Source organism: Mytilus galloprovincialis, chromosome 7 (assembly GCF_965363235.1).
Source record: "Mytilus galloprovincialis chromosome 7, xbMytGall1.hap1.1, whole genome shotgun sequence".
Lineage (NCBI taxonomy): Eukaryota > Metazoa > Mollusca > Bivalvia > Mytilida > Mytilidae > Mytilus > Mytilus galloprovincialis.
The window spans coordinates 1,501,057-1,645,235 of record NC_134844.1 but is presented as its reverse complement, the minus strand read 5'-3'; the positions used below and the strand labels follow the sequence as shown (position 1 = coordinate 1,645,235).

General features: G+C 31.7%; 2 protein-coding genes and 1 long non-coding RNA gene across 12 annotated transcripts; 1 reads left to right on the top strand and 2 right to left on the bottom strand.

The window, feature by feature from the left end:
• Window positions 1-26,806: 26,806 nt before the first annotated feature.
• LOC143082104 (uncharacterized) lies at window positions 26,807-30,143 on the bottom strand. The gene is made up of 2 exons (XR_012980277.1): window positions 30,098-30,143; window positions 26,807-29,925 (listed from the first exon to the last, which is right to left on the bottom strand). It is a non-coding gene; the product is annotated as an uncharacterized LOC143082104 (long non-coding RNA).
• A 122-nt stretch (window positions 30,144-30,265) lies between these two features.
• On the bottom strand, window positions 30,266-122,626 carry LOC143082101 (uncharacterized). Of its 10 annotated transcripts, none has more exons than XM_076257653.1 (28): window positions 122,176-122,626; window positions 116,157-116,240; window positions 110,263-110,419; window positions 107,893-107,967; window positions 104,529-104,750; window positions 101,744-101,819; window positions 101,071-101,178; window positions 99,851-100,130; window positions 95,915-96,222; window positions 95,394-95,420; window positions 93,450-93,514; window positions 91,626-92,838; window positions 90,954-91,123; window positions 87,595-87,904; window positions 63,510-63,775; window positions 63,018-63,108; window positions 59,650-59,756; window positions 59,220-59,331; window positions 53,608-53,744; window positions 52,289-52,378; window positions 50,884-51,069; window positions 49,412-49,540; window positions 48,586-48,657; window positions 47,929-47,952; window positions 40,710-40,796; window positions 40,301-40,438; window positions 35,742-35,941; window positions 30,266-31,210 (listed from the first exon to the last, which is right to left on the bottom strand). In XM_076257653.1, the coding sequence occupies exons 1-27, from the start codon at window positions 122,313-122,315 to the stop codon at window positions 35,768-35,770; spliced, it is 4,848 nt and encodes a 1,615-aa protein (XP_076113768.1). In that variant the 5' UTR covers window positions 122,316-122,626; the 3' UTR covers window positions 30,266-31,210; window positions 35,742-35,767. The 10 variants fall into 10 exon arrangements, with proteins under 10 accessions (XP_076113768.1, XP_076113764.1, XP_076113766.1 ...); XM_076257649.1 differs by lacking the exon at window positions 63,018-63,108 and adding an exon at window positions 60,739-60,838; XM_076257651.1 differs by lacking the exons at window positions 47,929-47,952; window positions 63,018-63,108 and adding exons at window positions 46,725-46,742; window positions 60,739-60,838.
• Window positions 122,526-130,857, top strand: LOC143082103 (lysoplasmalogenase TMEM86A-like). Its single transcript, XM_076257660.1, has 2 exons — window positions 122,526-122,650; window positions 125,490-130,857. The coding sequence occupies exons 1-2, from the start codon at window positions 122,630-122,632 to the stop codon at window positions 126,633-126,635; spliced, it is 1,167 nt and encodes a 388-aa protein (XP_076113775.1). The 5' UTR covers window positions 122,526-122,629; the 3' UTR covers window positions 126,636-130,857.
• The last annotated feature ends 13,322 nt before the right edge of the window (window positions 130,858-144,179 follow it).

Here is a 144,179-nt window from a genome sequence, read left to right as displayed (position 1 = left end):
CCTAAAATATCTGATAAAATAATTTTTAATTTTTCATTGATTTGTATGGTAGCCTTATGATATAGCTTTTAAACGTGAATGTGTATATCTTTCTGTTGTCAACTTAAGTTGTAATTTTATCATTATAGGACAGTTTCATAAGTAATGAGTTGAAAATCAGGTCAATCTGCCTTTATTTTTTAAATCAAAATTCATTTTGTAACTTCCAACATACTTGTTCTTTACTTCCGGTTTTCATGTGAGCTTGTCGTTATATTTCAATGATTTAAGAAGTTTCTATCTTAGACATATTCTTTAGCCTAATTGTTTTATAAATGAGGGGTAACTGTCTCCTTTGTTTACTTTTTGTATTGTTTTGTGTCTTTGTCGAGAATATGTTACAGCCATGTTACTGAAAATTGCTAATTGCTTATAAATTCAAATCAGCACACATTGAAGTGTGAAATTTTACATATGCAAAATAAACCACTAAAGCAATTCTTGATTAAAATTTATCCGCCATTTGCAATACGGTTTGAAATTTTAAACAAACAAATTTTCTGCACAGTTAACAAATTTTAAAAACTGTGCATTCCATGCACCAAAATGACAATCAATGACTTTAAACATGCAAAAGTGGGCGGCTTTTGTCTGCTGCATAAAACCTGTCAAAATATGCATTTGTACAGTTGCACCATATTTAAATGAAAAAAAATATTCGATTTGTTTTTCTGCACCGAATACTCGGGGGAAATGTACTAAATGTTAGGAAGTACAAAAAATGGAAATAAATTCGGTCATTTTTCTTATACATGCTTTGATTTATTTTACGTAGGAATTTTCACACACTTTGTAAGTTTTCCTTTTTTACATCTACTTTGGTTTGAAAATTTGAAATATTCGATTTGTTTTTCTGCACCGAATACTCGGGGGAAATGTACTAAATGTTAGGAAGTACAAAAAATGGAAATAAATTCGGTCATTTTTCTTATATATGCTTTGATTTATTTTACGTAGGAATTTTCACACACTTTGTATGTTTTTCTTTTTTACATCTACTTTGGTTTGAAAATTTGAAAATTTGAAAATGCCTGTACCAAGACAGGAATATGACAGTCCATTCGTTTGATGTATTTTGTCATTTTATTTTGCCACCAGATATAAGACTTTCCGATTGCATTTTCCTCGGAGATCAGTATTTTTGTGATCTTACTTTTTCTTCGTAATTTTATTTTATCAATTAGCAGAATTCTTCTCTATCATCAAAAAAAGAACCACGTGTTTATATTTTCTAAATAAAATACCCAGCCTGTCATTAATGAAATGTATGGTTTTCAAACAACGTTGAATATTATAAAATTCAGCAACTGAATTAAATATTACATAATTACTTGAGGTTTCCACGGTCGGATCTACATAACACGACTGTTGTGTAGAGGATATGTAACTTAATGTATCATCTTAAACTTCTCTTACATCTTTTTTAATTCAAAAAGATTAGGTTATTATAAATTTTCTTTGGTCGGTTTTTCTTAATCCCCCTTTTGAAATTACAAATTGTTTTGTTCACAATTTTAAAATATTTTCCATTTCAAAAAAATTAGGTGGAAAGTTTCTTTCATAGATGAATTAATTTCTTTTTTGAAATAATCCTTAATAAAAAGATTTTTGAAACAGTCTGATGTGTTTTTAAAAACGTAAAATTATTCTGCTTTGAAGTTGGTGTAATTAATTCTTATTCCTTTATCAATAGTTCATAATAAAATATTCAATAAATTAGATTTTGAGGGTTTATAGAGATTCGATTTAGTATTTTGTAAGTAAACATATTTTTCTGTGGTTTTTTGTTGGACGATATATTAAAGTGAGTGAAAATGTTGTCTAAAGAAAAGTCTAAATAACAAGTTTTGGTATAATTCTCAAAAAAAATAATTTGCAAAGATAACAAAAATATATATTTTCTAGCATGCTTGTAATTTGCTAAAGATGAAACCTTAATATTTGCACAGGGTAATTTTCATACATTGTAAATCGCAATATTGAAGCTTCATAGTCAACATTTTCTATTTATCATAATATTTTTATTAATTTATTAAATAATGCATCTACTTATTCATTGTTAATGTATTTAAAAAAAATCCGAATCGTGTATTATATATAGATTAAAGGAGAAGTTTTATATTTACTTTGAAGAAACTGTAATGCATACATGTATTAGCCATCGATTTTGCAATAGGATATGAAAAAAATGATGGAAGTATTAATAAAATGACATATAAAAAATAAATTGTTTTAATGATGAATCATACCTTAAAAATACAAAGAACAACACAAATACAATTAGAACAAGTATGAAATATGTGTAAAATCGTCATATACCACCAAAACATGTATGGCATATAAATTAATACAGGAATATTTTTACTTGTACCCAAGAGGACAAAAAATGTACAAAAATGATAATGAAAAAACAACTTTGAATTGCTCTGGTATATATGAACTTTTGATAGTGTTTTTTCGAGCTCATGAAGATGTTACAAAGTAAACAGTGATAATGTTTTAAAATATTTACTGAAGTATGGACACACAATTTAATTTGGTTATAGTCTAAGAAGGGTTTTATTCTGATTTCACTGCTCTTTTATGTTCAGTTCAAAAGCAGCTAATCCCCAATAATTATATGCGGATAAAACAAAAACAAAAATTTCAGAATAGATCAAAGAATAAGAGATATAAACTTGACACAGATCAACAAAATTAATAGCATTATTGCCCAGTGACGTAATTGAATTTAAAAAATATGAGTGCATTTTAAAGTATGTTTCCACGATGTTAAGTTTTGAAAAGATGGCAAGAAAACAGCACTTTCGTACATAGAACATAAGCTTCCTGTTTTAGGATATTCCTGTCATATCTACAAACAGAGCTATAAATCCTGCCGTAACAAGGTCTGATCGATCGCTAGGTTACATGAATAGAATTTTGTCTTAAATTACCCTTTCCTTTGAATATAATGCACATTTACAGACTATTTAAACAAAGGTCATAACAATGAACCATTGTTAAGTACACAACGTTTAAAGTTGCCAAAGTCAACACGACGTACGAGGATGAGAAGGTTTTCTATTGTCATAATCAAGCATATATATGTGTAACGTTGTAAAATTCACATACACATAGATATACTTGGAAAGAAAATCCGGAAATGTATAGAAACATCAAATGATTAAAACAAGAAAACGCAGATATTTTGGTCAACTTTGTAGTTGTTATGGCTTTCAAACTTTTTTCATCTGAGCATAGTTTTGTGTGGACGTAGCGCACGTCTGGCGTATAAAAATATTTTTTAACCTGTTACCTTTTGATGGCTATTATTCTTTTGTTTCTCTGTTCTATATTTTCTCCCATTTATTTATTGTAGCCCTGCCGTGTAATGTTGTCATTTTAATGTTATAATTAACACTGACATTAAAGCGGGAGGTTTGACATGCCACAACACCAGGATCAACCCACCATTTATTCATAAAATGCCCTGTACCAAGTCAGAAAAATGGCCATGATTACATTATAGTTCGTTTCTGTGTGTTTTACATTTCGGTGTTGTGTCTCTGTTGTGTCGTAGTTCTCTTATATTTGACACGTTTCCCTCAGTTTTAGTTTGTAACCCGGATTTGTTTTTTCTCTATCAATTTATGAATTTGAACAACGTTATACTACTGTTGCCTTTATTTGGACATGAAATACAAAACCCTTGAAAATTACAAACCAAACAAAAACCTGTACTAAATGTTAGATCAGTCTCATAGTGATTGAAATTAAGAAACATGTCACCGAAGACGAGTTAGTGGACCGTGTGGAATTATGTGTTCCCAATGTTCTCAAACCTCATACGTCATTCGTCCTTTTTTATTTGAGCGTCACTGGAGAGTCTTTGGCAGTCTTAACGTGGGTGTCACATACAGAACTATAAATCTGGTGTCTTTATTGGGTTTGTTTATTACCACTGCGATTGTTGTCAGATTTTGATATCTATTTTGTACGAATATGCCTTATCATAAATGCCTGTACCAAGTCAGGAATATGACAGTTGTTATCCATTCATTTGCTTTCGATTTTGGCATTTGATTAGGGACTTTCCGTTTTGAATTTTACTCGGAGTCAGTATTTTAGTGAGATTTTTAATAGGTATTGTGGAATTACTTCATATCGTACCTTTCTATTCTTAAATAAAATGTTGTATCATCTGTACCTTACTGATAAAACTATAACCTTGGAATGTTTATTTCTATTTGTTTGGTGTTGTTGCAATTAGATATTCATATTCCTTTGCCGTTAAATCAATAAATTTACATGACATTGGCATGTGATGTTTAATCGTTAGCGTTTAACATTGTTATATATCATCTTGTTTGTTCCTGGTTTTTTTTCAGTTATCTAAAAAGTCTATTTTAATATTTTGTTTAAATCGTATGTTTACGTAGTTTACAAAATATGTTTCATGGGAACACAATGAAATCGGTAATTTTCCTGTTAATTCTATCACTTAGAATATTAAACTAGCGATTTGCTCTTAATAATATGATTTTGTTTTGAGAGTAAGAAGTAATTGATATCATAAGTGAGTAAAACTACTTTTATGCGTACAACACGTTGTGATTGTTGTTCGGTTGTAGAAATGACGTCTCGTGTATTTCATTGATGTTTTGACACAGATATCAATGAAGACACGAAGTTGCTTCACTGTCATACATCATTTCCTTATATTTTCGAGGTATTGTATCAGATTATGTCCATGATATACAAAACTGCTAGGCTAAAATCAAAAGGAAAATTTACAAATTGCCGATTATGTTTGGTATTTGGTGTGTTAATCTCACGTTATGTGGCAAACTAGTTTGCAGTCTAAAAGTTTAATTAATACCTTAACTTTGGTAGTTTTAATTGAACCCTTATTGGATATGATATATGTTTCTTCGGAGCTTGATATGCAAACAAGTATCTTTCAAAACACATTTCATTCAATGAAGAATGCCTAACAAATTCCTATAAGAAATAAATTCAAAATGGTATAGTATCTTATGACGATTTTATAAACATATCAAACCTTGACATTTTACCTGGTTGAATATGTTGGTGATTACGTTGACTACTACAAGAAATTATGGCATGGTATATAGTTTATTTAATAACCCTATAATCAACGTAATGTTACAATCCATCTATTCTTATTACATTTTGATTTCTGATATAACCCCTTAAGGTGCATGTATATTGTAAGCTGAAATGTACTCAAAACAATCATCTATAACTCATTTAAATGTTATTGTAAGCTGAAATGTACTCAAAACAATCATCTATAACTCATTAAAATGTTATTGTAAGCTAAAATGTACTCAAAACAATCATCTATAACTCATTCAAATGTTATTGTAAGCTGAAATGTACTCAAAACAATCATCTATAACTCATTAAAATGTTATTGTAAGCTGAAATGTACTCAAAACAATCATCTATAACTCATTCAAATGTTATTGTAAGCTGAAATGTACACAAAACAATCATCTATAACTCATTCAAATGTTATTGTAAGCTGAAATGTACTCAAAACTATCATCTATAACTCATTCAAATGTTATTGTAAGCTGAAATGTACTCAAAACTATCATCTATAACTCATTCAAATGTTATTGTAAGCTGAAATGTACTCAAAACTATCATCTATAACTCATTCAAATGTTATTGTAAGCTGATAGGTACTCAAAACTATCATCTATAACTCATTCAAATGTTATTGTGGACTAATGTGCTGATGGTTGTACTAAAAGCTAAAAAAATATAACTGCTCCGAAGACGATAAATGGATGGAAATGTTATTTGTAAATGTTTCCTGATTACTTATGGTATAAAATAACAAATTTGAAGACAGCAATTTCGATTGAAATATTTCAAATTAAATCTTAAAGGTCATGTTATCTTCCTATCAAATTAATAGTAACAATCGGTAAATGCAATTTTGCCACAAACAAAAACTAATCGGAGAAAGATTTTAAAAATATGATATATATAACGGCATCATGAAATCTTTATACAGACGAATCCTGCGAAACAAACAATACACGTACGCGAGTTTCACATCCTTCTCTTTGAAACGTACTGTAAAGCAAACAATAAAATCACAAAAATACTGAGCTCTGAGGAAAATTCAAAACGGAACGCCATAATCAAATGACAAAATCAAATAGTAATAAAACACATCGAACACATCAAAAACAGTGTATGTTCGTTCGTCGTTCCGTTCGTCCTTATGATACTGTCGTGCATACCCACTTTAGTTTTTCATTCAAATTAATTTTGCAGTTTCAGTTAGCAGTCAAGGACTTTCAATAGGGTTGATGTTGCATTTTGTGATCTGTGCTAACAGTAAATCTAGCTTCAGTTATCTAAAAAGTCTATTTTAGAACCATATACATTTAAAAAACAATAGAAAAAAACCGACCTGTAACAAAAGTAGGCAAAATGAGCAAATGATATACTATTTCGCGATTAAAAAAGTCCGGCGACCACAAATAGGAGTAATAATTTGTCTCCAAAATACGCTAACTTTATTCTTTTTATAGTTATATATGTATAAAATTGTTCATAAACGAAAAATAGTTTACTTACATACGACAAAGTATGCTGTCGTTTTTTGTACATTTTATGTGTATAACAACACATTTATCAACAATGCTTACAAACAAGCTGTACATCGGGACCCCACAAAACGACAGATATTATAAAATGTAGTCATAATTTACCGTGAGGGTACAGACTGTGACACCAGTCCATCATGGTGTTCTTGAGGGCCAATATTATCGTTAACACTAACAAACTATCACATGATTCGTGTAAAATGATGGACCACATGGTGACCTTTACACCTCAAGTTAAACAAATAGCAAAACGTCTTTTTAAGTTTTCTGCTTCAATTTATAAGAGAGGCCATAATGTGTGGTAACTAATATGTCAGTAATACTAGTAGTAATACCTCATGTCAAGAAAACAGATGGACCACAAATATCATCATTTGTCTCTCTAAAGGTGTATGTTTTACACCTGTTCTGATAGAATACACAAATACAAATATCTGACAATTATAACTCCTTATAGTTTATTATATCTCTACACAAAACATATAAACAAGAGGTAGGATATAAATTTGTTGCATAAAATTGATCACATTGTAAAATTGTTAACAGGTGCATATTAGAAGAGTAATTACATGTACAGTTAAATAATTTATACTGTTTTATTTTATTAAAAGAAAAGATTTATTTTTATAAGCTACTGATAAGAAGAAAAAATCTGCATTTGAAGTACAAATGTATTGAAAGGATTTCATAATAGTCGTTGTTTGTACTGCAAAATACCTACACGATATATTTTAAAGCCTGAGTTTATGGTGGGGTACGTGTTGCTCTATCTTTAGTTTTCTAAGTTGTGTTTTATGTACTATTGTTTGTTTGTTTGTCTTTTTCTTTTTTAGCCATGGAGTTTTCAGTTTATTTTCGACTTATGAGTTTGAATTTACTACGGGTATCTTTCGTCTTTCTTTACGACGAAATGAAAATATGCAAGAGTATATATATATATATATCTCGAATTTAATAAAAACTAAGGGATATCTGAAAACAAGCTTAAATTTGGCAGTATTTCACGATATAAACATGATAAAGCATGTTCCATCTGTTAGATACCAATTCAGTCTTTATGTTGTTGTTATATAGTGTATATATTCAGTGGTCAAACAACGTAATAACATTAACTGGGTTTGAAAACAGGAAAATATACAAAACGTGGCAATTTAAAACTCGAATACCAACATCACACAAAAAAGAAATTAATGCTTAACAAAAAACAGTTCACAAAACACGTCCCTACCTAACCCAGATGGAGGGACTTTATAAGCTCTAAAAGGTCAAAAATGCCAGCTCAACTAGTGACGCATATCATGCTACGTCTGTACAATTCGATTCTTCAACAGAAATTATTTTAGTTTCAACTAAATAATCAATTTGAACTTCTGCTTTTAGTTTGGAAGTATCGTTGTAATGTGTTTTATAAATGCACTATACCAAGGGTATATATATCACTGTTCAATATATGTATATTTCTTTTATCATATAAATACACAGATGGAATAATTTCTGAAATTTCAAATGTTTCGCATGGGCTGTACTGTTGGATTAGAAACCACAAGGCTTATCTAGAGTCTATAAAATTTTAATTCCTCACGGCCTGTCGTTTATAACTTACCTCAAAGAAAGCAATGCAATATACAGGTAGAAATAAGGTTTAACAAAGGGGACATTTTAGTTTCCTTATTTGTGAACTACACAAACAAATGAAGACAAAAACAAACGTCCCAGATAGAAACAAATGTAATAATCTAATAATGTAGATTTAAGAAGATTTGGTATTAGTGCCAATGAAACAAATCTCTACCCAAGTCACAATTTGTAAAAATAAACCATTATAGGTCAACGTCCGGTCTTAAACACTGAGCTTTGACTTACACCGAACAGTAAAATATAAAGGGCCCAAAATATGTCCAGTGTATGACCATACAAAGGGGAAAACCATCGGTATATCTATATGAAAAAGAGAAACAAAAACACTTATAGACCACATCAACAAACGACAACCACTGAACAGTATGATTTCCCTTGTGTTTATCAGTGGTATAAAACTCGTAATGTTGCATGTATTTGTCATTGTTTATCTATTTAAGAATATACATGCTAAAAAGCAGAACATATCCTTAATTGGTATGTTTTTCGCAATAATCATTATATATTCTTGTTGATAGATAGTAATTAATCGGTTGATAATCAATACCCTTGATGAATATTTATTAATTTGAATATTTCTAGTATATCTGCTCAGTCATTTTATTAAACAGTACGCCTCACTGGCTTGAATTTAATCTTTTATTTTTGGTGTTGTTTAATTAACGCAGATGGCAGGTACAATGATTTTTGGGAAAGTCCCTCCACATTCTAGTTTCAAGATCAAGTTAATTTTAGAATCTATAAATACATCAAAAACGTATTTTATTCAAGCAAGATCAAGCAAGCTACTAGCGTATCAAATTAAAAGCGTTATTCACAATATCATACAAGTACACAATGCATAATCTTTGAATAGCTAAATGTTTTTTTTTCAGTCAGAAAGGACTTTTTAGGCAAAACCTTTATAAAAAATAAAGGAAAGCGCATTCCACGTAAACGTTTAAGTGTTCAAATACCAGTAAAAAGTAAAATCACAAAAAAATTGCACTCCGAGGAAATTTCAAAACGGAAAGTCCTTAATCAAATGGCTAATTCAAAAGCCCAAACACATCAAACGAATGAATAACAACTGTCATATTCCTGAAATGGTACAGGAATTTTCTTATGTCGAAAATGGTGGATTAAACCTGTTTTTATAGCTCGCAAAACCTCTCACTTTTATGACAGTCGCACTTAATTTCAATATATTAACAGCGATGCGTGAACAAAACAAACAGAGCTAATCGGTAATGTCAAAACTACAGCTTTTAACATTGTGTTATAATCTTAATCACTAACAAAACATACAATTATGTAACAACGAAGCACAAAATGTCATAAAGACCAAGCAATTAGCAACACAAGACAAGAACACACACTGTGTATCAAACATATTATAAGTATCAACAGTGGAAATATTACTGAATTTTGACCTTGCGAAAAAGAAATGACAGACAATATCATGGGGGTAATCAAAAACAATTAAATTTAACAAAACCATATTTGAAACAAAAGAAAAAACGACGAAAAACAAATGAAAAATAACACGACAAAAAAAAATACTAACTTACGCAATACGAACCCAACTATATATATATATATATACCGGTGATTAACTCAGAAGTTTAGAAGTAAAGTTATATCTGATCCACACAATTGTGTTTTGATATTAAGGTACATATTCGAGTACCATAAAATATCAACGAATAAACATTACATACCAGGCTTTCCATCTACAAAACTATACATGTGACGTGTTTTAACAGGATTCAACAGCTGCACCCGAGCAGAACCAGTCGGAAAACAAAATCATCCCAAAAGTAATGATAACTGTAAACCAAACATCTATCAGTTTTGCTATCCTCAATTTATATTTCACCAGAAAAAACAAGAAACCAGAATATGAACAAGTGTTGCATTTATATAATAGAAAAGTTGTTAGATTAAGACAAGTACAACTGAGAATCGGCAATGATTCACGCATTTAATTAAGTTACGATGTAAAAATGGATTGTTTAATGCTGTATGCCTTACAGATCATGCCATACTCTTTGGCAATGAGTTTGTTTTCTGTTCAGGCCTTGCATTTAAACTTGACTCAGTTCATAAACGTTAGTGTGTAGAAATAGACTCCAGGAGGTAATTCAGTGGTTGTCGTTTGTTTATGTGTGACATATTTGTTTTTCGTTCATTTCTTTTTTATAAACAAGGCCGTTAGTTTTCTCGTTTGACTTGTTTTACATTGTCATTTCGGGTCCTTTTATAGGTGACTGCGGTATGGGCTTTGCTCATTGTTGAACGCCGAACGGTGACCTATAGCTGTTAATTTCTGTGTCATTTTTGGTCTCTTGTGGAGAATTGTCTCATAGGCAATCATACCACATCTTCTTTTTTATATTCATTAAAGTTCAAAACAGGTCTGAAAAAAGCCGAAGTACAGTTTATAAACGTAAGGGTGCAGAAATAGGCTTCACAACAGATCGAAAACAAGTCTGAAAGGGACCACGTACAGGTTTTATATCAAAGTCCAGAAAACTAACAATAGATTTTAAGTTTCTAAGAATTTGACAACCGTTCATTTACAAGTTCCAAATGTAAAGAGAAACATTCATTTTTCAGCTAGTAACTGTGAATACTAGTATGTGGTTTCTATAAAAGCGAAAGTATTTCTTCAAGACGTACTACTAAAATTACTTGAAACAGTTAGAGATCAGAATAATTCTTATTCTTGATATTCACATAAAAAGTATCCTATACCATAAACTAATAATCTTGACGGTACAATCGTTAGCGGAATTAACTAATTAAAATAAACATTCCTAATTTGAATTAGGGACATTCAAACTCATAAATCGAAAATAAAACGCCATTATTAAAAAAGAAAATGACACACAGACAAACATTAGTACAAAAAACACAACATAAAAAACTAAAGACAAAGGAACACGAACCCCACCAAAAACAAATCCCCAATCAAATGGCAAAATTAAAAGCTCAAATACATCGAACGAATGGACAACTGTCATATTCCTGACATGGTATAGGCATTTTCTTATGTAGAAAATGGTGGATTTAACCTGGTATTTAAGCTAGTTAAACCTTTCACTTGCTTGACAGTCATATAAAATTCAATTGTACTGACATGTGACCAAATCAAACAGACATATTGGTAAAATAAATAAGAATATAGGTGTACAGCAGTCGACACTGTGTCATTATTTTAATCATTATAAAAAACAACCAGAAACATAAACAAACATTCACTAATATCCCCACTACATAACATGTTATTGAATGATATGAATCAGAATGCACACAGAATCTTCTCAAGGATAAAAAAAGAAGCATCCTGTAACGTTTTTTGTTTTTAATTTTACTTAAGATACATTGATGTGGTTTGTTCACCCCATAATCCACATTTAATTGAGTGCTTTTTTTTCCTTTACTAGTATCTCAGTAAATTTTTCCTTAGACTATTCGCTGTCTATGTCGTATAATTATCTCGGTAAATACGTTAATTTCATGTATGTTCATTCTGTACGGACTTCATTAACAGGGTTGTTCCCGCAGAAATATTTCTTAATATAGCAGAACAGTTGAATGTTCTATGGGTAAACCGATTGTGTCTTGTTGTTGAAGTATAGTTTCACATGAGGAGAAAAATGCATACCTGGAGACGGTCACGATGTCGACCCACATGAAATCTCTGCTTTAAGATTTTTTGGTGATTTCCTCATATTTTGTACCTTGATTTGTATATTCTTAGTTGATAAGTGTGAATTTAACATCAATAAACATCAATAAACTATAAGAAAATGCCTGTACCAAGTCAGGAATATGACAGTTGTTTTCCATTCGTTTGATGTGTTTTATCGTTTGATTTTGCCATTTTGCCATTTGATTACAGACTTTCCGTTTTTGAATTTTCCTCGGAGTTCAGTATTTTTGTGATTTCACTTTCTAATGATATCTCTATAATACAGTCAACAGTAGCGATATTCCGGTAACGACAGTCAGTGACGACTATTTTGGTATCGACACAAAGACAGTCGACGTCTTTTTGCAGTCAACAATCGACAAACTGGCAAACATTACCGACCAACATTCCACGATAGAGGATTCTACAAATTAGCAGTTACAGTTTCTTACAGTCAACAGAAGTGGTATCCAACTGTTGACAGTCAATGTGCTATTTACAAAAAAAGCTAAAGTTAAGGTAAATTCAATAAATGGGAAGGTCCAACTGACAAATTTTACCAAACTGTTGACGTCCATCATTTTTCTTACAAAAGCCATTTTTACGGTTTTTACTAAGTGTTATAGCCACTATCCTCTCTTTTTTTTTAGCCATGGAGTTGTCAGTTTATTTTAGATCTATGAGTTTGGATGTCCCTCAGGTATCTTTCGCCCCTTTTGTAAATGAATTTGAACATTCCGTGATCAACACATATACATATGGAACAGGATGTGCGTATTCTGTCGATGCATCTGAGCTCGCCCCGGTTTTAGATTGGTCAATTAAGCTATGTCAAATGTATTTTCAAAGTTTCAAATAAAAATACCAAGCAGTGTAAAAGAAAGAAATCATTAAATAAGTATAGATTATCATTTGTGGTACCTTTTAATTTTACATATTGTCGTTAATGTATAAATTATTTCAACGCATTTATAATTTATTCTGATTTCTAATTTTCCGCTGGTTAAATATTAATTAGAATAAGATCAACGTGTGTTAAATTAACTAGTCTCAGCTATCAGATAAAGTGCGCCATCTTGACTAATGTCAACACGGGAAGTTGTTCCATACTCAGCTTATGCATATGCATTATATCCTTAATGTCACCAGGTCTGTCATTTTCATAACTAGAATAAGTCTTACAGGATTATTTTTTATGGAATTTTTATCATAAATTAAAATAAAATATTGTTTACTAAGTGAACTAGGTCCAATCTGTTGCGTCTGTGTAATGTTTGTAAATCTTCTTGTTATAAGATAAATTTATATATTATTCATATATGATTATAATATACAACATACATGGCAGCGTGTGTGGTTAATCTACAATTGAACAGGGCTTCCAATACGTATTACAGCAAGTTTGATATCAAAATAATGTATTTGCCCTCAATATTTGTGCAATATATGAAAGGAAATTGGGTTTTCAACACCATTGTAATGAGATCAAACGAAATCATACAGAAATAATCTGTGGTTTGAAACCGCACATCCAAATAATATTATGCCAAATCATTTTGTCCCTAACCCCCTAGGTCTCACATGTACATATGCAAAACGTTTTTTAATAATAAATTAGTCAAAGATATATATGTCTCCATATTTACGCACAAACAAACAATTAATTTTTTTGAATTATTTTCTGTTTTACCATTCCACATCGATAGAAGTTTTTAGCGTTACCACTTTTAAAATTAATTAACCGTGAAAAGTTTCATATTAATATATATTTTTTTTTATAAATACAATAAAATTCAGTAATTCATTCTTTTATCTCCTTTATTTTTTTTAAGACATTTGTTTTTAATGTCTCTGATTTTATTCAAATTCAATATTTTACATAAGCTTTTTATATGTACAGATGAAATATAAAATAAAAAAAAAAATACCTATGCTAAAATTCATAAAAGACACATATAACCAGGCTGATAAGTAAATAAACATATCTTTTTGATTTTCTTTTTGGACAGAAAGTTTATGATATATATTTACAACAATTTTATCTAAATAATATACTTCTAACTTAATTATGGTATACGGAAAACACGTCTTGGTGGGTAAAATATGCATTTTTATTTATTCTTTTCAGAGACATCATTTCAATATAATCTGTTAATAATCTGTTAATATCATTTTAGATCACGACCAAAAAATATATACAATAAAAACAATTTTCTAAATCCCATTTAAATATGCTTCCAAACGATGGAGCGACAATAAAGAAAAAGAACAACATTGTATAAATATATTTTGCTTTTAATAAAGGCTTCACGTATGCGCTTTTGGTGCATATTTCTTTTATCAAGTCTACCAGAAAATCAAAGGCGGCATATTTTAGTTAGAATTTTAATATAGTACAAAATATTTAATTGAAACACACTTTGAACTTCGGATGTTATTTTCTTAAGCACAAGGTATGTTTTTTCCTGGTGTCACTAAAACAGTTACTTTAATTATATCTGAATTAACAAAGTAACAAATCTTTGTTTAAATTATATATTAGTGTTTGTACATACATAAGTGTTTGTTTTATAATTTTTTTTTTCTTGAGTAAAAACACAGCACAGTTTTCTGCATTAGGCAGACAGTTTCAATTTCGAAAAAAATATGATTGTTTCTAACATTTTCATAAAAACTTATTCTCTTATATAAAATGAATTATCATTATTTTGTATAATTAGTTCGATCAAAATTCATCTTTATATATATTTAATTATATTTTCATTTGACATTTTCCGTTTAACGTACACATTTTATTTTCGTGTCGTTGATATCGAAACAACTGCGAAAGAAAAAGTTACATTGGTATGTGACAAAAATATTTGTTCCTCTTAAGAAGTCTTCCTTCTTTATTACTTCACTTGAATATTTGATTTCAAATAATTTTAAATAAGAGCAAATCATATTTGAAAAAAGATTGATCATATCATAAATTAATTTGAACTGTATGAGCAGTTGATTCAGTATTGTTATACATTGGTAGGTATGATTAAGATATAAATAAATTATAATTGTATAAATAAACCAATTTTTCAAGACGTTTTGGCCATTGGCCTTCTTCAGTTCTTTATTTTTCCTCTCAACTACATGGCTTACATTACATTTGTAAAAAAATAACATCCGAAATGTAATGTCAGCCATGTAGTTGAGAGGGAAAATAAAGAATTGAAGAAGGCCAATGGCCGAAACGTCTTAAAAAATTGGTTTATTTATACAATTATATATATAGTATGTTCCCTATTGGAATTTTGAAAACAAGGATATGAATCAATTGTTTTGAAAATACACAGAAAACGAATTATTCACTATCTGCTAAAATAATATAGAGACAAACAATGACAAAAGGAAGCAATATGAGACAATTTGTAATGGTGAAAGTTGGTAATTAAGACATTTAACTACTAAATTTGGAAAATGCCGAATAAATATAATAAGGAAGAATGAACATTTGAAGTTTAGACATGTATCTCTAATAATATTTTAAATTAAAGACGAATCTCCTGGAACTTTTTCTTCTACAAAGAGGTTGGGCCAATTTCCTCTTTCTGTGTTTCATAAAGCGGTAAGGACCAGTTCCCTTTTTATTTGTTTCGCAAAAATCTACGTGCAATTGTTCCTGAATCTGGTAATAAACTACATGTACAATTAACAAAATTAATTATCACTTATATTACAAATTTCCATTGCAAAAGAATGCAGTTCGGCGCCAAACAATGCTGTTGAAAACAAGGTCGAAAATTTATATTTTTGCAAACATTTAAAATGAAAGGATATCTTTAATTAAATGAAATAATGTATACCTTACAGACAATTTATGTAGAATTAAAATGTATCTAAAATGAAATTTTGTTTTTGGTTAACAATTTCCTTCTCTTACCATTTTCGTTCTATGAAAATACAGTTTTGAGCTACCCTTAGACCTTCCGTACCTACTTAAATATAATGTACTGTTTATTTTATGACAGTATAACTGGTTTTCTGAAATAAGTTGTTCAGAAATAGTTTTGTTTAAATACAGAACTGAAAGTTAAATTCAAACCGGAAACACTACACCAGCAATTATACCACAGCTTCTAATTTGTATACTGTTATGACATTTATTCTTGGAGAAATTTACCCTACCTCTTTATATTTTTATTCTTTGCAAAACATGCAGTTAAGTAAAAATATGTTTTTTATGATTTGTATGCAAACGTTTTCAGTAAATATAGTTCACGTCTTGTGTAGTTAATTCAGATTTATTGTCATAATTAAAAATAACCTATTGTTATGCAAATTATTACGTCATCTAAATTATGCAAATTATTATGTCATCTGAAATATGCAAATCCCATGTAGCGAATTGACAGGTATTAAAAGAAAATTATACAATTAATAATCATCCTATAAACATTTACAACAATCACTCTGCAGACAATTAAATATAGAAATAAAACAGATAATGACAGGATCATAATTTACATTTCGTGTGCAGAAATGTCACAAAAGGGTTCTAGCGGATTAATATATTTCAACAACAGATGAATTGTCGACATTGTGAAATTCTGACACTCTTAAAAAATCACCTGATGAAATGAAGCGAAAACAGCATACAACATTGCTTAGCACCTCTGATACAGTTTACGTGCACTTTACATTGTAGTAATAAAGAAAACGTGAACAGCTCAGGGAATAACATGATGACGCTTTATGCACAATTTTTCAAAGACAATGAAAATTATAGTAATCTTTGGTGATTACATATGTATATTTATAATTTACATGATGTAAAGAATTGTAAACCAAAAGGATTTTTGGAAATTAAACAAGTTTTTTTTATCGTGTCGTGTTCTTTCCTTGAACTTTTTGGTGTTCTTTACAGTTAGGAGTGTTAGCAATTTAGAAAAAAAATAATCTTATTCAAATTTAAAACATGTGCCAATGTAATATTTTGATTATTCTGTTCAACAACTGTACTACACAAATGGTTAGTGTAGAAATGTACTGACTTATAACTGCTAAATAGATTTAGCATCAAGAACTCCTCCATTTCTTAAAATGTTCTATATGTCAATCATTGTCTGTCCGTAAAATACAGCAGTGTAACGTAGAGATTGTGTAACTGTAAAAGGATTCTAAATGTTGCGTCTATCATACAGCTTTTGGGTGGGTTTATTTGTTCATTATTTTGTGTTGATATATGTGCCTACATGCTTCTGTTTAATAGGAGTTGTCACATTAGCATTCACAAGACGTTATCTGGACCAAAAATCTGAATGCTCTGCTCATCGGCTTAGATTTACTTAAAAGTTGAATTGTCGTTATCTTAGGGTCCAAAATATTCTAGTTATACAATCTTTGTCTTCTTAAATTTGGGTTAAAACTTTCTTGATGAAGGCTAATCAGGAAGTGCTTTGGACGCAGACAAATATTACAACTTCAATTGAATAAAGGCAACAATATTACACCCTGTTCCATATACTGGTACAAATATTCTGTAATCTACACTATTCTGTTTATATTAATTTTAAAATAAAATCAAAATTTAAGCATGTTTGGCAGTAAATAATCTGCTTCAAAAGATATCTTTAATCAAAAATATTTCTATCTGCATTTGAAAGACAAAAGAGCACCGAGAAATAGAGAATAATCATTTTGATTTTTGTTATATCAGCATCCACGTTTTGTTTAGGTTTTGAATTTTTAAGTATTTTGAAATCGATCCTCGCTGAAAGGACATTTGTTTACGAAATATGCATTTGGTGCAGCAAAAACTAATTTGAGATACCAGTATTCTAGTACGAATATTTCTATAAAATAACACCAAAATATATCAATCTGCACTTTTAAGCCATCTATAGACATTTTCGATTTGGTCTAATTCTTGAAAGCCAGGCTAAATGGTTAATAACATTATAGTTCACACATAAGTCTCGAACATATTGAAATGCTTGGTCCTTTCGTATCATAACTTTCATTTGCTCTCTCTAATGTCCTTTTTGGTATATAGCTCTCCGATGTTTTCTGTGCTTTTAAATCTTTGGCTTTAAGCGTTTCTGATGAAGATAAACCAAGATAAGCGATTCGAACGCATGCAATTTATAACTTTTTTTTCTTTCATTTCTTAGAGCACCGAGTCGATATCATCAGCTATCTTTTAAATGTCCTTTTTGGTTTATAGCTCTTCAACGTTTTCGGTCCTTATACATCCTTGGCTTTCAAATATTTGGCTTATAGCGTTAATGATTATAGTAAATCAAGAAATGCGCTTCGTACGCAAGCAATTTTTATCGTTTTGTTTTTATTTTGTTTTTATAGAAATTCGTTAGACATTTATGCGTGTGCTATATATAAAGCTGCCAGAATATTTTGTATTTGTGATAAGGAATCAAGAACTGGAATGTTAACGTAGGGTTGTTATTTTTTTGAACGCAAAATATTCCAAAATCGAACCAAATATTACCGCAAATTCAATTGTGTACTTGAATGAATTTATTAATATATTTGATTTAATTTGAATTGTTATGAACGTCCCCCTCCCCAAAATGGTAAAATCTGATATTTGCATGAAGTTTTATGGCATAGCTATGAATACGATAATACCGTTCTACATTTTTACTGTAAATGTTGAAAAGTTTAGGAATATATATTCATAGGAGTTTTAAAACCTTTTAATTGAAAGAGGTTCTATACTAGGAATAGATTTTAGGAATAGATTACCTTAGCCGTATTTGGCAAAACGTTTTGGAATTTTGGGTCCTCAATGCTCTTCACCTTTGTACTTGTTTTGCTTTACAACTATTTTGATCTGAGCGTCACTGATGAGTCCTATTTAGACGAAACGCGCGTCTGGCGTATATAATTATATTCCTGGTACCTTTGGAACTACTTTTAGACAGGTACTAAAGGAAATTGCCATATATTTTTCTCTTTTATCTGTGATATTTATGTTCTATACTTTACGACAAAATCGTTCTATTTTCTAAGTAAACCCCCAAAAAATCGGAAAAAATAAAACGCAAAATAAGTCGCTTATATATCAGAGAAACAAATTAACAGTTGGGACAAAATCAACCGCATGCTCTTTGGCGAAGAGCAAAGAATAATCCTTATAGATATAACAAAAACGTCAGAAATGTTCATGCACTGCAAGACACTTCATTTTAAATATGTTCACAAAACAAAATAAAACAAATATTTCTTTAATATTCTTTAATTCATAATTGCACTCCTCGATGTTATTTTAAAACACCGTTCAGTATGACTGTTACATCTATACTGAATATCCAGGGAGAATATTCATTAAAACCTTTTTATTTAATACTCTAGTTAGTAATATATATATATATAGCTATATGATCGAAATTAAGATATGGTGTACAAAAATGTTTCCACCTTTTGTTGGCGATATAGCTACTTTCCCGCAAGTTTATTGTTTTCTGTTTGGTATTAAATTAATACTTTAGATCCATTTTGTTACATCTGGTGATCCGTTTATTTGGCAATCGCCAATTGTAGTCAGCAGGGTTAAGGAACATTTGTTCTTCGACCTATTAGTCAGATGCGTTTTGTTAAAATATACTTTTACACTTGTTCGGTCTTTTGAAAAATGCGCTAGTGTGTTTTTGCTGTTTATTATTATTAGTATTAGTATTGTAAGTTTCATTGTCATTCATAAATGTTATATCAGTATTACAAACCTAATCTTGAATTTTATCCTAATTCCATCCTATTTTGGGGAATGTTTTTAAATTCCAATGGGACTTCACTTTGTGCGTTTATCGCTTTGGCTAACTCGACTGTCAATTTTTATGTGCTGGTTTAGGTTGTATTATGTACCCGTTTTCATTCTGTAGGTTTTTTCATGCATATCTATTATATAGTCATTTTATAAAAATTTACTGTTTGCAAAAGTATGAATTATTCTAAATAATAAGGATGTTCTTATCACAGGCAGAAAACCCTAGCCGTATTGGGCACAACTTTTTGGAGCTTGTTTTGGTTTTCAAACTTTTTTCATCAGAGCGTTACTGGCTAGTCTTGTGTGGACGAAACGTCTGGTGTATTAAATATTAAACCTGGTACCGTTTGTTAGCTATTATTCGTGTGTTTCTCTGTCCTATATGTTCTCCCATTTATTTGTATTGTAGTCCTGTCAGGTAATGTTGTCATTTTAATGTTATATTCAACATTGCTATAAAAGCGGGAGGTTTGGCATGCCACAAAACCAGGTTCAACCCACCATTTTTTTCTTAAAATGTCCTGTACCAAGTCAGGAAAATGGCCATTGTATTATAGTTCGTTTCTTTGTAATTACATGTTAATGTTGTGTTTCTGTTGTGTCGTAGTTCTCCTCTTATATTTGATGTGTTTCCCTCAGTTTTATTTCGTAACCCGGATTTGGTTTTTTTTCTATTGATTTATGCATTTCGAACAGCGGTATACTACTGTTTCCTTTATTTCGACCCTTCAAGAAATATGTTTTTCATGCACATGTATAAAAATTGAGGTTTTCGTCCAATAAAAATCATAGGTTTGAGCGTAGTTTTTAATTTAGATCATGTATGATAATACTTGTTTTGACGTTTGTTTTTGGTAATAACAATTATAGATCTTTGTGCTGTTTAAATTGTTTTCTGTAAATTATTTTCTCCTAACCTTTGATAACTATTTACACCACTGGGTCGATGCCACTGCTGGTAGACGTTTCGTCCCCGATGTAATCACCAGCCCAGTAGTCAGCACTTCGGTGTTGACATGAATATCAACTATGTGGTCAATTTTATAAATATAATTTTTACAAGTGTGGATTAATCGAAATACTAAGGATTTTCTAATGCCAGGCATAGATAACCTTAGGAGTATTTGTCACAGATTTTTGGAATTTTGGGTCATCAATGCTCTTCAACTTTGTACTTTTTTATTCCGAGTGTCACTGATGAGTGTTATGTATGTAGACGAAACGAGCGTCTGGCGTATCAAATTATAAGCCTGGTGCCTTTGATAACTATTTACAAAATTATATATTATTAATTTAAAAATGGGTTCGTTTTTTTAATATCTTCTTAATATGTCCCGTTTCTCTTTGTTGTCGTACACATGTTAGAAATATATACATGTGCTATCCTTTTGCTTGAGACATTGCTTCAAATGGTTAAATATTTACACGCTAAATGTTCCTGATGAAGGCTCATTTTTGAAAGATGTTACGAACTACAAATTGATTATGTTTTATCTTAATTAATTCAATACTATCTGTCTTGATGAATTTGAACTGTACCAGCACAATTCTTAAAATGGACATATAAACATTGGTTGATATGAATCCTTCTACTACAAAGTCGGAAGATACTAATGAAAGAAGCACAGATCATCGGTCAAAAGGAGACCTACAAAATTCTGATTCACTCAACCCCATTTTTTATTTTGGTTTGTATGTTTTTTAATCTTCAGATTGTGATATGTGAACAGTGTTTTTTTTTATATCAGTAATTTTTGCAGTCTTACATCTATTAAGAGAAAACAAATCCGGCTTACAAAAAAAAGGCCGAGGGGACTATTTCACTCATAAGACGGTAACAACACACCAAAGGAACTTTGCACTGCAACAAAAACAAACACCAACATGCATAGAAACGGACTTTTTGATAACTGCCATTTTCCTGACTTGGTACAGGATTTTGTAAAGAAAAAAATAGTGGGTTGAACCTGGTTTAATGATCTCAACTGTGAGCTCATTGAAGATATATAAGTCTGAAAATTACTCCAAACAGTGTTAGAGTTAGATTTTCTACTGACAATATTTTGTTCGTCCCTCAGCGGGATACGAACTCACACCTTTGATACACTACAGCACCAATCGCTTAGCCTCATGTCCAGCGCTCTAGACCACTCGACCACATCCGCTATATAAAAATATAACTTCAATAGTCGTAGTGTTACCTTGTCACGGAATATATCTATTGTTGTCAAAACGTTTTATGATCATTTGTTTATTTAAATATTTTTAGTTTTTATAACCTCATCATAGACACCAGTCAGAATCGCCTTCAGTCTAAAATAACATCATTAGTGACGCTCGAATCAAAAAATTAAAAGTCAAAATAAATTATATGTTTTATACTGTTAGTTTGGGAATGTTTCGATAGAGTAATATAAGCCTCTTTTTTTGGGCATACATTAATTAAAAATATTGTTGCGTTACGATCTTTTTTTTTTGGGGGGGGGGGGGTGTTTTAATCGTCTTTTCCATTCAAAAAATGTCCAGGAACACATGATTCTGATTTGATATCACTTTGGTGCATTATTTACATTTACCACGTTTAAAAGCGTCTTATTCTGCATTGGGTGTCTCATATTAGCTATTATATTCAAATGAGGCATCAACCTTTTGACACAAGAAATTAAAAAATTGTAAACTTAATCCGGTAAATGTGACTTACATTGTATCAAACGAAATGACGCGACCTTAAGTGGCCACCCAAAATCTATTTAAAATTTAAAAAGTATTACAAATGGAGGTGTTTATTAATCCTCAGAAATCTGACGTAAAGTGATGTAAAACAAGCACCACGTTCCCTGCTTTAGAACGGATGTCAACTTCGTTTCTTTTCAGCCGGTGGTATCTGTTTATGCTTTGTGGTATCAAACTGAATCATAATTATCCAATTAGAACTTGTAAATTGCTTTATAGAAATTGTAGGTTGTTTTTGAAGCTTTTATTCCTCGACGATAGTTTGATTTCAGTAACATCATCTAATTGAATTTTAAAGCAATTCAAATTTCATAGTATCAAAATATATAATAGGGGACAAACATTAAAACATCTTTAGTGGAAATATTAATGGGTTTGACAGTAGTGTTATCAAAATGGCCTTTTCTTCTGAAGAAATGGCTTGTATGTTATCATGTTTTGTATTTTATTTAGTTCTATATGAGTTGACAGGTTTTATGTAAAGATAGACCACCCGGCCGTCATACTCCTTTGATTTCCATATTGGCAATCCGGGCAACACAATTAAGTCCTCAGCATTCAAAATCTCAAAGTTTACCTCGATGATTTATAATATTGAATTATGAAATCTGACAATTTTCATGATGTATATGAATGTAAAAATGTAGATAATTTTTATGCACTTCCATAATCTTGTATTCTTTACACTAGATAATGCAAAACTGTTGAACGACGCAAACAAGCATTAACACGTAACGTTATCATCAACCGTACCATCATTCATAAAACTAATAAGACATATAAAGAAATATGGACACATAAATAAAAGAGAAAAGAAAACTAATATTAAAAGTCGTCATTATCTTCTTCAAACTTGCTTAAGAAACTAAACTGAAAATTTCTGAAACATTTGCGTTTGATTTCTGAACCAATTTTTTTCATCGTTTAGAGATGGCTTTTATTAGATGATTATTCGTTCAATTAAAACAATCTTTTTTTATCCTTTTCGCAGTATCTTATTCAAGCATAATTTTACATAAACTTTGAGATCTTCTTTGTTATCCCTACGTTATACTTCTGCTGTATATGGTAAGATTGTTGCGCACTTGATTGGTCACTATTGGGTGATTTAAATAATAATTTCCTGTATATATGTTTCAATGAAAATGAAAATTACAAAACATGTAGAGTTTTGATGATAACAAAGATATGTAAAATTTTGATAGGTCTTTTTAAATGAGTTGTCGTCCCATCTTAATTTCTAGCAATTGAATAACTATAATTTAAATAATTTGAATAAATGTTTATTATTAGGCATATTTGATTACGGTGGCGATGTTTTCTGACGGTTATACCACAGCACGCGCGTGTGTGATCATGCATCGCGTGCATTTGTGAATTTTTTTAATCAAAATTGGACTTGTTTTAAACAAATGTAATCTCGTGCACGTGTGCCGCACCCGACTTTATTTATACGTTGATTAAAACTGATGAGAAGTAATGAATGGGAATAAAGAAGTTCCGAAAGTTACAAGTTTAATGATATTAAATAGAAAAATTGTGCTAATACAGCACAAGGCACGGCTCATCTTTGTAAATATTTGAAACAAATAAAAGAGACACGTTAAGACAGATTAAGACATGTTTTAGTCACATCTGTCCTCCGTTTATCCTGTAATTGAGGAAAAACATCTGTTTTTGTTCCATAAAAAAGGCACAAGACGATTGTTCTTTTATTTACCTTTTTATATTTATTGACTTCAACTATCTGAAGCAGTGGAAATTAACTGCCACCACCATGTAAATCATGGTCGAATAGAAGTAATGAGATGTTCCTTATATTGTTAGCAATTGTTTGCAATAGTTATTCCCAAGTGGGTTTTGATGTCAAAAAGATGTAAATTAACTCATCATAGATAAAAGATAGTTATTTACCTGTGTGAAATAGAGGAATGGTAGGTAAACTCGAACACCAACATGATATACAGGGATTCAAATCTCGAGGATCACAGAATAAAACAAATTATACGAAATATATTGTACAAACAGACATATAAAGAAAATAAGTAAAACAAAAATACCGAATTCCAATGTTAATCAAAAATGGAAAATTAAACATTATCAACCAACGAAAAATAAACTCATCATAAATACCAAGAATTAAATTTTGTATTAACGCCAGACGCGCGTTTCGTCTTCAAAAGACTCATCAGTGACGCTCGAATCCAAATATGTTAAAAAGGCCTAGTAAAGTACGAATTTAAAGAGAATTGAGGACCAAAAGTCCTTTAAATTTTGCCAAATACAGCTAAGGTTATCTATTTCTGAGGAAGAAAAGCCTTAGTATATAAAAAATTCAAGATTTGAAAACAATTAATTCATAAATATGACCATATCAATGATAATTCATGTCAGCACAGAAGTGCTGCCTATTTGGGCTGGTTATACCCTCGGGGGATTAAACCTCCACCAGCAGTGGCATCAACCCAGTGGTTGTAAATAAACTCATCATAGATACCAGGATTAAATTTTATGTTTACGCCAGACGAGCGTTTCGTCTACAAAAGACTCATCAGTGACGCTCGAATCCAAAAATGTTAAAAAGGCAAGACAAAGTACGAAGGTGAAGAGCATTGGGGACCAACATTCCTTTAAATTTTGCCAAATACAGCTAAGGTTATCTATTCCTGAGGTAGAAAAGCCTTTAAGTTAGTATTTCAAAAATTCAAAAGTTTTGTAAACAGTTAATTAATAAATATGACCATATTGGTGCCAATTGATGTGTTGAATTATTCAGTATTTTTGGAGATTCCTGTCATCTTTTGTATGTATTAATAATTATGGATTATCAACAGTCACTGTTCAGTAAAGTGTTCTATTTGTGCACCACTAATGGCCGATTTGTTGTACTCATTTGAAGCATAGCTCATTCACAACCATCTCAAGACCGAACGGAATATTTGCGCTTTCTGCAAAGTTCTATTATTTCAATTGCAGATGAGTTATGAATGTTTTGTTACTCTATTTTCATTTCAATGAGTGTTTACATCTCATATATCCCAGTGAATTGAGATTAATGTTGACACCGAAAGTAAAACGTCTGTTTTATATCTTGATATTTTGATCGGTATTGACACAGATGAACGACTTCAAATTAGAATTTATAACAAAAATGATTTCATTTCAAATTTCCGATTCTCTTCTTTCCATTTCTTTGCAGTAGCCTTTTCAATCATATGGCGTTTATATATCTTATAAAATACGTGACGCTCTTGTTGTCCACATTATGGGGACTTCATGTGTAAATGTATGCTTCTTTCACAAAAATTGCATCTTCAGTTACAATTGACAAGAAAACCACATCTGCAATACATAAGTTTTACAGTCACTACCAAGAATTGGTAGTCGATATGTGTCGGTGTTGTCTCTGACTAGCGACATATTTCCTCCTCATGGTAATCATATTACTTCTTAAACGATAATTGTAAAAAAAAATGGCAATAAAAGGGAACTGCAATGAAAATTCAAAACAAAAAGTTCTTTTAGAAAGGGGCGAAAGATACCAGAGGGACCTTCACACACATCGATCATAAATTAACTGACAAAGTCATTGCTACAAAAAAAAAGACAAACAACAGTACACAAAACACAAAATAAAAAACGATCATAAATAAACTGACAAAGCCATGGCTACAAAAGAAAGACGCACAGTAGTACACAAAACACAACATAGAAAAATAAAGACTAAGCAACATGAACCCCAACAAAAACTTGGGTGATCTCAGGTGCTCCGGAAGGGTAAGCAGATCCTGCTCAGCATGTAGATCCCATGTTAACAAATGGCAAAATCAAAAACTCAAGCAAATAGGAAACTGCCATATTCCTGACTTGTTAACAGCATTTATATTCATGTAGAAAAATGGTGGATTACGCTGGTTTTAAAGGTAAAGTGTTGGGCCAGCTATGCGTGTTAAAAGAGTCATTCTTCTAGTTGGCTTGTCGAAGCTGCATTTGCTGTTGGCTTATACATTATATATATTTGCTTTGTTGACTTTCGATGTTTGTTATGTCCTGTTCAAAGAAAATCCTTTTAAGATTGTGGACAGGAAAATGTGTCGTGATTCTGTACTGAGTATTTCTAATAATGAAGCCAGTCCTATACTATAACAGTTATGTGTGTGCTAGACATGACTGTCACCAAATATTCTGAATAGAAAGCGCAAGAACTATTCATAGCAGTGTGTGCAGTTAGGTAAACGACACCAGTGGATGCAAACTAATGACAGTTCAACCCAAATTCTCAGAATCACAGGGAGAACACACGGAAGAAGTAAATGACAAAGTACAACAATTTTCATCTAAATTTTATTGGTTTTGCATTATTTGCTGTGAGATGCACACTTTAATGCATTTATAAACTCTAACAAATATAAATGAAATGAAACAAATGCTGGTCGTGTTATATCACTGGCTGCTTAAAAGTGACATATATAGGTAAATAAGTAAGTATCCAATCTATTACATGGTAAAAAGGTCATCCATTAGATCTTTTACAAAGTAAACAAGTAAACTTTATCCAATGTATTACAATGTAAATAAGTCTGATTCTTCAAATCTATTACAATAGAAAGATTCACCCACTTTATTACAAGGTAAACCAACAATTCATGTCTTTAAGTTAACAAAGACAAGTCTATTGAATAACTAATTAGTAATCAGAAACAAGAATTTGAAATCTTCGAAAAAATTTCATTTTATTAAATAAATAATCTGTCAATTGCAAAAATGTTTAAGTAACGCATAAGTTGAAATTAATTAAATAAAGCATAAAAACGTTTTAGGATGGATATTTGTAAAAAAAAATAAAAACTATCTTATCTACCTTTTTAAAGTGAATTTACAGAATATTCAGAGAACATCCAATAGGATTTTATATAATCTTTTGAATGGTTTATTGACAACATTAGTAATGTCAATTCTTCTTTTCTTACATTGTTTACTTTTTATTGTTTATGATGAATTCACTCAAATGACCAATTTCAACATGTTCGTAAAATCTCAACCAATACATAATACTCATATTAGTGTATATCTGAGATGACCATTGGTCAACACTTATACATAAAAAGAGATTTTCCCACAATTTATCAGAAAGACAAGTATATACATAATGAAAATTATACAAATTTGGTTCTTTAGAGTGTAAGCTTAGTATAAGCATTGTATATACCTGTATATGAATATAAAACCCTCAATATCATAAGGTGATCAAATAAAAGTTAAATGTCTACATACTGGCACTTTCAAAGAAAATGCTTAAACTGGTTAAAGCTAATTTCAAATTCAAATTGTTTTTAAAAGAAGATAAATATGTTTAAAATCATGGTCATGGTCCTCTTGAGCTAATAATGTTAATATTACTTCAGTATATATAATAGATGATATTGTGTATTCCGATAAAAAATACAATCTTTATACCAGTGTGACTAGACTTTTAAAACTTCTTTAAAACCCATTAAGACAATATACAGATGGTCGCTCAGTGTCTATTGTTGGGTAGACAATACACAATGAATAGAGGTCACGACACCAGTCTATAAAGTCAGGATTATATCATCTTTAACTGCTAAAGAATCTTTCCTGTTTTAGTGATTCCCGCATGCTATTAATAAATGTGAAGTATCTTCTTCATTTTAATAGTATGGTTATGACCAACAGACAGGACTGGATCGGTTATCTGGAATTGTATACAAGTACTATACTGGTACTTTTTAGCTGAGGCTTATGTAATTCTATTGTTCAATACAATGATTTATTTACGTAGAAATCTGGCCCATGATTTTAATGTGGAGAATATCAAATCAGTAAATTGTTAAAGTATTTATATAATTGATATCTGTATATTTATTCATTTAAATATTTTGTATGTCAATTTGGATATCAGAACTACTTTTTGTGATGGTTCCAATTATAAAAGATTTTTTTTATTTTGTATATATATATATCTATATATAAGAGATCATAAACTGAGAGATCTGGATAAATATACTTGAGGATGTCTCTCTGAAATAAAATTAAATAATTTTGTAAAAAGTAGATTACTGAGAACAAAATGATAATAGCTGTTGTGATGAAACTTTCAATAATGAAAAATGGTCTGAAGCTGGGAATAAAGTATTAAAATAAGGAATTAAATAAATGTTTGGGGAATGTTAATATTAAATGAAGATAAATCTCTATATAAATATATCTAAACTAAGCACCATCTGATTAAACATAACAAAATAACTCCAACATAAATAACTAGGTACATGTGACAGTCATGTGGTCACTGTGTGACGATCACATGACATCTAATGACAGAATCTCATCTCAAATTGACTATACCCATTATACTGTTGTTTGTGTCACAGGTAAGGTATACATAGTCTTGCATACCAACATTAAATCTCAATCTGTACTGACAATACATTTCAAACTCAGTCTAAACTAACAATTATTCTCTGTGAAATATATATAAGGAATAATTAAAACATAAATATTAATATTAGAATAACTTCAAAATTAAGTGTTTTCTCATCATTTCTTACATAATTTTGGTTCAAAATATAAATGTTAGCTACAAATTGTAGAAACTGGTTGGTATATTCAAGGGTACAAGTGTTTGCATATAAATTTCAGGATTTTTTTAATGTTTTTATGACTTTACTATTACATGTATTAGGTGGTCAAATGGTGGTCTAATATTTATGCTAACATGAAGTCGCTGATTTGATATTTGAAAAAAACATAATTTCATACAAATTATAAAATAAAATCATGTGTGTTTACGGAACTAAATATTGTTCAAACAATATAATTATAACGAATTTATCCAATGGAACAATTATCAGAATATGGACACTAATATAAATAACATTTTCAGTATTCCACGGCTAACAGTCCCATTAATTCACACTGTTTTGTTAGCTTTTTCTATTTATTATATAAACAAATTCTTAATTGAAACAATGTGTGTAACAATTTGTACATTAACAATACAAACAGAACAAACAAGATATACACTTAATGGTCACATTCTACACAAACAAATGGGGTTTCTTATGGGGAGGTTTTTCTTTAGGGTGTTTGAGTAATAAATTTTAATAACAACTTGACCAATCTTTCTTAAATGGACTTACATTTGTAAGATATGAGCTGCATCGGATAGAAATGCAAGTGCACATTTACATGTACATGTATACAACTTTGATCGATTTTAGGAACATTCAACATGTTCAAATCTGATATAAAAGACAAATTTTGGCTGTTTTATATGGTTCTTAAACAACTCACTTTTCAAACCGTTTACAGACTCACTGTTGATAGATATTTTATTTCAAGCTGAAATAGGATAATGGATATATTTATGTTCACTTTCATAAGGTCCATTTCTATCTGTTGGAGCTCATATGTTACCCCTAACATACCTACCATATTGTTTGTAACACTCATATGTTACCCCTAACATACCTACTGTATTGTTTGTAACACTCATATGTTACCCCTAACATACCTACCATATTGTTTGTAACACTCATATGTTACCCCTAACATACCTACTGTATTGTTTGTAACACTCATATGTTACCCCTAACATACCTACCATATTGTTTGTAACACAAGTGACATTATATAAAAGAACATATGGGCTTTTCTCATTGTTGAAGGCCGTACATAGACCTATAGTTGTTAATGTTTGTGTCATTTTGGTCTTTTGTGGATAGTTGTCTCATTGGCAATCATACCACATCTTCTTTTTTATATGTACACTTTTCTATTCAATTAAGAAGCAACAAGCATAAAGATAAGGAAATGTGGTATGATTGCAAATGAGACAACTATCCATAAGAGATCAAATGAAATAGATGTTCCCATACTTTTTTAAAATCCTTGTTTTCACAATCAATGTAACCATTAACTGTACATCTGTTTGTTTCTAATTAACAAAAACAACATGGCAAACTATTGCACAAATTTCATAAACAATTATATACACAAAATTTACACATACTATTTATAGACATGAATTAATCAATAAATAAATCACCCATTGCACTTTGTTTAGAAAAAGCTATATGTACATTTGTATTCTGAAGATGACTATCATTATTTGTGTCACTGCACTATTAGAATCCATTTAAAAGTGTACTATCATCGCAAAACAATTTTCAATATCAATTTTTGAAAAAAAAACTATACTGAATCCACTATCTTCAATCTGCTTTGCATATATATGAATGCCAAATGCCTTGCTAGTCTACCATTTTTCACCTCTTATAAATGCTGTCTTCAAATTTGTATTCAAGTAGCACTTTTATTTAAGTACAAGTATTTCCCCAAACATTTGACAATTTCTAAATGAATTAATCATACATCATATTGTTAATCAATAATTATGGCACTGTACAAGAATTGTAGGTTTGTGATGACATTGTATTTTGTGACAAGTTTAAGCATGAAAAAAAGAGTCTATGATGATTTGAGATCCATATATAGAATTAATTGTCCTGTTATTTCTGACTGCAGTTCATCTTCATTTTTCTATCAATTTTCCCACAGATATAACTATTTAAATGAACAAATATTGAATGTAAGGTCAAATTTTCCTTAAAAGGCCTCTTTTGGTGTCAATACTGACCACTGGATAACTGACCATGGATGTTGTATCACAGACAATCATTACAGTTACAGTAACAGCTGACCGGTTCTTTCCTGGAAAAGAACATTTATATTTGTGTTACTATAGGGTAACATAGTTTTAAATACTTTGTTTTCTAGATTTACAATTTGCATTCTGTCAATGCAATTGTTTTGATCTTTAATCTTACTTCAATTCAATTTGATTGATTGGAAATAATTTTAACCATATTTAGTTAAAAAAACTCAAAGCTAACAGACCCAAACAATGGTGTTGTGTTCAATATTTTTGGAGATGCCTCGTTTTCAAACTTGAAGACAATTCAGTACAGAATTTATAGTAATATAAATTATGAATTCAAAGTTAGTAGTGGCCATGGGTAACAGATCCCTGTACTGAACAACAGACCAGTATATTGTTATATATTTGATTATCTTTGGGCAATCATCAATGATCACTAGAATTAAGATTAAACAAACAGCCACTGTATTATTGTGGCACACTTCTATTATTATCCATACTGTATTAAGATGTATACAATTAAACTACCAGCACAAAATATCATAATTATCTGATTGATTTTAAACCTTTCCATGACAGACTTTAATATGATGAACAATTTGTAAAAAAGTCAACATCTATTGAAAGCATGGTAAAACGGTAATCCATGGCAAGATACCGTAACAACAACAGGAATGTTAAATGACCCTCATCATGTGTAACTCAACGTTACTTCATTTAACAAAACTGATTAAGATGTTTGTTTAATTCAGTCAGACATAACATGTCTATAGAAAAACACCAGTGACCCATCCCTGAAACAATCTACCATCATTTTCTTCCTTATTTTTAGATAATTAGATACAACAGTCTCAACAGATTTTAACAAAGCAATTTAAGCTCAAGCTTCTTTTTAACAAAGATTACTACTTGAAACTTTCTTGTGATCATGATCTGATCATATGAACATGTTATTAAATTGATGGTTTTGAAAATTTGCAACCTTTCGATACTTTTATTATCAATCAAAAGAATATTAGCAAATATACAGAAATATGGACCTACATCTGGGCTATTGAAATAAATCAGGTCACAATAAAATACATAACACCTTGAGAACTTCCATTTTCTTGAGAGGCTGTTATATGTTTTAAATATCAAGTCGGTTAAGAGCTCTACAAAGCTCATGTTTACCTGGTTGAATTGTACGTACCATGACAGACATAACATTTACTTACTTACTCACTTACTGACTTAGAGGCTACCATTAAGGAAAGGAAGATAAGATGCAAATTTCACTGATTTTTTCACCTAAAAAACTTTAAAATTTTCACACCAAAAAATACAGTAAAAATCCTGATTATATTTGAACTGCAAGCTGAAAATGAGGACATCTGAAACTCCCTTCCACGAGAAATTACATTCCATTTCCTATATTACAATAGAACACTTTGTGCCACTCATGTCTTTGAAGGCAGCTGATTTTTGTCAGTAAAATGTTGTTTTTCAAGGCAGCTGATTCTCACAACAGGGTTATGAATTATGATTATCATGACGGTAAGGATATATGATCTCTTGAAATGGGGACCATCATTTTCTATAAAATTTGTGTTTTTTAATTTTGTAAACTTCGTTATTTTTTAACAATATTAACAAACATTTAAAATCAATTTAAACCTATGCAATACCAACTTTTAAAATTATTAATATGTGGTTACAATCATAACAAGTAGTGCCTACTCCCTGTGGATCGTTTGTTCGATCGTTTGTTCTCTCAGGTTTCACTTTGAAAACAGTTCACCTTGTTTATTTCCATTGATAACTGACAAACACAACAAGGCCATGATTAATATTTTAACATTAAAAATACTATGTGCATTATAACAGGCATAAAATGCGTTTTGTTACATACAAGATCTCGAACACGATATGACGATCGCGTGACTGCACCTCGTGTTTGTATAAACTACTTCTTAGGTCAAAAACAATCATTATAAAACCAGTGATAATATGCGTCCTGCACAAATTGCATGAAGATCGTTAATCGACCGATTTCGGGTCAAAATAATTACCAACTAAGTTTGAACGAGGATAAATACAGCATGTCATATGCCAAACACAGCGTTGACGTAAACAAAAAGAATATTCTCAATGTAATTTCATACTCTGCAGATTGTATAATATCATCGGAAAATATTGCAGAGGAAAATAATATGCAAAAAAATCATTTACATAATAACACCCTATCTGCATAACTCCACCTACTAGAAAAAATGTAATACCTAAATGCCAAACGCAGTGAAGCGATTTTTAAACTAAGTTATAATAAATATTTTGTACACAGAACAGGGTCAAAACAATTTAATTTATTAAAGCTGAACGAGATACAAAATGGCGAGTATTAGGTTCCAACTTATAAATCCAGAACATGGTAAAATATGCCTTTTGGAATTAATTTGATATAATTCAACCCCGTCAAAGTTGGGAGGTTCTGAATGGAGGCTTTGTTTAGATATCGACAAGATCCTGCATGGCGTCACTACAGTGGTTGACCTATATATAGCAATTCAATTATAGTCATTGTCCGATCAAATTTTCTGTGAGTTTGTACAATAGAATATGTTTACGAGATTTGAAAAATAATAGCGTGCATTGACATTACGTCAAAATTAAATAACATTAATATCTCTTAATTACTGTTGACGTTTTCGTTTCCCTCTTTTATTCATTCCCATGTTAAATATAGAATTAATAAACATTACACTACTAATTTTTTGTCATAAAATGGAAAACTGCTTATCAATTACATCAAACGCACCTTTTGTATCTTTCAAGGTTAGACATTATATTGGGGTTGTAAATGTTGATATCGTTTATGTAACCCCTACACATATCATTGTAATATAGTGAATCATCATGCCTGATTAGTTTTTATGTAACCTAAAGAGTTATATGATACAGGGGATCTTTGATATGCCTGGGTTGATTTAATGAGAACAGATTACAACCAAAGGAAGATAACTCTAGCAGATCTTTGTGGACCATTTTTTTTATTTTAGGAATGAAACGATTGATTGCTTAACACCCAAAAAATGCAATAGAAAAAAATTCATCAAAGAACTTATATTTTCACCTTATTGGACTTAAGAGAACTGACCAGTTAACCTCATTTGGGTAGTTGGCTGATAATTAAATCTAAAGTCATATTGTTCACAACATTAGCCTGTAGGGATTCGAATTGAAAACACCTTTTTAAATGCTCATAACTAACAATTATAGTCAAAAATTATTAAAAACAGAATTCCTTCATGAAATGTTATTTTTTTAGTGCAAATGCACTTGAAATTAAGACTCTCCCATATCTCAATATCTTCAAAACACTGTGACAACAAAGACAAAAAAATATATCAATTTAAACCATATAGCTGTACAATCTGGAATTTAACCACTCCTTAGATTTACAAAAGGTTTGGGTTTTTGTATTATATTTACAATGTGAAATGTTTTACATTCACATCAATCCCTGTAATCTTCTATAGAGTGTATTAGAAATTCAGGGCAAAGTAAGTATTGCAATATTTATGTGAGTGCACTATATCTGATACCAAAATGATCAATCTTTGCTAAAATTTCCAAATATTGTATCCTATTTTTAGAAAGGAATCTGAATCTAAGCTAAATATTTGATACTTAATGTTATATATAAATTCTGGCATCCCATTCAATTAATTATGTTATTTATCCAATTAAGACAGTTAAAAAATTTCAGAGTATATTAGGTCCGAGGACACAGTTATGTCGTAGTGCATTTCTTTGAGTCAAGAAATGAAAATAAAAAAATCCCACCTGCGCTTTCTCAATAATATTTTTACAGTGTGTAATACTACTTTTGGGACAAATTATAGAAAAATTATAGAAAAATTCATTGGCTCTAACTCAAAATATGGTAAATTTTATGTTAAGGGGGACTTTAATCAAATCTTTTGACAGCTTCAGAGTGCTAATTTTAATCCTTTTTCAGCTGGACCAAATCACTATTTGCACTTTAAAATTCATGATCCAAATTTTTTTACAGTGTAATTTCATCCCCCTACTTGCTATTTGAGTCATAAAACATGAAGAAATACATTTGGAAGAGGTATAAAAAATTGGCAAGTAACACACTGTCCACACTAGGGACTATATTCGTGGACAAATAACTGTGAACTTGGACTATATATTTAAATTTGAAAATTTAGAATATAATTCTACATGCATAGTTCTGAACAGATATGGGGGCGGATTAGTCAAAACAAATTTAATCAATGGAATGTGTATAAAAGTTCATCAAACTGGTCAGAACCTGTGCACCAAAAATTAGTAAATATATATATATATATGACACCTGTGCATCATGAAAAAGTTGTAATTTTCTACCGAGAGTTTTAATGTAAATGGCTATTAACAAAATGAGGGAGTGGGAGTCGAGGTAAATTGAAAAATCAAATAAAATTGTCATTTATTTTTGTATTAAATGAAAATTGTAATGTGTAATGCATGTACACAGCTGTATCAAATCTGAACACATGTATGTAATGGTTTATTAAAGAATTATATAATTTATACCTTTAAGTTCCTCATATTTTTCAAGGTCATACAGTATTTAACGAAGCTTTGGATGATGATATACTCTGTGAAGAATCGTCACTCTGACTCAGTGTTCGTTCAAACTCTTTAGCTTCCTCTGCAGCTTTTTCTTTCTGAGCCATCTGATAGGCTACCTCAAAAGCTTCTCCAAGGGTCATAATCACCTCTCTAGCTAAATCCTGGAACAATATAGAATATAATCACATAAATTATGTGTAACATGTACAGTAATAATATTCAAAATTTTCTGGCCACTGGTCAGTTCAGAGTTATAAGTAACTTAATTGAAACAGTTACATATTAGAATTTTATTTGCCTAAGTTAAACAGCTCAGCAGAGGTGAATTTACCTATAATTCACAGGTAATATTAGTTTCAACAATTACCTACTCATTTTACAAATGTGCCATGACAGAATTTGAATTAAAATGACCAGTAGATAGGCAAGGATGGGTGTTTTGCCATGGAATCATGTAACATGTATAATATAGATATTAGATGCATGTATCCCAAAACATGTATAATATAGATATTAGATGCATATATCCCAAAGGAGGACTGTGGTTTAGGGTCATCTTAAACCAAATAAAACAAATGATATAGTTGTCAATAAGTTGCCACTTCTGGTTTGAAAATAAAATCTGATGCCTCATCTTGATGAGTTTCATACTTTATGATATATTTCAGGAGTAACAAAGTGTATTTATGCTATCTACCTAACAGACTCTCTTTACAAGTTTCCTTTTAAATTTCTACAACGCAGAAAATTCTACCTGCATTCACAAAAATCAACATTTGCACATTTAAGTAGGGTAAATAAAATATACAGAAAAAAACTGTTTATATTTTTGAGAGATCATTCATATGACAAACATCAGGGTCATCCTGGAATTTCAAAATAGCATACAATTTTTTTTAGAAATTAAAGCCTCACATCCATAACTTTGAAATTCCTTTCCAATCATGTGTGACAAAGTAAGCTAAAAACATTTTGAAATATTTTTATTCACCCTCACAGTTGGTATTAAATATATTTTCAACAGAATCTTGTTTTTGTATATATTTCTTGTTACATGAGGAAAATAAAGTGCACCAAATGCAAGTCAATAAATGTGTTGGGTAACACCACCAACAATAAGCAGCCATGTGTACTTAGCATAAGCTTGCCCTGCAGGGAGCAGATCAAAGAGGGAAGATGTTCTCGACCAATAATACACCAATACAATACAATGTTCATCTACCATAAAACAGAATCCAACGACGACTCTTAAAATACAATTATTTAGCTTTCCGTAATGGTTTGTTAGTCGACAACAATAAATGCATGAAATCTCAGTTCTCAACCAGACTTCAAAGAAGAGATCAAAAGTCATGCCCACATGGGGTAGAAAGCCTGTTCGGTAGGAGTTGTAGGTCACTTCTATTAAATCCATATAGGGATAAACTTAATCTCTTGTGACGCTTAATCTTAATGGATTCATTTTAATTTTGCTAATTTGTCATTGAAGTGATTTTAGTGCATAATAACGTAATGGAAATTATAAATAAAATTTCTTGTATAAAAGCTATTCCAATTGTTCCCCAACAATGCTTATGACTTTTCATTATAGCCAGGTTCTGTTAGTCATATATCATTTCTAGGAAAAAAGGAGTGTTAAAACATGTCAGTCATATGTAAGCTGTGGTTTTATTATTATATTAGTTAGATAATATAGGAGGGGAAATCCCTTGGACAAATAAAATTAAACAATTGTCAGAAAACGCATTTCAAAAATTGCTCTTCTGTTTAACACTGGACACTTTTGTTCATGATGAAAAGATAGCAATACAAGCTCTGCATATTAGATACCTCAGATTTACTTTGTACACTTTATGTTTCCTTACATGCAAACTCACTAAGTTATATATAAATCCCCCAAATTTTCAATATGGAGTATTTAAACAATGTCATATACAACGGAAATTGCCTGAGATACAAATCATTGAATACACAATCTATTCCAAAAAGGGGGGGGGGGGTTGTAAATAGTAAATAAATTAATGGCATTTTTACTTTTTGTGTTCAAACTGCGTTGATAATTTGTTTAATGAATGATTGTTTATAAACTTGGACAAAAAATTATTTTCATTGCTACAAGCTAATTAAAAGCGTACATGTAAATCTGAACTTGATTGAACTTTTTACAGTTTAAATGTTTCTTCTTCAACTCATTTGAGTAATCAACAAAAACAACCATTACTTTGAATTCCATATATTTTAAGTATGCAATTCCTTAAACTTTTTGAAGTGCAATATTGATATTTTTTGTTCGTTGTTCATATTTTTTCAAAATACTTGACGATCTGATGTAAAATAGCCAACCTTACACAAAAGACATGCATGATACACTTGTAAGGCCAACATACAGTAAATCTATTTAATATAAATAACATATGAAGCCATCAAGTGCCTATTTGGATAACCGTTAATTAAAGCAATTGACTAAGGCAAAGTCTAGGACACATCGATAAAGCCAAAGGGTATCTTAATATTACCGGACATTTAACCCTACAATTATGTCGTAGTTTATTACAATTTAAACCATTATTCTTCAGACATTTTGACAATAAGAATAGGTGCAGACAAGTCAATGACAAGGACAAGAATGTCTTTAATAAAGTCTACTATGAGGTTAACATTAAGTATATTTCTTACCATTTAGTATTTATCTTATGTGAAACCTCTATATAGAGAGCATACAAACAGAAAGTTGCTAAAAGACCAGAGATTATTCTGAATGATTTTTTATAATAAAAAACAAACATGTTTTCAAACATAAATCTTCAGGAAATTTTATTTTGGAATGTACAAACAAAAGTTGAAAATTAGCATTTTTCGACTTTTTCTGTTGCTGCATGTAAAAGACAAATTATTCGTTAATAAAGATAAAGCTGTCAGTCATTTGACTTGTTAAATCCTTGTTAACTGCCATCATTTTCATGTTTATAACAAAGGGATACCTAACTATACCACCCACATACGATATAAACATCTTATCTCATCACAAATCAATATACGATGACCTTTCACTTACTTAAAATCATTTAGGCTTCATATCATTTTTTAAATAAAGACGAAATATAATTGGATTATTTACTTCTTAATTACATGTGACTATCTTCTGACAAAAGTATTTCAGGTACAAAATGTTGAAAACAAAGTTTAATTTGTGATGGTACGAGAAGATTTAGTGACATAAGCGTGGACGAGGATTTAAATGTTGACAGGTACTATAAGTATGTCGGACAGATGGCGATTAAAACCTGCTGATAGTCAGGACAGATGTAGAATTGCCAAGGCTTCCCTCCCTTACCTAATGATGGGTAAAATTAATTGGACAAACTGAAAACTGTTGGTAAATTGGGCGAACAGTGTGTAACCATGCATAGGTTTAAGTAGTACAAGGGAGATAACCATGTTACAGATTTACCAATGGACGAAACATCATTTAATGAAATTCTTGTAGCAATGACAATAGAAATAATTAATTCCTTGTTTGCAGTATTGCCTTCAATGCATAAAGACCTGCCTTTTACACTAATGATGGATAATAAAACTGTGTGATTTCTGTCACGGGGTCATTTGGGGTGGTACTCGCTTGGATAACTTTAACATTGAATGGACTATCAATTAGTAACATGAAAAGTCCTTGTTACTGATCTAATTATATCTCAAATTGTATAAATGTACATAATAAAGGAAGTCCCCTTGGAGCATGTTCTACTTGGTGGAATACCTACCCGGGAAAAACATGTTCCAATATTTCTATGATTATAATAACCAATATTATGTTTGAAATTGTTTTTTTTTTTTAAATACATGTAATTTCAACAAAAAAGATTTCTCTATAAAGTTATAAATGCAAGCATCATATTTAAGGAAAATATGAAATTATAAAAAAATATCATGTCTGCTAGAATCCTAACAATTTTTTATTATGAATGCATTTTGTGCATAATATTTGAATTGATAATTTTAAAGAGGAGGCATGCTGTCAAAAATAGTATTATAATTAATATTAATAATCTTTTTTTTTTCTTTCTTTCAATGCTACATGTTTGTAGTGTTTAATGTCTATCGTTTTGTAATTAATATGCCTGTCTGTCTGTCTGTCTGTTTGTTTTTGTTTTGTATTTTAGGAACAATTCTATTGTTTGGATTTTAGACTTATAAAATTCTTATTCTTATTCTTTATTCCCTGCATTGGAGACCTATTGGTAACCTTCTGCTGTTGTCTGTTCTATGGTCAGGTTGTTGTCTCTTTGACACAATTCTCCATTTCCATTCTCAATTTTATTTACATGTATCATGCTCTCTTGCGATGTGTGTGTATGTATGTATGTATGTATGTATATGTGTGGATTTATTAGTGTGTGTATACTTACAGCAGTTCTTACACTGAACACATGGCAATAATGTTTACAAGTTTCATTGTCTCTTGTGATGTATATGTGTGTGTGGGTATGTGTATTAGTGTGTATTAGTGTGTGAATACTTACAGCAGTCCTTACACTGAACACATGGCAATAATGTTTACAAGTTTCATTGTCTCTTGTAATGTATGCAAAGAAGTTCATACTCTCTGCATCCTGGCATGCACAAAATATGTTACCAATTTCATGATCACAGATAACTTTCTGAAATAATAAAACAGAATTCAAGTTTAAAGAACACATTGATGCAAGTATAAAGATATCCAACAAACAAAATAATTCTCAAAACAGCAAAACCTATGAGAAATGAGTTACTTTACATGTTTCAGCTAATTTGATAATATATCAATGCTAGGATCTAATTACATGTTCATTGTCAAAATTTATAAAAACAAATTATTTTGAAAAATTCATCTGCAAAAAGTAGATTTTTTTTAACAGCATAACAGATAAATTCTTCAGCTAATAATCTGACCTTTGATTTGGCATCTATAAATTTGACCCCTCGATAAGATATAGACAACATAATGGTGGGTATCTTTGCTATGGCATCCGCTGATTTCTGAAGAGAAATAAAAGAATGGTGGATAATTATAGGATTGAAATAAATTATAATCAAAGATAAAATGATATAAGGTCACAATATTGCTGGTATATTGGCTTATAAGGTAGATAACATTGGAAAATAATTCATTGTGCACTTTTCCGTGTATAAATATATTTCTCAAGGTACATATATATATTTGTGAGTGTTATAAACAATAATAATTTACATAGGTTTTTGTTATATTTGATTATTGATGTAGGATAATTTTGAGGTTATAAACCAAAACTTCTTGTTTAGATACTTGAGAAAAATTAATAAAAAAAGAAAAATGTTTCTCTTTTTGGAAAGACTTTAATGTAACTAAAAAAATAGAAATGTAGTTAAAGCTTTCTAATTGAAAGAAATACAATATTAACCTTTCAATAATGGAAGTTCTGGTGTAATTAAAATGTTATTGCTTACAAATAAACTCAAATCTTAAAAACTATTCATACCGCATCAACCTCAAAAACAATTCAAATAAAATGCTTGATAGAACATTTATTTTTTTGTTGGTTAAAATGGCAGAAAATTCTCTGATCTTTACAATGTCATTATATTTGTTTAGCATGGATTATTTCTGATTTCACTATCAAATTCAAACAGGAAAATGTAAGGAATGACTTTAACAATCTATCTTTTCATCAAAATGATTAATGAGTAAAAGGAAGAATACAACATCATTAGCCTCATCTTTAAACCAATGCTCTTTGATTTATATCCTTATATATCTTTATCATAAACGCTTGACTGAATCTGAAAATGAATGCAGAAGTCATTACTGTTTTTAAATTAATTTTTGCTCTGGAAATTGTCGGAAATGAATTATTTGGAACAGAAAGAAATGAAAGTTAAAGAAAAGAAGCACATGCACCATCCTTATCTGTTCTGAGTTGTATAAGATGCAAGTTTCATTAAGCAACATCATATATTAATTTCCCATATCGATGACGAGATTTGGGAATAATGTCAAAGGCATAAGACATCTACGACCCTTCTTCCAGTGTCATCATTGTAAAGACATTCATCAACACTTAGATTTCCGCTAAATAGCAATGATATCAATACATCTGATGATCTCCGATGGAAACGATCGAGTCAGCTGATCCAATCTTACGAGAGATGTACACTTCATAACCATCAAAAGTCAAAATGGTGAAATATAAAATATGAAGATGAATGTCTCGATGTGAATTAATATATCTACGCTTCATTTAACATTTTATCAGGAGAAAACTATTATCTATGGAGGGTTCTAGACCAGCATGCCAAAGTGTCAATCACTGATTTAATCCTTTTGTCCGCGGACAAGATTCACATTCATCATGATAACATGAAAATAGCCCATTTTTATAATTAATTTTTTTCTTGGAATGTATTTAGTTCATAAAATAAAATGAAATATGTTCTATGTTTCAATAAGTTAGTTACCCTATAACACAAATATATAGTAATCAAATATAGATATATTGAGGTCCAAATACAGTTCTCCTACAATCATGACAATGGTCATGGATCAAAATTTTAAATTGTATTTAGTTCATTTCATCTTCTGAATAATTTCAACCCAGATGACAAGAGATCAAACTTCAAGATGAAAGTAGAAAGTGACCACAACTGGTTATATTCCTAATTTGGGATTTGTACATTATATGATGATAATGAGAAGGCTCAAGACATATTGTAGATACATTGAGGTCCTTATAAAGTTCTAAACAATGAACATAGATCAGAAATCTAACAATCAGTTTCTGAATACTTTCAAAGCAAGAAATCTGACTTCAATGTAAATAGACAGTGACCACAATTGGGAAGATTCACAATTTGGGAAAGGACTACATTAAAAGTTGACGAAACTTAACTTTTGAATAAATTAATGAGTATTTAACCTTGCCTTTTTTTTTTTTTTTATCTTAAAAGGTGTGATAATAAATTATCCAGTTCTGCATGGGTTTTTAAAATTCAAAATGCTCACAACTTTTCTACCTAAATCTGTTGATTTAGATTTGTAGATAATAGGTTTGAGGAGGTAAAACAAAAGTTTAAGTATTTCAAAAGAACTTTATATTGATTAAAGTTTTTAACTTCGAAAAATTCATGAAAACTTGTGTTGTTCCCACTTTTTGAGATTATTACACCCCAACTGACCTAGTTTGATTTCAACGTTGCATGGTGTTGTACCCGTAACATCCTACTATTCACAATGGTATAAATTGATCTTAATAAAAGCTGTGCTGTTTGACTATAAATTAGATTAAATGGCACCAACTGAGTCTGGGAAGATGAAGTTTTCTAAAGACTCTTATTTAAGTCTGTCCTATATCCCATCAGATTTTATTTTTTTCATAAAAATCTAGTTGCATACTTTTTCTACTAGAATATTTTGTGAAATTGGCCACGGTGACCTATAGTTGTTCATTTTTTGTGTTATTTGGTCTCTTGTGGAGAGTTGTCACATTTGCAATCATAACACATCTTCTATTTTATACAAAATGATGGTTTTCCATGAAATTCTTAGTCTTCACAAGAACAGAACTTGGTATAAAACTTAAAATTGTGATTCTTTTGTCATACCACCCAAAGTAACATTCATTCAAGGTTTATAAGGTTGGATATACTAGATAGTACCCATATTTTTTATAGTCTTTCTCAACCTTGATAGAGGTTTTTACAGAATCTTTCTATTCAAATTTATTTCTGTATGAGAATCTGATATTTAATCTATTTTGATAAAATGTCAATTTCATTCAGTATTCAAAAGCCTAGAATCAGATTACAACGGAATAAAAAGAGAAAGAAATTAAACCTTTTATAAGATGAATTACTCAAATAATACTGAAGAAGAAAATTTAATTTTCATTGTGCGGGTCATCTATTATAATAGACGCAAAGTAATGACACCGATTTGTGTAAAATCGTAGGTACGCTCAATTGAGTTAAGTAAGGTTGGATGAGTCTTGCCGAGGAAAAACAGGATTCATTACTTCTATACAATATGATGCGCTGCATACAATCCAATAATGTCAGAAATTTCCAAATCAACATCAATCAGAAAGTACGAAATCGACATCCTTTGATTTTCTATTTCTAAACCAATACTACAAACATTTTGTATAGGTCAGTTAATGGCGACTTCTTCATGGAGAGACAGACTTATTCAAAAAACAGGAAAAATTAATGATGAACCATTCTGTACATATTAAATCAAGCTTTTCACATAAACTTCAAAGTAGGGAACGTTTATTCTCGATCGTGGACATCAAATATGATGTAAATTGTAGAAACGTACACCAGAATGAGAAGTAATTAAGGCGATTAATTAAATCATCTTGCCACAATTTGATGTCATCATAATATAGATGGTACTTGTTCACGGTCCAATACACATTAGATTTGCCTAGTGAAATGATGTATGCAACCGTTTGTCAGTTCGGGAATGAATGCGGAATAATCGCCCAAAGCAGCATGAACGAAGAGCAATCACAAATAAGGGAAAAAGATATAAGTTTGTTTAATGTATATAACAAATACAACTTAGTTCATAGTTGTGTAAGTTATCAAATGCCCAATATACGAGATTCCAGCACGGATCACAGAACCTTATAGTGAAAATGAAATTGATAAGGCACGGATCATAGATTAACAAGAGTAGCTATACGTGTTGATAGAATGATCAAAGTCAGTGATGCTAATTGAAAGAGTAAACAAAATTTACTTTCAATTAATTTGAAAATCAAATAAAGCAATTAATTAGGAATTATAAGTATCAATTGGTTCACTTAAAATGGGTGTGAATAAATTTGTCGCTAAACATATTTTAGGTTTGAATTTAAAAAAAAAAATTTCATGCAGTACAATATATATCGACTAACTGCCAATACAATATGTCTGGTTTGTATGACTAATTCATGAAATTTAAAAAAAGTTAACTCCCCCCTGAGCCTACTACTGCAACAGCATGTATGTCTCACTTTAATGCTAGTTGAGACTAAATGATTATTCAACTTTTCAGTGTATTGATACATATGAACAAAAGAGTAACTAATCATCAATTTTAAACCCAAAACTATCTTTACCTGCTTTTTCAAACTATCTAATTTAATAGCACAACTATAGAATCTAACCTATGTAAAGTTTGTCAAACTGTTATTCCAATATGGTTTATTGGTAAGTTACACCAGATTTTATTGAATATCCAAATGATTGTGCAATACACTAAAATTTAGCTTTTACTTATAACGAAGGGGCATTACTCTAGATGTCAAACTCCAACTTAACTTGCATTCGATTATTATGTTTAGTTTTCAAACAATTTCATTAAACCATATTCAATAATAGAGTGGTAGATTCTGGGTATCTGTTTTTCTCCCCTTGTATTTTCTCGCAATTTTTTATACATCCAAGAGTGCTAACTTCCTAAATCTGAACAAATTATAATGTTTTTTCTTTTACAAATTGTGACTTGGATGAAGAGTTGTCTCATTGGCACTCATACCACTTCTTCTTATATCTAATTAAATCTTAATCTAATTGATGCAGGTATAACAAACAGAAGAGAGGAAACCACTTGTCAAACTTTACAACAAAACATTATTACTATGTTAATACCACATCATTTCGTCTCTGGTGGAGATTTTGTCTTATTGGTAATAATACCACATCATTTGGTCTCTGGTGGAGATTTTGTCTTATTGGCAATAATACCACATCATTTATTTATATATTTATCAACCTGTTGTTTGATTCTAACAAATCCAAACAAAAACACATGTCTGATCAGAGTTACTCTTCAAAAAAACATTAATTAGTACATAGTAAAAATCATACTTCTTAGAAAATGTACTTCTTTTTAACTTTTAGTTCATGTAAATTATACTAACAAGGTGTTTCAAGAGGAATAACTCTTGCTGTTTTAGCTTCAATTTACTGTTATAAAATCAAACAACAAAGAAGTGATTAGAACTGTTCTTTTTCCATAAATTATAGCTAATAAATTATCATGTACATTAAATTTTGCTTATCAAATAAAGCTGGTTCATAATATATGGATTATTAATAAAAGTATAGTTTATTATTAAATACATTGGAGTGAATCTTTAAATAATTTAAAGCAGTTGGAGGTTTTAAAGCGTTTATAAGGGAAAAGATATTAAAGCTCTACTATTAGTAGTGTCTGTATAATTTAACTGTAGATCAATTGATGTGATTCTTCAGTACAAATAACAAATTCATATATAACAGACATCTAATGCCTGACACGACTGTCTGTTTGTTTGGTGGGATTATTTTAAATTCCAAAACAGACTTCTATCTAAGAAAAGCCAACTTTCTTATTTTCCAATGAAGTCTTCATAAAGAAAACTTTTTTGAGAATATAGCTTTATCTTTTTTTTTAACTATAAAGGCTGCTATATATACAATAGTACATATATTGTAAACAATTCAAAATAGTTTGTTAGTATAATTTACTATTCATAATGCAAAAGTTGTCATTAGAATGACTAGTATTATATACATCTTAATTTATGATATATATGGCATATTATTCATCATTAAAAGAAAAAAAAAGAAAGGAAGAGAAAAGTACTAAATCATCAAAATGCTGATCAGCAGATATTTTTTTTTGATTGTGTATAAATGTAAGGCATTCAATAAGTCAAATCATCTATCTTGAGGCAAACAAAAATAATAGTCAGTATAAATATAAAAGAAGAATACAAGTGACTGTTTGGTCCAAAATATAAATATATAAGTCCACTCTAAATTATAGAAACATGCCAATTGTTTGACAAGCCAGCAAATTAAATTCAAATTAGTCTTACTTGTTGTCGTTTGTAATTCTAATAAATTAGATATAGGTACATAAGCAATATTGACATATATATAATTTGTGGAAATATTTACCAATCGGGGACTGTGTGCCTAAATACACAATACATACACAATAAATCTCCTATAATAGTCGTACACCTTAATATAAAGGTTCTATTAGGGTATAAACCTTGTTTGTATTTCTGTAGTAGGTAGGTTTCATTATACACTTTTATCATATGTTTAGTAGTAAATACAGTAGTTTTGCATATGTGATAAATAGCCACCTGCTGAATGCATATTGCGCAACTTTGATGCACACCCTTTATTGCATACCTTTTATCACACCCCTACTTCTTTTTTTTTTTTATTTTTTAATTAATTTTTTTTTACCATCTTTTTTTTTTTTTTGCTTAAGAAAAATTTTCCTCAAAATAGGTCCAATAGAACGGTCATTTGGGCATGACGCAATTTATTGAATGACGTCATTGTTTGGTATGTGACGCCACAAACGTCAATTTTTCATATTTTTTGGCACACTAAATTGATCTATAAAAAATACAAAACACACAAAAAAATACAGTAATAAACCAAATATTTAAAAAAAAACAGCACGTAAATTGTAAGGTAACCCAGGAGCTACAGATAAATAATTAGGCAGTTCTTTTAAGGCCTTTGAAACAAAACAAAAGTAGAACTCAAGGTAACCCAGTGCTATGGATCAGAAAACAGTTCATATAATATAATACTCTTTTGTTGAAATATATGATAAAGCATATAAAACATGGCAAAATCCGTGTATTATTCTCTATGCACTGAATAGACAGAACATATCAATATTTCAATTACTAAACCCCTGCTTTTCAAAACGGCAATCTTTTGTGAAACAGATTATTCTTTTCATTCCCATTTCTATCATCAGAAGTTGAACTTTATATTTTTTAAAATTAATGGAAGAAAATACAAGAAACTGAACAGAACTGAATGTAAACATGGTTAAACTGTTTTTAAACAAGATGGTAGATTTCACAACATGATACAGAGAACATGAAATATGGCACAAGGGAGGTTACTCGATCGGATTTAGAAAAAAACAAAAAATGTGAAAAAGGGAAAAGTTGAAAAAAATATAACAAACTGAAACAACATAAAACTAACTAAAAGTGAAAATATATTGGGTGAGGGGATTAAAGGATAGATTTATAATATTTAAATATTGTAACAAAACAATTTAAGATTTAAACAAGGTTAAAAACATGCAGACATCTTCTGACACCAACTGATATTTACAACCAACCTGGATTTTCCTCTTAAACTTAGTCTGTTAGTAATTAAACAAAATTGTTACATTAAAATAAAGGAAAATTAATAACATGTGATGCAATTAATAGCTACTTAAGGCTGTTCTCTAAATGAAGCTCCATTTAAACTTGAATGAAGTCTTAAATATAATTTAATTCCAACTAATTTTTTTATTTAGCAGCTCTAATTTCTAGCTATACATTCTAACAAATTGCAAACACAATTTTTCTTGAAAACCAGAAAAGAAATCTTGAATTATACTACCTTTATAACATTAACGAACAAATATATCCACTATTCTATATCCTTTATCAATAAATGAGTATAATGCCCATTAATTGTGAAAACAAAATTCTCACATTATAAACTTTCTGGACTCTCCGCCACAAACCTTACTCAGTCCAAATTTGAGCTTGAAAAACTGAATCTTGAATTTGATTGGTAGAATTCTTATTTGGAGTATAATAATTGTTCTTGAAATTTATGTGACCACTAGGCCTAACCTGCTCTGTAAAGTTGCTGCTTTGCTATGCAAAACAAATGCACACATAATGTGATAAAGGCAAGCATTATTCAAGATTTGTTCTAGCAAATTAACTACCAGTACCACTTTATTATTAGGAGCATTACCTTATAAAGAATATAAACCTACCTTTAACTTTGTGATGCCTTCTATTGTAGAACTCGTACCAGTTAATTCTTTGACCAAGGTTGATCCAAGATACTGAAAATATACAGAAACAATCAAATGTAAATTTAAAACAAATAACTTGTTTATATATTCTAAACTGTATGATCTAGAGAAGAGTTCTAAACTGTATGATCTAGAGAAGAGTGTCCAAAAACAGAAACATGGAAGTTCACAATTCTGAGTAAATATCATCAAACCAGAAACAGCAAAAAATCAAACAATGAAGTGTACAGATAGCATGCATTTAAGAATAGGTCCAACTACAATGATGGACAAAGGGAGATAACTTCACTTAAAATATTACAGACACAATACCAATACAGATATAAATTTATAAAACACATTATACATTCATGCACCATGCACAATTTTCTAATTAAGAATTTCAAACTTGAATATCTGAGAATAAAATTCATTAATAAATTTCTCATGGATAGCATGTATTGAATGTAGTATGCAATCATACAATGTTTTGTTTATCTCAAAAGTAGGGATAAAATTTGTAAATGTAATAGAAAGGATGCTACCTGTCCTAAATTTAAAAGACATACCACAATATTATCAATTTACACCCTTATATTGTGTAAAATCAAAACGTGACATTTTATTAAAAAAAAATTCATATCTTATCTTAATAGATGTCATTGCAATTTACTCAGCCAATAGACAAAGATGCAGTTTTCTTCAGTATTTTTGTCCATTTAATGGTATGGTATCAGCCAATAGATGTAACATATCTGTGTTATAGAATCAAATATTTCAGGTAGATGTCGCCACTTCAACTTACCTGTGCTGTATAGTTACAACATCCTTTGATTAACATCTCAGGTCGATGTCTCCATTGTTTTATAGGAGCTGTTGTATTGGCTTGGTGTGGAGGTCGGATGTGTATCGATGAGTCCTTGATGCTCTTACCCTGAAAAAAACATAGAAATTGGTTTTATATAACATGGACAACATTTACAGTAAAATCAAATCAACAACCAACCAGATGCTCCACAGGGTGCTGCTTTATACCAATTTGAAAACAGAACCCAAAATTCAAAATCTAAATACACGGTTAGATTCTGCATATCATAGAACCTCATTAATTCAATTTTTTGATGAAATCAAACAAAGTTTAATTTTGAACCCTTTGGACCTCAATAGGCCCATTTAAAAACAGGGACCAAATTCCAAAAACTTAATACACGATTAGATTCAGCATATTTAAGAACCCCAAGAATTCAAGAATAAAACCCCATTGAAATTGGTAAATAAGCAATTTATACAAAGTATTAGAAAAGTATTGTTTTTGGCCCCTAATTCCTAAACAATTTGGGCCATAACCCCCAAAATCAATACCAGCCTTCCTTTTATTGAATGGAAACGTGTGGTCAAATTTCAGACGGATCCATTCATTTACACATAAGTTATTGTCTGGAAACTAAAAATACTTATTTTGACCCCTTTTGGGCCCCTTGTTCCTAATCTGTTGGAACCATAACCTTTCAAACCTTGGGTCTTAATTTCATAGAAATCCATTCACTTAACTAAAGTTATTGTTCGTAAACCAAGTGTCTTCGGACGAAGACGACAATGCTGATGATATGATACCAATATACAAAGCAAAAATTTTGTTTGCGCTCATGTTTAGTTTTATCTGTGTTAAAAAGGATCTGGGAACAGTATATCTAACGGGGAATGAATCTAATAGGCTTTTCAGTATAAAATTGATAAATTTTCGGACGCCACAAAACTTCACAAGAATTATTGATTTTAGTGGCATCTGACTGAAAAATTATTGAAACTGCTCAATAAATCAACCACATAATTATAATTGTAAATAAATACAAGTTTTATCATAAAGTAGATATATTTTGTCATATAAAATTACCAAAATAAGTGCGATTTATTTGATAGGAAGTGTTTTGTTTTAGAATTTAGGAATGCAATTGGTGCCACTTATTGTATTACCCTGTTTGCATTCTGTAACATTCTATGATAAATTGAATGTAATTTTAACAACTTTGAAGTGACAGATTACACGTTTGATACACTGGCATCACTTTAAAACTAGTTTGAATAACATTTTATTGATATTATCTGAAAGTATTAGGATTATACCAGTACATTTAATTTTTAACACATGTCCATTACCATATCATATCTTTATAACCTATGACCTGACGATAAAAAAGGTAACAATTAGGTAGTGTTGAGCCCAGTCAATATATATGTTCCTGTGAGGACCAAAACATTAGAATTTCAAGTGTATACCTGGACATTGTTATGGAAGACTTCGTCATTATCACTATTTTCCACCGAGGGAGTCTGAGGTTTGGAAGACTTTTCCTCTTCAGAGGTTGAGGTTAATGGTTTTACTTTAGTATAATCTTTGAACAGGTTAATGTCTGTAAATGGAGATTTCTTGTCTTGGTTGTCTTCTACTCTACTCTTCTTTTTCTGTAAATAAATAAATAAATAAATAAATAATAAATAAATAAATAAATAAATAAATAAATAAATAAATAAATAAATAAATAAATAAATAAATAAATAATTCATAAATGTAAGACATAACTTAATAAAACATTTTTCTGCTCCTTGTTAGATTTGCTGTTTTAACTTTGGTATAATATCTGTACAAGCAAAAAGATTTGTAAAGAATTACCTCCCCTTAAGAAATATCTCCATAAAACTTGTAAAACACTTGACAAACTATCGCTTGTATACTTTTGCTTCTGCTTGCTCAAGTTTTCAAATGATGACCTTTAAAATAATCTTAAAAAATGCATGCATTTTTTAATATGAATTGGACTCTTCGATTGTTGATAACAGACTTAAAACAGATATGGATTTCAAATAAACTGTTTACACAAAAGAGTCTTGCTGGTGCAACCTAAACACAATATTTGACAACTGTAGACCCCACTGTTTTAAACTCTGTTTGAATTGTAATACAATTGTTGAAAGAGACAGAATAAGGGATAGTGTCAGTAGTTTTGTTCACTTTACATAGTTCAGTTAACCGTAACTTTTTACTTTACAAATTAGATATAACTTGCCATGCTTAAAAAAATTATGTATATCTATACATTGCTTTAGAAGTCTGATATTTATTTGTATTGCTGCTTTATTGACACAGACTACACATCTGTTTTTATTCATATGGTATCTAAAGAATTGAGAATCTATACCAATTTAAATGCAAACTTAGACAAAATCACAAAATACAAAATCAAGGAAAATACAATTTTTCTCAGTCAACAAAATTTGGTTGCAACTAATATAAATGAATTCATAGTATGTTCTATTTATTAAGAGCAAACCTTTTTTTCTAAGATTTTAATATTTGTTATTACAAAATCCTTGTTTTAAAAGCATTCAAAAGTTAAAAAGTAAATTATGAATAAGTCCAATAACTCTTGTAAACTTTTATAAATAACCAGTATATCAAAGCAATAGCACCATTATTTCAACTCTACATCATGTTAGATGCTCTGAAATCTTATTGAATCAACTTAAGATGTATCACAGCAAAACCAACCCAGCACCAGACTTTTACATTGACACAAGTTTAACAATTTTGATCATTAAACAAAATTAAAGTTGTAGAGTTTGGGTATACCCTGTTTCACATTTTGATTAATTTGACACATGGCTTATTAATAAATGTGTTTACCAATGAAGCAAATTGTCTTTCTGGAGGAGATCTGTCTCCTAATGAGGCCAATATTCTCTTCCTGTGACCTATTGATGAGATATCTAAAACCTGTAAACAATAAAGAAAGTTAGTATACACAACAACTGATTTAGAGGTTAACTCATTGTAAGGACACTCGTCTATTGTTGAAGACTGTATGTTGCTATTTAGATATATTTTTTAATGTATTTTTGTCAATTGGTTGCGGTCTCATTGGCCAATACCTGACATCTTCTATATTTCTGCTGTCTCATTGGCCAATACCTGACATCTATATTTCTATATTTCTTCTGTCTCATTGGCCAATACCTGACATCTATATTTCTATATTTCTGCCGTCTCATTGGCCAATACTTGACATCTTCTATATTTCTTCTGTCTCATTGGCCAATACCTGACATCTATATTTCTATATTTCTTCTGTCTCATTGGCCAATACCTGACATCTATATTTCTATATTTCTGCCGTCTCATTGGTCAATACTTGACATCTTCTATATTTCTTCTGTCTCATTGGCCAATACCTGACATCTTCTATATTTCTGCTGTCTCATTGACCAATACCTGACATCTTCTATATTTCTGCTGTCTCATTGACCAATACCTGACATCTTCTATATTTCTTATATTTCATTTGTCTTATTGTTGGATGCGTTTTGTGTATAAAGTGGAAAAAGGCAAGTTTGCAAATAAATGATTTAATGAATGAATGACAATGATGTATACACAAAGATACCATGACATTACATATAGACAGCACTAAGGCATACAAGTACAATCATGTATAATTCCTGTGGTACTATGAGTCTATACTCAACATACTCAGGGCAGCGAGTTAATGCCACTAATGCCTCAATGAGCAATGTAATAGAATTAAGAATTTGTCTGTAAAATGAAACAAAATAAAATATCTGAAACTTAAAAGTCCAAGAATCACAAAATGATCACTGAATCAACTTGCTTTTGTTCTCAGTTACTGTGGAATCATTATTATTCGTTGGATAACAATTTTATATGGATTTCTTAGGTACAGGTGAACCACAAAATTAAATGTCCATGAAATACAAATTTTCCATAGGCTTGTATGCAGACTTGGCAGATCCACGAAATTCAATGTCCACGGAAGTGTAAGTTTTGTTCAATCCACTGATTGGTACCCACAAAAAATAACTGAATCAACAGTATATAATGTGATTATGGTTTTGTAAATGAACACTCCTTCTAAGTAGTTGAGATTCACCACTGTCAGAACAACTACTTTTAAACTAAGCTTTTTTCACTCTCTACATTTTACTTACTGTACTGAGGTCAAGCTCCCAGACTTGTAGAACTCTCTCCATTGTATTATATTTGTGAGAAATAAATTTATCTAGGTATTGCGGTAAACGTAAACTGTTGAGCCAAACCTCCAGGGATACTGGTGGACTATCAGCATCTGTAATTATTATAAAGAGAGTAATAAATTTATCTAGGTATTGAGGTAAACGTAAACTGTTGAGCCAAACCTCCAGGGATACTGGTGGACAATCAGCATCTGTAATTATTATAAAGAGCTTTAAAAACATTATCCTTATGCTTGAGAAACTAGAAACTTAAAAGCCTATATCCCTCATCTGCCTGATGCAATTTAGCCTTATTTTCTTGAAAAATTCCAAACACACAACTTGTCTTATCAAAATATGTGTAATTATCTGCCCTTGATTTATAAAAAACGCTCAGAAAAAGACATTTATCTACCTTTAAATGTGAATTGTGATTCCCCCCCTTCCCCCAACGTATACATGTATATGGATAAATATAGATTCTACCACTGCATCGAGTGTGATACGATATTTATCCACTCGAGACAGTTAAATTTTCAAATTTAAAACGAGAGGCTTGCCGAGCATTTTAAATATTTAAAATTTAACTTAAATATTATACTTCACAATAATTTATATAACATCTTATACTACATACTTATAGCTTTAATCTGTGGAAGTCTTTTTGCTTGGTTTTATATCTTATTACCCCCGTGCCAATAGTTTTTATTAGACCATATGCTACATACTTATAGGTTTAATCTGTGGAAGTCTCTTTGCCTGGTCCAGTATCTTATTACCCCAGCCCCAACATTTATATTAGACCCTATGCTACATACTTATAGGTTTGATCTGTGGAAGTCTCTTTGCCTGGTCCAGTATCTTATTACCCCAGCTCCAACATTTATATTAGACCCTATGCTACATACTTATAGGTTTAATCTGTGGAAGTCTCTTTGTCTGGTCCAGTATCTTATTACCCTAGCCCCAACATTTATATTAGACCCTATGCTACATACTTATAGGTTTAATCTGTGGAAGTCTCTTTGCTTGGTCCAGTATCTTCTTACCCCAGCCCCACCATTTATATTAGACCCTATGCTACATACTTATAGGTTTGATCTGTGGAAGTCTCTTTGCCTGGTCCAGTATCTTATTACCCCAGCCCCAACATTTATATTAGACCCTATGCTACATACTTATAGGTTTAATCTGTGGAAGTCTCTTTGCTTGGTCCAGTATCTCATTACCCCAGCCCCAACATTTATATTAGACCCTATGCTACATACTTATAGGTTTAATCTGTGGAAGTCTCTTTGCTTGGTCCAGTATCTTATTACCACAGCCCCAACATTTATATTAGACCCTATACTACATACTTATAGGTTTAATCTGTGGAAGTCTCTTAGCTTGGTCCAGTATCTCATTACCCCAGCCCCAACATTTATATTAGACCCTATGCTACATACTTATAGGTTTAATCTGTGGAAGTCTCTTTGCCTGGTCCAGTATCTCATTACCCCAGCCCCACCATTTATATTAGACCCTATGCTACATACTTATAGGTTTAATCTGTGGAAGTCTCTTTGCTTGGTCCAGTATCTTATTACCCCAGCCCCAACATTTATATTAGACCCTATACTACATACTTATAGGTTTAATCTGTGGAAGTCTCTTTGCTTGGTCCAGTATCTTATTACCCCAGACCCAACATTTATATTAGACCCTATGCTACATACTTATAGGTTTAATCTGTGGAAGTCTCTTTGTCTGGTCCAGTATCTTATTACCCTAGCCCCAACATTTATATTAGACCCTATGCTACATACTTATAGGTTTAATCTGTGGAAGTCTCTTTGCTTGGTCCAGTATCTTCTTACCCCAGCCCCACCATTTATATTAGACCCTATGCTACATACTTATAGGTTTGATCTGTGGAAGTCTCTTTGCCTGGTCCAGTATCTTATTACCCCAGCCCCAACATTTATATTAGACCCTATGCTACATACTTATAGGTTTAATCTGTGGAAGTCTCTTTGCTTGGTCCAGTATCTCATTACCCCAGACCCAACATTTATATTAGACCCTATGCTACATACTTATAGGTTTAATCTGTGGAAGTCTCTTTGCTTGGTCCAGTATCTTATTACCCCAGCCCCAACATTTATATTAGACCCTATGCTACATACTTATAGGTTTAATCTGTGGAAGTCTCTTTGCTTGGTCCAGTATCTTATTACCACAGCCCCAACATTTATATTAGACCCTATACTACATACTTATAGGTTTAATCTGTGGAAGTCTCTTAGCTTGGTCCAGTATCTCATTACCCCAGCCCCAACATTTATATTAGACCCTATGCTACATACTTATAGGTTTAATCTGTGGAAGTCTCTTTGCTTGGTCCAGTATCTTATTACCCCAGCCCCAACATTTATATTAGACCCTATGCTACATACTTATAGGTTTAATCTGTGGAAGTCTCTTTGCTTGGTCCAGTATCTTATTACCACAGCCCCAACATTTATATTAGACCCTATACTACATACTTATAGGTTTAATCTGTGGAAGTCTCTTAGCTTGGTCCAGTATCTCATTACCCCAGCCCCAACATTTATATTAGACCCTATGCTACATACTTATAGGTTTAATCTGTGGAAGTCTCTTTGCTTGGTCCAGTATCTTATTACCCCAGCCCCAACATTTATATTAGACCCTATACTACATACTTATAGGTTTAATCTGTGGAAGTCTCTTTGCTTGGTCCAGTATCTCATTACCCCAGCCCCAACATTTATATTAGACCCTATGCTACATACTTATAGGTTTAATCTGTGAAAGTCTCTTAGCTTGGTCCAGTATCTTATTACCCCAGACCCAACATTTATATTAGACCCTATGCTACATACTTATAGGTTTAATCTGTGGAAGTCTCTTTGCTTGGTCCAGTATCTTATTACCCCAGCCCCAACATTTATATTAGACCCTATGCTACATACTTATAGGTTTAATCTGTGGAAGTCTCTTTGCTTGGTCCAGTATCTTATTACCACAGCCCCAACATTTATATTAGACCCTATACTACATACTTATAGGTTTAATCTGTGGAAGTCTCTTAGCTTGGTCCAGTATCTCATTACCCCAGCCCCAACATTTATATTAGACCCTATGCTACATACTTATAGGTTTAATCTGTGGAAGTCTCTTTGCTTGGTCCAGTATCTTATTACCCCAGCCCCAACATTTATATTAGACCCTATGCTACATACTTATAGGTTTAATCTGTGGAAGTCTCTTTGCTTGGTCCAGTATCTTATTACCACAGCCCCAACATTTATATTAGACCCTATACTACATACTTATAGGTTTAATCTGTGGAAGTCTCTTAGCTTGGTCCAGTATCTCATTACCCCAGCCCCAACATTTATATTAGACCCTATGCTACATACTTATAGGTTTAATCTGTGGAAGTCTCTTTGCTTGGTCCAGTATCTCATTACCCCAGCCCCAACATTTATATTAGACCCTATGCTACATACTTATAGGTTTAATCTGTGAAAGTCTCTTAGCTTGGTCCAGTATCTTATTACCCCAGACCCAACATTTATATTAGACCCTATGCTACATACTTATAGGTTTAATCTGTGGAAGTCTCTTTGCTTGGTCCAGTATCTTATTACCCCAGCCCCAACATTTATATTAGACCCTATACTACATACTTATAGGTTTAATCTGTGGAAGTCTCTTTGCTTGGTCCAGTATCTTATTACCCCAGCCCCAACATTTATATTAGACCCTATACTACATACTTATAGGTTTAATCTGTGGAAGTCTCTTTGCTTGGTCCAGTATCTCATTACCCCAGCCCCACCATTTATATTAGACCCTATGCTACATACTTATAGGTTTAATCTGTGGAAGTCTCTTAGCTTGGTCCAGTATCTTATTACCCCAGCCCCAACATTTATATTAGACCCTATACTACATACTTATAGGTTTAATCTGTGGAAGTCTCTTTGCTTGGTCCAGTATCTTATTACCACAGCCCCAACATTTATATTAGACCCTATGCTACATACTTATAGGTTTAATCTGTGGAAGTCTTTTTGCTTGGTCCAGTATCTTATTACCCCAGCCCCAACATTTATATTAGACCCTATGCTACATACTTATAGGTTTAATCTGTGGAAGTCTCTTTGCTTGGTCCAGTATCTTATTACCCCAGCCCCAACATTTATATTAGACCCTATGCTACATACTTATAGGTTTAATCTGTGGAAGTCTCTTTGTCTGGTCCAGTATCTCATTACCCCAGCCCCAACATTTATATTAGACCCTATGTTACATACTTATAGGTTTAATCTGTGGAAGTCTTTTTGCTTGGTCCAGTATCTTATTACCCCAGCCCCAACATTTATATTAGACCCTATACTACATACTTATAGGTTTAATCTGTGGAAGTCTCTTAGCTTGGTCCAGTATCTTATTACCCTAGCCCCAACATTTATATTAGACCCTATACTACATACTTATAGGTTTAATCTGTGGAAGTCTCTTTGCCTGGTCCAGTATCTCATTACCCCAGACCCAACATTTATATTAGACCCTATGCTACATACTTATAGGTTTAATCTGTGGAAGTCTCTTTGCCTGGTCCAGTATCTCATTACCCCAGCCCCACCATTTATATTAGACCCTATGCTACATACTTATAGGTTTAATCTGTGGAAGTCTCTTTGCTTGGTCCAGTATCTTATTACCCCAGCCCCAACATTTATATTAGACCCTATACTACATACTTATAGGTTTAATCTGTGGAAGTCTCTTTGCTTGGTCCAGTATCTCATTACCCCAGCCCCAACATTTATATTAGACCCTATGCTACATACTTATAGGTTTAATCTGTGGAAGTCTCTTTGCTTGGTCCAGTATCTTATTACCACAGCCCCAACATTTATATTAGACCCTATACTACATACTTATAGGTTTAATCTGTGGAAGTCTCTTTGCTTGGTCCAGTATCTTATTACCCCAGACCCAACATTTATATTAGACCCTATGCTACATACTCATAGGTTTAATCTGTGGAAGTCTCTTTGCTTGGTCCAGTATCTTATTACCCCAGCCCCAACATTTATATTAGACCCTATACTACATACTTATAGGTTTAATCTGTGGAAGTCTCTTTGCTTGGTCCAGTATCTTATTACCCCAGACCCAACATTTATATTAGACCCTATGCTACATACTTATAGGTTTAATCTGTGGAAGTCTCTTTGCTTGGTCCAGTATCTTATTACCACAGCCCCAACATTTATATTAGACCCTATGCTACATACTTATAGGTTTAATCTGTGGAAGTCTCTTTGCTTGGTCCAGTATCTTATTACCCCAGACCCAACATTTATATTAGACCCTATGCTACATACTTATAGGTTTAATCTGTGGAAGTCTCTTAGCCTGGTCCAGTATCTTATTACCCCAGCCCCAACATTTATATTAGACCCTATGCTACATACTTATAGGTTTAATCTGTGGAAGTCTCTTAGCTTGGTCCAGTATCTTATTACCCCAGCCCCAACATTTATATTAGACCCTATGCTACATACTTATAGGTTTAATCTGTGGAAGTCTCTTAGCTTGGTCCAGTATCTTCTTTCTGTGATCAGCTGTTGAGATACCTATAGAATCCAGATCTTGTTCTTCCATTATTTTCTCTCCCTTAAAATACAACATCAGTTTTGTATGTGTACAATGGTAAAAAAATTGAATAAATCAGTAATCATTGTTTGTTCCTACATTAAACATGAGACTCACACTCCCTTTGAACTGAGTTTTACTGTGTTGCTGTGTGTTTGCTTGTGTAATAACTAGATATGATCTGGTCGTATTTCTGCTAGGGGCAAACCTCCTGCCATCAGTCGTCAGTGTTTTTAGTATGTCCTTTATATTTTCAGTGTGTTGACATTTTTTGTGTTTAAGGTGAATTTTGTTTCTATGGCTCAATAAAACCTTAAACAAGTTAAACAGCTGCCTTACCAGAAAATCTGTATCATCAAAACCATTAGCATACAGAGTATTTTCATACTGTCCCAAACTAAGGGACTCCAGCCATTCTCCAACACTATGGATTGAGGGATTGGAACCTGTGAACAGAACATATATAAGAGTTAGTATCTAGCAGCTCTATATTCATCTTATTCTGTAGATAGACACCAGATGGAATACGTTTAACAATGGCTGTATTTTCATATCATATGATTCTGAATGTTGTGTATAAATTTAAACATTTATGGGGGGATTTATTTGATAGTTGAGCATCCCAGTGTGTACTTTATAGAAATACTAGACAACAAAATACATTCGTCCTTACCAAAAGCAGACAACAAAATGCAATCGTCCTTACTAAAAGCAGTTTTAGAAATGGTACTGAATAAAGTATTTGCCATTTACCGTTTCTAATTTTGCGAATTTGACCATAAAAACTCAATATTGACCTCCCGTTGTTTGATTTGGTTTTATTGTCTTGATTGATTGCTGTCTCATATGATGCCTGCCTGATATCTTAAATGATTGTTCATTATATCAAGTTTAAAAGTATTGAAAAAGTAGTAAAATGTTCTAACAATAAAATCAAATACTTCAAATGAAACCTTATTATTAGTAATTTGGCTCTAAAAATTACTTTGGCTCTAAAAATTCACAATGTTTGTACAATCAAATTCAGCCTAATAATTCACTATGTGCATCTCTAAATTTAATTGTGATTACTTACACTTAACAAACACAAAACTTGATATCATGTGTGCACTAATTGATGTACTAAGAACTTGGAATAATGCTGTAAGCTGCATAAAGCCAATGCTATGCCAAACGTTAGGCAGAAACTCAAGCTTTAGATCTAAATTAAGCTGTAATGGTTGATGTGTTTTATTTGGTTGCTGTGGTTCTAGATTAAGATGATAACAGGAAGTCAAACAATGTGAAATAGCCTGAAATTATTCACTGTAAGTAAATTACCTGGAGCAGCCAGATGCTTAGCTGTAAGTAAATTACCTGTAACAGCCAGATGTTTAGCTGTAAGTAAATTACCTGGAGCAGCCAGATGCTTAGCTGTAAGTAAATTACCTGGAGCAGCCAGATGTTTAGTAAACAAAGCTTCAAACTTTTCAACAAACACTGATTCTCTTTCTATCCCTGAACCAAAGGAGGCCATAATGTCAGCAATCTAGAGAATAGTGATAGTTACATGCCAGAGGGGGGTCAACTAAGTCAATACTTACAGAGAGCAAAAATATAATCTTTATTAGGATTCAAAAATATTTATATTTTCTATCCTTTCTTTAATCTCAAAGTGTTACAATTATTTATTTTTGATCCCAGTAAATCTACCACATTCAAAATTTAATCTTGTAAACAAATTCTAAGTGAACATAAAAATTTTAATCTAAAGATAGGAAAAGAAGTTTAGCCCATAAAATATTAGCATGTTATTTTTTTTTTCAAATTTCAAATTAATCTTTTCATAATACTTTTAAAGACTTACTTTTTGGTCAGAAATGTTTACAGAAATCCGATCCATCTCTTAGATTTTGTTACAAGATTTGTATAAATTTAAAACATTCCAGAGACATGCATACAAGCAGAAGACAACAGGACATCAGGGCTGATACTTGAATAAAGGACAGATTTCCTGATTAAACACAATTTTAGTTGTAGATATTATCACTCGACTTATTAGATCATTACACTTAAACTTATAAAGATAAACAAAATCTTTAATAATTTAAATTATCTTTTTATTTATAAGATTTTTTTAAAATCCTGTTGTTTTCTTCAAAGTAATGGAAGATGAAGAAGTCACTACAAATTCATATCTACCACACTTGCAACATTTAAGAAATTTTGAATTCTTGTTGAAAATTGCTTTAAATATAAATTTCACATGAAAAGACATCCCTCTTTTGAAAATATGCTAAATTGATTATTTTTTTTTAAATGTGATGCATATTTCAGAACATAATAATGTATCAATTATGTCACTTAAAGATTTCAGAGGATGGTTAGAGAATTTTTCTTTCAATCTAAAATGATAGTTTGTTGGTTGGGACAGAAATTTGCTTGTCAAAGAAATTTAAATGCTGAATTTGTGAGTAAAAATCCAATGACTCTTTTAAGCCTAGTAAAAATCTGATAGAAAGTATTTTAGAATCTCTTAAAGTCTCAGCTACAAATACAGGGATCCTTTAATTAAACTGTGATTCACTGAACAGATACTTATATCATTTAAAGTGTAATGCAAGTGTGATAAACTATAATTTGTGAAAATCAACTGGAATGCACCTAGGATCATGAGGATATTTTACAGACCAATCTGAGAGGCAACATGTGAAAAAAGGTTAGGAGCCAACAGTATTGATACTTTAACAAATCCCTCCCAGGTGCATCCCTAAACAGGCATTCATGCTGATTCTGTACCTGTAAGAAGTGGAAAGTGATTTAACATGCTAGGTCTAAAACATTCAAGAAAGGCTGATCTTTAGAAAGAACATTATACCCAACATGCTTAAACTTCGTAAACATTCCACCTAAAATGTATAGAAAGTCATTCTGTTTTATAAAGCCAGTTCTTAGCTATATAAACACAGATGTATATTATGTAATGGGATTTTTTACAAATTATTTTACCAGACAGAATTGCCAAGAGAAATGTCAAATATGTTGATGTATTTCGTTCCCCTAATATTTCCTGCTCATTAATTTGTCTGTCTAAATTCTTTCTGCCATTTTACTTGTGTTTGCACATTCTTTAAATCTATTACTTAAAGTCAAATTAATTGGCTGATATATTAGACGCAATTCAGTGAAGCCAAAGCCCTTGCAGTAAGCAATTCTATTTGAGTCTAAAGCATTGCCAGTGTTCTAGCTTAAGCCCTGAATAAAGGGGGCTGCACCCCTCTGTATATTTGTATTGGATGGAACATACTTTTCAATGAGAAAAAAATGTATTCAAGCTTTAGAATAAGCTTTTTTAATTAAATTATAAACAAATCCATAAAAAAAACATTCATTTATAATCAATTAAATTTGTGGTTAATTTGTTTATGTATAAACATGATAAAGTTGCCAATTTTCAAACAAGAAACATGCTAACCTGCCCTTTATCATAAAACTGTGCCCCTTTGACCTTTAATCCTATCTAGAACACTGATTGCCAAATAACTTCCATTAAATTAATATTTTAAGCTGTTACTCTTTTGGTTAAAGCACTGATGGTTCTGTGTTAAAGAGCAGAAGAATTGGCTTGATAAAATCATTTCTCAAGCAAATATTCAAGCAAGGCAACAAAACATTAAATCAGTCAACCAGGAACCAGTCACTGTTCAGGATCATCTGACCGTTTGTACCTTCTAAAAGATGGTTCATGTCAGTGTCAGTAACAGACACAGATTCATCATGAGACAGTTTCCCTCCAAAACTTGAGACAATGTCTGCTATCTGTAAATGGTAAATCAGGTCAATAATTACTCAATATGAATTATCTATATAGACTGGCAGATAAATTTCTTCTTATTACAAATACTGTAAATATTTCCCTTTAAAAAATTTAAATTAGAAAAAGGAGAAAAGAATAAACGTCTGCAATATGCTAGAAAACATTTCGATTAGAGCTATTAGTTTTTGAAATATGTTTAATTTTGTACATTGGTATTTCAGAAAGAGTCCTTCCCCTGCACATAGATTTCATTTTTTCATTTTAGTTGTGTAGCTTATAAAACAGACAAGTTGTATACATGTTTTGTTGTTTTTTTTTGCATGTCAAAACGTTTGCCATCTATTTAACATTCTGTGTTTACAAGTCATGGTCTTAATAAGTGATATTCCAAACTATAGCCTACCTGGTCCCATTCATCTTTATCATCAAATGAGCTATCCTCCTTCATTCCTGAGAGATTTACGGGTCTCAAGTCATGTGACTTATCAATTTCTAGTCTCTTGTCATGGCCTCCATCTTCTTCTCTCTCCATTACAGGTTCAAAGGTCATGTTGCTTAGCGGCAGTGAGGTCCTCTTACCACCTGTCCTTTTGAGTGGCACAGCCACATGTTCATAGATTTGAGAAACAACTTTTCTTGGTCCACCAATAGCTGATCCTCTCAAAAGACCTGAAAATGATAAAATCAAAATAAACAAATGTGGATTATAAAAGCATTGCATACAAAGTGTCCTGAAGAAAAGACACTATCAAATAAGGGCTGTGTCACTGTGCATACATCAATAGACAACTTATGTAGTATTATATCCTTTGTGTTTCATAAGCATGACTTTATACATGCCCCTCATCAAAACTCATAATGTTTTCATTTTGTGTAAGAATTTCTGTTTATAATTTATTATAATGGTGTTGTTGCTCCATACAATGTATCTTAAAAAGTGGATTATTATATATATATATATATATATAATTTTTTAACATAAAACATGTAGCTGATGTTCAGAAAACTCTTTCCTTATTTATGGATTTAAACAGGTCACATATGTTAAGTATGTAGTCATTATTTCCTTTTATGAACAATGGTGACTATCAAGGAGAACGACAATAAAACTGAGTGGACAGGAAACTCTGTATAATGAGGCTGTCAAACAAAGGGTGAACCAAAGCATCTAAATACAAGTCATCCACCATTGGTAAACATTCATAGTACATCCATGGGTGAGATCACATGACTTATATAAGCCAGTACAATCAGGCGCGGATCCAGAGGGGGGGGTTCCGGGGGTTGGAACCCCCCTTTTTTTTGGACGATCAATGCATTTGAATGTGGACATGTAATTGGAACCCCCCCTTTGTCCTGGGTTAGGAACCCCCCTTTTTAAAATGGCTGGATCCGCCCCTGACAATGATGTAAAACACTGATGCCAGAACGGAAATAATTTTAAAACTTTGGAAAATAACATTGTAACTTTGATTTAAGTTATTTCCAGTGTCCATCAACATAAATAACCCTGAACAAGTGGCCTTCAGTTATGTAAGTAAAACACCAAACTACTTTCATTGAGATGGCACCTGAATGTAATAATTGTTTTGAAGACAATTAAGCATGGCAGTTCCATGTAGATATGATATAACACTGAATATTAATATAATATATCAACAATCATTCTATCAACATCTTAACATTACATCTAATGATCAAACAGAATTTTCTAGTATCAATAAAATTTTGTAAACTGATTTTGTATGAAAATCTCCCAGACACAATCACTGAAAATAGTCTAGTAGTCAGCCTGTACAGGAAACCATAGAACATTATAAACCACCCCCTCATACTGAATCAAAAACATCATAAACTCATTAATATAAACAGGAATTCTTTTTCCTCTGTCAAGTTTGTAGTTTGTTTAGGTTTCTACTAATGTACAGCACATTTTTTGGTGTACTTAAGGAATTGATGCAGAAATAATGAAGTTCTCAGCAATATTTTTTTGTCTCTGTAATTCCCATCAAGCCATAGCCTCATCACTGAATGAACTGATTGCAGTTGAGGAAGAGTCCTCTGCCTCAGTTGGTATTCTGAAGAAAAGTTTATTATACAGCTTATCACATTAGCTGATCTTATTCTAAAAACTCTTCTTTACTTATAAATATCAAGATTTTTTCATAATCTTAATCTTTCTCAAACAACCCATAACTACCCTTATGGTGGTAACCTTAAAATTAGAAGTGTACAAAATAATCTTTTAATTGGTTTCAAAATATATGTATTTCATAAATCTCTGTTTAATACTTTAAGATCAATGCACACCTGGCAACTAAACTCTAAAACTGGATAAAATTCAAGATTTAAAAAATAAAATTTTATTGACATACGCTTATAAGATATATCTTTTTGAAAATCAAGCTTGTACTCTATATTAACTACTAAACCAATAAGCCAGTGATCAAAGTCACATTAAGGTTTATCACAAAATCATTTTGAAAGGAGCATGCAGCATTTGTTTTTTCTTATTTAAATCTCAAAAACCATTCAAGAAATGTCAGTATAGATTTAACTCTTACTTATAAAACATCATTATACCAAGTTAATTTGAGATACTTCAACTTGTAGGCAGAATAAAGATACACTTCATACAATTACGTCTAATGGTAAAAACTTCAGTCAACATAAAATACAGAAATGATGCAGTAATTGTTTTCAAAGCACCCCTAATCTATAAAGATGGGTTATAAAAACTCTGTTAAACAAATTTAAATATCAAAAATACATATAATACAATATAAACCTCTTCTTGCATGATAATTATTAGGCACTAAAACAAATTTTACTGCAAGAAGTCTGTTGTTTTTTTAAGAGAGGCAGACATTACATAAGTTGGAGAGAAACTGACACGTGAAATGGAAAGAAAGACAAGAACAAGACAAACATAACTTCCCCAACTACTTCATAAAGAACTAGAAATTTACTTAGCAAAAGGATTGCTACCAAATACCTCCGTTTTGATTCTACTGTCACTGATTTAACTGAGGCTCCCAGAATCGGTAGATGTTTCCATGAATATAAAAAGAAGATGTGGTATAATTGCCAATGAGACAACTCTTGAAAAGAGAACAAATAACACAGAAACTAACAACTATAGTTCACCCTACTGCTTTCAACAATGATCAAAGACAATACCATATCAGCTAAAAAAAAAAAAAGCCCCAAAAAGACAAATGTAAAACATATCAAATGAGAAACAAATAGCTTAATTTATGTACAAAATAGTTAAAGAAAAACAAATATGTAGCACAGCAACAAACAACAACCATTGAATAACAGGCTCCTGACTTTGGACAGGCACATCTAAAATGTAATTTCCCCTTTAATTACTTAATGTAGCCTATCCTTCTTACTTCACAACCTCCTTATCATACATTTTGATACATTGATACATTGATACTGTGATCAAGCTCATCAATTTAACAAAAAAAACTAAAACTTCTGTTAACACAGAAATTGAAAGTTTGACTTTAGATGTTTGAACAAGATAACCAGAAGAGAATGATGTACATCTATTTGATTACTATATACATATCTATCTTATTGAATGATAATGTCAAACACATCTGTCTATAGTATATCTTCAAGGAACCATCCAATCACCCATGGAGGATTGATGAGGTCATAATAACAAATCAAAAATACTTCAATTTGTTTTTTTTTGTTTTAAAAATATACAATCTGATATAAAAGTAATTTCAATTCATTTTCTTGTATATTTCACAGATTGTTAGGAAGAAAAAAGGCATCATTCTGGAAAATAAACATTTTTCCTGTAAGATAAATATTTGTTAAATAAAACTCCTATATCCCAGCAGCAAAATAAATGAAACAAACAAGGGAGGAAGCTGATATTCTCACAAGAATCTGTCCTCTATCTTAAACTTTAACCTTCATAATAATTCAATGTACCCAAACATTCTACTAATTGTTAGTTAAATGTGGATGTAATGACCATGCATGCAATACAATTCCAACTATACTATTATCTTAGCATCACACTCCCCTATCAAAGTAAGACTCTTATTACAGAAACAATCCTCCATTTAAATTATTCATTACACAATTACATAACATGATTAAGTTCTGTTATAAAGATTGCTTTTCTCTTTATCATACAAAATGTATATGACAAAAAGACTGTACCAGCAGTAAAACATAATTCAGTTATGAAAGGGAGATCAACTACTTTAATTTACAGCCTTCAACAACTTCAATTTCAAAACCTTAGATGTTCCCTTTAAATATGTTTTACCAAAATTCATGTCATTCCAATAGTTGACCTGAGTAGATGCTGTTCTACTTTGAAAAAGACAAAAAGTCTTATGTTACCACAAACTTGTCACTTATTTAAACCATAAAAATTTGAAGAAAATATCTTTTGCCTGCATTTAGACCAATTTCTGAAAGCACATGAGAGGAAACCCATTTTTTAGTCTCTGAAATAAATTGTAAATACTCTGATACAATAATACAAAACTTTTTTTTAAAGCTTAGTTCAAATGCCACAGTTCAGGAGAAGGATCTGTACCAATATTGAATGGTGAAAAAAGAAAAACGAAAAAAACATTAAAGGTTTTTAAGAATATGTCTGTTTACTCAAATAGTTGGAAAGAAAAAAAGCTAGGTTTTGATTTACACTTATTTTTTTTTTTTGGTGCAGAGATAACTCAGAATATTAGTTAAACATAGGATCAGAGTGTTGAAGCTGTGAAGTAATTTGTTGTTACTGAATTTACTACAAGACTTTTGTTTTAGACAGACATTAACACAGAGTGGGTGTACTTTAACATGAACATTATCATGATTATATTTATGGAAACAGCATGTTATTGAAATAAACAAAAAGAGAACAACTATTTGTATATCAGACTGTTTCAAGGAATGATGTGCTGAATCAGGAATATTATTTACTGATTGATTAGTGGATGTTAATGCCCCTTTCAGCACTATTGTTCTATTTCATGGTGTTAAGTTATTATTGTTGGAAAGCTGGAGTGCCTAGAGATAGCTTTTCTATTTAATTTTGTAATTATCAAAATAAACCAATGATTTTTTTTTTTAAACAGTCATCTACAATTGAGCAAAATAAAACAAAATATTTAATTGTATGTTCTTGCAAGCCTAAGAAAACAGAATTTCATTTTTTTTGTTTATAAACAACAAATGAATACAAGGGGAACAACCAGAGTTTTTCTTTGACATTTTCGAGAGAATGAGGAATATAAAATAAGGATGTGGTATGATGGCCAAAAAGTCAACTATCCAACAATGTCCATTCATAACATCAACTTTAAGTCATTGAGGAGACAAATGAACCCTATCCACCAAATATAGAAGTCAGATGATATTAAGATACTGTTGACACTGAGATATATGCCACCTTATTGTCAATAGTGTTATTCATATTTTGATATTCATTCAAGGTAAATGAGCAATGACTGAGAGGAAAGGGGCATCATTAACTCCATTGCAATAAACTAAACATGTTAGTTCAACACTAATAAAACAGTAGTTTTTTGGGTTTTTTATGTTGTTGGTTTGCTGTCTTAAAATATTCACTCTTTTATTTTCTTTACTTGATAAACTCAATTTGTCGGTTATTCATAACATTGGTTGCAGTAGTATTTCTATTTAGTAGAATTTATTTAAGTATGTACACATGGTGACAACAAACCATTGAAGAGTATACAATATAAAGGAAAGCATTAAACAGAGATGCTTTTATCCACAAAGTGTTATTTCTCCTTCAGTCAGTATAGCTCTGTTAAGTTTTATAGACCTATAAAAGTCATAATTAAGGCTATTCATTATAGAATTAACACAATATCAAAGTCAAAACACATTTACTTCTTATGTAGGTGTCTTATGTACTCTCAGTGTTATTTATATACATCACATCTAATAAATATCTTTTTAATAAAAAGCATGGTAATATACTCAAAATCTGTTTTAAAAAAAGTAATACAGCAGTTAAACAAGGGTATGGGATAATCAAAACTTCTATTGAACACTTTGTTAATATGGTGAACAATCAGCTATGCCAAACAATTAACGGAAATTATTACATTGGTTGCAATGAATTACATTGATTTCCCAGTTAGATAAAAACCGATAATTTCACATGTGAAATAAACGTGGTTATTTCACTCTCTGACGTCATACAACAATAGGCGTTGTCAAGACGTCGATAACGTCGGATCAAAACAAATTGTCAATGCGTAGGAAAAAGATATAGTTCCTTACATTTTCTTCATTAATTTCATAAAAAAAGCCATTTACCAATGTAATAAAAAGAATAACTAATCACCGTATTTGAATATCAAAAATAAGACAACTTGTGACCAACGCCGCTATGGATTAAACTCTTGCTGCGCACTCGTTTAATCCATGCGTCGTTCGGTCACGCGTTGTCTTATTTTTGATATTCAAATACGGCGATTAGTTATACTATAAAGAGTTTTAACACTAGCACCAGAAACTGCCTTTAAATGAGGTGGTATTTCAGCAATAAATATGTTACCCCATTGAAAACTGGAACAGATTTAAGTGCAAAAGAGAAAGACAGAACAATGACAGAATCTAAAAGATTTTAGATTTTAGATTCACTAATTGTTTTTTAAATTTTGTATTCACTTTATTTATTTACTTCTTCTGATATCATCTTTGAAAATAATTTGATCAATTATAAGTTTATCAAATTGGAAGGTCTCCAAGGATGAATTTTCCATTACAATTATTCCTCCTCACTGAGTCACTTTCTATAAAACAAAATACACCAGACCAACACTAATCAATGTCCTTATGGCTACTCAAATCTCTTTCATCTGCAACAAAATTTAATTAACTGGTAAACTGCTTTCTTCAAGTTCTTTCTCATACATCCCATGACAGAAACAAATAAAAAATATTAAGATCAATTAAATTGTCTAATTTGCATTTCAACTTTTATTAATATTTTATAGATTTTATAAAACATTAATGTAAAATCCTGTTTTATTTTATGTTCCCCAATAATTTAATTGTTTTTGCCTTTCACTGAGTTGTGTGATCATATAAACCTTCATCAATATAAAATAAGAAGATATGGTATGATTGCCGATGAGACAACTATCCACCAAAGACAGAACGATGTAGATGTTAGTGTAACGACCATAGGTCACCATACAACCTTCAACAATGAGGAGAAACCATAGGTCACCATACAACCTTCAACAATGAGAAGAACCCATAACTCACAAACCAAGCTATAAAAGGTCACCATACAACCATAGGTCACCATACAACCTTCAACAATGAGAAGAGCCCATAACTCACAAACCAAGCTATAAAGGGTCACCATACAACCTTCAACAATGAGAAGAGCCCATAACTCACAAACCAAGCTATAAAAGGTCACCATACATTACAACCTTCAACAATGAGAAGAGCCCATAACTCACAAACCAAGCTATAAAAGGTCACCATACAACCTTCAGCAATGAGAAGAGCCCATAACTCACAAACCAAGCTGTAAAAGGTCACCATACAACCTTCAACAATGAGAAGAGCCCATAACTCACAAACCAAGCCGTAAAAGGTCACCATACAACCATACAATGAGAAGAGCCCATAACTCACAAACCAAGCTATAAAAGGTCACCATACAACCTTCAACAACGAGAAGAGCCCATAACTCACAAACCAAGCTATAAAAGGTCACATACAACCTTCAGCAATGAGAAGAGCCCATAACTCACAAACCAAGCTATAAAAGGTCACCATACAACCTTCAGCAATGAGAAGAGCCCATAACTCACAAACCAAGCTATAAAAGGTCACCATACAACCTTCAGCAATGAGAAGAGCCCATAACTCACAAACCAAGCTGTAAAAGGCAATACAACAAAATATAAAACTGTACACATTTGATTCTGGTTAGGCTTTGCTGGGTACAATAAGGTCAAAAGAGATATTTTTTAGTCACCCTCATCTGTACATTATACAAATGCAGTGTAGTAATTTCCACTGAACCTTTATGAGCAATGTCCTTCCTGTTATATCATCTCTAATAACTTCCTTATGTCAATGGTTTTTGTGCACTGATTTATATTTCATCTGCTTACCAAGTTTACTGATATTTTATGATAGCAAATTCAATTTTTCTTTCACTTTTCAGCAAGCGGATAAGTTGAAGTTTTTCATTTTTGTTATTTTACTTTTTCTTCATTAGAGACAATATTATATGGCTAGAAGTGTTGTCCGATCAAAAAGACAATTTTTTTAAAAGATAAATTGAGCAATCTAGTTATTCTTATAAAAAGCACAATGCATTACACTTTCCAATTGAATTTTCAGTATTTTTGGATGATCAATTTGTCATATTCTACGAGATTTGTGACTAAAAATTAATTTCTAGTGTAAACAAGACAGGTAATTAACTAACCTACCTGTTTATGACAGGTACTTTTACCTGTCAATCAATCAATCAGTAATTATCACAAAAATCCATGTCAAATATAGAAATAAAATACCTTTAGGGTAAAACAGATTGATGTAAATCTTAGTGAACTGCCCATCACAAGTAACAAGGCAGTGAATACTAATGAAAGGTCATGTCAAAGACATTACACAAGAAATTTAGCATAATAATATACAACATATATACAAATGATCCAGCACTGATCAAACACAATTTTTTCTTCTGCTCTTTTACTAAAAAATAACGTCTTATGTTTTTATTTTTCGTTTTAAGTAGGGTTTCAGCTGAGAATCTTGATGACATACCCCCCTCCCTGTCTCTTATCAACCATGTTTAAAAACTGTAAACTGCAGCTTGACTCTGTTTATCTTGACACAGTTTTGATCTTGAAACTCATCCAGTAAGTTTTAAGATGAAGAACAACAATAAAGCTAAATGGTTATTTGCCAGAAGTACTGCAGTCTACATTTCTGATGCACACTTGTCTCTTGTCCTTGATACAAGTTATTGCAAGGCAAGTAGTGTTTGTGTATATAGTCTACATAAAAAAAAATCTCCCTTCATACTTTGTAAAAACCTTTGAATTTTAATAAATAACTAAGACGGTTATCCCCTTATCAAAGTAAATAAAAAATATTAGATGTGTCAACAAACTAAATCATTTAGGCTTCTGTAGAATTGACAAAATATTTAATCATCTCTTTAAAATTTGTATTACTGGTATTGACTTCAAACAGCTTTTTTAAAAGGAGGACATACATGGACTAAAACTTGACTGTAATAGGCAGTTATATATTTACTCAACAAATATTAAGTGGTAAACTTATGATAAGATATGAGTGTCTACTCCTCCTTATTAATTTCCTGTAAAAGGCATTAACTTAAAATAAACATTTACATGGACTCTACAGGTCTAACTGGTTCAGTCAATGGAAGAACTGCCCAATAAAACTGGTGAGAACTGAGCATATAATGAGACGTTTTTACAGTCTGACTGATTATAATCTACTGTACTCTTTATGAATACATAATTACAGAAATCATGACCAGTAATGGTACTCCTCAAGTCTACTTTACATTTTGCTGTCATGACTTGAGAATTATTTTAGTATCAATGTTTTCAGGAAGCAATATAATATACATGATATATAAGAGTAATTTAGACTATTCAACAATAGATGTGCATAATGTGATAATTTCGAGTTTTTAATTGAAGAAAATTTGTAAGAATAAAGTCAATATATATATGTATATGTCGTGTACAAGTTGCGATTTTGTACAGGTTATAACATGTACAAAAATATTGTACATGTTATAACTTGTATAATGCAAAAATACAAGTTATAACATGTACAAAAGTACCTCATACATGTTATAACCTGTACAAAATATTGCTTAAAAATGGTTTTAACTTGTACAAAATTAAAAATAAATTTAAATGAGGTAAAATATACATTTAAATTCACCAATGCATAATTATATAAAGAACAACAATAAATATGCCAGAACGTGTCTTTTTCTGTAGAGGACAATGATCACAAAGTTTCAGAAATATATGTTTCATGACTTATGTTGGCAAATGTGTTTTCATGTAATTGTATGTTATATGCAGTCCATCATGGCTTAAATAAGTGTGAAACTATTTACTAAAAGCTTGCATTTCCTCAACTCAATGACAATTACATTATAAGATACTAGTAACTTAATTTTTCCAAAAAATTTAAGAACGATGCCTACTAATTTTGGGTTATACTCCTCCCTCTCATTTTATAGCATGCAAAGACTAATGTCATTTTGATGTTTAAAATATATCCTCTACTTTGAAAGCATGTATTTGTGGCCTTTGGATGTTGTTTGGTCCATGGGCGGGTTGTTGTCTTTTAGACACATACCCCATTTCAATTCCCAATTTCAATTGTAGACACATCTATCCTGGCTATCCTCTTACGTCTTTTAGTGTCAATTAGAATGAAAGTATTTTACTATTGCCTTCAAAGTGGACACTCACAATTATAATTCATTAAATAAAGATATGTCCATAGATAGTCATAAAAGGATCATAAGACATGTCCTACGATATATCTTATGACAGGTCTTAGGAATGCATCGTAATACCAACCCCTGGACATTAACTGTATCAAAAAAGGACAAAACACACTAACATGAAGGAATAATAAAAAAAGTTATTGAGGTCAATATCATCTTATTTTTCGATTTTGTACAAGTTAAAACCATTTTTAAGCAATATTTTGTACAGGTTATAACATGTATGAGGTACTTTTGTACATGTTATAACTTGTATTTTTGTACATGTTATAACCTGTACAAAATCGCAACTTGTACACGACATATATATATCATGTAAATACTTTTCCCATAGCCAAATATAGCACATCCTTGGTAAGAAATCACCTCATCTGAACCAAACAGACAGATTATGATAAATAGACATTATAATGATTCTTTACTTCAGGGATATTTTACTAAATTAGCTAATTTGTTACACATGTAAACTGTCAGAGCCAACATTTATCATTCAATATAAATAGATTTTTGGAAACTTTATCCAGAAACCCTGACTAAAATAAAAATAAACATTGACAAGAAAATTCAAAGCATGCATTTAAATTGCATAGATCCTATCAGACATTGTTGTTTTTGGGTTGCTGTTTCAGTAATTGTTCTATCACCTCTTTTAAAGTCACATACAAGATGAATGTGTTGATGAGAGGAAGACTGAGATTTGTTCATTGTTGAAGATTGGTACAGTGACCTATATAGTTCCTTAAATACAGGTCAGATGAACTCTGGTGGATTAAGTTGTCTCCTTGGCCATCAAACCACATCTCTTTATCATGTTTATTATATCTATTGGTAATCTGTTATTGAAATAATATAATGGAATTGGTTAGTATCGTTATATATATACATATTCTTTTGGCTTTATACTATCATACATATTGACTTCTATAAAAAAAATCTATATTGCTTTGAAAAAATTCCTATCAAAATATAATTATTGCACTGAACAATCAGTTTTGTTTTTAGCATATATCCTCAAAAGTCTATATTATCATGATTATTATTACTGTTTTATAGATTTTGTGCCTTGCTAAACTATCAAGAATTATTTTTGTTTCAGTCACAGGATCACATGATACAGATTATAAGAATAATGATTACTGCAAAATTTATTCTATCTTGAAACCTTCTATTTCCTGGAGACCCAGTGCAGCCAGGATTATAAAAACTTATAAATGTAATTTTAACTCAAAAAGACCAATTAAATCTATATCTAATTAAAACTTACTTTATAATTAGTTGTTAGATATAATCTCTTTCATGAACTTGATGTTTCAAATGCTAGGAAGGAAATGTTACGATTTCCTGTGTCATTCCGTTTTTGACAGGGTTTTTTTCCACACATTTTTTTATTTGTGTCACATCCTTATTAACATCATGTATTTGATTACTTCTGACGTTTTTGTTCATAAGGATTTTAAAATCCCCGATTATAGAAAAATAAAATGACCGAAGCTACCGCTAGCTTATTTTAAGTATGCATGAGGCAAACTTAATGTCCACACAAAACTCATCAGTAGCAACCATATCAAAGCATTTGAAAGGCTAGAAGTTGCAATTTAAAAATTATAATTGCAGAGGAATGAAACCAAAACTTCCCTGACAGACAGCAATACTGTAAAGGGATGTGAACAAAATGAAATATTAGACAAATATAAATAAAATGGAAGTATATTAGACTTTATCATCTGACATCACATAGCAATGACAGGTGAAAAAGATGGTTATCCTTAATTTTTTAACAGACACAAAATGACAGAGATGGCAAAATACATTTAAATTCTAATTATAAACAAAGTAAAGAAAAAAAACTGCAATCATTTGACTTTGTAGATAATTAATTACGTATTTCCTCTCCTTCAACATACCTGTCGACAGAGTACAAACTCCTCTAGGACTACTTACCAAACTCCAAGTATATTTACATGATTTAGTAAAATCCAACATGCACCACAAGTTTACTTTATAGAACTCCAGACATATCTTACCTTAACTTTAAAGACTTAAATACCTTTAAAATTCTAAGTGCCTTTATTCCTTTCATGCAGTCAGTGTGGACAATTAAGAAAACGTCACGGTTTTGTGCAGTTACATGCTACAGGCAATGTAAAGAAAAGGCATTAGACTGTGATAAAAGCAAGGTACTTTTAAAGTAAACTAATTACCCAAACAACTATTGATAAAATGACAAGAAAAACTTAAATCCATCAAAATTAATAATCGGCTAACATATTTTATTAAAAATCAATTTATTGTATTGCCTGGCTGGTGTAGATATTGTATTACAGTTTCATATCTCTATTCAGCATGTTCAGGGAGTTCACATTGGGTACATCTGCAGCCACATGACATTTCATTTATTACTTTATTAAATTAAAAGTAATTATCTATTTCCAAAGGGAGGTTATTTTCATATCAACCAAACATCCGCTGACCTGATGAGACTACACCAGTATTAATACAGTATGAAAGGTTCAATACAATAAATAATCATCAATTCAGGTCTTTCTATATCGAATTGTAGCCAGCTTATCAAATAATAAAGTCAAACCTGTTAATGGGGTCAGCAATATAGAGCCAAAACTCAAGGTAATGACCCTCTCCTGGATAAACCCCAAATCAAAGGGCACCTCTCTTTCAAGGTCAATTTTCTACTAGCTCTAACCCCTATCTTGATATTCAGGTTTAACTGTATTTAGGGGAGGAGAGGGCACCCAGGCAATAGTAGGAGTAGGATTAGAAAAGAGTCTGTGTTATACATATATGAAGCTAATAAAATAGGGGGAGGGGAGGGGGACCCTCCCCATAATCAGCCTATGAATACACAACAGTTGAACAGTTAATGCAGGTCAGGTTTAAAGACTTCAGACCAATAGATTTACTTTCTCTAACAGAACTACCATTATGAAGTGGCTTCAAACCTTGTAAAGAAAGGACAACCATTGTAAGATACATTTGAAGTTTTCACAATCTTTGGCAGTATCTTAGATGTAGGTGTTATATCAATCCTTGATTACATGTTGGTAAGAGAAGTTAATTTGACAGGTAATCACCTTATAATGTCAATCTTTCCTCACATGCAATATCACTAATTCTTACAACTGTCTATAGGAGATATTTTTAGCTAAATCATCTTTTTTTCACAAATGAAAGATGCGTAGATCTACATAAGAGAAAAGGGTAAAGCAGGTTTTTATATTTAGAAAGTTCTAAGAAAGAACATCTTAGCACAACCTTTATCACATTAAAATCACAACCTTTATCACATTAAAATCACAACCTTTATCACATTAAAATCACAACCTTTATCACATTAAAATCAATCAATTCCATGTCACAAATCACTAATTTACTACTCCCAAATAAACCTGGTTAATCAGACATTATATCATACAACACAACAAAAACAATCAAAGCGCTGTAAGCGCTGAAGGCAGTTAACCAAAAACCAAGGCAACCGTAATTATGAAAACTGTGGCAATGTTGCCTCAACATTAAACATTCATATATAGTACATACATGTATATCAATGTATATTTTTTATGGTGAGTCTGCAGTGGTACAAGTTCCCAATGATTGCAGTTGTTCTACTTGGTAGTTAACCTTGGTTTTGTTTGACTGCTAGAAGTTCAATTTGACGTAGTATGAACATGTCATAGTATGAATGGACTGGTTTCCCTGGAAAGAAAACTGAGTGTGTGTTCTATAGTACAAAAGTTATGAGACACGAATCAGACAAATGTTCACTACAACAGGGATCAAAGATGAGGTCTGACTGACTTGCCCATAGTAAATGTAAATGATTTGTTATTTTGTCCCATACAAATGAATATATATAATTTAGGGGTAGGGATCTCAACGGTTTTCAAGTTCTCAAACAGGTAGGGGTAGGCAGAGGATTTAGGGGGCAGGGGGCCCGCCCCCCCCCCCCCCCTTTGGGGAAAAAATTTGGTTGCTTATATAGGTAATCACTGAAGCATGACTGGAGCGGGCCCCTCTTAGGTCAGTCAGTGGGCCCCACTAATGAATATTTCTGGATCCGCCACTGGGGGTAGGGTGACCCTAGGGACTTCCCCTACATTTCATTTTATTTGTTATATTGTCCCATACATGAATATATATGGTTTAGGGGTGGGGATCTCATTGGTTTCCAAGTTCTCAAACAGGAAGGGTAGGGTGACCCAAGGCACTCCCCCTATATTTCATTTAATTAGTTATATTGATCCATACATGAATATATATTGTTTTGGTTTGGGGATCTCGACCGTTTCCAAGTTCTCAAACAGGAGGGTTGGGATGACCACAGGGACTTCCCTTATATTTCATTTGATTTGTTATATTGTCCCATACATGAGTATATATGGTTTAGGGGTATGGATCTTGACCATTTCCAAGTTCTCAAACAGGAGCGTGAACAGTGACCTCAGGGACTCCCCCTATCTTTCATCTGATTTGTTATATTGTTATACATGAATATAAATGGTTTAGGGATGGGGATCTCGACCATTTTTAAATTCTAAAACAGGAGGGTTGGGGTGACCCCTAGCGACTCTTCCTATATTTCATTTGATTTTTCATATTGTCACAAACATGAATATATATGGTTAAGGGGTGTGGATCTCGACCGTTTCCAAGTTCTCAAACAGGGAGGGTGGGGTAACTCCAGGGACTCCCCCTATATTTCATTTTTTATTTATTATATTTTCCTATACTTGAATATATGCAGGGGCGGATTTAGACAGAGGAGGGTTGCGGGCTTGCACCCCCCCTTAAATTTGCAAAGCATGGGTTGTTTCTCAGCTTAATAAAGAAAATTCCGATAATTTTACCTCAATTTTTTTTTAGCCTCGCTCTGCTCAGCAAAAATTTAAGTTTGCGCCCCTCCTAACCTAAAATCCTGGATCTACCCCACATATGGTTTAGGGGTAGGGAGCTCGACCGTTTCCACAGTGGCAGATCCAGGGGGGGTTCCGGGGGTTGGAACCCCTCCCTTTTTTGGGCCGATCAATGCATTTGAATGGAAGCATATAGTTGGAACCACCCCCCCTTTACTCTGGGTTGGGAACCCCCCCTTTTTAAAATGGCTGGATCCGCCATTGTTCCAAATTATCAAACAGGAGGGGGTAAAGTGGCCTAAAGAATGCCATCATATGATTTACTTACATTAAGGTATATATAATATAGTTGCATTATTTGTGAAACTAAAGAATGAAACTTTCAGCTACCTTAATTGACCCTTCAAAATTGAGAAAAAAACAAATAGCCCCTCGAAATTGCAGTAATATGTTTACACTTTAAAAGCATCTCACATGCATTATCATGATTTATCATTTATAAAGAAAATTTAGACTGGGACCATGAACATGTATATTGTTAGATATACTGTTCCCAGCTGTCACGTTGTATTGGATTTTTAAATTAAAATTTATCAAAAAGTAATTTTTAGTTTTTGAATAAAATATATTTCTGCTGTTTCTTTCTTTTACATATATCTTTTGGTTTAAATTACAATACTAGTGTTTATATTCATTTTACCATGCATAGATGTATTTTTTCACCTGCTTGAATTTATTTTGTAAATGATCGTCAAACCCGGAATTACCCTTATCCGCTTCCGGAATCGGATCCGATTTTGTAAAATTTTGTCTTCACGGCCGCCATTGTTATGTGTTTACAATGTTGTTTTTGTCAATCAGATACGATTTTACTCGAATTTATACAATATTTGTCGGTAATTTTCTGTATAAAGCTAGCGGTTGAACAAAATAAACATCGCCGTCATGAATAATAATGATAAAAATAAGTTTTTAGCTCGTTTAATTGGAGACTTTGGTGAACATGGTGAAAAGGTTTGCAAAGTAATTTCTTATTTTCTTTCAAATGTAAGGCGACTACGTCGGGCGTAGCTAGAAACCAACTATCCTAGTCGAAATTCCGCTTGCAAAAGTGGAAGGTCTCGGACCACTGCTAATTTGCACACCTGCCTCCAAATTGAAAAGCTACGAAAATTTCTTTTTCTAATTTGAAATTGCCGCCAACAGCATGAACAGTTGGATTATATAATAGACTACTGACGTAGTTGTACTACGTATTGATGACAAACAATATTCCTACGACTTTTGTCATTTAGGAAATCTAAACTGCTTGTCTTAAGAAATTTTCGGCGATTAAATATTTCATACAATTGTTCTTTGACATCTTAACTAAAAGCACAAGTCATAATGAACTACACAAGGATTTTTAATAAGCACTACTTCCTATGTGTAACTTTAAAACTTTTGGATAAATCGACGATCATTTAAGGTTTTTCTGGTCATTTTTTTTGTAATCCAGAATAAAAAGTATTAAAAAAGTGTTCAATTAGTTATATATAACATAGTAACAAGCTAGATAATAACAATGGCAAGTATTTCAGGATTTATTGGGTAGAACACAAATCTAGGGTGCTCGCATAATGCAGCTTAACTGCATAAAAACGGAAGGACATAAAAAAGGTCTCTGACCAAATAAAAAGTCAAAATTTTCTAATGAATCAACTGATGAATTAAGAGGAAATTGTACACTTGACTTGTTACAGGAATAGTTTAAACAACTAACTGCAGTTAGGTGCACAAACCATTAATTTATTATTTGATAACCTTTTATGTTTCATCTGTTTAAACATTAAACAAAGAACAGTCTAATTTTTTTTTCAACATTAACCTAACCAGATCAAAGTACAACATCAGTGTATTTACAAAGACTGACATACTGACTAGCTTATTGCTACAAACAAAATAACCTTGAGAAGGTACACCCACCCCCCTAAATTTTCTAAAGTAAAAACATTTTTGATCAATTTTCATATTTTTTTTCAGGTGTTCATGGACTTAACAGTATTCCAGGCTAAAAACTTACTTTTAAAACTGTCTAATTATCCTTCAGAAATTGAAATTCTCCTTTTTAAATGATCCTTGAGAAATTATCCTTTTTAAATGATCCTTCAGAAATTATCCAGGTGGTCAATTAACTCAGGAAGATTTATTATCTTCTAAATACACATTCAAACTGTGTCAGTTCAACTTAATTTAAATTCACTCAAATTCTGTCATTCTATCAAAAGAAAGTAGCTGAAAACCTATCTAAATTATGTGTGTAATGTTCAATCAAGCTGAAATACACAAGAATAATTTCTGTAAATTTCAAGATCAATTTATTGTTAAAAACTGATTCACACAGACATGACAGAAAAAAGAAAGCTTTATCAATGGAAATAAGTTTCCGTTGTTTGATCAATATTTATAAATCACAGGTGCTATAATCCAGGTGATATCTATCTGTTTGTATAATACAGATGTTTTACGATAATCTTATAAAAACTTGTATCCAAATAAACACAATGAAGAATTGCACATCTTACTAATAATCGCTCTCGTTAAACATTCATCAATGATTTACCCAAGTCTGGCTTGTTTAAGGATGGTTGACTTCCAATAAATCCATACGTTCTATATCAATAATATTTACAATATTAAGTTTTCATATTAGACATAATATTTCTATCTCCCATCCAGATGTAAGATTTAGAATTAGATAGGAGAGTTATTGACTTCTCTAACACTGAACCAGCCAATTATACAGATGTGCAACAAAAATCTAAAACAACTTGCACTACATTTTTGTGGAGTAGAAATTCAGCTTGAGGCTGACGAAAAGCTTAAGTGCTACACCTGTAAAAACTTCTAAATGCCTTCAGCAGTGTAACCTTGTTTGTGAAATCTTACTCCTATAACTGTCCAATCCTAGGACTTAAATACACATTATACTAAACACATTAAAAATATTATATTGACTGTTTATAGCTTTTTCTATAAACTTTTTTATCCACATAAGAATTAAATCCATCAAAGTTATGGGAAATTAACATCCTCAATGTCAAAACCTGTACTTCAAAAACACTTTGTAGGCACTTGATAAATTGTTAGGTATAATTAGTAATGGATGAAATGTAATTATCTATGGTAAGCAATAACTACCACTATTCAACATGTAACAATGAAAATAACTGCACTGTTAAATAATGTACTACACATTCAATGCAAATCTTTGTAAGTTGTAAACAAACTGTCAAATAGGAAGTCAAATGTGCATGTGCAGAGTTCAGAGTTTAAGATTTAGATCATTAGACTAAGGAATGTTATAGTAAATAATTAGTGTGTAAATTTCACACACTTTGTCAAGACAACTGGTGTTAAAGTAAGCTCATTAAGATTATTTTATCTAACAAATGATCCCCTTTGATAAGTAAAGTCACTTCAGAGAAGCTTTATCACTAAGTCTTATCTTTTTAATTTAAGTGAAGAAAATCTGTTCAACATAGGTGTTCTTAGAGTGTATTAGAACTTATGTTACACTTGGGAAGGGGAGAGAGTCAGCTGTGGCACAAACTTTCAAGTCATTAATGTTTGAAAACCTCAAATTATAACTGGACCAAATACTAACATGTATTTCCAAAATGTAGGTGAAAATACACAGACCCTACCTTAATCTGCTTATCATTCAGGTTAATTGGTTTCTAAAGTTATAATTGACTTTCAGGGTTTTTCTTTGTGGAATAAAGTAAATTCTTAAATTTAGATGATTACACTATAGATTTTTATCTTTTAGATACATAAATAAAATATATTATACATACTCACATTTAGTTATGTAATAGACAATCAAAACTTTTAGATAATAAAAAATAATGACAATGCCTCAGGTTTCATTAAATACAAAACATGATGTTTTACCAATGTTATAAGAGTTTTCTGAGAGAAGAATTCATGCTATCTATCTACATGTATATACCTATCACAATCTGGAAGGTTAATACAAACAATATTGCTTTACAGAACAAAAACACTTTTTTGTGTCTGTAAACTTCCCAATTATAACAAATTCAACAATTCAATAAAAAGAAAAAAATAATTGTTTTTATTTCCCCCGTTTTTTCATTAAACAAAACAAAACAAAACTTTAGTCGACTTACCCTGCCTTTACAACATTGGTGAAAATATAATAAAATGTCCTTGGTGTAAAACTTAATTTAGTTATGTTTACTTTCTGTCTAACTTTTAAACCCCATTCACAATTGTAAAGTTAAAGAAATAATCTGTTTTTAAATATATATCATTCACAAGTTTGTATTAGCTTTGGGGGATGTATACTACAGGGTCAAAGTTCATACAACTTGTTGTCAAATTGACATGATCAATCATTGAGAAATAGGAAGTATGTCTGATTCTCTGATAAAGGAGTTACATTGAATTAGTCTTTAATTAATAAATACATGTCAGTCTCAGGGTTACAAATCATGTGCATGTTCTCATGGTCATTTTGTTGACATGGTGCTAACAGATTTGAGAAACATGGGCCTTATTACAGTTGCATTTCAAATTGCTGCTATCTTGTATTATGAAAAACAGTTAATGATTTAGCTAGGTGCAGAACATCTTTTTTATCAAAAGTTAACCTAAGGCACCAATCACTATTTTGTTTATTATGGCCCTTGGATTCACCTGTTGTAAAATTATTCACTTAACATGTTAATTTAAAAAAAAGATTAGCATTAGTCCCAAGAGTTTCTCTTTTAATATGCATGATATGCAATTGAAAATAAAATAAACTCTAGTAAAAAAGAGCCAATTTTTCTTACTATTCATACAATTAACAAAAAAAATATACATCTTTATCAACCTATTAAGGCTGAAGAATTGTTGAAAACTTTGTGAAGACTATTTTGTTTGTGTCATTAGGTTGCTGTCTCTTAGTATTCCCATCTCTTTTATTCCCAATTGTATCAGATTTTAGTTCTTAAACAAATTAAAGCATCCCCTCCTGCCAACCTCATACTTACAACTATTCCTGTCTTGAAGCTATCTAAATGACCTACCTTTTTGTTTACTACATGTAGTTTAACCTAAATAATTTATCAATGTTTTTATAATTCTTATCACAATATTATCATACTGTCAAAATGAAGTTGTCCCCCTTGTTATTCAACACTTTCTTTATAATACCCAGTTAGTTTTACTAGGCAAATGTTTTAAGAAGGAAACATCATGAAAACCTGAATACAGCTTAAACTGGCCTCATTACAGTCATTAAATAAGAATAGAATGCTTCTCTCTGTACTTTCATTTTGGTGTAAACGTATTGACCGAAGAACATTTTTTTTATGAAGGATGGAAGTTATTTAAGAAAAGCTAATGAATATGATTGGGTAATTTAAAAAAAGATTCAATTAAATATCATACATTTTAAAATCAAATTTTCCAGAATATGCCCAAGACTAATTTACACAAGCTTTTATAACTTTTAATAAGTTTTAGTTCAATCTGTCTATAATCAAATGTATGATTCTATATAATTCTTAGAGTATTGTTTCAGTAAATCTATTTCTGTTCTATACTTATTGATAAAACATCTCTGTGATTTCAATCAGAATAAGAAATAGAATATATATAATAAGATAAGTAAGCAATGGATTTCTCATTATATATATGTCTAGACAGGTATATCAATGGTCAAATCTAAATTACCTCTTCTTTATCAATAAACATTTGACCAAGTCTTAATGTGTCAATATCTATCAGATAATATCTTTGATTTCAGATGTAAACATACAATTTCACTACTAATTATCAGTGACCTGACCGAAACATAACTCTATGTCTGTTTCATTGATACAGTAAATATTTCAAATCTAAGATCTTCTGTACTGGAGAGGATTTTTATGCTGGATGACAGTTGGGCATCTCTAAGGCAGAGGTTCAAATTTGTTTTAAAGAAAGAAAGGTCTAGCACCACCTGGGCCATTTAAATTTTCAAGTAAAAGACCCACCACCTTCAGAAAGTCAATAGCCCTGTATCATACATCAATATCAAGGATGGGAAGTCCTAAAATGCAGAACTGAGCAGAGTGATACAGACAGTATGAGGACAGATAAATAATCATTCAAATTCAAGGATGCCAAGACAACTTTCACAGATTTCTACCAATGTCTGTAGAATGGATGGACAAAATGACACAAAGCAACAAGCCATGTCTAGACCTACTTTCACTGTCAGCAACACTGGTACAATACAATAAATACTTTAGATACTAACATCTTGCTATTCATTAACTAATTTCAAATCTGTTAAAAAATCTTAGTAGTTTACTGATAATATGGATAGGTATTTTCATGCATGGAGTAGCTACCAGTTTGACTGTTTAGCATTCCATTCAGTTAGACCATTGACACAGGCTAGGTCTGGTCTTGAAATGTCATACAGGAAATTGTTTTGAACATTTCTCTTGCAATATCAAAACTTAAACATTACAAGGAAAAACTGACAAACTGTTTCCACCCCTTTCAATCTTCCAAACATATTTTTAAATGAGAACTCATAATAAAACACTTCAGTTGAGGCATAAATTTTTTCCCCTTTTTCAAATATAACAAATAGCCATTTATTATTATTTCTATAAATATATCATTACAAAATTTCAATGGTTTTACTATGCTGTAAAAACAATGTTTTCATTATTTTATTCAATTAACTTTGTAAAACAATAAACTTTTTTTTGTTATTATTACAGATAGAGTAGCTGTTTATATTTATTGTTTACTGTCTAATCTAGTAGCTATATATATATAGTTAAGTCTAATTACTCACCCCTCCCCCTTTTTTTAAGAAGGAAAGATAAGAAAATTAAGTAACAGATTAATGTTAATCTGATTCAAAATATAGTAAAAATATGTCAAACCTTTGACCTTTATAAAAATATTAAAAAATAAGAAATAAACTAAACCATGTTATGAACTGGGTAGTTATGGGAAGAACATTGAGAAGGCATTACCATGCATAATGTTAACGGAAGAAAAATGGAGAAACCTGAACCACAATAAACAAAAAATACAACAATACAGTTCTCAACAAATCTTATCACAATAGTTCTGAAAAAACTAAAGTTCATATGTAAATGCAATTTTTGAAATATCTATTCCAAGTCTGTGATTTCTCTTACATAAATCTAAAACAAAAATATCAGCATTTATACCATGTATACCAACTTTCTTTTTTTTTCATAGTGAAACTTTAAAATGGGCTAGCAAACAAGAATGATTATTTTTATTTAATTCTGTCCAATATATCATGCTACATTCTGACACAATGAAAGGTACATTACTAAGATAATTTTGTTGAGAACTGTTTTAACATTGAACATTACAAAATGATCTTTGACTTACAGCTAGAAGAATCTCCGTTACTCAAAGCAGCTTAAAGCAGGGATAAAACATCTGATTAAAAATAAGTAAAAATAAAGCAGTTATCTCCCTTCATCATACACAACACAAAACAAGAGATGCTGTCTTACATTCTCGTATGATACTGCCACACAAAACTCTTGAAAAAACTTTCCCTTGTGGACCTCTAAATTCTACTGCAAAGTGTAAAATTTTAAAAAGGCAACTATTACTGTTTGTAATTTAAAAAGGCGATATAAATGGCAAAGATGCTAGTATTAGATATGCCCAAACGAAACATACTTCAGTTCTTGCGAGGGAGTGCGATATCTACAGGATTTCTACAATTTTCGAAAAACTAAAGATAAACTTCAATCTCCCAAGAAGTATTGGTCATAAAAAATAAATCAGAAAAAAATGGGTACCCTCCATTGAGTTTGCTGTGCCTTCTTCCGCCATCTGGATAACCTGTAAAAATTATCCAAATGTGTACAGGGAGTTAGAATCCTATTCTTAAAAGTTAGCATTGTCTTGGTAGAAAAACTTGAGATTGTTGCGTTAAATAAGGGCTTCTTTGAAAGACACTAATGTCCAATGTGCATCTGGTGCAGAAAAAAAGGGTTTCATAAAAAATTTACAATGTTTCTCACCTGGAAAATACGCAAAAATAATTTGAATGTGCTCACAAAGCTAGCTTCAATGTATATACAAATATGCTGGCAAAGTTGAAAACTATAGGAGATTATAAAACTAAAATGCTTCATCAATTACTGAAAATTAACTAAGATTCAGCATCTGGAAACTAAAAATCATTTGAATGTGTACACAAAATTAGAAGCACATCTTTAATGTGTATTTATATATTCCAAAAGGTTTTCGGTGACAAACTGTAAGAGAAGCTATTTATAGGGAATGAGTTATTGTAATGTCAACTTTATACTCTTTCCTAATTCATAAATCATATGTTGCTTGCTTAATTACACCTCTGTGTAATTGTTGCTTCTTTTGATAGATTTTGCAAATAAATCAGCAAAAATTCCACATCATGCATTAAACACAAAAACTGTGCTGCATATTATGTTTCAGTGCAGAGAAATAAAATTACAAATTGCTCACACAAATTAAAGTTTTACTGAAAAAGAGACAAAAAAGAGAAGATTTTAGCAAGAGGGAGAAAAAAGGAAGAACATTTGAATTTTGAAAGAATAATTTAGAACATTGTATATAGGTAAAAATAAGGACATCTGGTAGTTGACCAAAAAATACAATATACATTGATATAAATAACCTTGTACAAAGAAAACTTAAGAAAAATTAAATTATTTAATATCTATACATATATCAACTGGTCATAACAGAAATCAGATTGAATTCTATCTCCAAAATTTGAGTATAAGATTATTAGCTGTGGTAAAGCTATCGCCTATTAATATAAAGGGTACAAGTAACTTTTTTCTTATTTTTGTAATTTGTAATAAGGAAAGCAGCTTCACATTTTCCTCTTGATAAAAATGTGAGTAAACCAAGGGTAAAACTTGATGCCCCTCCTCTACGACAGGCACATAATAAAGGTATTATCAATGTAATTAAGCCAAGGTGACAAAAGTGAGAGACATAATAGACACATAATTTTATGGTTAACCTACCAGCAAAGGGTTCCAGGTCATCTCCTACTAACACCTCTTGTCCGCCACTACCAGTGCTGGTCCGCGATGACTTCCGTAAAACAACAACTTCTTCTTCATCTTTCTTGTCATGTGACCTCCTTTCACTTTCATTTTCAATGTGTTCTGTACTTTCCTTTTGTTTTACAGGAACATTATCCTTAACTTTATGTAACTCTGTCTGATCACTTATTTCTTTGGTATTTGCTTGAGATAAATTATCCCCAGAAGTTTTTCCATCCATAACTAAATCTTCTGTTATAGTCTCTATATCTCTTGATGATCTCTTGTTCTGAAAATACACAAAAATGCAGATATAAAATATATACTTGTCTCATTCTTAGATGATCTCTTATTCTGAAAATACACACAAAATACTCAAATCATATGAAGAGTTATCTTCCCTTCTATAAAATGTAATATTGTTTTTTTCTCTTTCTAGATTTCTTACTCTGAAAGTACACCAAAAATAGTCTCTGATGAAGTTCTCTCCCCTTATATAAACTGAAAATGTCTCTATATCTCATGAGGTTCTCTAATTCTAAAAAAAACACAAAAAATACTTAGTCTCCTTGAGTTATCTCCCCTTATAGAAAATGTGCAATAATCTTATATTTCTCTGCATTTTTCATAGGAAATTAACAAATGGATAAAAATAATAACAGATCCTATAAAGCAAGATAGAAATTTGATAATAAATAGGATGATTAAAAACTTAGTTCACATGTGAGGAGAGATCTTTCTATTTTGTACTCACTAAAGGCTTTATAATATATCATGTAGAAGTAATAATATGTTGATGCAAATAACAACTGGACAGTCATCTGTGTGCATCTTAAAAGGGTTTATTGATATTGTTATATATAATATTGATATACTTGTTTTTGTTCGATTGTATTTGAATTATCTCCCCTTGACATCGGTGTCTATCATATAGACTCTGGTCTATCATTTGATGTCAATGGTTTCTGATTTCTGGTGTGAAAGTGTTTTGTCAATGTTTTCTGGTGTGAATGTGTTTTGTCAATGGTTTCTGATTTCTGGTGTGAATGTGTTTTGTCAACGGTTTCTGATTTCTGGTGTGAATGTGTTTTGTCAACGGTTTCTGATTTCTGGTGTGAATGTGTTTTGTCAACGGTTTCTGATTTCTGGTGTGAAAGTGTTTTGTCAATGGTTTCTGGTGTGAATGTGTTTTGTCAATGGTTTCTGATTTCTGGTGTGAATGTGTTTTGTCAACGGTTTCTGATTTCTGGTGTGAATGTGTTTTGTCAACGGTTTCTGATTTCTGGTGTGAATGTGTTTTGTCAACGGTTTCTGATTTCTGGTGTGAATGTGTTTTGTCAACGGTTTCTGATTTCTGGTGTGAATGTGTTTTGTCAATGGTTTCTGATTTCTGGTGTGAATGTGTTTTGTCAACGGTTTCTGATTTCTGGTGTGAAAGTGTTTTGTCAATGGTTTCTGGTGTGAATGTGTTTTGTCAACGGTTTCTGATTTCTGGTGTGAATGTGTTTTGTCAACGGTTTCTGATTTCTGGTGTGAATGTGTTTTGTCAAGGGTTTCTGATTTCTGGTGTGAATGTGTTTTGTCAACGGTTTCTGATTTCTGGTGTGAATGTGTTTTGTCAACGGTTTCTGATTTCTGGTGTGAATGTGTTTTGTCAACGGTTTCTGATTTCTGGTGTGAATGTGTTTTGTCAACGGTTTCTGATTTCTGGTGTGAATGTGTTTTGTCAACGGTTTCTGATTTCTGGTGTGAATGTGTTTTGTCAACGGTTTCTGATTTCTGGTGTGAAAGTGTTTTGTCAACGGTTTCTGATTTCTGGTGTGAATGTGTTTTGTCAACGGTTTCTGATTTCTGGTGTGAATGTGTTTTGTCAACGGTTTCTGATTTCTGGTGTGAATGTGTTTTGTCAACGGTTTCTGATTTCTGGTGTGAACGTGTTTTGTCAATGGTTTCTGATTTCTGGTGTGAATGTGTTTTGTCAATGGTTTCTGATTTCTGGTGGATTTCTGGTTTGAATGTGTTTTGTCAATGGTTTCTGATTTCTGGTGTGAATGTGTTTTGTCAATGGTTTCTGATTTCTGGTGTGAATGTGTTTTGTCAATGGTTTCTGATTTCTGGTGTGAATGTGTTTTGTCAATGATTTCTGATTTCTGGTGTGAATGTGTTTTGTCAATGGTTTCTGATTTCTGGTGGATTTCTGGTGTGAATGTGTTTTGTCAATGGTTTCTGATTTCTGGTGTGAATGTGTTTTGTCATTGATTTCTGATTTCTGGTGTGAAAGTGTTTTGTCAATGGTTTCTGATTTCTGGTGTGAATGTGTTTTGTCAATGGTTTCTGATTTCTGGTGTGAATGTGTTTTGTCAACGGTTTCTGATTTCTGGTGTGAAAGTGTTTTGTCAATGGTTTCTGATTTCTGGTGTGAATGTGTTTTGTCAATGGTTTCTGATTTCTGGTGTGAATGTGTTTTGTCAATGGTTTCTGATTTCTGGTGTGAATGTGTTTTGTCAATGGTTTCTGATTTCTGGTGTGAAAGTGTTTTGTCAATGGTTTCTGATTTCTGGTGTGAATGTGTTTTGTCAATGGTTTCTGATTTCTGGTGTGAATGTGTTTTGTCAATGGTTTCTGATTTCTGGTGTGAAAGTGTTTTGTCAATGGTTTCTGATTTCTGGTGTGAATGTGTTTTGTCAATGGTTTCTGATTTCTGGTGTGAATGTGTTTTGTCAACGGTTTCTGATTTCTGGTGTGAATGTGTTTTGTCAATGGTTTCTGATTTCTGGTGTGAACGTGTTTTGTCAATGGTTTCTGATTTCTGGTGTGAACGTGTTTTGTCAATGGTTTCTGATTTCTGGTGTGAACGTGTTTTGTCAATGGTTTCTGATTTCTGGTGTGAAAGTGTTTTGTCAATGGTTTCTGATTTCTGGTGTGAATGTGTTTTGTCAATGGTTTCTGATTTCTGGTGTGAATGTGTTTTGTCAATGGTTTCTGATTTCTGGTGTGAATGTGTTTTGTCAATGGTTTCTGATTTCTGGTGGATTTCTGGTTTGAATGTGTTTTGTCAATGGTTTCTGATTTCTAGTGTGAACGTGTTTTGTCAATGGTTTCTGATTTCTGGTGTGAATGTGTTTTCACTGTCACTAGTTTCCAGTGTGAATGTGTTAGGTAAAGTAAATGGTTTAGGATTTCTAGTGTGAATGTGTTATTTCAATGTTTCTGGGTTTCTGGTGTGAATATGTAATGCTATAATGATGTGTTTTTGGTGTGAATGTGTAATGTCAAAGGTCACAATTGTGTAATGTCAAAGGTCACAATTTATGGTTAGAATTAGTTTTTTGACTTACAGAAGGCACTTCAATATCTGCTATTTTTTGTTCTATCCCCTTTCTTGCTGTGTGTGGGGACGGAGGTGGGAAGTCAGGTGTGGGTGGTTGTGGGTAGCCTGTTGGAGTCGTAGGAAATCTGTGCTCCGACAACCTCTTCTTGGTAAACTCTAATGAATGAGGCTTGGGTGCTGTACAAAAAATCAAAATGGTTAAACATACATTATACTGAATCAATCTGTATCCTACAAAATTTTCAAAAAATGCATGCTTTAATTGACAGTTGTGCAATCTAAATTATTTTCTAACTTTTATATGAATGAAAATAACATTAAATTATCAACACAATAATAAAATCTTTGGACCTCGTTAAAATTTGTTTTGAATTTAAGCTTTGAATCTTTGCAAAGGACATGTCATTGATTCATGTCTGTCATATCAAAGTTTTTTCGTTAATTCTTTTGTTAAATATTAAACAATTAGTTTTCTAGTTTGGATTGTTCACATTTTTTACGTCAAGCATGTAATAGCTGACTATATGGTATAGTTTTTTCTCATTGTTAAAGGACTAACAGTGGCCTATAATTGTTTACATTCTCTTAATTAGAACTCTGGCTCATAGATGTCTCATTGGTAATTAACCCCCAGCTCCTTATTTTTATATATAAAATATGCAAAGAAATAAATGTATACTTTTACACTCATCATAATCCTTTGGTTCCCCTGATCCATTAGAAATCCTTTTCTCATCTACCACTAAATCTTTGGTGAGATCACTTAGACTGGATTTTGGTGGCAACTCTGGAGGTGATGAATCAGCCAAGGGTTTGTATGATGACTTAGGACGAGGTTTTATTTCTGGTCTAGCACCATCTGGACTAGATACAATAGAGACACTACTTTCATTCTTAACACATTTTTGTGGAATGCCAGTATTTTGTAAAGATTCTTGTGGAATGTTATTGTCAGTTTGTAAAGAGTTTTTTGGAATGTTATATTCAGTTTGTAAAGTATTATCTGGAATGTTTCCGATTAAATTACTTTTTTCAGGAATGCTTTTATTTATAGAACATGATTTACGAATATCACCATCTGGAATGTCACTATCACAGTTATTTGATTCACATAATTTCTCTGTCCCTGAAATGCTTTTACAGTCATTACTATTTCCCTTACTGTCAAACACTTCAGGGATTGTCTTATCACTTTCACTATCAATCACAGACAATGAGTCTTTACTTTTACTATGTATTTCATCACTTGTATTAGTCTGTCCAAAACCAGTTGAAGTTCTGTCTAATTTACTTGACCTAGTCGTACTCTGAATTTCTCCCCGTAATTCAGTACAATGAGATTCAACTCTCTCAGTTCTGATGTCTTTTGATGGGGATGTTGGTTCACTATATTTGGTAAATGGCACAGTTTTAGCATTGTCATCATCAGCAGTTAACTTTGAGGAACGGTATTCAGCAGCCATACTTGTGTTTGTGTATTCGGGGTCACTAGAAAGAGATTCTGAAGCAGTGTTTTTATTTTTGTTTGTATATTCTTGGTCACATGATCTCAGTTCAGAAACAACAGAACCTGTATTTGTATATTCTGGGTCACGTGACAGAGATTCGGCAACAGCGCCTATATTTGTATATTCTGTATCACATGACGGAGATTCTGACGCAGTACTCATATTTATAGATTCAGCATCACTGCTATCTTTAGACTCAGTTTTAAAGCCAGAAAATAAAGCATTATAAACGTCTTCAGTAAAACTTGAGTCAGATTCTACTTTTTTAACATTAGACATGGTCTCATATTCCTCCTTATCTATTTCTTTAACATTAATTGGACTTTTCTCCATCTTCCTGGACGGTGCTGGACTCTTTTTCCTTGGAGGTTTGGCTGGTCTTTTCTATAAATAATAAAAATATTTTCTATTAGAAGCATAATATTCATTTGGTTAATACTATTATCTATCATCACTGAATTGTACAATAGACAGTTTTGAATGTATTCTAAGAACAAACAAATTATTGTATGACCTCATTATTTCTTGATACTGTGAATTGGGGATTTGACAGTTGTACATGCAGTTTTACCTGTGACATAGTTTCAGAGAACTGAGAAACTTCTTATGTCAGAATTGTAAATCCTTACTTAAAATAGTGTTGACCGTTAGGTACTTCCCCGGATTCAATTTGAGAAGTATTTTCTTTGAATGACAAGAGGTAAAAAATGTATACCTCAATCCTTCTTTATTAACAAAAGGTAGAGCATAGTAACAATTGTTTATATTTGTTCAGTGTTTCTGTTGTTCCTTTGTTCTGTTGTTTTCTCTTATGGATGTTTTCCTTCAGTTCACATTTGTGACCAGGATTAGTTTTTGTTTAATCGATTTATTGAACAGCTGTGAACTAATGTGGCTTTTATTTACCATAGTATTATCATCACTTTTATTTACCATAGCATTATCATAACTTTTTTAAATGACTTAACTGATTTTCAACATAGCATAAGTCTTACCTTCTTTGAAGCAGGACTTAATGTAGAACCTTCTGTATCTACTGGTTTGGTCATAACAAAATATCCTGAAGCAAAAAAAGATTTACCGTTAGGAATACTTAAAAATGTTTAAATAAGTGTAACCAACTTTATACAGATTTACAGGATATTTTCTTCTCAATGGTTCAAAGATGAAAATTCCCTATAAAAGCATCCAGTAACCTTTTTTTTAAGTCAGTAATCTGTTATTTTCTATGTTCAGTGGAATGTGAAAATAGGATAAAATCTCTAATTTGGCATTAAAATTAGAAAGATCATCTAAGGAAACACTTCAACTTCATCAAAAACTACCTTGAACAAAAACTTTTAATCTGAAGCGGGACAGACAAACGGACCGACAAACGGACGCACAGACCAGAAAACATAATGCCCATAAATGGGTCATAAAAATCTTTGTATTTGACCAAGTGTTCATTATATGTCTTGAGTGAATAACCAATAAATCATTTTATAATCTACATCTGTAGAGATACAAACCTAAGAATGGATCATCAGTCTGATTTGTTAGTGTAGGATTTGTTAATATTTTATTTTTCAGATACATTACTTAGCTCTAAAATATTTTTTCAGATACATAACTTACCTCTAAAACTGATCCATTTGTCATTTTGAACAATACAATAAGTTTAAGATAAACTGTACAAATTCTGTGGCCTTGTTAATTATAAACTTAAAATGAATCATAATATAATATTCCTAAAATAAGTTTATAACTCTCTATCTTTTTAAAAATCTCTTTTTATTGTCCTTATGACATGTTAACAGATTTCTCCTTACAATCATACCACACCTCCTAATTGCCTATAAACAAATGACTGGCAGACAGGACAAATATCATATAATGTCCCCTAACTTATTTGAGAAGACATAAAAAGCTATACAAATGATACGTGTATATATATCAAGCGCTATGCATGCTGTTAATATGTTAGTTATTGTCTTGCCCTGGCAAAACTCCAATTTCTTCTGACCTGTAAAAATCAACCTTTGTTGCTTGCACTTAACTTTTAGTTGAAAATGCTTATGAAAAGTTGCTCTTCAGAAGCACTTTCACATGTTTTAATTTGACATCTTGATTTCCAGGGAAAAGATCAATTATATTAGTTTTATCAGTTAAAGATGGATTCAACTCAAAACTAAGATTGCACTGATTTTGAGGTTTTGTTGACATTTCAATGTTCTTGTTCATTTAATATGTTTATATTAATAATCTTTATTGTTTCTTCTAAGGAATATCATTCAGTCTTTCATTTCGTCTGGTATATTCAATTCCTTATATTTCTTATTATATAAAATAATTTATGAAGGATCTCACTTATTCATGAGTAGTTTCCAGCCTAATATATTGAGTGTGCTATATATTTCTGTTCTATAAATGGTAGATTAGCAATCTGATTTAAGATTTGTCAACAGCTGAGGGCAGATTCTATTAGGAAGATATTCATCATTTTATACTATAACATTTCTATAACAAATACTCTCCCTTTTGGACTTCAATTACATTTATTTCAAAAGCTAGCTACATAACTAAAGCATAAGGCCTATTCCTGGTTGAATGAATGATAAATTTCCTGGATTAGGCCTTATTTAGAACCAACAGTCATCTAATAAAATTTAAAAAATTGTTGATTCTGAAGACTTTTCTATACATATTGTTTTTTTAAAAATTCAAATAAAAAAAATAAAAAAAGTTGACTTCTTAGCTAAACTCAGCCAATAAAGCATGTCTAGTTTCAATTATTTGGATTCAGTTATTGCTCTAAAAAGCAGCCAAATCAGATATATAATAATTAAGTGTTTCTCACAGTTAAACTGTTGATCAACTTTATTATGATTGTGTATTTTATATAAGTGTTAAGTATATATTTTTTGTTTTTACAAATCCAACACCTTTGAAATGTTTACCTGTTGTTACATTCGCATAAATATCTTCTGAAATGACCATTAAAAAAGTAAAATAATGTGTCAATGAGTATTTTCTTAGACATTTCAGTTTTTAAACACAATTTGCCATTAAAAGCATTCACATTTATCATAAACTTATTTCTCAATAAAGTATGATCTAAGACTATAGGATCTGATGAAAAAGTTAGTCACAATCATTTTATTTGTGATTTTTGTGGTCAACTGAAAACTCAATTTTTCTTGAATAATACATTTTCATTTTAATTAATTTAAAAAAGTTGAAATGTTAGATTTATCTTAAAGAAGCAGAATTGTTTGAATACAACCTTTAAAAAAAAATTTATAATATGATGTTTCTTCCATAAAAATCAGCATCAAGAATTTTATGACCTGAAAATCTCTTACAAATGATTTGTTATATCTTTTAATACGACTAATTGTTTTTATTTTGCATAACATCTGTTCATAATTGTTAAAACATAGTTTGAGTTTTCAGTCTTTATCAGAATATTTTTATATACCTGTATATTCTGAATCTACAGTCCCCCCTTCACATGGTGGAGGACCATCAAATGATCCTTGGCTTTTAGATCTGACCGGTGGTAAATCAGCTACGACCATATCAGCAGTTGGTGACATTACTTTTGGTGGCAGGATTGGGATATCATCAGTCTTTGGTGGCAGTGGTGGCACGGAATCTCTTTCTTTCTTTGGTAAATCTGGTGGGTAATGTTGTTCAAATTTATGATCAGGAGAAATTGCTTTGGATTCTCTTGGTGCTGGTTTAGGAGGAGAGATACTTCTAACTGACACTGGAGAATCATCAATTCTGTTAAATATAAGAAAATACAAATAAACCAAATATTAGAAATAGAAATGTTGACATTTAAATGTCTTTTAATTTTGTTTTATAGTGTTGCCTCCTCAATAAACAAGAGGCTCTCAAGAGCCTGAATCGCTCACCTGAATTTTTTTGGTTTAATCTCTCATCAATGATTATTTTGGCTTTTCAATTTATTTAAATGTTCTTTGAATCGTCCTATTTTCTTCAAAAGCAAAAAAAAATCATTTTCTCCTATGTTCTATTTTAGCCATAGGAGCTATGTTTCTTGACATACAAGGAAATAAAATATAAAATTTATACTAGATACTCTGAAACTCTGAAACTCATTTAGCCTAAGTTTGGCTGAAATTGATACAGCAGTTTCATAAGAGAAGATTTTTTAAAGTAAGTCAACATGATGAACAAATTGTGAAAAAAGTCTTTAAAGGGCAATAACTCCTAAAGAGGTCAATTGACAATTTTGGTCAAATTGACTTATTTGTAGATCTTACTTTGCTGATCATATTTGCTGTTTACAGTTTATCTTTATCTATAATAATATTCAAGATAATGACCAAAAACTGCAAAATTTCCTTAAAATTACCAATTAAGTGGCAGCAACCCAACAATTGGATGTTTGATTCATCTGAAAATTTCAGGGCTGATAGATATTGACCTAATGAACATTTTTACTCCATGTCAGATTTGCTCTTAATGCTTTCGTTTTTGAGATATAAGCCAAAAACTGCATTTGACCCCTATGTTCTATTTTAAGTAACGGCGGCCATGTTTTTTGACGGATCAAAAATCAAAGCACACACTTTGTGCAGGATAATCTAAGGAACAACCATGCTAAGTTTTAACCAAATCCATTCAGTAGTTTCAGAGGAGAAGATTTTTTAAAGTTAGCAAATATGATGAACAAATTGTGAAAAATTGTCATTAAAGGACAATAACCCCTTAAGAGGTCAATTGACAATTTTGGTCATATTAACTTATTTGTAGATCTTACTTTGCTGATCTTTTTTGCTGTTTACAGTTTATCTTTATCTATAATAATATTCAAGATAATGACCAAAAACTGCAAAATTTCCTTAAAATTACCAATTAAGTGGCAGCAACCCAACAATAGGATGTTTGATTCATCTGAAAATTTCAGGGCTGATAGATATTGACCTAATGAACATTTTTACTCCATGTCAGATTTGCTCTTAATGCTTTCGTTTTTGAGATATAAGCCAAAAACTGCATTTGACCCCTATGTTCTATTTTAAGCAACAGCGGCCATGTTTTTTGACGGATCAAAAATCAAAGCACACACTTTGTGCAGGATAATCTAAGGAACAACCATGCTAAGTTTTAACCAAATCCATTCAGTAGTTTCAGAGGAGAAGATTTTTTAAAGTTAGCAAATATGATGAACAAATTGTGAAAAATTGTCATTAAAGGACAATAACCCCTTTAGGGGTCAATTGACAATTTTGGTCATATTAACTTATTTGTAGATCTTACTTTGCTGATCTTTTTTGCTGTTTACAGTTTATCTTTATCTATAATAATATTCAAGATAATGACCAAAAACTGCAAAATTTCCTTAAAATTACCAATTAAGTGGCAGCAACCCAACAATGGTTTGTTTGATTCATCTGAAAATTTCAGGGCTGATAGATATTGACCTAATGAACATTTTTACCCCATGTCAGATTTGCTCTAAATGCTTTCGTTTTTGAGATATAAGCCAAAAACTGCATTTGACCCCTATGTTCTATTTTAAGTAACGGCGGCCATGTTTTTTGACGGATCAAAAATCGAAGCGCACATTTTGTGCAGGATATACTAAGGAACAATCATATTAAGTTTCATTCAAATCCATTTAGTAGTTTCAGAGGAGAAGATGTTTGAAAAATTGTTAACGACGACAGACGACGACGACGACGACGGACGCCAAGTGATGAGAAAAGCTCACATGGCCTTTTAGGCCAGGTGAGCTAAAAACACAAAAAGTATCAGGAGTAAATATAATCCATCTCAACAGACACACAATTTAAGTGAACATGTGAATTTGATATTTGATATTTTGTACTAACCAGTGCAAGCATGTATTTAATAACAAGAATGTGTCCCCAGTACACAGATGCCCCACTCCCACTATCCTTTTCTACGTTCAATGGACCGTAAAAATGGGGTCAGAACTCTAATTTGGCATTAAAATCAAAAAGATCATATCATAAGGAACATGTATACTAAGTTTCAGGTTGATTGGACTTCAACTTCATCAAAAACTACCTCGACCAAAAACTTTAACCTGAAGCGGGACAGATGGACGAACGAACGGACGGACGAACCAACGTACGCACAGACCAGAAAACATAATGCCCCTCTACTATCGTAGGTGGGGCATAACAAGGATGCACAATTAATAATAAAATAAATATGTTACAATCAATCATGGAATCAAAAGTTTTAACATCAAAATCTAAATGGTTGGTTTTTTTTGTGAATACACTGTCAACATGGTCAAAGGGGCACTAGCTGTCAAATTCATGGGCAGAGATTTGACTTAAATTCACATATTTAATTAATAACATACTAAAAGGTATATCAAAATAAACTATTGAAATGACCTCCAAATATTGCTGACAATCACATAACCTGATATAAACATAGACATATACATAATAAAAAAAATTGTAAGGGTTCCGTGGAACCCAGTGTCTCGCTTTCTCTTTCTGTTAATCGCAGGCTCAACAAAAATGAGGAAATAAATCAATAAAATATTCCTGTTGATACTATCTTTTGATTGTAAAAAGCTTCTGTCCAAGTTGGGTAAAAATCCAGGATTGTTTATGAATCTAATAAATGTTTAAAAACTTTAACTGCAGACTGAATGAAATGTTAACTGGAAGAAAACAAAATTTCCTTCTAGATACTAGCTTTTGATCATAAACAAGCTTCTGTCTAAGTTCGGTACAAATCAAAATAGTATAAGAAAGTTATTATAAAAGTTTAACCACAGAGTGAATGTGTTGTTTCCTGGCAGAAAATCTAAGTCCATTTAAAAGTAAAATACAGAAAAATGAATTTATTTTTTTTACAAAATTTACTTCTGGATACTACCGTATGATCATAAACAAGCTTCTGTCCAAGTTTGGTAGAAACCCAGTATAGTTTAAGCAAGTTATTAAAATTTCAAAAACTTTAACCACAGAGTGAATATTTGTGGACGCCGCTGCCGACAACAGAATGTAGGAATCGCTTAGTCTCGCTTTTTCGACTAAAGTCAAAGGGTCGACATAAAGATTGCGACCTTATGCAATTATTTTTATAGGTCTGATTGATTTTATGCTATAGGTTATTTTACTTTTATAAATGATTGAATCCCACAAAATCATATTTTAATTTTTTCATATCTCGTAGCTGTGCCCCTTTAAGAATACACCTTATCGCTATTTGTCCGCCATTACTTGATATCACACAGGTTCCCGTAAATTTTTGACGTCACAAAACAAAATATCTGACGCCACAATGGAAAAGTGGTTGTTGTATGCGTCAAAAGTTCAAGCGGCCGGGTCAGCCGGGATTAGCGATAAGGTGTATATACTTCTGACATTTCACCTGTCATGTTGATTTTTACCTATTTCTATTTTTGTCAGGTTTAGTATACAGGGCAGACTTTCTCTCCTCATCATTAACAGCATCACCAAGAGACAGTCGGGGTTTAGGTACAGGTCTGGTTTTGATTTCTGGTTCTTCCTTTCCTTCTGGTTTACTGCTGCCTGTTTGGTCTTTGGTGACATCTTCCTCAACAGCAGGTGCTAATGGTGGAGGTGTTGCTGACTTAACATTAAATGAAGTGTCATACACATTACTGTCATCATGAGGGTCGTCTGCTGCACCAGATATCATTATGTGATCTGTTATGGAGAAAAAAATAGGTTTTATAGTCTGGATTCATTATAATTTATGAGATACCAATTAGTGTGGATCTCATGGCTACATGAGAACAACAAAGTTAAATGTTCAACAAAAACAATAATTTATAAATGGTTGTATACATGCATGGTATACAGACTTTTTAAAAACCAGGATATCAAATATCCACAGTAAAACAATTGTTCCTCAATCCACAAAAACTGGTCTGCATGCTAATCTAACTCTATAATAATGTACAATCTAATATATGTATTGAGCATTGAGCATGTTCTTGTTATTTTTATAAGCATTGTACAATTAATTTTTAGTATTTAGCCATTTTTTTCGTAATGCAGGAAAGTAATGTTCTATCTAATTTTTGTGATGATCCTCTTTTTTCATAATTTTAGGACAATTTTTGTGATGATCCTCTTTTTTCATAATTTTAGGACAATTTTTGTGATGATCCTCTTTTTTCATAATTTTAGGACAATTTTTGTGATGATCCTCTTTTTTCATAATTTTAGGACAATTTTTGTGATGATCCTCTTATTTCATAATTTAGGACAATTTTTGTGATGATCCTCTTTTTTCATAATTTAGGACAATTTTTGTGATGATCCTCTTTTTTCATAATTTTAGGACAATTTTTGTGATGATCCTCTTTTTTCATAATTTTAGGACAATTTTTGTGTTGAAATTTTTTTGCAATGTTAGACTGTATTGTATAATTTAGTTTTTCAGTTGAGCCAATTTTTCATAACATTATACAGTATCGTACAATCTAATTTTTGTGTTCATCCTGTTTTTCATAATTATAGACAATAACGCAAAATCTAATTTTTGTGTTGGGCAAGTTCTTGTAGTTTTAGACAATATTTGTCTGAGAAAGTTAAGTCAAATCCTACTTTTTTTGGTATGCAATGCATTCATTCATGTTACCTCTGATAAATTTGGCAATTTCTGCATATTTCTGTTGTGACTGGTCATTCTTCAGTACAATCTCTAGAGCTGTTTTACCCTCTCCGTCCTGGGCATGTATATCTATACCTATAGTCAAATACATATATATAAAAGTGTTAGTATAAATTCATGATTATTACCGGTATACATTTCTTAGAATGTTATTATTTACTGTTATATAATAATATATATGACAAGCAAAAGCAAATCATTGCATTTAAAAAAAAAAAAAATCATTAATAAAAACTTAGCTGCAGTGGATTGGGGGTTGGGGTAGTGAAGAAAAGAGGATTTCAAAAGGATCTTAAGTGGTTGAAATGCTGGATTGAGTTTTGAATATTTGATGTGAAATAAATAAAACCAAAGTGTGAGTGCTACAAAAGCAATTGCTGCTAAGTCAATGTTTTTTATGATTTGCACAGGTAAAAACATTTATTTTCACTCACATTTCTACCTTATTCATCTAAGACAATGGGAAAGCATGAAACTTGCAAAATACATCTATCAAATAATGTTTTGAAACTTCACCAACTAATCATTGTCTTTAATGGAACTTGTTCTAAACCCATTAATTGTAACGAACAAACAAAAAGTTATCACAGGGTGAAAAGAATATATTTTGACCATGACAGTTTACACACATAATTCTTACCTTTTTCGACCAGTAACTTGACCACTTCTGTTTTACAGTACATAGCAGCCACATGAAGTGCTGTTCCACCCGTCGTCTGTAAATAAATGGACAAAGTATTCAACAAATATCTAGCACTTGTAGCATATACATCTTTAATATACATATATGTTACAAGTTCAAATTTTCACTGACAGTATCAGTGTTCCTATATTGCTTCAATGTGACTTTAAATATTTAGAATTTTCCAAGTTATAAAGGGACATAACTGTGACTCACTGATGATACAATTTGCCATTGATATTGTTTTGTACATAAATCAGGCTGTTGCTTTTTATCATTTGAATAAGGGTTTTGTTTTACCATGTTAAAGTTTCTATATAGTATGAGCTTTGCCCATTGTTAAAGACTGTAAATTTTTACAGGAAGGGAGGCACTAATGTTCTATTGCATTACACGATACCATTAATTTGCATATTAATGAATTACCTTATTGTAATATTTGTTGCTTACTATATTTAATGTAATATTTATTGTACTTGATACCTATAAGCTGTATTGCTTTTGGAATAAAGAATATATATAATTTACTGACAATTGTCAACACAAGGCAGCCAGAAAGAGTTTTTGGGGAGAGTGTGGAGTTGTTATATTTTTTAAAGGAGTGCTTGGTACTCACTGTTGCTTCCATTTATATTTTAATAATTATTTGTACATGTCAGCAGACAGGAGTCAATAAGAGATAGTTGGGGGGAAGTGTAGTGTAATTATAGGTTCAAAAGGTACTCACTGTTGTATTTATATCATAACCTGCCTCCAGTAATGTACTGATAATTTGTCCATGTCAGCAGCCAGGAGTCAACAAGAGATATTTGGGGGGAAGTGTAGTGTAATTATAGGCTCAAAAGGTACTCACTGTTGTATTTATATCATAACCTGCCTCCAGTAATGTACTGATAATTTGTACATGTCAGCAGACAGGAGTCAACAAGAGATATTTGGGGGGAAGTGTAGTGTAATTATAGGTTCAAAAGGTACTCACTGTTGTATTTATATCATAACCTGCCTCCAGTAATGTACTGATAATTTGTACATGTCAGTAGCCAGGAGTCAACAAGAGATAGTTGGGGGGGAGTGTAGTGTAATTATAGGTTCAAGAGGTACTCACTGTTGTATTTATATCATAACCTGCCTCCAGTAATGTACTGATAATTTGTACATGTCAGCAGACAGGAGTCAACGAGAGATATTTGGGGGGAAGTGTAGTGTAATTATAGGCTCAAAAGGTACTCACTGTTGTATTTATATCATAACCTGCCTCCACTAATGTACTGATAATTTGTACATGTCAGCAGACAGGAGTCAATGAGAGATAGTTGGGGGGAAGTGTAGTGTAATTATAGGTTCAAGAGGTACTCACTGTTGTATTTATATCATAACCTGCCTCCACTAATGTACTGATAATTTGTACATGTCAGCAGACAGGAGTCAACGAGAGATAGTTGGGGGGAAGTGTAGTGTAATTATAGGTTCAAAAGGTACTCACTGTTGTATTTATATCATAACCTGCCTCCAGTAATGTACTGATAATTTGTCCATGTCAGCAGACAGGAGTCAATGAGAGATAGTTGGGGGGAAGTGTAGTGTAATTATAGGTTCAAGAGGTACTCACTGTTGTATTTATATCATAACCTGCCTCCACTAATGTACTGATAATTTGTCCATGTCAGCAGACAGGAGTCAATGAGAGATAGTTGGGGGGAAGTGTAGTGTAATTATAGGTTCAAAAGGTACTTACTGTTGTATTTATATCATAACCTGCCTCCACTAATGTACTGATAATTTGTCCATGTCAGCAGACAGGAGTCAATGAGAGATATTTGGGGGGAAGTGTAGTGTAATTATAGGTTCAAAAGGTACTCACTGTTGTATTTATATCATAACCTGCCTCCACTAATGTACTGATAATTTGTACATGTCAGCAGCCAGGAGTCAACGAGAGATAGTTGGGGGGGAGTGTAGTGTAATTATAGGTTCAAAAGGTACTCACTGTTGTATTTATATCATAACCTGCCTCCACTAATGTACTGATAATTTGTACATGTCAGCAGACAGGAGTCAACGAGAGATATTTGGGGGGAAGTGTAGTGTAATTATAGGTTCAAAAGGTACTCACTGTTGTATTTATATCATAACCTGCCTCCACTAATGTACTGATAATTTGTCCATGTCAGCAGACAGGAGTCAATGAGAGATATTTGGGGGGAAGTGTAGTGTAATTATAGGTTCAAAAGGTACTCACTGTTGTATTTATATCATAACCTGCCTCCACTAATGTACTGATAATTTGTACATGTCAGCAGCCAGGAGTCAACGAGAGATAGTTGGGGGGGAGTGTAGTGTAATTATAGGTTCAAAAGGTACTCACTGTTGTATTTATATCATAACCTGCCTCCACTAATGTACTGATAATTTGTACATGTCAGCAGCCAGGAGTCAACGAGAGATAGTTGGGGGGGAGTGTAGTGTAATTATAGGTTCAAAAGGTACTCACTGTTGTATTTATATCATAACCTGCCTCCACTAATGTACTGATAATTTGTACATGTCAGCAGCCAGGAGTCAACAAGAGATATTTGGGGGGAAGTGTAGTGTAATTATAGGTTCAAAAGGTACTCACTGTTGTATTTATATCATAACCTGCCTCCAGTAATGTACTGATAATTTGTCCATGTCAGCAGCCAGGAGTCAACAAGAGATATTTGGGGGGAAGTGTAGTGTAATTATAGGCTCAAAAGGTACTCACTGTTGTATTTATATCATAACCTGCCTCCACCAATGTACTGATAATTTGTACATGTCCACACGAGGCAGCCAGATGTAGGGGGGAGTGTGATGTGACTGTATGTTTGACCAGATCTGGGTTCTTGGTTACCAGTAGCTGAACCACGTCATGTCTTCCATACTGGGCAGCAAGATCTAAAGCTGATTGATCTTTCAAGTTCCGAATAGTAGCATCAACGTTGTACTAAAATTTATAATAAAACAATGTAATATTATAAACCATTTGTCCTTCAAGTTTTGTATTTTAAAACCTCAATATTTTTCTAAAATTTGAACAACAGATCTAACCAAATATTAAGCCATTGTAATGCAAATTTTGTTCTGACAGTGGTAGCTAAATGCTTGACATATGCATACTACTTCATTTTATGCTCTGAAATTTATGTGTGCAAGTATTTGATGATAGTCATGATAATGTTCTGTCTTCTACCCTATCATTAATTAATTCTTATTGAAATGATTTAATCTGCATTATCATAGATGTGTTGATCATAGCATGCATAGGTCATAACAAGAGGCTCTCAAGAGCCTGAATCGCTCACCTTAATTCTTTTGGTTAAATCTCTCATCAATGATTATTTTGGCTCTCAATTTATTTAAATGTTTTTTGGATCGTCCTATTTTCTTCAAAAGCCAAAAAAAATAATCATTTTCTCCTATGTTCTATTTTAGCCATAGGAGCTATGTTTCTTGACATACAAGGAAATAAAATATAAAATTTATACTAGATACTCTGAAACTCATTTAGCCTAAGTTTGGCTGAAATTGATACAGCAGTTTCAAAGGAGAAGATTTTTTAAAGTAAGTCAACATGATGAACAAATTGTGAAAAAAGTCTTTAAAAGGCAATAACTCCTTAAGGGGTCAATTGACAATTTTGGTCAAATTGACTTAATTGAAGATCTTACTTTGCTGAACATTATTGCTGTTTACAGTTTATTTCTATCTATAATTATATTCAAGATAATAAACAAAAACAGCAAAATTTCGTTAAAATTATCAATTCAGGGGCAGCAACCCAACAACAGGTTGTCTGATTCATCTGAAAATTTCAGGGCAGATAGATCTTGACCTGATAAACAATATTACCCAACGTCAGATTTGCTCTAAATGCTTTGGTTTTTGAGTTATAAGCCAAAAACTGCATTTGACCCCTATGTTCTATTTTTAGCAATGGCGACCATATTTGTTGATAGATCATAACTTCGGATACAATTTACAAACTAGATACCCTAAGGAACATTCAGTTAAAGTTTGGAAGTATTTGGCCCAGTAGTTTCAGAGGAGAAGATTTTTGTAAAAGATTACTAAGATTTACGAAAAATGGTTAAAAATTGACTATAAAGGGCTATAACTCCTAAAGGGGTCAACTGACCATTTCTGTCATGGTGACTTATTTGTAAATCTTACTTTGCTGAACATTATTGCTGTTTACAGTTTATCTCTATCTATAATAATATTCAAGATAATAACCAAAAACAGCAAAATTTCTTTAAAATTACCAATTCAGGGGAAGTAACCCAACAACAGGTTGTCTGATTCATCTGAAAATTTCAGGGCAGATAGATCTTGACCTGATCAACAATATTATCCCATGTCAGATTTGCTTTAAATGCTTTGGTTTTTGAGTTATAAGCCAAAAACTGCATTTGACCCCTATGTTCTATTTTTAGCAATGGCGACCATGTTTGTTGATAGATCACAACTTCTGGTACAATTTACAAACTAGATACCCTAAGGAACATTCAGTTAAAGTTTGGAAGTATTTGGCCCAGTAGTTTCAGAGGAGAAAATTTTTGTAAAAGATTACTAAGATTTACGAAAAATGGTTAAAAATTGACTATAAAGGGCAATAACTCCTAAAGGGGTCAACTGACCATTTCCGTCATGTTGACTTATTTGTAAAACTTACTTTGCTGAACATTATTCCTGTTTACAGTTTATCTCTATCTATAATAATATTCAAGATAATAACCAAAAACAGCAAAATTTCCTTAAAATTACCAATTCAGGGGCAGCAACCCAACAACAGGTTGTCTGATTCATCTGAAAATTTCAGGGCAGATAGATCTTGACCTGATAAACAATATTACCCCATGTCAGATTTGCTCTAAATGCTTTGGTTTTTGAGTTATAAGCCAAAAACTGCATTTGACCCCTATGTTCTATTTTTAGCAATGGCGACCATGTTTGTTGATAGATCATAACTTCGGATACAATTTACAAACTAGATACCCTAAGGAACATTCAATTTAAGTTTGGAAGTATTTGGCCCAGTAGTTTCAGAGGAGAAGATTTTTGTAAAAGATTACTAAGATTTACGAAAAATGGTTAAAAATTGACTATAAAGGGCAATAACTCCTAAAGGGGTCAACTGACCATTTCCGTCATGTTGACTTATTTGTAAATCTTACTTTGCTGAACATTATTCCTGTTTACATCTATAATAATATTCAAGATAATAACCAAAAACAGCAAAATTTCCTTAAAATTACCAATTCAGGGGCAGCAACCCAACAACGGGTTGTCTGATTCATCTGAAAATTTCAGGGCAGATAGATCTTGACCTGATAAACAATATTACCCCTGTCAGATTTGCTCTAAATGCTTTGGTTTTTGAGTTATAAGCCAAAAACTGCATTTGACCCCTATGTTCTATTTTTAGCAATGGCGACCATGTTTGTTGATAGATCAAAACTTCAGATACAATTTATAAATAAGATACCCTAAGGAACATTCAGTTAAAGTTTGAAAGTATTTGGCCCAGTAGTTTCAGAGGAGAAGATTCTTGAAATTGTTTACGACGACAGACGACGGACGACAGACGACGGACGACGACGGATGCCAAGTGATGGCATAAGCTCACTTGTCCCTTCGGGACAGGTGAGCTAAAAATTGTGTACCTCAAGACATGGTTGCTGTTATTTATCATATTCGTTTTTTGTTTTTGTTTTAAACAGTGCCTTGTGTTGTGCTGTTACACAACTGTTACAGGTTAGGGAAGGGTTGGGCACCCACTCACATGTTTAACCCCGTCACATTCGGTCAAAAGTCATGAGCCTGTATTTCAGTCATTGCCATTTCTTGCTGTATATCATATTTGATCTATCCACGCCTCTGACTATATATGCAGTATTGGTTTTGCTCAGTGACTTATCATTGTTAACCTCTATGTTATAAGGATCTGGTCTTATTAGCAATATACCACTTCTGCCAATTTCTATATTGGTAGGATTAATAGATGAGGAACTTATTTTTTATCAGACTAGAACAAAATATTATCACCTAAAGAAATTAATCTTCATAGAACCTATCTTAAGTTTTACCTTTAGAAGGACCTCAACCACATCTTTGTAGCCATATTGGGCGGCCATATGTAAGGCTGTGTCTCCAAGACTGTTCTATTAAAATAAAATCATTATTCTAAATCATTAATATGCAAATTGAATAGCTAAACATAAATTTTATTATTGCACCCATTTTTTCGTTTTTTGTTCAGTTTTTATAACCGACCTATATTTTGCTTTTAATATTTCTATCTAATCGTCATATATTTATCATGTTTATTGATTGTTGTACAACTTTAAACTGAATAATTTGTTTAGCAAGAATTTCGTTTCTGGATATGGACATTTGTGATACAGTGTCGGTTTGGGGATTAAATATATATTTTGTAAGAAGAGTTTCAGTTTTAATTATCCTCTCAGTATTATACACAAGTTATTTGTTTTTCCTTCAATGTTCGTTAATCATCAGGCAATTGATTTTCTTAAAGGGTTGTTTTCCATTTTGTCACACCTAAGACTTTATAGCTAAGTACATGTATGCAATACAGATTTTGCTTATTGTTAAAGGCTTACACTGGGGTCTAGCTGTTTAAATCCACACCCTGTGGTGTCTTTCTTTATATGATTATGGGGTTAATTTTGCAATTATTGGGAGTGGTAATTGAACAATATTTTTTTCTAAATTTTCCAAAGTTCAATCAGACAACTTATCTTCTTAACAGTTAATCTAAAGTGTTAATCATTCCACACAGGCACATGTGTTGTGATGAGTCATTGACTCACGAGAGTATTGACTTATCAGGTAACATTCCCTATATGGTAAAGCTTTATATATAAAGATTATAGGTCAATCAACTCATAAATCATATTTAAATGTTATCTTTGTTTATATAAATATTTAATCTTTTACACAAATAAGCTGAAAAATCATCCTTATTTTTATAAATAATAATTTCATGTCTGTTGTGCAATTTTCAATATGATGCGGAAGACTTTTAAATATTTTACTTGAGCACTTTCTTAATTTCCTAGCCTAAAAATTAAATTCAAATTGTTCAAAATTTGAGCAAACAAGCACAAGGCTAGTATGGCATCATGTTTCCCACCAAATAGGCTGCCAGAATTGTACATTTGTTATACATGTAAATGAAGGCATCAAAAATACTAGACTTTCAATTTTATACACCAAACACTTGTTTTATGTACAAAAGGCTCATCAGTAAAATAACATTACTGATTTGTTTTTGTTCATTTTTAGTACATAAATTAGGCCATTAGTTTTCACGTTTGAATTGTTTTACATAGTCATTTCAGGGCCTTTTATAGTTTACTATGCAGTATGGGCTTCACTTATTGTTGACGGCTGTACGGTGATCTATAGTTGATAATTTCTGATTCATTTGATCTATTGTGGAGATTTGTCCCATTGACAATCATACCACATCTTCTTTTTTATATTAGACAAAGCTGTTTCCACAACAAAAATTGTACAGAATAAAATTCAGTTCTTCTTAGAAAACCACAACAAACAAACAATAAAATTGAGAATGGAAATAGGGAATATGTCAAAGAGAACACACCCTGAACAAAGAGCAGATAACAGCCAAAGGCCACCAATGTGTCTTAAATGGAGCAAGAAAATACAGTACCAGGAGGCAGGCCTCAGCTGTTTTCATATGCTGTAAGGATAGGGTACCCATACTACATTTACAATTGAGCTTACATCAAAACTGTTTCTAGTGGTGATAAACGAATTAGTTTCAATTGAAATCCAGGAAAAAAATTACTGTCCTGGTGTCAGATTAAAGGATGTGTCAATTTATTGATGCTACTTTACTGTGTGAGGCAGATATAAAACTTCTCTCATTAATACATATAACAATGAAACTACAACAATACAGGAAGAAATACAATGTGAAAGTCAAGAATTTAAAGTTTTCAAGGAAGTACATGTTACTATTTTAAGACCAATTACTAGTTACATAAATCTCTCTTTTCTGTAATGGACAGTGGTTTTATAGAATAGAAATATTCCAATTCCACTCAACCTAATTGAAATTGGTGTAACTGCTTGTTGAAACACAGATTTTCAAAACAACAATTTTACATGTAGACTTAATTACTAGCTTAAACTGGGTGATTTAAAATTCTCTCCTTTTTTAATTAACAAATTTCTATATTTCTGTTTCTAAACAACTCATAACATGCATAAGATTTATTTTTAAAACTGATATATATTGAAATCTTTTGCTGAGTCTTAAATTGTATTGTACATCTTTAGCACAAAAGGGATGTTGGCATTTGAAAATGCAAAGAAAAGTTTTGAGATTTCATCATATCCTTTCCAGGCTGCCAAGTGTGAAGAAATTTATACTGCATGGTGCCCCAAATAAAACAATAGACATTTACCTGTACATCTATAGGGATAATGGCATTAGTAAATGTTAAAAAGAGGGTACAGATTTCATCGTATCCCTTCCATGCTGCTAAGTGTAATGGAGTACAGCCGCTGTTATCTTTGGAACTGACTGAGGCATCCAGGTTCAACAGGCATTCTACTGCTGATCTGTAAAAATATTCACAAAGGTTAAACATTTCTAAATATGAAAGGGCATCAGGTATAAAGTTGACATAAATTCAAAATATTTTTCAATATTTTTGTTTCAAATATTTAAGCTGACTGATGGAATAATATTTGGCTATAATTATATTAAGTCGGTAAGTTGTAATTTGTCAAAATAAGTTCAATAACATCACTGATATTTTATTGGCTTGCAAGTCAATAACTGAACTCATTTGAATCTGTTTTATTGTCACCTTTACTCAGGGGATGGGTTGTGTATGGGGTAAGCATGTTTAGTGTAAAAAAAAAAAGGATGTCAACATTGTAAAGGGAAACAAGGCAGCCAATAGAAAGAACCCTTTTTGTTGACTAATTCTGCCCACAAAATTAATTCCAATGGCAGAAATTACATTTGACCTTGAAATTACATATGGCCTTGAAATCAAACAAACCTAGAAATTTTCACATTTACAATTACATATGTGTGACCATAAGAATGCTTTGGAGATAATCCTTATGGTTTATTTGAGGGCGACTAGTCTAAACTACACATGAAATGCTCATACAGTATCACAAGCCCATGCATTGCTAATAGCAGTTTCATTTGGACTTTTTGTAATTTGGATAGACATTTTAGTATGTTTATATAACATGTATAAATACATTATGAGAATGGGAGTCAAATGAGTTAACATTAATTTGACTGCTAATGCCCCTTTTATTTGTATAGTATAGTATTAAATGAGTTGAAACTTGAAACTAATTTAGTACACTTTTGGCACCTTTTTACAGAACAATGGTATGAAGATCTTCTTTAAATCCTTTTAATTCCAATTCATAAAAGAAAAGACATAATGTGTATGTAAAAAATAAATTGGACGTTATTTGATATCGAACAAATTACATATGTACACCAATTATATACTGTTGCACATTCTTATTCATATCTTTTTCTACCAAAGATATTATGAATATGAAATTTGTCTTTTGAAATGCCCACATATACATGTTATGATCTGTTCATATAGATGGTGATAAATTGCTACTTTACGATAACATTATAGATTATTTAAGATGTTTCTTTCACTTTCTTGTAAACTGCAGTTTAATTGTAAAATTGTAAAAAAATAGGTACAATGTAATAAATTCACACAATTTTATTGCCATAAATATTACAAGTATCATAAAATTGAAACATATACATATATATTTATTTAATTTTATACAATTCCAAGAAGTATAAATGTAGTAATATACTTTATTGTATAACAGACATTCCATCATCTATGACAGAACTTCCCTATATATATGTCAGGCTCAATAAGGAAAGAATTTATCATTGGGAAGTAGAATATAAAAAAGATTAAATATTTATGATCTTCTGATAAAAATTATCTTATTTCATCAATAATTTAACCCTTATAAAGCCATAAACAAAATATAATACACTGAACAAAAAAATAGCTATCCTTAAACATTGGATGGCCTTTTATTTCATGTCATATATTATACCAGGTTCAAAGTCTGATTATATAGCTGTTTAAACCTTTGTTGTGTCATAAAACAAGGAGTGACAAAAAGTTAAATAATAACTCTGAATCATATAAAACACCATGTACAAAGTCTACTTACAGTCTATTTAACTAGTATTGTGGAATCATATAAAACACCATGTACAAAATCTACTTACAGTCTATTTAACTAGTATTGTGGAATCATATAAAAACACCATGTACAAAGTCTACTTACAGTCTATTTAACTAGTATTGTGGAATCATATAAAAACACCATGTACAAAGTCTACTTACAGTCTATTTAACTAGTATTGTGGAATCATATAAAAACACCATGTACAAAGTCTACTTACAGTCTATTTAACTAGTATTGTGGAATCATATAAAAACACCATGTACAAAGTCTACTTACAGTCTATTTAACTAGTATTGTGGAATCATACAAAAACACCATGTACAAAGTCTACTTACAGTCTATTTAACTAGTATTGTGGAATCATATAAAAACACCATGTACAAAGTCTACTTACAGTCTATTTAACTTGTGGAATCATATACATAAACATTATTCTGTTGACACAGAGATATGCCTCATCTGTCAGCAGAAAATTCATAAAAAAAAAACTGAACAAACAAACAGACGGCAAACATACCCACAGATCAGAAAACATAATGCCCCTCTACTATCGTAGGTGGGGCATAAAAATCATTTGTAGAGAAAACAAAAAGAATATGAATCTAATTATTTCCACAGTATAAATTCTTCTGATTTCCCAAGCTTACGCTTTATTTTCAAAACTAGTTATATATAATTTTTTTAACAGTCAGAGCTCAGACATAAACAAGTCGTTTTTTGTTTTTGACTTAAATAAGTCAAAACATGTATTTATTATAAAAATGTGTTTTCAATTTTAGACTAATCTAAGTCAGAAAATGACAGACTTGTTGAGGTCTATTTATGTTGATGAAACAACTTAATTTTACTTGATGGCCAAAGTACACCACCTATGACAGTTAAAACCTGTCTGAGAGTTCACAAGGACTTGAGCTATCTATATTTAATTATCTAATTGAACATCCTTACCATGCTTACTAAACACAGATGTTTTACCTCATTAAGTGTGGTTCCAGGTGGTTGCATTGTAAGGTTAATTAACATTATCTCCGATTTTTTAGACTCTCATTAATATTTTTCTTTACAAGACAAAGCATTGTCTTACAATGTTGTCATTATTTGATTTAGATGCATGACCTTTTTATTAATATGCGTGGGTCTTGAAGTTGACCAATTTTGATAACTTATCGACTTGTAGGAGTCATTTGCAACTTTTTGATTCTGGTCAATTATTTCTTGTTAAACAATATTTGACTTATTTAAGTCGTATTTTGTCTTGCATTAAAGGGAGACAAATCCTAAAACTTACAAATTTAGACCTCTATGAGTCAAAAGCAGATTCAGACTTATTTATGTCTGAGCTCTGACTGGTTAATAGAAAGTCTACATGTACATACATTGTAGCATGTTAATTCACAATTTATTTCTCTGTATAAATTCTTTCTTAAACTTCTTGGATATCTTCAAGCATGACCAAAACAAGTGTAAATCAAAGCGCGAAAGCGCTGCATGTCAAGGCAGTTAATTACAGGTTGTGTGTATTTCTAGTCCAGTTATATCATTATCTTCCATAGTACAGAGGTAGTTTGTAGTATTTAAGATTAAGAGTTCTCTTTTACCTAGTTCACCTATATTCATAGTCTACTGTTTCAGTATATTTTCTGTACCTCGCCATGAAATGCATTTTGAAGACGTATAAGAACTTTTCCTTATTAACATAAATAGACTAATTTTAATTATTGATTATATACGCATATTCAATGACTATGAAAAGTAGTTCACAAAGATTGAGTAGTACTGTGTGTATTGCAAGAACATCAAGTAACATAATGGTAAATGTACATAGTAACATGTCAACTCTTTTGATGACCAAACAAAGTTATTTTTCAGTATAAACATGATAAAATAATTTACCGGTATGAATGAAAAAGGAGTTTTTAATAAGGAAAACAATGACATCTGGTGGTCATTTATAATAGCTGTCTCATTAGCATTTTAACCACTTCCCATATTTGCAATTAAGACATACCCACCTTTGCACATGTGAAAAAATATTTCTGACAAAAGTCAGATTTCTCTTGTCAAAAGAGATTTATATTTATATTGCAATAAATTATTCAGAAGGAGGTACATTCGGTTTAAATTATATTTTTTATTCTATGAGCATTTAGAGTAATCAAAATTCTCCCAACAGTATCGTAGAACGTACTGCTCTTGTCAACTGAATCATATACACAAACACGCGTATATTGACTGGTACCCGATCGTAATGTTACACATATATCAAGTAGCAAATGCCCAGAACGTAGTAGCGGGAACCAGGATAATACGTAGACAACATACATAACTAACGAAATTGAAAACGCTTACGGTTTCTCGTTCATAAACCGAATTCCGCTTTGAATTATAGAAAATGCAATATTAATCATGTTCAGTCGACCTTTCATTGTTATATCAACGTCTGAATCTTTAGATGTCAGATAAAACTCGAAATTGACCCGACCTCTTTCCACACGGAATACAAATAATGATAGTTTGTAATCAGGTTGACTGCTAATAATGCAAAATACACATTAATAACAAGTTTTTTAAAACGAACAATACACACTGATCGTTTCTTTATTTCCCAATGTAAATGAAAGAAACAAAAACCATATCATACCATAAAAATTAGAGGAGAAAATTGAACATTTCCGGATCTATTTCTGGCCAAATGACCCCCTACATATATTTGTTGGATGTTGCGTATGAAAAGATGTACCTCATGACTTGAAAGTCAGGCCTTAAAGCACTGCCTTTAAAAACTGATTATTTAAGTAAATTTTCAAAGTCCAAGGACCTTAAATAATAAATACTCTCCACAAAATTATCAGACCTCAACAAAATTCGAACTTGATCTGAACTTGACATGATAAAACAATATATAAATATCAAATCAATATCTTCAATCACGAATGAAAAAAGTGTGGAAAACTTATTTGTCGGACTGACAGACAGAGTGCAAAACTTAAGTCACCTTCTACTTCATGGTAGAGGACTAATGATGATCACTGATTCTCACAAAAACAAATAACTTTGTGGAACGTACTAAATGAATTAGTAAGACACTCTGGTTATTAGGCAGAAAACAATATGGACATATTTTGTCAGCCTAATGAATGGTCATATGTTATTCTGTGTTAATTGACAGAAATAATTGCTGTATAACACTGTATTATTTATTGATTAATCTCACAGATTTATAACATTTAGATTGTCACTTGATAATCAATAGCTGCTATGCTGGGATGGTTTACATCTTGTCCTGGTATAGCAGTAATTTGTATAAGGCTTTATAATCAACAACTGAGGACATTATTCTCATATTACCGTAACAATTTGATTTTTGTAACCTTATCAGTTTTATTTTGCTTCAATTTTACTAGAGGTAGAAAAAAATGAGCATTTGATCCTCTAACATATTGTACTGTAAATGTTTATATGTTTCAACATAGTTTTTTTAAGGCATTAAAAGCTATATTTGGGACTATGTAAGAACCATCCTTTATTAGGCGTTGACCTTGAACCTTGTTCCATGTAGCAACTTTTCATGATAACATAAAACTTTGATTTATCAGGGGTCAGTTAAGTCAGCTTGTAACATGTGTAAAGTTGTTTCCAATTTTTAAGGGAAAGAAATCTTTAGTGAACATGCCAACATATTTTTACCTGTATTTTATTTTATCAGAATTTGAAAGATCAAAGGATGTAGGCATCCAATGAAAAAACTCTAATGTCTTAGTAAATGCTTCTAGTGTGAGTTTTAAAGGTTACCCAACATTGTAAAAAAGGGGAAATCTTTATGACTAATTTAGAGGATAAATAAGTTTCATCAAAATAGAAATTCTTCATTTTGTTTTTGATGATAAAATGTCCCATTAATTCACTAAAATATATAAATTAACATATAATATTTTAATCATGTGTAACACATGACTTACTTGTGAAAATAACATGTAAGGTACTGTATGTAAATAACATAATCAGAGCAAGCAGAATTAGAAAGATTGTTATGAAAGTGTGAATGATCAATGCCTAAATAGGCCCCTGCACATGTGATAACATGACTTACTTGTGACCATTAAGTGTTGCCAGGTGCAATGGTGTGTATCCCTCCCTATCAACACAGTTGATATTAATCGATCCTTTCAAAAAACTGAAATAAAAAAATTTCCAAAAATTAAAGCAATCACATATGAACCAAAAGAGGTAAACATTTGTAATATTTACTCTTCATTTACAAACATAACCCTAGTGTTACGCCCCATCATAACTGCTGGGCCAACTACATCAGTGGCCAAAGAAACACAATTTTTTAAGTGTGATTTGTAAAACGGAAACTCCTAAACTTCTGTGATGGCACAACAATCATTTGGATGAAGATTACATAGATTTGTTTTTCTGTAAGTATAGCAAAAGATTGACATTGTAGTGAAGTGTGAGTCAGACTCTGCTTCATTATCATCTCATTCAGTATCAGAGGATACTGAGGAAACTTTGGTCATGTGCAATTTCTTAATAAATATATTCATATGTTCAGTGCTCTCGTTATATCTTGTCACTGCTGAGAGCTGAATACAAAATGTATGTGGAACTCCTTCATTGAACGTGAGACAGGCTAACATTCAGAATCATATCTATACTATTAAACGAGAAGACCTCATTTTGTGTGTCGCTTCTCTTCCTTCCACAATAAATCAATCATCATGCCTCTGTGTTCTATAGGTAACATGCATAGTCGCATTTGTCATCCATTCTTATGATTATTCAGATTGAGTTATTTTGGGAGAAAAACGACAAAAAAGGAGTCCGGATATGATTCCGTCATCGGACTGACTTATAGTCATAGAAAAGACTTCCGGTTTGAAAGTAGCACAAATACAACCAATCGTATGATAGATAACAAAAATGAAAAATAAATAAGCCAATCAGAGCGTTCTCCATATCATGGTGTTGAGATCGCAAGAACCACAATTATTATACCTCCATATAGAGGACAATTATTTTTCGCGTTTATCTACATGTAAACTACGATTATACTACTTTAATATATAGAGACACTCTGTATTCTGTCTACTGTTTTCTTTGAGATGTTTACTATTTAAGGGGTCATACCACTGTTGTATATATATTAAAATAAGTAAAATATTTGACACAACTACAATCAATCGTATGATGGATAACAAAAATGGAAAAAAATAAGCCTTTCAAAGCGTTCTCCATATCATGGTGTTTAGATCGCAAGAATCACAACTATTATACCTCCTTAGAGAAGACAATTAATTTTCGCGTTTATCTACATGTAATCAACGATTATACTACTTTAATATATGGAGACTCTCTGTATTCTGCCAGGGACTATGTTAGTATGTTAGTATAGAAAGTCGGCCCTGATTCTGTCTACTGTTTTTTTTTAAATGTTACTAATTAAGGGGTCATACCACTTGCATATATATTAAAATAACAAAAAAATGCTGAACTTCATCTTAAACTACCTCGACCAAAAACTTTAACCTGAAGCGGGACAGACACGGACGGACGGATGAAAAAACGAACGGATGTACAGACTGGAAAACATAATGCCCAGATATGGGGCATAAACATTTATTGTTGAAAGGGAAAATAGTGATTCAACAAAAATGAAAGTTAGGTAGAGATTAGGAGTAGGCTGGACCTTTTTTGGGGCGTCGGGGTCTGTTGTTTTTAAGCTCGGGATTTGGGGATTAATCCTTATGGGATCCAGGAATATATTTTTTGATTTCGGGATTTCGGGATATGGACCATAATTTGCTATTGGGCTCGTTTCCTATAACGATAGAAAAGTGATAAAAATGTGTATTACTGTAAGAAAAGTTGTAACTACATCTAAAGATGCCTTTATTTTTATCAACATACATTTTTGTACAAGTGTATGCTACTCTTCCCTAGAAAAAAAAATTGAAATTAACAAATTTCAAAGATTATACGACCGTATTTTTGTGTCGTTTCTCGCGTTACTTTTCGCTTCCGAAGTGCATAACGCTGACTGATTTATAGATAATCGTCACCGGCAAATTTGTAACTTTTGCTTTCAAATAATAAAGAACATCGACCAATAAGAATAGTCAGAAGAAAATGCTGAGAACTATAAGTATTTCTGTAGCAGGTGTAAGAACACTAGCGTTACTTCGGTTTCCGATTTCGTAACGCAAATTTTAGATGATGTAATCTGCTTTGTTGTAATAGAATTCTTTATAACAATATGCAAATATGAACTCTCGCGAGATGTTCAAACAGGTAAATCAGAGATGATTTACATTCTAGTTTTGTACTTCGTAATAATTAAGTTAGAAAATGACGTTATCGTTATGCGTTACATTTCACACGATACAGAAGTCCAGTTATTTCCTTTTTTTTATTAAAATTGTTTTTGTCGTTAAGTTTTAATCATTTCCGGTCATACGTGAAACATGTGACTAACATGTGATCACGCCCTTACGGCCGGATATATAAAATACTAGGTCTAAACATTGTTTTTGTTTCCAACGGGATGTTAGCAAACATAATCTGTAGACTTGTTTCGTCTTGTTTAAATAAACAGCTGCGCCATGAGCGCATGATACGCCCGACGTCTTGTGTGGAAGTTTTATGCAAAAATCATAAATAGTTTCTGAGAAAGTTTTAAGCAATTACCATTTATTGCTTTTGAGACACGGTGGGACATGTGAAAAAAAAAACCACCCTGTTTTTATTTTTTAAATATCACTAAAATAAAATTTTGAAGCAAACCAAAAAGTATACAGATCTTTAATTTAATATAACAAAGAAGTGTGTACAGTTTCAAGCAATAATCATTAATTGATTTTTGAGATACGGCACGACATGTAAAAAAAACCCTCCCCTTTTTTTACAAAATACTCAATAACTCAAAAATAAAATTTTGAGTCATCACCAAAAAGTATACAGATCTTTAGATTAATATAAAAAAAAAAGCGTGTAAAGTTTTAAGCAATAATCATAAATCGTTTTTGAGATACGGCACGACATGTAAAAACCCCCTCCCCCTTTTTTACAAAATACTCAATAACTCAAAAATGAAATTTTGAATCATTACCAAAAAGTATACAGATCTTTAGATTAATATAACAAAGAAGTGTGAAAAGTTTTAAGCAATAATCATAAATTGTTTTTGAGATACGGCGCGACATGTAAAAAACCCTCCCCCTTTTTTACAAAATACTCAATAACTCAAAAATGAAATTTTTAATCATCACCAAAAAGTATACAGATATTAAGATTAAGGATGTTAGCGCCTTTTGTTTTTGATTTTTTGCCAGATATTCGGAATCCTCTGGTTTTATCTATATATTCCCATTAAAAAAATTTGCCTGCTAACCCCTACTTTTCTTTACATAATTTTATTACATATAGTTTAAAAAGTCATATTTGAAAATCATATAAAATCCTTGTTATTTTTTCAATGTTTTTGAAAGGAAAAAGGTGCCAATGTTAAATGCATGAAAAATCTAGAGAGAATCATTTCCCGCCAAATTTTCAACGGCTTATATCTCCAAAACAAGCACACAAACCCTTTATTTTTTTCTGCTTTTTTAGTTTCTTTTTTTACATGCTATCAATTTATAAAAGTCTTTTAAAAAGCTTGTTATTTTGAAACAGAGTAGCGAACATCCTTAATATAACTAAGAAGTGTGTAAAGTTTTAAGCAATAATCAAGAATCGTTTTTGAGATACAGTGCGATATGTGATAAAAACACACCCCTGTTTTAGTTACAAAGTGCCGTAACTCAAAAAGTTTAAATCTTATTTTCACCAAAAAGTATACAGATCATTTGACCATCATAAAAAACAACTATATTAAGTTTCATGAAATTTAGATAAGTCGTTCTCAAGTTACGGTGCGACATGTTTACGCCGGACGGACGGACAGACGGACGGACAGACAGACGGACGGACGGACAGACAGACGGACACCGGACATTTGTATACCATAATACGTCCCGTCAAAATTTTGACGGGCGTATAAAAAGGAAAATACAATTTTCAAAGAGATTGCGCCGGGGGTCTATTATTTTTCCTATGTGCATAATGTTACATACGATCTTGTGTAAAAATAAATGCCCAATGACTTGCAGTGTTCTAGGATTCCCATTACCCGTTACCCGGGGTAAGTGGATTAGGACAACGGGTAAGTCATTTTTTAGCCTTTGTCACCCGGTGGTAAGTCAATTTTCAAGTTCGGGGAAGCCGAAAAACTCTTGAAATTTCCTGGTCCTCTTCAATTTTCCCATATCTGCTTTTTATTTTTATTAAATCACGAGAAAAAACTTTGATAAAAGATCGAAGATTTTGTCGATGTCTATCGGCGCTTTTATTCAAGCACTCGTTTACTAGGTGTAATCAAGCGCAAAAGAGACCACATTCTTCTATCATTTTAAAAGTCGGTCACGGTGTCGGTAAAATCGGAAAATCCGGATTGATAACTGGTGCTTAAATCGGGACATAAACAATTTTTTTTCTTGTCATCGGAGGAAAATAAACTTACAGTTGCATTTATTATAGCTCTTAATAAATGACATAGTAATAACTATAACATATTTGTCAAATTTAGTAAGAAATCGGTTTTTTTGCGCCGTCCGCATTGGTTGGCGGATTTAACTTTTAGATGTGGGTAAGTAATTTTTTTATTGATCTTACCCGTGGTAAGTCAAGGTGCCAAAAAAATCCTAGAACACTGACTTGACAAAATCGATTTCAGATTTGACAGACGTTACAACACGTTCGTTTCCCGATAACGATGTAAAGAGTCCTTGGAAAATTCAATCGACATTACGTCTCTTATCATTGTGCCGATGCTCGTTGGATTGATTTTGCTTCAGCAGTAAATATTACTGGATATTTTAGGTGAATAAAGATAATTTAATAAAAAATACATGTTAATATACCGTTACACTTGGAATGTACAAAAGTGGTATCTTTGTCACAATTTTTAATTATTTTTTTTTTATTCATGTTCTGCAAACACTTTTCAGAAATGCAATAAACTTGTCAAAGGAGAAGTAAACTTTTACCATGCATGACTTGAAAGGAAGTACTTTATTGATTTAGCCCACTAAAGTAGGTTAAAATGTGGAAACCATGTAGATGGTGTACAGGTCACAAATATCACATGGTGCCTATTTTAAAGGTTTTAATTACAAGTTAAAAGTTTTTTTCTTTACTGGATTTAAAGAATTTTACATTGCCAATGATTTGGAATAAATTTTATATAACTGGAATTTCAAAACCAAATATAAATATTTGTTCGCCCATAGTCCATTCGCCCTGATTTTTTTAATAATAGTTGTCTTTTTGCAGAATGTTTATTATTTGAAAAAAAGCATGTTAAAGTTTGTTAAAAAATTAGCCGATTATTTGTGTTGCTGCATCAAAATAATTATTTTCCTTAGCTATATGCATAGAAGAATACTGAAATACAGTATATTTAATTTCTATATTGATATTTGTGATATTTGTGATATTTGTGAACAATTTTGATAATTCTGGTCAATTTATGCTGGTTTAAAATAAATAAACTTATAAATACTTTTCATGTTTTATAATTCGTACATCATTGTTTTTACTAATTCCAAGCAGACTGTCTGATTCTAGTCTTATCCAATTTGCAAACAAACAAAATGTTGTTTGTATTATTACATGTACATAATCCACCAGTTTGTCCACCAACGAAAACAATCAGTGAGAATTATTATTAATATTATGAACAATTAAATATGCCCCAAAACACGCCATCAATTTTAGATAATTCCATGTGTTTTCATGAAATCATATGCACCAAATACACCATATGAATATTTGAATAAGTGTATTAAACTTTGATTCTCGTAATATTTATATTTTTATAAAAGTAGGGAGAAAAATCTATGGCGAAAGGGAATCTCAGGGCGACAGACTCAGGGCTAACGGACCTGATACCTTCCCATAGTATTGCATATAATTTTTGTATTGGGACTCAACAAATATATTTTCAATATTAAGAAACGAATGTTAAGATAACACAGGATGTAGAGTGTTGAGGAGGGGCAGTTTGTCACCTTGTAAACACTTGACTAGCTGTACTTTGACGTTTCTTTGAGGTAATTTTAACAATAGCTTCAACATCTCCAGATTTGGCTGCCTCAAGAAGATCCTGGTCCTTGCTACTGATTACGCTTTTTATCTTAAATAAAGCCATTTTTCTCCATCATTTTATCCACTTCCTGAATAATACAGCAGCTCCATCTAGTTTCATTTTTGAATCGGAAAATTTGATTGGTCAAAAGGTAATATTTTTATCGAAAGAATACACATTTCTAATCGAAAGTGTCACTGAATGTTAACTTGATAATGATTGGACGTTTTCCGAATGAAAGCCCCGGATCTACATCTTTGTGACGTTATTTTTAGTAATCAGATGTAAACAGACTAACAGTAGGAAATAAACAGCTGTATTTTGGTGTTGAAGAGCGCTGCTATATTAAATAAAAAGAGAGACTAGGAACATCAACGATGACAAAACCTTTAACAGTGGTAATTTTTCATTATTATTGCTATTCAATAGCTCCGTATTTTTTATGATACGTAAATAACCATTGAAGGTCAGTTCTGTGACCCACTTAATTTATTTGTAAACAAATAAATTATATGTAATTTAACAGTTTTCTATGACTAAAATATTAAAGGGTTTCTCTACATAGTTAACTTTTGATAATTTAGATGGATATATATTGAGTATGAAGCGTGATATAAACGCGCTTTACATGTTAGTGGTTACATTGTCAACAATGAACAGAAGTTGAAACGTTGCCAAATTTGACCAAAACAACACACATCAGTTTTTGTTCACACTCTTCACATGTATCGATGATGGCCTTAATATTTTGAGTCAGGACATTATATATTTAAATCAGTGAAAATTCTATCTTCAATCCCATATACTATCACACTGATCAGAGACATTTTAAGTATTATTTTATGACTAATGAACATGTGATGAAACTATCATTATTGTCACGTGGTAAAATACATCAACCATATCCATATTTTTTTATAGAATGATAGTGCTTACTATTTAACTAGACTTATCTGTTAAACTTTTATAATAGTCAATGAAGCACTGAACATGCTGAATGTTACCAGAGACTTTCTATACTTTTTTTTACCCCTGAACATGCTGAATAGCAGCTGTTGTTTACATTATAGATTAAAATCACTCCTACTACTACTACTTGCCATATTGGAGGTGGCATTAAGTTTTACCCTTGTCCATCATCTGTAGGTCTCATTGGGGTCTATTAAGCATGAAGTGGGATTGCTGAATTTTTGTAAGCGTGATACATGAAAGTCAAATTATTGTGCTGTGAAAACGGGAAATTACCAAAAAATGAGAATTGCTTTCTTACATAGTGTAAGTGGGATACAGGAATCTGACAAAACAGTAAGCATGGTTCGGGATCAGAACCCCCCAATGAGACCCCCTCTGTAGATACCTCCGAACCCCCAAATGAGACCCCCTCTGTAGACACCTCCATAAGTTGGTTTCCACTCTGTAACTAGTAACTAAAGTTTGTCTCAACCAAATGTTATGAAACTTTTACACAATGCTTACTAACACATAACACAGATTAATTTTGAAATTTGGTGGCATATAACTCTTCTAAAGTTATGCCTCTTTATAAATGGAAAAATTATTGATTTTTTTTTTCGTTTCTGTTCTCTAATCTAAAAAAAGGAGATGTGGTATGATTGTTAACTTTAGTTTGTCACAATCAAATCTTATGGAACTTATAATTTGCTTATAACCATATAATACGGATCAAGATGGAAATTGGGTGGCGTCACTTTTATCATTCTTGAGTTATTCACCTTCATAAACATAAAAATCTATGCTGAATTTTATGTTTCTGTTCTCTAACTTCAGTTTGGCTCAACCAAATGTTATGACAATTATAAACAATGCTTATTACCACATAATACAAATTAAGTTTGAAATTGGTAGGCGTCACTTTTATCGTTCTTGATTTATGTCCCCTTGTACAATGTAGCATTTATATATATAAAAGTTGCTGAATTTTAGGTTTCTGTTTTATAACTTTAGTCTGCCTCAACCAATGCAAATGTTCTGAAACTTATACACAATGCTTATTACCACAAAATACAGATCAAGTTTTGAATTTTGCTGATGTCACTTTTACTGTTCTATAATTATGTCTGTCTACACTTTACAAATTTATTTTCGTTTCTGTTCTCTAACTTAAGTTAGTCTTGAAAAGGGCACAGGGTAGCACTAGTTAGGAAAAGGGCAAGTGGGCAGCTCCTGTTACAACAACCTAGCTGGAACACTGTATACATGTACATGTACACAATACTTATTAGTTATTACCTCAAAACTCAGATCAAGTAGGACCCTCATGAGGGGTAATGTCACTTTTACCCTTCTTCAGTTATGTCCCTTTATACATGATGTTATAACTTAAAATAATATATATGCAAGCGGGGGCATCATCTGTTTCCCATGGACAAATTCACCATTTATTTAAAGTTTTAATATAGCTAGTTTTATACTTTTAAAAGTCTTTCGATGTCATCCAAACAAATATTGAAAAGTAAAATACTGGAATACGACAAAACCCCAAAATGAATGAAAACATGTAGATAAATTAATTTAACTATTAAAAAAAAATAATGAAATATTTGTTTGTCTGAAAAATGATGTATCCTGTCTTACTAATATAACTTGTTCTTTTCAAAAAAGTTATCTTCTTATATCCTATTTATTAATAAGCATGATATAAAGCTTCTTGGTACATTGAAAAGGGACAAAGCTTTGATAATCTTGTCTGTACATGATCTATTTACATGATTTATAAAAAAAATTCCTTATTTATTGCAAAAAATTTGAAAATTATAGAAAACAACTATTTAATAAACTAAATTTTAATTCACAAGATCTGTGCCATGAAAAAGTTATGGAAACCATTATTAGTTTACTTAACCCACAAAATATTGATGACACAAAAAATATATGCCATTACATACAATTATGCTTTGAATCTTTGTAATTTTATTCATTTAACCTTGATTTGATATTTTGTCATACATAATATATATTTATTTATGTGATGTAATATCATGTTAATGTGGGGGAAGACATCATTATACTTGTATTGATTTTCCTGATTTAATAAAAACTTGAAACTTGAAACTTGATTTATAAATGCTTATTTGTAACTTCTCCAAATAATAATATTGCTCTAAGTTTTCAACTGATTATGATATATCATGCTCTTAAGGGATGGTTCAAATACAAAAAAAATAATTACATATACATGTAACATATTCTCTCAATTTTATTTTAATTATTTTTCAGTTGAAGAGTGTTGGCCCAAAGTTGGTTCCGTTCTTCAAGACGTGTGCTATTTTCTTCGTTCTGTATGGCAATGAACCAGCAGCCTGCGGGATAGTTTATTGTATACTGAAATGTCTTCCCGTCATATCCTTAATCTTGTTTATATTACTGGATGGAATGAGCTTGTCCGAATCGTATTATAGGTATTCCAGAAGAATCTTGATTGGACTGATATTTTCATGCTTTGGAGATGTATTTTTGGTATGGAAACATAAAGGCATGAACTTTGAACTTGGACTACTCATGTTTGCTGTTGCCCAAACGGAATATGCACGTGCTTTCGGATGGAGACCTTTCAATCTGTATGCTGGTGGAACCTTTGCAATACTTGGAGCAGCCGTTTACTACTTTTTAAGTTCAAGTTTGGATGGTATAATGTCCTATCTAGTGGCCCTGTACATCACGCTTATTTGCACAATGGCCTGGAGAGCAGTCGCTAGAGTCCAGATATTCGATGATTTCAGAACTTGGTGCAAGCTATGTGGTAGTTTTGCAGCTATTTTCTGTCTGCTTTCTAAAACTACAAACTTTGAACTGCTTTTTGGATTAGTTCTTTTTGCAGTTGCTCAAATTGAATACGCACATGCTTTTGGATGGAAAAGTTTGAACCTGTATGTTGGCGGATTGATTGCGGTTCCCGGGTCAGCTGTGTACTATCTTTTAAGTACATATGTTGGCGACATGGTGTCCTACATGTATCTAGTGGCCCTATTCATTACACTTGTTTGTATTATGGGTTGTAGAGCTGTAGCTAGGTTCCAGTTACTGGACGATTTATGGACGACTTGGGGTAAGCTGTTTGGTTGTATAGGAGCTATGTTCTTTGTCCTGTCTGATCTGACGATAGCAGTGGATAAGTTTTGTTTTGATGTACCATGTGCACACCAGATAATCATGTTGACATATTACGCTGCCCAGGTGTTGATTGCACTGTCTGTTGTTGATAGTCAGGTTGATGAACTCTTGAACTCAAACCAGAAGAAAACGGACGGTCCGATTGATAAACTCTTCAAGAGAACTGCCAATTATCTATCACAAACTCTACACCCTGTACACCATGTACATGTACACCGGGAACACCCTATACACCATGTACACCAGGAGTGATTGAGCCGGAGTTAATTTAGAACTCTATATTTCCAGAGTTAGATTTAAGTTTATTCCAAGTGAAGAAAACAAATCTTTGAAATTAGTGTACCATGATTCAGTCATATTCACCGTAAACCAGAAATAAGATTTAACTGAATAAACATGATACTACTCGTACAATGATGATAGAGACACACTGGTCAAAAACTGTGACACGGAAATACTCAGAACCAACGTGTTGTATGTGGTTGTATTATATACCTTGTTGTGTAAACCAATTATACTGCCACTAGTTTGTCAAATACATGTACATGTATGTTACGTATAAATTGTTATTGCCAAAAATAATGATCAATTTGTCTTTCATTTGTTACATTTTACCATGGTTACAGTTATTGTTCATTTTATCATGTTTATAGAAATCAAAAGTTACAACGGAAACAAAACTTACCAAAAAAAGAAAATTAAATTATATCAAAAGTGTAATGTAATTCAATTTCATTATATCATTTATATATGAAATGTTTTCTTTTTCTTTATGAATTTGAGAGAATAATATGTACACTCATTCAATGTTTTGGCATAGGAAATTTTATTTTATCACCCAATTCAATGCACCTCAGCTGACTGTAAACAGAACATTTACCTTTTCAGCAAAACCGCATTTATATTCTGAAATCAATTGGATTAAAACATTATAGAAGTCTAAGCACAGATTTATAAAGTTAATTTTAAATTCTATTGCTTTTTACATTTTTTGAGTTATGAGCATGTGATGAAATTAATTTAAAATAAATTATTTGCATTATACAAACTTGGCCAACTCTTTCTTGAAATGTACTTAAGTTAAGATATTCACATTTTTGATTCAAAAAGAAATAGTCCCCCTTTTCTTTTTACCTCAGTAATAGAAGCTCATGTACAATGTACATCAATATTTAGTCACAAAATGGTACCACCAAAATTATTTATAGAAAAACTAATCAGAGAAATCAATTCAATATAGAAAAATACTCATCAAGTAACTTTGAACAACAGATTAAGGAGGCTTGTGGGTATAAATCGACAATTATTTGAAAAAATAATAAAGAATATAGGTCATTGATGAGTTAAAAAAGATATTTCAATATAAATTCCAAAAAAATGCATTTTTTCACTAAAGGGAGATAATTTGAAGCTTTTTCAATTATATAAACATTTTAAAAGTCATGTGGGGCCAAAACAAAATGTTTTTTTGGGTTGATTTTTGTACCATATCATATAGTAACAACTATTAGTGTAATAAATAAAATTTGTAATGAAAAAAAATGTTTAAATTTGTTCTGAATTTTTTGTACCCTTGAGCCTCCTTAATGCACATTTTTTTGCAATCCATGAGTTTATTATCAGTGTTGTTCAGTCACAAGTTGAATTTGAATTCTTTGATTATGTTTTTTTTTATTATTATAACATTGATCATGGCAGGCTTATATAAATGGAAATTAACTACATTTATAAAATATAGGGAACTATATCTTTTTCTACACATTCCCAGTTTGATTGTTGCATCAACAATTTTACAATGCCCTACATGTATGTCTATGAGGTCAAGAGGACTGGAATAATCAGATTCATTTCATGTGAATAATCGGTTTTAATTCACTTGGGAATTGGGGTATTTCTTTGCAATCAATGTAATAATATAAAATAATTTTGTAGCAAATCCATTTTTAACATTCTAGTCATCAGCTCATACACTTCAGATTTTGAAGAAATTAACCCCATGATATATGGTCAAATAACTGGCCTTTTGGATTTTTGTGTAGTGTGGACTATTCATAATCTTTAACTTATTCTGAATTAATTATTTTGTTGCTACTATGCTGTCATATTGATTTATGTCAAAGTCCTGAAACATGTTGTGTTGTCATGGTTTTGTTTGTGTTAATAGTCGTTACATTCTATTGTCTCATTATTACATTGTATTATAACATGTATATATTTACACTCGCTGAAGAGTATTATGTATTTTTCTTCTTTTTTTCTTATGTATTGCAGTGTTTAGAAACAAAGATCTGTGTTATTTGTGAGGGATTGTTTTTTGACAGTATTGTAAAGAGCAAAGTATCACATGTATCAGTGTTGTCAGTGTTAGTCACTTGATTTTTATGGCGAAATATTGAGAAAAAATGTACATTGCACCACTCAAATTGTTTTGAATGAGGGGTATTTAAAAGTTTAAAAGATATTATTCAGAATAAGTGCAACCACTTATATAAAAGCAATCTTTGATAATGAAAGATGTATAACCAGATCATTGTATGTATATAGCATTCAATGAAAACATATTATCTTCAAATACTAATGTGGGTTGTTTTGCTTGCTAATTTCAAAATTGATTCAACAAATATTGCATGTATTTTGACAAGGTAGCTTTTGAAAATCCCATGGGTGGATCAAGTCATAAATATAAGGGAGGGATTCCCAACCCAGGATAAATGGGGTTCCAACCATATGTTCCCATTCAAATGCATTCATGGTCCAAAAAAAAAAGGGAGGCGTGTTCAAACCCCTTGAGTTGATCCTCCACTGAAATCTGGGAGTTTACCTCTGATACTGAAGGATTAAACTAAAAATTAACAAAGTTCAGTAGATTTTTCGAGTCACAATCATTTGTGGATTTTTCGAGTCACAAACATTTGCTGATATATCATGTTATCATTCCTATTGTAGCTGACAAGCCATTGTCTTACCTGATATTATGATTTATTGTCTTACCTGATATGTTTTATTGTCCGACCTGACTTGTATGTTTTATTTACATGTTTACAATTTATAATAATTTGTTTGTTACATGAAGATATTCTTTCCTTGTAATAATGATTAACACTTCTGTTAGGCCAATAGGGGCTAGACACTATAAACATGGTAAAAATATAGAAAAGGTTGGGTTATATTAAGGTATATAGGATTTTTTTTCTGAGACAAGTGCCTGTGCTTATACATTTGGGTCTCAGTTCATAAGAAAAATATATTAAGAATCTGCTTAAGGTGGTACCTAACACTACAGGGAGATAACTCTGTAAAGTCAGCTAAACGTTTTAATTATGTTGTGTGGTAAAAGTAATATTAAGATTCTCAATGATCAAAATTAGTGTTTGTCAAATTGCTATATAACCAGTGTAATTTTTCTGACAAAACGGTTGGTTCAAAAGTTTTTATATTTTAATATTTTTGTTAAAGGGTCAAAGTAAATACTTTGACAAAATTTTATGAAAATTAAACGAGCCAAATTAATTTTAGTGAAAGTGTTGGGTACCACCTTAAATGTAATTAACATTGGAAAAGTGAAACAAAAAGTTGTTGTTATGGGGAAAATATTTGATGCTAAAAGTCCCTTAGTCATTGGAAAAAACCCAAGAAGTCAGGACATTTTACAAAATTCCTAAAACTCACCCAAGTACATCCTTTAGAGGATATCCCCACATTTAAGTGTATGTACATACCACTGGAGAAAATATCAACTCCATTTGTCTTAGAATAATTTTTTCTAGTCTTTTATTTTTAATTTCTATTTTTTGTGGAAAATGTATCAATATGTGTATTATTTTTTAAGTAAGTAAGATGTGTACTATGAGGAAAGTTAGTGTTGGCAGGAAATAAAAAGACACAACAAAATGATTTTGCTTTTGAAAGAAATAAAATAGGTTCTATGTTACACCTCAGTTACCACAGATAGAAATGGACCTTATGCAAACATCTGTTAACCTGTTTTGGCTTGAAAACATCTATAAAAAGTCTGTAACTGTTTGAAAATTGAGATATAAGCAAACTGCAAAACAGACTGAAGTTCATCTTTTGTTTGGTATTTGGATGTTCCAATATCAGTCAAAAGTCAAGTCTTATACATGCACTTGCATAAAGATAATATCTATTGCAGCTCAGATTATCTGATTATATATATCCTCTGTTATTTTTAGTACACTTACGATTTAAACATTTCATGCCAGGGTCAATGGCAATTATTAGTAAAGGTCAAAATGTGATAATGAAAAGGGAACAATATCTTCATGGTTTTCTGTATCTTGTCAATGCACAAAAAATGCAACAATTTAATCATTTGTTATTTTATTATATGTACAACAAAGTCATTGTTGCTATAAATTACATGTACAACAAAGTCATTGTTACTTAATTACATGTACCACACAATCTACACTTATGTTACTTTATGACAAAATAAAAACAGTCAACTATAGAATCATGGAAAAAGGAAATAAGATGATTTATTTTCTAACTTATTATACTATCTACTGAAGCAATGGTATATATATATAGGAATGTCCATTTGTTTGTTTGTTTGTTTGTCCCTCTATGTTGGCTCGCCTGGCTTGAAAGGGTCAAGTAAGCTTTTCTCATCACTTGGCGTTCGTTATCCTCTGTTTACTTTTACAGAAATCTTCTCCTCTGAAACTACCACGTCAAATTAAACCAAACTTGGCCTAAATCATCCTAAGGGTATCTAGTTTCAAAAAAGACCCTGATGTCATTGCCCATAAATCAAAATGGCAACCATGGCTAAAAATAGAACATTGGGGTAGAATGCAGTTGTTGGTGTATATCTCTGGAACTAAAGCTTTTAGAGCAAATCTGACAAGGGGTCAGAAAGGGCAAAATTTTTCTGCTGTGAAATTTTCACACACATCAGACAGCCTGTTGTTTGGTTGCTGCCACTGAATTGGTAATTTTAAGGAAATTTGGCAGTTTTTATGCATCCGCAGTAGCAGAAACCCTTGTCCCTCTGTACGTACGTATATAAGTACGTCCCAAAGTTGGTTTCTGTTCTCTAATCTTAGTTTGCCTCATCCAAATGTTATGAAACTTAAAATACACAATGCTTTATACACGTACCACATAACACAGATCAAGTTGGAATTTTGGTGGCCTCACTTTAACCATTCTAGAGTTATGGCCCTTTATTTTTTTTTTAAATTGCTGAATTTTTGCTTTCAGTTCTCTACCCTTAGTTTTCCTCAACCAAATGTTATGAAACTTTTACTCAATGCTTATTACCACAAAACACAGATCCAGTTTGAATTTGGGTGGTGTCACTTCAACCTTTCTAGAGTTATGCCCCTTTATAAATGGACAAATTGGTGAAATTTAGTTACCATTCTCTGACTTCAGTTTGCCTCAACCAAATGTTATGAAACTTTTACACAATAATAACCACCAAGCTCTGATCAAGTTCAAATTTTGAAAGTTTCACTTTTACCATTCTTTAGTTATGTCCCTTTATCTGATATGCAGAAGAAGATGTTTATTAAAACTTTATTTCCATTAAAGGTCTTATATAATTAAGATTTTTTTACAGATTGACTGATTTAATTCAGGAAAATAAAAAAAAAAATTGTTTAAATGTTAATTAAATCTGACCAGGAATACTGACAAGTTTGTATTTGTCCCTACTATTACATCCGGTCAGCATGGTTTTCAAATTATTAAGAAAATATATTGGTCATTTAAAAAAATGTTGAATTTTCAGTACACCCATGCTAAGAATTGTATTTCTTATGGTATTTAAATGAAAGTTCGTAGGATTTATGATTCAGACCATTAATAATAAAGTCTGATATCTATCCTGTTACTATAACTGTCTATCCTGTTACTATTGTTGCTATTGTTAAGAAACAGGATAGACAATCATTGTGTAAAACCTCTTCCAGTAGTTTAAAAATTTATATTTCATTTATATGAAATGACATATTTGCTTATTAAAACTTAATATAAAAGTAGCAGCATCTTTATTGTCCCAATATAAGTACATGATATGCAGCACTCCTTATCTGTAGCAGCATCTTTATTGTCCCAATATAAGTACGTGATATGCAGCACTCCTTATCTGTAGCAGCATCTTTATTGTCTCAATATAAGTATGTGATATGCAGCACTCCTTATCTGTAGCAGCATCTTTATTGTCCCAATATAAGTACGTGATATGCAGCACTCCTTATCTGTAGCAGCATCTTTATTGTCCCAATATAAGTACGTGATATACAGCACTCCTTATCTGTAGCAGCATCTTTATTGTCCCAATATAAGTACGTGATATAGGTGTAACACCACTAATTCGGGCCCGGCCAGAAAGCACATACCAGAAAGTAGTACATATTTAACGCAAAATAGTTCCTACGCATGAGTGTAACTTTCAAAATATGTAGGATATTTAGGTAGTTTTGACATCAAATGAAAGCTGAAGGACTGGTGATCATTGTAGAACACTTTTGGACTTTTAATTTTAAATATTTAAAAAACTGCAGCAAATTTTGAAAAGAGGGTACATTTGGTCTGTTTGTCAGATCTGAAGTACCTGTTTTGGTACATCCGAAGTTCTGGGAACCAGTTCTTTCTTATATGCCATGTAAGGTATGTTGATTTTTCAGTAGAAGACGCCATAAAGTGTTGCTTTGACATGCAATGATTGCCACTTTATTTGAACTTAACATGAAAGAGGTGTGCCTGGTTGAAATGGAGGAATTTAACATAGAAAGTAATGGGACCATGAATTAGTGGTGTACTTCCTATACAGCACTCCTTATCTGTAGCAGCATCTTTATTGTCTCAATATAAGTATGTGATATGCAGCACTCCTTATCTGTAGCAGCATCTTTATTGTCCCAATATAAGTATGTGATATGCAGCACTCCTTATCTGTAGCAGCATCTTTATTGTCCCAATATAAGTATGTGATATGCAGCACTCCTTATCTGTAGCAGCATCTTTATTGTCCCAATATAAGTATGTGATATGCAGCACTCCTTATCTGTAGCAGCATCTTTATTGTCCCAATATAAGTACGTGATATGCAGCACTCCTTATCAGTAGCAGCATCTTTATTGTCCCAATATAAGTACGTGATATGCAGCACTCCTTATCAGTAGCAGCATCTTTATTGTCCCAATATAAGTACGTGATATGCAGCACTCCTTATCTGTAGCAGCATCTTTATTGTCCCAATATAAGTACGTGATATGCAGCACTCCTTATCTGTAGCAGCATCTTTATTGTCCCAATATAAGTATGTGATATGCAGCACTCCTTGTCTGTAGCAGCATCTTTATTGTCCCAATATAAGTACATGATATGCAGCACTCCTTATCTGTAGCAGCATCTTTATTGTCCCAATATAAGTACGTGATATGCAGCACTCCTTATCTGTAGCAGCATCTTTATTGTCTCAATATAAGTATGTGATATACAGCACTCCTTATCTGTAGCAGCATCTTTATTGTCCCAATATAAGTACGTGATATGCAGCACTCCTTATCTGTAGCAGCATCTTTATTGTCCCAATATAAGTACGTGATATGCAGCACTCCTTATCTGTAGCAGCATCTTTATTGTCTCAATATAGTACGTGATATGCAGCACTCCTTATCTGTAGCAGCATCTTTATTGTCCCAATATAAGTATGTGATATGCAGCACTCCTTATCTGTAGCAGCATCTTTATTTTCTCAATATAAGTACATGATATGCAGCACTCCTTATCTGTAGCAGCATCTTTATTGTCCCAATATAAGTATGTGATATGCAGCACTCCTTATCTGTAGCAGCATCTTTATTGTCCCAATATAAGTACGTGATATGCAGCACTCCTTATCTGTAGCAGCATCTTTATTGTCCCAATATAAGTACGTGATATGCAGCACTCCTTATCAGTAGCAGCATCTTTATTGTCCCAATATAAGTACGTGATATGCAGCACTCCTTATCAGTAGCAGCATCTTTATTGTCCCAATTTAAGTACGTGATATGCAGCACTCCTTATCTGTAGCAGCATCTTTATTGTCCCAATATAAGTATGTGATATGCAGCACTCCTTATCTGTAGCAGCATCTTTATTGTCCCAATATAAGTATGTGATATACAGCACTCCTTATCTGTAGCAGCATCTTTATTGTCTCAGTATAAGTACGTGATATGCAGCACTCCTTATCTGTAGCAGCATCTTTATTGTCCCAATATAAGTACGTGATATGCAGCACTCCTTATCTGTAGCAGCATCTTTATTGTCCCAATATAAGTATGTGATATGCAGCACTCCTTATCTGTAGCAGCATCTTTATTGTCCCAATATAAGTATGTGATATACAGCACTCCTTATCTGTAGCAGCATCTTTATTGTCCCAATATAAGTATGTGATATGCAGCACTCCTCATCTGTAGCAGCATCTTTATTGTCCCAATATAAGTATGTGATATGCAGCACTCCTCATCTGTAGCAGCATCTTTATTGTCCCAATATATGCAGCACTCCTTATCTGTAGCAGCATCTTTATTGTCTCAATATAAGTATGTGATATACAGCACTCCTTATCTGTAGCAGCATCTTTATTGTCCCAATATAAGTATGTGATATGCAGCACTCCTTATCTGTAGCAGCATCTTTATTGTCCCAATATAAGTATGTGATATGCAGCACTCCTTATCTGTAGCAGCATCTTTATTGTCCCAATATAAGTATGTGATATGCAGCACTCCTTATCTGTAGCAGCATCTTTATTGTCCCAGTATAAGTACGTGATATGCAGCACTCCTTATCTGAAGCAGCATCTTTATTGTCCCAATATAAGTATGTGATATACAGCACTCCTTATCTGTAGCAGCATCTTTATTGTCCCAATATAAGTATGTGATATACAGCACTCCTTATCTGTAGCAGCATCTTTATTGTCCCAATATAAGTATGTGATATGCAGCACTCCTTATCTGTAGCAGCATCTTTATTGTCCCAATATAAGTACGTGATATGCAGCACTCCTTTTCAGTAGCAGCATCTTTATTGTCCCAATATAAGTACGTGATATGCAGCACTCCTTATCTGTAGCAGCATCTTTATTTTCCCAATATAAGTACGTGATATGCAGCACTCCTTATCTGTAGCAGCATCTTTATTGTCCCAATATAAGTACGTGATATGCAGCACTCCTTATCTGTAGCAGCATCTTTATTGTCCCAATATAAGTACGTGATATGCAGCACTCCTTATCTGTAGCAGCATCTTTATTGTCCCAATATAAGTACGTGATATGCAGCACTCCTTTTCTGTAGCAGCATCTTTATTGTCCCAATATAAGTACGTGATATGCAGCACTCCTTATCTGTAGCAGCATCTTTGTTGTCCCAATATAAGTATGTGATATGCAGCACTCCTTGTCTGTAGCAGCATCTTTATTGTCCCAATATAAGTACATGATATGCAGCACTCCTTCTCTGTAGCAGCATCTTTATTGTCCCAATATAAGTACGTGATATGCAGCACTCCTTATCTGTAGCAGCATCTTTATTGTCTTAATATAAGTATGTGATATACAACACTCCTTATCTGTAGCAGCATCTTTATTGTCCCAATATAAGTACGTGATATGCAGCACTCCTTATCTGTAGCAGCATCTTTATTGTCCCAATATAAGTACGTGATATGCAGCACTCCTTATCTGTAGCAGCATCTTTATTGTCCCAATATAGTACGTGATATGCAGCACTCCTTATCTGTAGCAGCATCTTTATTGTCCCAATATAAGTACATGATATGCAGCACTCCTTATCTGTAGCAGCATCTTTATTGTCCCAATATAAGTATGTGATATACAGCACTCCTTATCTGTAGCAGCATCTTTATTTTCCCAATATAAGTACGTGATATGCAGCACGCCTTATCTGTAGCAGCATCTTTATTGTCCCAATATAAGTATGTGATATACAGCACTCCTTATCTGTAGCAGCATCTTTATTGTCCCAATATAAGTATGTGATATGCAGCACTCCTTATCTGTAGCAGGGTAGACAATGTTGGTATCTGTACGTTCCTGTTATAAAACAAAAAACAGAAAACTCAAAAATACAACACTATACATAAAAATACTTGATGTTGATATTTTTAGAGAGATAACACAAGACTGAATAAGAAGGACCAGTATCACATGAGGGGGAGGGGGAAGGTGCACTTGCTATATTATATAAGCCATTATAAGGTGATATGACTTGCCGCTAGAAGAATAGATCACCTTCCCAAGCTTGATAATTTGTGCATAGCTCTAGAAAACAAAAGAAATATATAAAAAGGTCAATAACTTCTTCGTCTGCCATCTTACTTAGTGTTTCCGGCTGTGTTTTTATCAACCGATTTTTCTCTTGACACTTTGATATTCCACTCTAACATAACACACCAAATTTTATCTATACTATATATATATATGAAAAAGTACACATTTATAAAATCTAAATATATGGAAACAGGGGGTAACAGAATCCCAGTTGTACCATTTATCAAATAGATATTGAAGTAGCCATCTTCCCTCCGTGATGAAATTAGTAACAAGTAAAAAAAAGAATTGTGAGCAAAGAACAATTTTACAACGCAACTAACCATCTCTGATTTGCATACCTTCAACATGTTTAACCCCATCAACAATTCTCATTCTAATGATCTGATCTTATAATATGATATAAACGGAGTACATTTTTGACATTGTAAAGATTTGTAGGATGAAAAAAACATGCACCTACAAGAAGTTAGGCATTGCTTGGTTTAGGTTATATCTGACAGTGGCAAGTATTACAGACATAGCTGTTGGTGTTTCTGTTTGAACTGTTTTACACTAGCCCTTTTGGTGTCCTTTATAGCTCGCTGTTCGGTGTCGGCCAAGGCTCCTTTTGAAGGGCTTTTTTGACCTTTAATAGTTTACTTTTACAAATTGTGACTTGGATGGAGAGTTTTCTCATTGGTACTCATACCACATCTTCTTATTTATACATTATCAAGGACGTATAACTAACAATATACGTCCTTGACATTATGAATATTAACTTGATGTAAATATGAACTCTGTTGAACAATACAGCATTTACAGTATATACAAGGTAGATATTTATTCTTTCATTTTATCCAATATTATTTTCGTTTCACGTTATTTATGAAAAAAAACCGACTTTTTTTTAAAATCTTTCCTCATTTTATCTTGAATCTTGCATATGTCACAGAAGACTATCTGACATTGAATTGTCGACGAAGTTTTGACTTTCATTATAATAAATATGATATTATGCACTCTTTTAATATGGATTTAGGACATGCATACATGGCTCAAGTTATTTAATTATGTGATTTCGAAAGTTTGAAAGACACAATATTTTAGATTCCGCAATCCCGGACTATATATATTTCAAATACTAAATTCAAAGTTTCTCGTGTTAATCATTGATTTATTTATTCATCTAGATCTGTATTTAAGTTTTAAAAGTAGCGACTGTTGAAATTTGGGAGGCAGGCTCGTGTTAGACAATTAAATGGATAAACGGAAGAGCTTCCATAGGTTATTGTATAGAAAAGGCCAATAGCTTATACTGATGAAACATTTGAATACTTATATCATTATAGGCCAATGACAGTCAAAATAACCTGGCAGTCAAAAGTATCTGATATATTTAAAGTGGCAACAGCCGGAAAATATTTAATTTAATACGGATAGTCAAAAATTTTCCAAATCAGGGAGGGTAGGTGGCGAAGAGCAAATGCCCCATTCATTGTCGGAGATGCTTTTTAGTACATTTAATGGGTGATTTGTATGCGAGTTCTTTTTTTGAAAAATACTTTCTCCCACTTAGTTTTTTTGTCTCTATTGATTTGATCGTCCTGATTATACACGAAGTCTTTACCACAGAGAGTCAGGTAAGACATCAATTAATCTATTAATGAGACATGTCACTTATTATTTAACTTTTCAATTGATTGTCCTTCACCCGAAACCAAAGACAAATTAACTGCATGTGAGTTGCTATATCCCCCTCCCCCTTGTGCATGTATATTGTTTCCATTTGGATTTAAGTTTGCAATTCCTTCAGGCATTTTATGTTGAGCATCGATAAGGAATACCAGTAGAGGTAAAGTCTTTGTTCGACAATATTTTTTGTGTTTTACAAATTTGAAACCGATATTTGGAATACAGTTGCGTAATTTTTTGTGTTTTACAAATTTGAAACCGATATTTGGAATACAGTTGCGTAATTTTTTGTGTTTTACAAATTTGAAACCGATATTTGGAATACAGTTGCGTAAACATTCAATTGGGCAAATTCGTTTCACCATGGAAATTGTTTGGCCCTAAGCCAACATGCATGGTCTTTTAACTCTGAATCTTTTGCATAGTTTACATTTTAAATTGGGATTAGGTAAGTTTAAGGGAAATCACTTATGATGTTTAAACTATAATATTTGGTACGAAGTTGTATAAGTATTGGTATTTCGTGTATAGGCCCTGTACTCTCGGCCATGAGTCGCTGATTTCGAATATATCATATATTAGAAGAATTGCTGTTTTTATTTCAACATTTGCGTGTAACTTTCAAAATAACAATTAGACGAAAAGAGGGGCGATTCGTACCATAGGAATAGTCAAACTCATACATCGAAAATAAACTGACAACGCCATGGCTAAAAATGAAAGACAAACACTTACAGTCAAATAATTTTACTAGACACAACACAGAAAACTAAAGACTGAGCAACCAAACCCCACTAAAAACTGGGGGTGATCTCAGGTGCCCCGGAGGAATATCTCAAGGGTGTATAAGGTACAAAAAAAATCGGTGTATTCAGTTAAATATACCTTAAGATTTCAACTGATTTCATCTTATCTAATATGTTCTACATGTAGCTCCAACCCCTACTCATATCATGAAAAATAATAATATATAGGGGTATCATATTAAACTACTCTTAGTGTTATATTGTATTCATTGCAGCAAACAAACAAAAAGAATAAAGTAAATATATATAATCCTTTTAAAACTAAAAAAAAAAAAAAAAAAACTAAAAAAAAAAAATAATTCTAGAAAGCTCAACGACCATACATAGTTTAGACCTGGGGTTGAAGTCATAAAACTTTGCTCAGTGCTTGGAGCACAACTTGAAATCATGCTCGAAACACCAAATCCTATATTTTGATTGGTTGATTCTCGAGTCTGAGTACAAAAATCTTGCTCAAAAGTTTTATGACCGTAAGGCCAGGAGGTCCAGTTAAAGTCTGATGATAATCAGTCTAATTGTTATTTCAGATCACAACATTATATCTACTTTAGGAAATAGGTCTTCTTTTTAATATCATATTTTGAATCGCAAGGTTTGATATTGTGTTAATGAAAAATGTTTGAAATATCTAAATGAGGCCAAAAATATAATTAAGATTGTTTGACGTTACCTACCTACCCACCTGAAAAGGGTTCCTTGCAAGGGCAATGTGTCTGTCAGACAAGGTTAATTTAACCCCGTCCTCATATCATGTTTTCGTAGTCAAATTTATACCTCAGATACTAAAAAGTAATAAGTGAACTATTTTTATAAATAGATATATGAAGATGTGGTGTGAGTGCCAATGAGACAACAAGCTATGTATGGAATGATGTCAGACTGACAGGGTTCTTTAACCATGACCATATTTTATGGTATACTGAATAATTATTAGTTTTCGTGTTCTAGTCTATTTTTAAGTTACTATGACAAAAAAGGCCACTATATTTAGTGTGTAGAAAGCTTAAAAACTTTAAAGCTTTAGTACTCAATCAGATGAATGAAAAACTGTACACGTACTCTTTAAAAGGTACATTCTTATAGCAAAGCACTAAGTTCTTACTAAAAAACATAACACAAAGTACATTATATTATCAGAAGATTAAGTACAGTCTTGTGAGATACCACTAGATACAATGAAATAACAAAACATTTATACCTTAATACAGTCATTCCCAAAAAATGGGTACAATTACAAAATTTCAGTGTCGCCGGCAAATAACCACAAAATGCAAGCTTAACATATGTCACAGATAATCTTTTTCGTGTTCTAAGTGATTAATATGTATACTAAAATAAAATTATAGTCTTTTGTGATGTATATCGTTAATATATTTGTGTGATTTTCTATTCAATATACGGACATCACACGAATTCCGAATGTCGCCAAGAAAAACTCCAAATATCGGTGTGAATTAAAATACTTTATTTCATCTAAATCATGATTAGATTTGCTTTTTTTATTTGACACTATATTGATTTTTATCCACAAAAATATTTTAGAATCAAATGTTATAATATACACTTTGATTTACCCATTAAACCAATGTCGCCGATAAACGTATAACCTACCGTAACATATCTTTAGGTACAGTCAAAACATATTTATATGATTGGAAATCATACCCAAAGTGACTTTAAGCTAAGTTGATACATCAAATTTTAAAATCCTGCCTTTAACTTTTATTGCAACGAAACGAAAAATTAAATAAAATCTTCTCTTTCTCTTTTTTTCGATTGTCGCATATAAGAATCCAACCTACGTAACGCGTATTTTGGAACGCACTAACCAAGAACAAATCAAAATGATGATTATTTCATTGAAAGCACCCATAAAGCTTCTCAATAATCAGTTTTGAGAAAGCAACTCAACAATATTGTTACATATTTCCATGTATAATGTAAATAAAACTAACCTCCGTATAAATAACCTCCGTGACGCAGTTATTTACAGTTAAGTTGTCAGACTTTTTTATCAGTATCAGCGGCTGCCGACACTGCCGAAAATCATTTTTGTAGCAGACATAATTTATTATAAAGAAAACAGACAAACAAAATACAGATTTTGAGAAAAAAAAATGTTGTTTTGGGAAAGGTAGGTTAACTTGTTTTTTCCCTATTATGTGAGCAACATTATAATGTTTTATAAACGTTATATCGGCCATTTTCTTAGATTTAAAATAGTCTACAACACAACTTGTGTTAGTACGACGACAATCATAACTTTAACAGCGGTTTATGGCAAACATTTTCAAGATTATTTAGGACTCATCAATGTAACGGAGGTTATGCAAATAAAAAAAATCTAAAGATGCATGTAAACACGATCATACCAATTGAAATTATTGTACATTGTTATAGATACCAAATCAGTTCATCAATTATCACTAATAAAAATCAAAAGGTGATGTCAATCATAGACGACATCATTGATTTACGTTACGGAGGATAGAAATTTAAGGGAAAAAAGTTTTTTTTCTCTAACAGGACTTTACTCTTTTCAGATTACATAATCAGATGAATGAGAATCTGTGCAATTACTCAAAAAACTGTAGATGAGACTGGAACCATATTTTGATATGCGAGTTAAAGAAAAAAGAGAGAGAAAGAAAAGAAGAGAAGAAAGAAAAAAGAAAAAAAAAGAAAAAGAAAAGAAGAGAAGAAAAGAAAAAAAAAGAAGAAAAAAAAAGAAAAAAAAAGAAGAAAAAGACAAAAAAAAGAAAAAAGAAGTAGAAAAAAGAAAAATATAATATCTTTTCTCCAAAAAATTTCTGAGTAGTAAGGGTGCCTACGTACCTTAACGAGGAATAGTCTCATCTTTATTGCTCAACAGCTCTATTTCACGTCGGTCTATGCCCACAAAGATTTACTCTTATGCGTTTCCTGTGTTACCTATTTTGATATCGGACTTGAACTTCTTCTTCATTTTCTAGTCTGCTAAGATTTTCAATTTTAGTTATATATTTCAGAGTTTAGTTTGACTGAACAAGTAGACAGTTTTGTTTTAGGCCAGCTGAAGCATGCCTCCGAGTGCGGTGTATTTTGCTGTATTGAAGACACGTTAGTAGTTTTCGGCGCATTTGTGCCCTTTGGTCGGTTTTATCGTCTCTTTGACACATTCCCCATTTCGATTCTCAATTTTATATATACATTTTCTCCAATATACAGACTTTTCGGTAACATTTTTGATTTTCTTTTTAAACCAGTAAGATCGGAACTTTTACATGTGGAAAACAGGGACTTCCTTCATGTTAACTTTACCAACAGAGGATTGATGCAATCAAACATCTACAACGTTCTACATCTAAAATACCACTTTATTTTCAAAATTAGTCTGTTCTTATTGTATCCTACATTTACACCTAAGCTTCACAAAATTCCGTACAAACAACAGTACATTTCCTGCTCATCTGCATGTTCGACAGTCCATTAGATTGACAAAAATGCTGCCCGCAGTGAAAGAGGGTCTTCAGAAATACTGTAAAACTGTTAACTCGCGTAGTGGCAATCACCATATATGAGTTTAAAAATGTTAAGAACTTCTGGATAATTTTAAATATCGATCTTTTTCTAAAATAGCTCTTGTAAAAGTTTTATACTTGTTTACCCTGTTTACCAACATTAAAAAAAAAATACACAGTGCTTTTCAACATAAAAATTGTAGCATATTCTATAAATGCATTACTTTGGAATACCATACGGAATATTTTGTTAATAGTGAACGTGCTACACAGAGGGACAGGTGACCAGTATGCTTAAGTTTCTTATTGACAACATATTTGTTGGCAATAAAGATAGACTTTTTTTAATCTTCGACATTAATATGAGAACGAACTGTGCTACTCTCCTTATCGATCTCTCCTTTTTTTCCAATGAATCGGAGTTTCTTATAACACTTGTCAAAACAAGAAAAGCAAAAAAGCCAGGTCATTTAATTTCACATTCAGATATATTGATGATGTTCTTTCCATGAATATTCCAACTTTTAATGAGTGGATTCCATTAATATATCCACCGGAACTAGAATTTGAAGGAACCACAGACACGGCTGCCTCCGACTCATCTATAGACTTACATCTCAGTACCAGAATGTATGACACATGAGACGACTTTTATTTTGGAACTACCAATCTGCCCCACCGTAGTAGCAATATACCAACTTTACCTGCATATGAGTAAACGTCACCAGACTCTAGGCAGAAAGTTGATGAACCAGGGGCATGCCAAATAATGTTTCGTTCTTTCGCCTCCGGGTGCGGGAATTTTTCGCTACATTGATGGTGACCCTCTGCTGTTGTTTTTTATTTGGTCGGATTGTTGTCTCTTTGACACATTCCCCATTTCCATTCTCAATTTTATTAATAGAAAAATAAAATAAAAAAATGGTGTCACCGTTCATTTACGCTCACAATCTGGCTTTGAAAGAATCATACATTTTCGTAAAGGTACTTTTTTTCTGTTGAACTTATAGGAGAAAATGAGGTGATATCGAAATAAAAAAAGGTTTTAATTACAGAAATCGCTCAAATTTTACAAAAGTAAGTACAGCTTATTTGAAAATAATAATAAAAAATATAGGTCACCGATGAGTTCATTATCGTATCATTTTATTTCGTCAAAATGTCGATACAAATGTAATTATTTTTTGTAATACAGATGTACTTTAATGCAAATCTTTTTTTTTTAACAACAAATATATACTTTATTCTAAAGATATCTTGTTACAATTATACTTCACTGTCTAAGCGCCAGAGGAGTATTCCTGTGAAAAAAACTTCTGAGTTGCCAGGAACATACTCAGAATATAATAAACAATATAACATAAACTATTACAACATATGCAAATTATTCTATTAAATCAGTTTCTTCAAATTTATGAAAAATACACTTTGACAAATTATTTTGCTTTCATGCATAACCCTTCTTAATTCCTTTATAAACAATTCATATACA

Coding starts and splice junctions, on each gene's coding strand:
- LOC143082103 (XM_076257660.1), top strand. CDS start 122,630: ATGACAAAACCTTTAACAGTG. Junction 122,651..125,489: donor TGACAAAACCTTTAACAGTG/GTAATTTTTCAT, acceptor ATTATTTTTCAG/TTGAAGAGTGTTGGCCCAAA.
- LOC143082101 (XM_076257649.1), bottom strand. CDS start 122,315: ATGGCTTTATTTAAGATAAAAAGCGTAATCAGTAGCAAGGACCAGGAT. Junction 60,839..63,509: donor ATAAAGATGAATGGGACCAG/GTAGGCTATAGT, acceptor ACTATTCTCTAG/ATTGCTGACATTATGGCCTC. Junction 49,541..50,883: donor TCTTCCATAACAATGTCCAG/GTATACACTTGA, acceptor TGTTTTTTTCAG/GGTAAGAGCATCAAGGACTC.